Here is a 101,139-nt window from a genome sequence, read left to right on the forward strand (position 1 = left end):
CTAACATAAGCAGCTTCATGAAATAAATTATTGTTTTCATCTCAAAACCTCAAGCACGAGGAAATATTCAACACAACAACTTAGTGTAAAGATGGAGATGATGAGGTTTCATGAAGCTTCATGAAACAGTGTCAGTGTCATATTTTTGAAGGTCAGTAGGTGGCGCTCTCTCTTTGATAATGATGAGGCAGGCATCAAAAGTGTGTTTAATGGATTATAGAGCAGAGAGTAAGTAAGTAAGTAAGTCATTTTTATTTATATAGCGCTTTTCCAGACCAGGGTCACAAACCCCTTAAACAATCAAAACAATACTCAATAAAATATATGAACTCATATATATCTCATATAAAACTGAGAACACAACAGGAGTTCCAGAAAATCAAGGAAAAGCCTGAACATATAGAAACATCTTAAGATGTTTCTTAAAGGAGTCAGTAGATCCATCAAGCGCAAAGAGAGAGGAAGATCGTTCCAAAGCTTAGGAGCAACAGCCTGGAAGGATTTCTCTCCTCTGGTCCTGAACCATGTGCGTGGAACCATCAGTAGATTCTGATCTACAGGAAATCTCTGAATGATTTTACTGAGGGGAATCAAGTACAGCAAAAACAATAAAGGACCCAGAACAGAACCTTGAGGGACTCCACACAACAGATCTGCCGATTCAGACCTCATTTGATTGGCAGATACACTAAAACTGCGCCCAGAAAGGTAAGATGAGAACCATTCTAACACAGACCCAGACAGTCCCACTTCATCCCTCAGTCTTCTCAGCAGGATCTGGTGATCAACTGTGTTAAAGGCTGAGGACAGATCCAAGAGAACCAGAACAGTGAATTTACCCGAGTCAGCCGACATCATGATGTCACTGGACACCTTCAGTAAAGCTGTCTCCGTAGAGTGATGTTTACGGAAGCCAGACTGAAACTTCTCATGGATGTCGCTCTGATCCAGGAACAAAGACAGCTGCTCAGACACCACCTTCTCCAAGATCTTGGACAAGAAAGGGAGCTTAGAAATAGGCCTGAAATTACTGAGGTCATTCAGGTCTAAGCCTGGCTTTTTGAGCAGAGGCTCTACTATGGTTTAAATGAATTGGGAAAAACCCCTGTGGAAAGGGAGAGGTTCACCAGATTGGTAACCCAGGGGCCAATTACATCAAATACTTAATAAAAAGCCTACAAGGAAGGATGTCATCTGAGCAAGAGGAGGGTTTCATCTTGTTCACTGGTGACGAAATATCACCCAAAGATACAGCAGTGAAGGAAGACCAAGAGGAGGAGAGGGGCTCAGAGACAGTAGGGATTCCAAACAAAGGGACATCTAGTCGACTCTGAAAAACAGTGTTTCACGAAGCTTAATCGACAAATCACTAATATAACTTTGAATTACTTTTTATTTCTACTTTTTTTTAACAAAAAGCGAGCTCTCAGCAGGAAAGTATAAACAAGAAAAAGAACCTTATTATTCAAGACTTACCTTTCGACTGCGTAACAAAGTCTAAATTTACATTTGTTTTTAATCCTCAGGACTTCCAGGACCAAGAGTTGATCCTAAAAACCCAATCGCTCGCAGGCCTTGTGGCGTAAACACGACCCAGAAACAAGGATGGACTCGTATTTTTTAATGAATTCTCCTACAGTATACAAATATTCACACACAAAGTTTGTCCAAAAAAAAAAAAACAACTTCCAAAATGACTGGTAAACATTCATTTTCTCTTCATCGTTGCACTTCTTTCTCCTCGAGTGCGACTCGGTCCACCACCTTTTTGCACAGATACTCAGTGAAGTCACCCACACACACCTTGAACACGTCAAGCTCACACAACCATCCTTGACATCACAGTGAGAAGCTCTTGACATCAGTGCGCTCGGAGCGGCCCGGGAGTGAGGAGTGAGGAGGAGGGAGGTATTGCAGGGTCCGCTCTGCGCCTAAAGTGTGTGTGTGTGTGCGTGTGTGTATATGTTTGCGTGTGTGTATGTGTGTGTGCATGTGTGTGTGTGTGTATGTGTTTGCGTGTGTGTGTATGTGTGTGAGCACGTGTGTGTGGCAGGAACCGTCTCTCACCCGTCGTGCTGCCTTCAAGTGCGACGGATCGGGTCAGGAACGTCTCTACGGCACTTAAATGTGGCGATAGCGTCACAAGGCGACGCTCCTGCGGACGATGGCGGACTTAAGACATCGAATGGAAATGGTTCGGCTACAGGACGCAGGTCATCAAGTAGTGCCAGACAAACAACAAAACAAAAATCATGGGATTAAATCTGCATATTCAGCTCAAGAGAACCCCGACCCATATATGAATATATGACCAACATCTAGAAGAGCTTAACATCGATAAATACCTTCTCTAAAAACCTCTTTCCCGAAAGACCAGGAAGCAGTAGTGCAACAAACTCGGAGCAGGATTCTCGACTCCTTCCTACAGTTCTCTGAAGGCTGACCGTGGGGTTTTTTTTTTTTCCCACAATGCAGCTTGCCGAGGGAGAAGTTGGTCGACTTCAGACGAGAATCTTAAAAATATATCTATGTATTGACCTATAAAGAGCAGCAGTTGCGTTCACGTCGTCAGGCTTCACAAGTTTTATTCTGATGAGCTCCATCTAGTGGTGATCTGGTGTCGGCGCTCAGGTTATTAATGGCAACCTTTTGTTAATCTTTGTTCCAGATAAACCATAAGAACGAGCCTAAAAAAACTGTTTTATATTATTTACCTTTCGGATTCATTTGTCCAATCATTGACTGTCAGATACTACTCCTAGCAAGACAGGGTAACACGTGCCTTTAACAGGCATTGGGAAGTCATTTCTAAAAAGGGGGAGAAAACTGTTAAAGGCATCTCTCACATGATTTTTTTTCATGGTTGTGAAATGGATGAAAAGATGGTCTCGAACGATCATGACTGAACGCATTGATAAAGTGCTTGTGCACAGATTTATACTGTGTTGCTCTCATGACTGGTGTGTGGAGAACGAACGTTGGGTAAGGTAAGGTAAGGCAGAGTAGGGTAAGGTAGGATAGGGTAAGGTAGGGCGGTGCACTGCAGGGTAAGGTAATGTAGAGTAAGGTAAGGTATGACAGGGTAGGGTAGGGTAGGGTAGTGTAGGGTAAGGTAGGGTAAGGTAAGGCAGGGTAAGATAGGAAAGGGCAGGATAGGGTAAGGCACGGTAAGGTAAGGTAGGGTAGGGCAGTGCAGGGCAGGGCAGGGCAGGGCAGGGCAGGGCAGGGCAGGGCAAGGCAGGGCAGGGCAGGGCAGGGCAGGGCACGGCAAGGCAAGGCAAGGCAAAGCAAGGCAGGGTAAGATAGGAAAGGGCAGGGTAGGGTAAGGCACAGTAAGGTAGGGTAGGTAAGGTTAGGGTAGGACAGGGCAAGGGCAGGGCAGGGCAGGGTTAGATAAGAAAGGGCAGGGTAGGGTAGGGTAAGGCAAGGCAAGGCAGGGTAGGGTGAGATAAGAAAGGTAGGGTGAGATAAGAAAGGGCAGGGTAGGGTAGGGTAGGGTAAAGCAAGGCAAGGCAAGGCAGGGTAGGGTAGTGTAGGGTAAGTCAAGGTAGTGTAGGCTAGTGTAGGGTAAGTCAAGGTAGTGTAGGGTAGTGTAGGGTAAGTCAAGGTAGTGTAGGGTAAGTCAAGGTAGTGTAGGGTAAGTCAAGGTAGTGTAGGCTAGTGTAGGGTAAGTCAAGGTAGTGTAGGGTAGTGTAGGGTAAGTCAAGGTAGTGTAGGGTAAGTCAAGGTAGTGTAGGGTAAGTCAAGGTAGTGTAGGGTAGTGTAGGGTAAGTCAAGGTAGTTTGGGTAGTGTAGGGTAAGTCAAGGTAGTGTAGGGTAGTGTAGGGTAAGTCAAGGTAGTGTAGGGTAAGTCAAGGTAGTGTAGGGTAACTCAAGGTAGTGTAGGGTAACTCAAGGTAGTGTAGGGTACTGTAAGGATTGACACTTGAACCAACACAAGTGAAGCCTGACGTGTGAACGCAGCCGTCATCATGTGCCACTTTCACCACCGACTCAAGCTCTTCCAGTGTTTCCTGACACATGACAAATGTTCACATCTACGTGTGCTTACAGAAAGTGATCGCCCAACACATCCCCACACCTTTTTTTGGTTCAGATCCAAAGTGACGCAAAATCAAATGACTCGATGAAAAGGCATATTTTGATAAGGCGATGAGTTACCCACGAGTGAGCTCAAGAAATATTTTAGCTCGCCCTTTTTTTTTAAACCTAAAACAAGTGACTATTCTATAGAAAAGTTCTATTTCTTCTTCTTAAATAAGCTTTTAATTTTGGAGGAGGAGCGTCTGCTTCTCTCTCCGTTGTCGCTAGAGTCCTGGGAGGAGGCGCTCTGGAGCTTGTACACGCTCCGGCCCTCAGAGTCCAGGGAGTTGAGGGACGGATACCGGCCCACGTGGGGCAGCATGCTGGCGGGGAGCTGGCCGAAGCTGTAGGACTTCTCCAGGATGCCGTTGTAGATGCCTTTGCCCTTCTGGGCACTGATGCTCCCCTGTGGGAAGGGGGCACTCTTGGACTCCGGGAGGATGCGGGTGAGGTCGGGGGAGCCTCTGTGTGCAAAAGGGTGATGCTCCAGCGCCGGGGAGGGGGAGGTGGAGGGCGGCCCTGAGGGCGAGGAGGCCGGGGTGGGCCGCAGGGGAGGCGGGGTGGAGTCCCTGAGGCTGCCGCTGCTGCTGCTGCTGCTGTGGGGGGATGGGGAGGAGGCCGCCGCCGAGGATGCTGGGAGCTCCGGGATCTGGCTGAACAGTCTCAGCTCTTCCCGGCTGATCTTACGACTGGGCGGCTCTGAGCTCGGCAGGTTGTGAAGCTGCTTCCGACTGATGGAGCCGAGAGAGTCTGTGTCGGAGCAGCAGTCCTGCGCCGAGGGGTCCCTGTGGGGGGAGAGCAGGAGTCAGACACAAGTCATCAACACTAGCAACAGATGACGGTCGATTCAACTTTCTTATAATCAAACTGTTTTGTACGGAGAGTTTTAAACCTTTCATCACGTTTTTCTACTCACTTTTTTAATCCACTCTTTTTGTAAGGAAACCTTTTTCTACTCACACTGGTTGTTTGTGTTCTGACATTATTAATTTACAAAAAGAATCACTTAGAATTCTAATATATGTCTATATATATATATATATATATATATATATATATATATATATATATATATATAATGCTCATATAATCTGTTTTATTTCATTTAAAAATGTTATTACATTTTTGTTTCACTTTGATGTTGTTTTTTTGTTGTTTTTTTTCATTTTCCAATCACAATATTATTATTATTTTTAAAAGAAACATCTATTTACTTTGTTTTACCCAAACCAACATTATTACTTATTTATTTTTAATAGTTTTTCTCCCATTATTAAAAAAAATATATATTCTTACTTCCTTCTCCTCGCTTTATTGATTATTTTTGAATTATTTTTAAAATGTTTCTATCTTCTTTTTTTTCTTGCTCTGTTTTTAAACTCACTTTTTTTTTTATTAAGAAATAAATGTTTAAAAAGTAGTATATATATATATATATATATATATATATATATAAATAATCTCACTCGATTCATTCCACTCTTTCACCACACGGGGTCAGTGTTTGACCACATTAGAGCAAGTGTGTTGAGCGAGAGAATAAGAATCGATGTCAACATGTAGTCAAAGATAAACACACGTATGTTGTTCAAGGCAGTATTTTCTACTCCATGTATTGAACACGGAATGTTCCGTGGTGTCGTGCGCGCCTCCACCAGCAGGGGTCACCCATGCATCCTCCACCAGTCGTGCCCATTATCCATTATTAGAATGTGGATCAAACACCTGTGAGTCCAAAGTGTCAAATCATTCCTGGGCGCTCCGGCCACCACTACATACCCCCTCCTATCTGAGCTGAACAGCACGTGATCGTCGTCGGCGTCGCTGCGATAGGAGAGGGACGAGCTGGCCATGGACAGCAGGTCGGGGTCCGGGGACATCAGCGACGACTGCGGCGACAGTAGGCTGCGACGCGAGCGACACATGCTGCTGTTGCGCGTCAGCGGCGGCCGGACGAAGGTTGCGGCTGCGAACACAAACGAACGACGGTCAACGTGTGGCGACGATTTGAGGATTCAAACAGGTGACGTTTGTTATGTTTATAGTAGTGATGAGTTGATGAGGCTTCATGAAGCAGCTGATGATGATACACTGTCTTTGCTCTGAACAATCACTAGATGTCACTGTTTGAAAATCAGCTCACGTTCTACTGAAACCTCACATGATTGTTAGACACCTTAGACTTCTTACAATATCAATTTTATTACGTGTTTTATCATCGTTTAAGGGTTTATTTAATCATTTCAACATTTCATTTAGATCATTTAAAATTGAATAATATTAATATTGATAATATTATTAATTTTAAAAACATTTTTGCATTTTTTTTCTATATACAATATCAATTTTATCATTTTTTTTATTTATTTACCCATTGATTATATTTATTTATTTCTTATCTTTCACATTTATTTACATTTCCCATCGATTTAAAAACTATACAGTTAAATGTTGTTTTTTTATTTAATATATTTTTTTGTTTTCTACTCACATTATTGACTCCATTTTTTCTACTTGCCTTCAATGATTACTTTAATATTATATTCATTTCTATTATTAAAAACATTTTTCCTCCACATTAAATTTCTCTACTCGCTTTATTATTTTTAAAGGGTATTTATCTACTCACGTTATTATTATTATTATTATTATTATATTACACGTATTTTATTCTACTCACTTTTTTTTTTCTTTTTTCTTTAATTAAAAATGTTATTTGATTAGATTTGTTTTTTTCTTTCCACTCACATTTCATTACATGTTTAATGAAGTGTTTATTTAATTATTTAAATATTGATTCCATTTGAATAATAAAAACTGCTCTCACTATATTTTTGTTATTTAAATTTTGATTATTTTTTCTTCTAACATTATTAAATTTTTTACTTCTTGCTTTTAATGATTTCATTTAATTTTCTATTAATTTTTATTATTAAAATCATTTTCCTCAATATTCATTTTCTCTACACTAGCTAATATTTTTAAATTTTTTGTTATGTTATTTATCTACTCACAAGTTATTTTATTGTATTTCCTACTTCTACTTCATACAATATCAATTTTATTCTATATTTGTAAAATCTCTTTAGTGTTTATTTACTCAGACTATAGATTATTTTATTTTATTTATTTCATCACATTTATTAAAATTTTCAAATGACAATGATTGATAAAAAAAACTTTATCAAACTCATGAACAACACGCACCTGTGAACTGGGGGAGGATGGGGGGCGTGTCCTCGTCCAGGTCGTCCACTCCCCCGGCGATGGGGTACGGGGGCACGGAGACCCTTGGCATCACCACCCAGCTGTGGTCCGAGTACAGACTGGCCGTCAGGCTGGGGAGCCCCGAGTTGTTGACGACGGGGAAGCCACAGAGTTTCTCGATCTGCTGCCAGCGATGGAGTCGCTCCCGCAGACACGCCGTCACCTCCGACAGCGCCTTCCTGTCAATCAAACACATGTTTCAATGTCAACGACACGTCAAGAGTTCGGAGGTCAACGTGTGATCACGGGATCGACTCCTCATCTCAACACTTCCTGCTTCATCCACAAGAGAAACCATGATGTCAGATACTGTCACTCGGAGACCATGGTTCTCAACGTGGAGGGAGTTCAGTGGAGATGTGTTGATGAGTGTCATGTTGTTCAGAGGTCAGTAGGTGGCGCCATCACTTCAAAAATTATGTTTCATTAGAAACAGTTCAAAACAAAGGAAAATAGTGCAGAGACGCCATCTAGTGGACTCTGAAGATAATGACACTGTTTCATGACTAGAGTTCAGGTGTTGACACAAAGAGAGACGCACACTGACACACAACAACAGGCATAAATGAAAACACAAATGAAGACACACATAAAGACACACACACTTACAAACACACATAAAAAGCTTGTAATCCATGCGTTTGTGTCTCGTCTGGACTATTGTAACAGTTTGTTTTCATGTCTTAACAAGAAGGATCTCGCATGCAGTTGATTCAGAACTCTGCAGCAAGAATTATGACCCGCTCTAGTAGAAGAACTCACATTTCTCCTTCAAACTCTTCACTGGATGCCAGTTTCTTTCAGGATCAACTTTAAAATTCTGGTTCTTACTTTCAGATCTATTCATGGTCAGACCTTCCATCAGTGATCTGATCCAGACTTACACCCCAGCTCGGGCTCTGAGGTCTGTGGATCAGAATCTACTGATGGTTCCTGAACTTCAGGACCAGAGGAGAGAAATCCTTCCAGACTGTTGCTCCTAAGCTTTGGAACCATCTCTGTGTTTGATGATCTACTGACTCCTTCAAGAAACATCTGTGTTTGATGATCTACTGACTCCTTCAAGAAACATCTGTGTTTGATGATCTACTGACTCCTTCAAGAAACATCTGTGTTTGATGATCTACTGACTCCTTCAACAAACATCTGTGTTTGATGATCTACTGACTCCTTCAAGAAACATCTGTGTTTGATGATCTACTGACTCCTTCAAGAAACATCTGTGTTTGATGATCTACTGACTCCTTCAAGAAACATCTGTGTTTGATGATCTACTGACTCCTTCAAGAAACATCTGTGTTTGATGATCTACTGACTCCTTCAAGAAACATCTGTGTTTGATGATCTACTGACTCCTTCAAGAAACATCTGTGTTTGATGATCTACTGACTCCTTCAAGAAACATCTGTGTTTGATGATCTACTGACTCCTTCAAGAAACATCTGTGTTTGATGATCTACTGACTCCTTCAAGAAACATCTGAAGACATTTTTATTTGTTCTTTTCCTTGATTTTCTGGAACTCCTGTTTTGTTCTCAGTATTATCTTGATCTCTAAAGTATATACTTTATTGAATATTGTTTTGATTGTTTAAGCGCTTTGTGACCCTGGTCTGGAAAAGCTCTATATAAATACAAATTACTTACTTACTTACTTACATATAAAGACACACAAACACACACATAAGGAAACACTGGACGTGAGTTTAAAAAACCTCCAGTCGATGATAATGAAACTGAAGCCATCTTGTGTGCTTGTGTGCATGTGTACTTTTCGCTTGTGTGTGGTGCTTGTGTGTTTGTGTGTTTGTGTGCTTGTGTGTGGTGATTGTGTGTTTGTGTGCTTGTGTGTGGTGATTGTGTGCTTGTGTGATTGTGTGCTTGTGTGATTAAGTGCTTGTGTGTTTATGTGTGTGTGTGCTCGTGTCCAAACTGCTTTGAAAGCTGCTGGAGCCACTGTATCCTCTCGTCCTCAGTCACTTACTTGGCCTCCAGGATCTTGTGGTCGACCTCGTCCAGCGACGAACTGTGGGCGACATGAAGAGTTCCGAAGACTGAACTTCTCTTCTTCTTTATTTTCTCAGCCTGGAAGTCAAACCAACAATTACCTTCATTAGACTTTCATTAAGACTTGTCACTGCCTCACAAATATTGACCCATGAGCAACGCTCTGAAGGTGATTCTCATCAGGAGTTTCTGCTGACACATTATGGGAGGAGGTGTTTCACTTCAGGAAGTTGATCTCCTTGAACAAATACCCTCGAGCAAGCCTCGCTAATGCCTTGTTTAAAGCCTCAGAGCAAGAAGGTTGTTGGTTCCAATCTGGCTAGAGGCGGCTTGTCTTGCTAAGCTGGGTTTCCTCCGGGCACTCCGGTCTCCTCCCTCCGCGCTCAAACATACAAGCGGGTTAAATATTTGGATCTCCATCATTCACCTGGATAACCTGGGATCCCGGCTAGCTGGGACATCGCATCAACCGAAGATAATCTTTTTGAAAGCATTTAAAAAAATAATACTTTTTTGTACAAGTATCCATTAAACATTCAAGTTAATTATACTTAGTGTATTTCTTTTTTCAATGTTATATCGTCCCATTAGTTTCACTATATTTTATACAATGAGTCAAAATATATTTTTCAACTATAATAAAACTTTTTTTTTTTTTTTTTTTATTATTCTCATGCTAACAATGTTATTTATTGCTTGTCATCATTTCTGTGATTTTTCAGGAGATCATTTAAAGGTATAATGTGTTTTTCTGTCATTGAACCAACCTTCCTCTACAACTATTTTATTTCCAGTACATGTCATGTGTGTCACATGATTATTATGTATGTGAATCTTAATGTATTTCATGTTATCAATATTGGTGTCATGTGAACATGTGTATCATGTGATCATTTAAAGGTATAATGTGTTTTTTTGTCATTGAACCAACCTTTTTCTACAACTACTTTATTTCCAGTACATGTCATGTGTATCACATGATCATTATGTATGTGAATCGTAATGTATTTTATGTGATCATTTATGGCTGTCATGTGATCATTTAAAGGTATAATGTGTTTTTCTGTCATTGAACCAACCTTCCTCTACAACTATTTTATTTCCAGTACATGTCATGTGTGTCACATGATTATTATGTATGTGAATCTTAATGTATTTCATGTTATCAATATTGGTGTCATGTGAACATGTGTATCATGTGATCATTTAAAGGTATAATGTGTTTTTTTGTCATTGAACCAACCTTTTTCTACAACTACTTTATTTCCAGTACATGTCATGTGTATCACATGATCATTATGTATGTGAATCGTAATGTATTTTATGTGATCATTTATGGCTGTCATGTGATCATTTAAAGGTATAATGTGTTTTTCTGTCATTGAACCAACCTTTCTCTACAACTAATATATTCCCAGTACATGCCATGTGTATCACATGATCATTATGTATGTGAATCTCAATGTATTTCATGTTATCAATATTAGTGTCATGTGAACATTTATTGCTGTCATGTGATCATTTAAAGGTATAATGTGTTTTTCTGTCATTGAACCAACCTTTCTCTACAACTAATATATTCCCAGTACATGTCATGTGTATCACATGATCATTATGTATGTGAATCTCAATGTATTTCATGTTATCAATATTAGTGTCATGTGAACATTTATTGCTGTCATGTGATCATTTAAAGGTATAATGTGTTTTTCTGTCATTGAACCAACCTTTCTCTACAACTAATATATTCCCAGTACATGTCATGTGTATCACATGATCATTATGTATGTGAATCTCAATGTATTTCATGTTATCAATATTAGTGTCATGTGAACATTTATTGCTGTCATGTGATCATTTAAAGGTATAATGTGTTTTTCTGTCATTGAACCAACCTTTCTCTACAACTAATATATTCCCAGTACATGTTATGTGTGTCACGTGATCATTATGTATGTGAATCTCAATGTATTTCATGTTATCAATATTGGTGTCATGTGAACATGTGTATCATGTGATCATTTAAAGGTATAATGTGTTTTTCTGTCATTGAACCAACCTTTCTCTACAACTAATATATTCCCAGTACATGTTATGTGTGTCACGTGATCATTATGTATGTGAATCTCAATGTATTTCATGTTATCAATATTGGTGTCATGTGAACATTTATTGCTGTCATGTGATCATTTAAAGGTATAATGTGTTTTTCTGTCATTGAACCAACCTTTCTCTACAACTAATATATTCCCAGTACATGTTATGAGTGTTCGTGATCATTATGTATGTGAATCTCAATGTATTTCATGTTATCAATATTGGTGTCATGTGAACATGTGTATCATGTGATCATTTATGGCTGTCATGTGATCATTTAAAGGTATAATGTGTGTTTCTGTCATTGAATCAACCCTTGGTTGGTACAACCAATACATTTCCAGTACGTGTCATGAGAACATATTGTCTTCAGAGAACATTTCAAAGTCTCTCCAGAACTTCACCTCTTCTTTGGCGACGCAGAGCTGCAGCTCGGCGCTCTGCTTCTTGATGTTGTAGTACTGAACCTCCACCTCGTGCGTCAGCTGCAGCCACTTCTGAAGAGCTTCGGGCACCGAGCGCTCCGACTGCATCTCCTTCTCCGCTCGCTTCAGAGCCTTCCGGACCTGCGAGTGAGGATCAGGGTCAGCGGTTCGATTCCTCGGAGCAGGTGGTTGTGCGTTCACACCTGGACCAGCTCTTCCTCGGCGTACTTGAGTCGACTCAGCTCACACTCGGCTCCTTGCCGAAGCTCTCGGAGTCTGTGAGCCTCTTTCTTCGCTCCCGTGATCTCGTCCCTCATTTTCTCCTCCAGGTTCTGCTTCTCCACGGCCACGGTCCGGTTCTCCTCCTGAGCCTTCTCCAGCCTGCAGACGCTCTGGTCGTAAGCTTCCACACATTCATTCTCCTCGGCCTCCGTCACTCACCGGCTCTGCATGTCCAGCAGACTCTGCTCCGCCTTCTGTAAACTCTCCAGATCCTTCATCATCTGAGAAATGTGGACTTTGCTGGACTTGTTCTGGACGTATGCGAACCAGCAGCCGCCGACGCCGATCACGATAGAAATCATCAGGACAAAGTCTTTCATCCAGTTGTGCTGCGGCCCTGCATAGAAAAACTCATCAGTAACTGCAAATATATGACATGATAAGAACATTATGTCTGTCATGTGATCATTCATTTATGTCATATTATTTTTTATTTATATCATATGATCATTTATGTCATATTATTTTTTATTTATATCATATGATCATTTATGTCATTTTATTTTTTATTTATATCATATGATCATTTATGTCATATTATTTTTTATTTATATCATATGATCATTTATGTCATTTTATTTTTTATTTATATCATATGATCATTTATGTCATTTTATTTTTTATTTATATCATATGATCATTTATGTCATTTTATTTTTTATTTATATCATATGATCATTCATTTATGTCATTTTATTTTTTATTTATATCATATGATCATTCATTTATTTCGTTTTATTTTTTTATTTATGTCATATGATCATTCATTTATGTCATTTTATTTTTTTTATTTATATCATATGATCATTCATTTATGTCATTTTATTTTTTTATTTATATCATATAATCATTCATTTATGTCATATTATTTTTTATTTATATCATATGATCATTCATTTATGTCGTTTTATTTTTTTATTTATATCATATGATCATTCATTTATGTCATTTTATTTTTTTATTTATATCATATGATCATTCATTTATGTCATTTTATTTTTTATTTATATCATATAATCATTCATTTATGTCATATTATTTTTTATTTATATCCTATGATCATTCATTTATGTCATATAATTTTTTATTTATATCATATGATCATTCATTTATGTCGTTTTATTTTTTTATTTATATCATATGATCATTCATTTATGTCATTTTATTTTTTATTTATATCATATAATCATTCATTTATGTCATATTATTTTTTATTTATATCATATGATCATTCATTTATGTCATTTTATTTTTTTATTTATATCATATGATCATTCATTTATGTCATTTTATTTTTTATTTATATCATATAATCATTCATTTATGTAATATTATTTTTTATTTATATCCTATGATCATTCATTTATTTCAAATTTATTCATGTCATATGAGCAGTATGTGTGTTATTTATTTATGTTATGTGAATATTATGTGTGGTATTTGATCAATTATTCACGTTATGTGCACATTACAAGTGTCATGTGATCATTTGTAGGTGTCATGTGATCATTTATTTATTTCATGTGATCATTTATGTATGTCATGTTCACATTATAAGTGCCATTTGATCATTTATGGGAGACATGTGATCAATTAGTTTCAGTTTATTATGGGTGTCATGTGATCATTCATTGTGTCATGTGCACATTATAAGTGTCATGTGATCATTTAATAGTCATGTGATCAATGATGGGTGTCATGTGATCAAATACTTATATCAGGTTCACATTACAAGTGTCATGTGTATAGTTATGAGAGTCATGTGACCATTTATGTATGTCATATGAACATTTATTTATGTCATGTGATCATTCATGGATGTCATGTGATCATGTACAGTATGCATGTCATAAGGCCACTTATTTATGTTACGAGAACATTACGCGTGTCATGTGATCATTTCCAACTGAACTTCAGCAGCATCACTTACGCAGAGGAGGACCGAAGAGCACGGCGTCCAACGCCTTCAGGTTGAGCTTCTGCTTGTGTCTCTGGTCTAAGATCTTCAGCTGCATCGACATGAACGACGGTTCGTTTGCTGCTATTCTGGAGTCGGAGAGAGAAGTGAAGACGTGAGTCGACGTCTGATCGTTTGTCTCACGACGTTACTGTCAATGTTAGCAACATTATTGACATTTTATAACTTTAACAATCAACATTTAACGTTTGTCCATTTTTGTGTTGCAATTAAACCTCCGGCCTTTAGACGTCAGCAGTCATTATGTCCTCGGCAGCTAAAGGAATGATGACTGAGGACGAGAGGATGCAGTGAGTCCAGCAGCTTTTAAAGCTGATGTTTTGACATATTTTGGTTTGAAAACAAATCAAAGCAACACCAAAGTCAAGTACTGGACAATACTACACATATATACTTGTTACTACAGTATCACAACACCAGAGTCAAGTACTGAACAATACTACACATATATCCTTGTTACTACACTATCACAACACGACAATACTACACATATATCCTTGTTACTACAGTATCACAACACCAGAGTCAAGTACTCGACAATACTACACATATATCCTTGTTACTACAGTATCACAACACCAGAGTCAAGTACTAGACAATACTACACATATATCCTTGTTACTACACTATCACAACACCAGAGTCAAGTACTCGACAATACTACACATATATACTTGTTACTACACTATCACAACACCGGAGTCAAGTACTCGACAATACTACACATATATACTTGTTACTACACTATCACAACACCAGAGTCAAGTACTCGACAATACTACACATATATACTTGTTACTACACTATCACAACACCAGAGTCAAGTACTAGACAATACTACACATATAAACTTGTTACTACACTATCACAACACCAGAGTCAAGTACTCGACAATACTACACATATATACTTGTTACTACACTATCACAACACCGGAGTCAAGTACTCGACAATACTACACATATATACTTGTTACTACACTATCACAACACCAGAGTCAAGTACTCGACAATACTACACATATATCCTTGTTACTACAGTATCACAACACCAGAGTCAAGTACTGGACAATACTACACATATAAACTTGTTACTACACTATCACAACACCAGAGTCAAGTACTAGATAATACTACACATATATCCTTGATACTACAGTATCATGAACCTACAACCTTCTGAAAAACAACACAGTGTATTGCTCAAGAGTCATGTAACCTGACTGAGACAGTTTTGAAACATGTGTGTGGTTGTGTGTCACACATCAAGGTGTCCAGTAAGTGTGGTTGTGTGTCACACATCAAGGTGTCCAGTAAGTGTGGTTGTGTGTCACATCAAGGTGTCCAGTAAGTGTGGTTGTGTGTCACACATCAAGGTGTCCAGTAAGTGTGGTTGTGTGTCGCACACCATGGTGTCCAGTAAGTGTGGTTGTGTGTCGCATCAAGGTGTCCAGTAAGTCCGGCAGGTGACACCAGACTCCAGAGTGTGTCGTCTATGTGTGTGTGAGTCTTCCCACGCCACCATCTTACGCTCGCCAGACAACATGGCAGCCAGCAGAAACCGTAACCCGTCGCCGTGACGTCACTTCATGAGTCAGCGACCCTTCAGCTGGGAGGTGTAACACAACCCCCCGCCGACACACACACACACACACACACACACACACACACACACCCTCGCCTTACACCGGCCCCTCTGTCCACTCATGTGTCAGACATTCAGAACACAAAAATATTTGCTCACGATTCATTCAAAAAATGTTTAAGTCGAGGTTGAGAAACTTTTTACACAAAGATAAAAATACTTTTTCAATTTAAAAAAATGTAGTTTGAATTTCGCGTGTAATGCTCTTATCGACCAGCAGTGGGCAGTATTTAACGAAGAGATTCAAAAGTGTTCTTGCACTATTTTGTGTCGTTTTTGTTGTTAATTCGATTTTTAATTCTGATTAAATCTCATTATTTATGTTTTTCATAGTTATTTCCTTAAGACACTATGAAGCGAAGAATATTTTTTGACATATATCTGGAGAATAAAGAAGTTTCCGGTCCGGACAGAACGTGTCGATCGTACCGAGGTAGAGTGTTTCCCGTGACCCGGAAGCTCCGGAAGTTTCTTTCGTACTGAGGAAGCTCCACGGATTCCCTCAGCCAGTGTACAGTGTCGTCGACGGTCCAGTTGTGAACTGAGAAGACAAACAACAGGTGGTTTAAAAAAAAATCAAGAAAATACGATCAAATGCAACGTCAGTGAGGTCAGAGGTCACTTCATCTTTATTGCTTTACAAATGTGATGCAACAGAATCTCTCGGGGACTTGTTCTCAATCCTAATATTGATAATATTATAATACATATAATATTGATCTGCTTGTAAAATACATACAACTAATCATTTAATCATTTACTCACGGTGATTAAATTCACTAGAGCCTTTCATTTGTTGACGCTTGTTTGATCAATTTTATTAAAAAAAAGAGAGATTTATTAAAACTGAGCCTGTTGGATTTTTGCAGTTTCATCATTTGACAGTTAAAGTCAAAATATTATTTTTTTTTAGTTAACTTACATTTTTTCAATGTGATGAATAACTTTGAAGTTTAACTGACAAATTAAATGAAAAGAAAAACAAAATAAAAAAAAGACACAGATGTTGAAAGAAATAAAGAAAAACAAATGAAGAAAAATGACTTTCTGTAAATAAGATAGAAATATTACTAAAACACAATATTACTGTTAAAAGCAAATAAACTTGAAGCACTGACTGAACTTTTAACCAAATAAATGAGGAACATTTGAATATATATAATTAAAAATCAAGTCAGGATATAAAATAACTTCTTTTTTCTTTTTTCCTATTCAGAAAATGTTGATTTATTTGGTTAAAGGTTCAGGCTGTGCTTCAAGTTTCTTTTCTTTTAATGGTAATATTTTGTTATAGTAATAATTATTTTTTATTTACAGGAATTAAATTGTTTTATTTTGAAAATAGGACTAAAAATAGACGCAGCAAAATAATCTAAAACAAAAGAATAAGAAACAAATTAATAAAAACTTATTTTCTTGAATGTTTTTTTTATTCTTCCCACAGTGTTAATAACAATATAGTAAATAATTAATAATAAAATAATAATAAATATCATTAATATTTGAAAAATGACAGTAAAAGGAAATAATAAATATAAAACAAATACTTTAGAATCGTCAACAGAAAATAAAACAAACCCAAAAGGATCAAATCAGTTTTTTTGATTCTAATTCTTCAAATGAATCAAACTATTTGCATCTTCAGTGAACTCTGGGCTGGGAGTGACTCAGATGTGACTCACACTCATTAGCCAGAGTCAATAGATCCAGAACACAATGCACACATGTAACTAAGCAAATTCATTTAAACGTCTATTATATTCAAACATGAGTCAAACTTTGTTCACTTGTTCTCCGCAGGCTCAACTTTTTTCGCTCGACTTTTTTATCAGAATGTTTAGGTTTCGTTAAAGCGCCGGTCGCTCGGCAACCGCAGGCAAAACACGGGACGGATCGCGTTGATCCGCGGAACGTGGAGCAAGAAGGTGTAGCGGCTGGATTAGCGTGAATGTTGCCAAACTGTCTCGTGTCCGAACACGTCAACACTTTCAAGGCAGACTTTAAATGTCACAACTAAGCCTCCTTTTTTCTTCCACATATTACTGAGAAGAAAACAATTAAATAAGTTAAATAAGTGATGAGTCAGCGGCTTAAGTACACACGTGTACCTGCAGGAGTCGACAAGGACACACACCTGTGTGACAGCAGCTACACAACATCTTCAACAATAAAGACTTGAATGATGACATATTATATCATTCATACACAAACATTAATATAACAAGTTATATAATGAGTTATTTAAAGTCATTGAGGTTTTAGTGTCTGTTGTGTAGTGATGTGTTGACGAAGCTTCACGAAACAGTGTCTACTTTACTCTTTTCATTAAGTTACATTTTTGTGAACACTTAATTGTGTTGATCTTTTTGTGCTTGAGTTTTCGGTGAGAAAACAATAAGTGACTTTTTGAAGACACTTATCTATAGTGATGTGTTGATGAAGCTTCATGAAACAGTTTCATTAATTTACTCGTTTCATTTGTAAGTTTAGTTTTCGTGAAACCTAAATTGTGTTGGTCTCCTTGTGCTTGGGTTGTCGGGTTAAAACAATAAGTGACTTTATGAAGACACGTATTTGTAGGTATGTGTTGATGAAGCTTCATGAAACAGTTTCATTAATTTACTCGTTTCATTTGTAAATTTAGTTTTTGTGAAACCTAAATTGTGTTGGTCTCCTTGTGCTTGGGTTGTCGGGTTAAAACAATAAGTGACTTTATGAAGACACGTATTTGTAGGTATGTGTTGATGAAGCTTCATGAAACAGTGTCATTACTTTACTCATTTAGTTTTTGTGAAAACTTGAGTTGTTGGGTGAAAACAATAAGTGACTTTATGAAAACACGTATTTATAGGTATGTGTTGATGAAGCTTCATGAAACAGTGTCATTACTTTACTCTTTTGGTTTGTATGTTTTCTTGTTGTAAAAACTTAATTGTGTTGGTCTTTTTGTGCTTGAGTTGTTTATTGAAAAAATACACCATTTTAAAAAGCCACTTATTTGTAGCCACGTGTTGATGAAGCTTCATGAAACAGTGTCATTAATTAATTATTTTCATCTGTAAGTTTTCTTGTTGTAAAAGCTTAATTGTGTTGGTCTTTTTGTACTTGAGTTGTCGGGTAAAAAAAACACACATTTTTAAAAAGCCACTTATTTGTAGGTATGCGTTGCTGAAGCTTCGTGAAACAGTGTCGAGGTGAAGCAGGTGTTTACCCTCCGAGGTCTTCCAGCACCTCCACAGCTCCTCCACGGTGATGTGCTGGTCTTCACGGTGGAGGTTGCTGTGTTTGTTGGTCTGCTGCTGCTTCATGTCTTCTATGATGAACTGCCGACACAAGAAGAACAAGAATGTGAGCTTTAGATAAAAACGCTACTTTTTTGCCCGACGCACCCGCAGAAGCTGGTCGGGGAGAGAGCAGTGCATGCTGGGAGTGTGAAGTCAAACATTTTCTCTCTTTCTTCTCCTTTTAGGGACTTTGTGAAAGAGAGGCTGACTCGGAGCACAGGGTGTACCTGTGTGTGCGTGTGTGTGTGTGCATGTGTGTGCAAGTGTGTGTGCAAGTGTATGTGTGTGTGTGCATGTGTGTGCAAGTGTATGTGTGTGTGTGCATGTGTGTGCAAGTGTGTGTGTGTGTGTGTGCATGTGTGTGCATGTGTGTGCAAGTGTATGTGTGTGTGTGCATGTGTGTGCAAGTGTATGTGTGTGTGTGCATGTGTGTGCAAGTGTGAGTGTGTGTGCATGTGTGTGCAAGTGTATGTGTGTGTGTGCATGTGTGTGCAAGTGTGTGTGTGTGTGCATGTGTGTGCAAGTGTATGTGTGTGTGTGCATGTGTGTGCAAGTGTGTGTGTGTGTGTGTGCATGTGTGTGCATGTGTGTGCAAGTGTATGTGTGTGTGTGCATGTGTGTGCAAGTGTATGTGTGTGTGTGCATGTGTGTGCAAGTGTGAGTGTGTGTGCATGTGTGTGCAAGTGTATGTGTGTGTGTGCATGTGTGTGCAAGTGTGTGTGTGTGTGTGTGCATGTGTGTGCATGTGTGTGCAAGTGTGTGTGTGTGTGCATGTGTGTGCAAGTGTGTGTGTGTGTGTGCATGTGTGTGCAAGTGTATGTGTGTGTGTGAGTGTGTGCATGTGTGCATGTGTGTGTGTGCATGTGTGTGCAAGTGTATGTGTGTGTGTGTGTGTGTGTGTGTGTGTGGGGGGGGGTGTGGGTGTGTGTGTGTGTGTGTGTGTGTGTGTGTGTGTGTGTGTGTGTGTGTGTGTGTGTGTGTGTGTGTGTGTGTGTGTGTGTGTGTGTGTGCATGTGTGTGCAAGTGTGTGTGTGTGTGTGTGTGTGTGTGTGTGTGCATGTGTGTGCAAGTGTGTGTGTGCATGTGTGTGCAAGTGTGTGTTTGTGTGTGTGTGTGTGTGTGTGCATGTGTGTGCAAGTGTGTGTGTGCATGTGTGTGCAAGTGTGTGTGTGTATGTGTGTGCAAGTGTATGTGTGTGTGTGTGTGTGTGTGTGTGTGTGGGCGTTTTTGCCATATTTGTAAGTCTAATGAATCTGGTGCTTTATTAAAACAAGACTAATGTTTCTGTATCTAGTTTTTATTCACCTACAACATTAAAAACAGGGTTTTTTAGTTTCTATGGATTCAACATCAACTTCATTTATATCAACGCACACAATCCATTGAAACTCACCTGAGGAAACACAAACACATTTAGATAAAGATCTACACAAACTGAATCAGTTTATCAAACTAATGGTATAAGAAGCAACATTAACAGCATTTTACATGTTTGTGTTTCAAATATATATATTTATTAATTTGAAACACTCGTCTTGATGCAAGTACATCATCGTGATGTGTTGACGAAGCTTCATGAAACAGCTGATGATGTATCATGATACACTGTCTTTACTGTGAGAGACCACTTGATGGCGCTCAAGTTTGGAAATGATTCCAGGTAGCGTTGAATTAGTAGATCAGAGACAAGGATAATGTAAAATAAAGACACAGTATCATGATACTTCATCAGCTGTTTCATGAAGCCTCATCGACACCAGTGAATAGAAAAAGGAAATAATTCCCCTTTTTTTCCCCTGAAAAATGAGTAAATATAAGTAAAAATATAATGATGACGTGACAAATTCAAACATAAGATTTGAACATATAGAGTATATTTAAAATAGAAGCTGTCAAATGTATATTTTTTAAATTCTGAAAATGTATTTTGAGAGAAACATTTCAAATTAGAAATGATTGAATTGAATTCATCGAAAAAGAACAATTTAAACCTTAAATTTCATTGGATAATAAATATGCCGTCACATGACTGAAGGTCAACTCAAGGTCACCTGTAGAGGTCGACAGGAAGTGATTTGTGTTGCAGGAGCTTCAGCTCTGGCTACACATGTTCATGTCTGTGCGTTGAGATCCAAAGATCTCATCGAACCCCGTTCTATCCTTCCAGCCGTGAAAGTGAAGGATGGACTTCTGGCAGAACCAGGACTTCCACGGACGTTCTCGCTTCCCATGCAGGCCACACACATGCAAACGACTTCCTCTCGGCAGGAAGTGTCGGACGCCCTCGTGTGCAGGAGCGTCTGGAGCTCACTTACGTAACCAGGAACCACCTGATGCCAACAAGTCCAGACGCAGCAGCCAGAGCTTGAGAGTCCACTCACGGTGTGTTTGTGTTGTTGCAAATGTTGTGCGACTCAATATTGTCTCGGCAAACACAAGGTTTTGCATAATCTGAGGGTCAGCGAAGCTGCAGCTTAAACCTTCTCCCTCGGAGCCCCGGAGTCGTACTCGCAACCCTCACCTGCACGACTTAACACGTCCACCTCTGGACACGTCAACACAACCTGAAGATGCAGCGACTCACACGTGGACTCACACCAGAAGAAGTTTAGAGACTCACTTCATCAGTTCACTCTTGATTCTTGTCCAGTATAAAAGTTTAATTGTGTTAATAAAAAGTACATTTACAACTTTATTGACTACACACTCACAGACAACCATGTTTGTGAAGGTCCAGCTTGTTGAAGCAGTTAGTACTGACTCTTGTACAGTAATACTACAGAGCCTTGCAGAGTAATACTCTCAGATCTTTGTGGAGTAATACTACAGAGCCATGGGGAGTAATACTATAGAGCCTTGGGGAGTAATACTACAGAGCCATGGGGAGTAATACTACAGAGCCTTTGAGAGTAATACTACAGAGCCCTTGGGAGTAATACTACAGAGCCTTTGGGAGTAATACTACAGAGCCTTTGGGAGTAATACTACAGAGCCTCGAGGAGTGATACTACAGAGCCTTGTGGAGTGATACTACAGAGCCTCCCAGAGTAATACTACAGACCCTCGCGGAGTGATACTACAGAGCCTTGCGGAGTGATACTACAGAGCCTTGCGGAGTAATACTACAGAACCTCGTGGAGTAATACTACAGAGCCTCGCGGAGTAATAATAAAGACCCTTGCGAAGTAATACTACAGAAGCACGCAGACCGATACTACAGGGCCTCGTGGAGTAGTACTACAGAGTCACGCAGAGTAATACTACAGATCCTTGTGGAGTAATACTACAGAGCCTCGCGGACTAATACTAAAGACCCTTGCGGAGTAATACTACAGATCCTTGTGGATTAATACTACAGAGCCTTGCGGAGTAATACTAAAGACCCTTGCGGAGTAATACTACAGATCCTTGTGGAGTAATACTACAGAGCCTCGCGGACTAATACTAAAGACCCTTGCGGAGTAATACTACAGATCCTTGTGGATTAATACTACAGAGCCTCGCGGAGTAATACTAAAGACCCTTGCGGAGTAATACTACAGATCCTTGTGGATTAATACTACAGAGCCTCGCAGAGTAATACTAAAGACCCTTGCGGAGTAATAATACAGATCCTTGTGGATTAATACTACAGGGCCTCGCGGAGTAATACTACAGATCCTTGTGGATTAATACTACAGAGCCTCGCAGAGTACTACTACAATATTATTTTACAATTTCAATTCTCTCCAATATTGACTAAGGAAACAGTATCGATGCAGAGATGTCGGGTCGATGGAAGTGTGTAAACATGGAGACACTCGAAGACATGATCTGACGCGTGATGTGAACAACACAATCACACAATCACACAATCACACAATCACGCAATCACAGTGGAGGACGCACATGGTGGGACACACACAGCTCTGGACAAAGACACGTTTGTTCCAGTCAGATTCCAGACGGAGGCCGAGGAAAGGTTTATTCAGGTCGAGCAGAATCTGACGGAGAATTTAGTTTGTGGAGGCGAGTGTGTGTGTGTGTGTGTGTGTGTGTGTGTGTGTGTGTGTGTGTGTGTGTGTGTGTGTGTGTGTGTGTGTGTGTGTGTGTGTGTGTGTGTGTGTGTGTGTGTGTGTGTGTGTAGACGACAACAAGACGACAACAGTTTGAACTTCATAATAGTATTGTATTACATTTACTTTGATAATAACTTCTTAACTTACATCATTGTTTCTAGTGTTTATTAATATTTACTTTGATAATAACTTCTTAACTTACATCATTGTTTCTAGTGTTTATTAATATTTACTTTGATAATAACTTCTTAACTTACATCATTGTTTCTAGTGTTTATTAATATTTACTTTGATAATAACTTCTTAACTTACATCATTGTTTCTAGTGTTTATTTATATTTACTTTGATTATAACTTCTTAACTTACATCATTGTTTCTAGTGTCTTATTATATTTACTTTGATTATAACTTCTTAACTTACATCATTGTTTCTAGTGTTTATTTATATTTACTTTGATTATAACTTCTTAACTTCCATCATTGTTTCTAGTGTTTATTAATATTTACTTTGATAATAACTTCTTAACTTACATCATTGTTTCTAGTGTTTATTAATATTTACTTTGATAATAACTTCTTAACTTACATCATTGTTTCTAGTGTTTATTAATATTTACTTTGATTATAACTTCTTAACTTACATCATTGTTTCTAGTGTTTATTAATATTTACTTTGATTATAACTTCTTAACTTACATCATTGTTTCTAGTGTTTATTTATATTTACTTTGATTATAACTTCTTAACTTACATCATTGTTTCTAGTGTTTATTAATATTTACTTTGATTATAACTTCTTAACTTACATCATTGTTTCTAGTGTTTATTTATATTTACTTTGATTATAACTTCTTAACTTACATCATTGTTTCTAGTGTTTATTTATATTTACTTTGATTATAACTTCTTAACTTACATCATTGTTTCTAGTGTTTATTAATATTTACTTTGATTATAACTTCTTAACTTACATCATTGTTTCTAGTGTTTATTAATATTTACTTTGATTATAACTTCTTAACTTACATCATTGTTTCTAGTGTTTATTAATATTTACTTTGATTATAACTTCTTAACTTACATCATTGTTTCTAGTGTTTATTTATATTTACTTTGATTATAACTTCTTAACTTCCATCATTGTTTCTAGTGTTTATTAATATTTACTTTGATAATAACTTCTTAACTTACATCATTGTTTCTAGTGTTTATTTATATTTACTTTGATTATAACTTCTTAACTTACATCATTGTTTCTAGTGTTTATTAATATTTACTTTGATTATAACTTCTTAACTTACATCATTGTTTCTAGTGTTTATTAATATTTACTTTGATTATAACTTCTTAACTTACATCATTGTTTCTAGTGTTTATTAATATTTACTTTGATTATAACTTCTTAACTTCCATCATTGTTTCTAGTGTTTATTAATATTTACTTTGATTATAACTTCTTAACTTACATCATTGTTTCTAGTGTTTATTAATATTTACTTTGATTATAACTTCTTAACTTACATCATTGTTTCTAGTGTTTATTTATATTTACTTTGATTATAACTTCTTAACTTACATTATTGTTTCTAGTGTCTTATTATATTTACTTTGATTATAACTTCTTAACTTACATCATTGTTTCTAGTGTTTATTAATATTTACTTTGATTATAACTTCTTAACTTACATCATTGTTTCTAGTGTTTATTAATATTTACTTTGATTATAACTTCTTAACTTACATCATTGTTTCTAGTGTTTATTAATATTTACTTTGATTATAACTTCTTAACTTACATCATTGTTTCTAGTGTTTATTTATATTTACTTTGATTATAACTTCTTAACTTACATTTCAATTGTTTTCCCATCATGCTCAGCGTGTCAGTGACATCATCATGTTTCAATAAAACAATTACATATTGACTTTTCAAAATTATATTAAAAAATATTCATTTTAAAAGATTCCGTAACAAATGTAGATGTTTTTTTTTTTAAGAATTACATTATTTGAAACTTGAATTTAAGGTTAACTTTTTTTATATTTAATCGAATATTTTCTACATGAAGAATAATGGAACACAGTAATGTTTATATTTAAATGTGTTTGTTTGTTATGAATTATTTGATAATAAAAATAGAATATTTTCTAAATTTTCTGTTAAAAAAAAAAAAGAATTATAAATAAGTAAACAAATTTGTAGTCTTTTAAATGAAATAGAAAAATGTTATTGATAGGTTTAATAATGTATAATTACAAACACTCCATCCTATAGTTTTCAGTTGATAATAAATGTATTTGTCTCTGGACTAGTTAGTGACTAGTTAGTGACTAGTTAGTGACTAGTTAGTGACGAAGGCTCGTTCTGCTCGTGAGAAACACAAACTTAAACTGAGGTTGATTTATTGTGACATCAACAGGTTAAAGTCGTCCAGAAGCTAAAACAAACGTCCAGACCTGCGATGATGCAACTGTTGTGTTTATTCTTCACTTTAAAACCTTTGTTAAGCTCTTGGTTCGACACAACAGCCTGTGTACACACATGTAAACACAAGTAAACACATGTAAACACACGTGTAAACACACGACGTTTGAGCCGTGACTTTTCAAAAACTCTTTCATTAACGTGTGCCTCGATCTCGTCGCCATGACGACACAAACGCGCAATAAAACGAGACAATCTAACACAGCTTCCTTTTCTGATGCAAGTATGTAAATATTTAAACTGGACTTCCTCTGGGATCATCGCTCCTCCACTCTCTTCTTTTTCTGCCTCCCTTTCTCGTGAAAGAGTGAATCGAGGAGTTTTTTTTTCTTCTGCAGGTTAACAGGTCGAGTGGAGAGAAGATCAGGAAGTTGAAATTAAACTAAAACTACATTTTTATTCATTGAAAAACAACCAAAACTTAGATTTTTGTTTTGTTTAAACACAACTGAAGAAAAAGATTTGATTTTTTTTTTTTATTCATTTAAAAATCATTTAAACACATGAAACACAAACAGTATATATTTTTTTTAATTCAAATTAATTCTTTGATTTTAATTATTATTTTAAAACAATTTAGACAAATTATTGAATTTATTAATAAAACAACTGAAACTAAAACCACGATTTTAACTTTATTTAAAAAGTGTTAAAACAAAATCTTTGATCTTGATATTTATAATAAAACCATTATTTCTTGTTTCAAAAATATTGAAACACACTTTTGGAATGTTTTATATATAAATATTATTATTTTATTAATATTACTATTACAGTTTAAAAAAACATTTTACTTTTTTAACTGTTTAAAAGCTTAAATTCAATAGAAAACATTATAAAAAAGGATTTTGTTTTTTCATTTAAAAACAATTGAAACAAGTCTGTATTTTTGTAAGTATTTATTTTATAACAAAATCTTTGATTTGATTTTATGTTTTTTCTGTTTACTTTTTTTTTTTTTACAATTTTGTTTCAAAAACAATTGAAACAAAATATTTGATTATTATTTTTAAATGTATATAATTGACTATTGAAGCGATGGTTTCGTTTATTTTTTCATTGGAATCTAAGAACATTTACATCATAAAATGTAAACAATTGAAACAATACCTTAGATTTTAATTTGTTATTATTAAATGAATTAAAAGCAATTATTTGATTATTGTCTTTGGAAGAAGTACATAGAAGTATATAGCAGTATATAGAAGTATATAGAAGTACATAGAAGTACATAAAAGTACATAAAAGTATATAGAAGTACATAGAAGTATATATAAGTACATAGAAGTACATAGAAGTACAAAGAAGTATATAGAAGTACATAGAAGTACATTCATATAAAATTATTTTTCTCAGTTAGAACTCAATGATATTTTGTTATATTCGAAGATAAATAAAAATAAACTTGAGTTTTAAGAATTCATCTCCAGGTCAATGATCTTGTCATCAACAAAAGAAACGACATGACTTTGATCAAATACTTCATGGTGTCGGTGAGAGTTGCCTCTAAACACATCATTCATTTATGATTTTCAAATGATGCAACACGAGACAGGTCTCCATGACAACAACAAACACATCAGGAAACACCTGCCGACCCCAGAGACCCTCACGGATCCACACGTGATGTTTTTTTATGATAAATACACATTTATAAACATGTTTATTATTAGTTAACATATAGTTTATCATGAATAAACATGTTTATAGTATTATATATATTATGAACATGTTTATTCCTGATAAACTACACGTTTATAAAAATGTTTATTCATGATAAACTACATGTTTATAATATTATATATATATATATATATATATATATATATATATAATATTATAAACACGTTTGTTTAATATAATATTATAAACATGTTAATATTATGATATTATATATATACATTTTTTATAACAACATATACTTTATCATAAATAAACATGTAGTTAATCGTGAATAAACATGTTTATAAACGTGTAGTTAATCATGAATAAACATGTTTATAAACGTGTAGTTAATCATGAATAAACATGTTTATAAACGTGTAGTTAATCATGAGTAAACATGTTTATAAACGTGTAGTTAATCATGAATAAACATGTTTATAAACGTGTAGTTAATCATGAATAAACACGTTTATAAATGTGTAGTTAATCATGAATAAACATGTTTATAAACGTGTAGTTAATAATGAATAAACACGTTTATAAACGTGTAGTTAATCATGAGTAAACATGTTTATAAACGTGTAGTTAATCATGAGTAAACATGTTTATAAACGTGTAGTTAATCATGAATAAACATGTTTATAAACGTGTAGTTAATCATGAATAAACATGTTTATAATCATGTAGTTAATCATGAATAAACTTGTTTATAAACGTGTAGTTAATCATGAATAAACATGTTTATAAACATGTAGTTTATCATGAATAAACATGTTTATAAACGTGTAGTTTATCATGAATAAACATGTTTATAAACGTGTAGTTAATCATGAATAAACATGTTTAAAACGTGTAGTTAATCATGAATAAACATGTCTATAAACGTGTAGTTAATCATGAATAAACATGTTTATAAACGTGTAGTTAATCATGAGTAAACATGTTTATAAACGTGTAGTTAATCATGAATAAACATGTTTATAAACGTGTAGTTAATCATGAATAAACATGTTTATAAACGTGTAGTTAATCATGAATAAACATGTTTATAAACGTGTAGTTAATCATGAATAAACATGTTTATAAACGTGTAGTTAATCATGAATAAACATGTTTATAAACGTGTAGTTAATCATGAATAAACATGTTTATAAACGTGTAGTTAATCATGAATAAACATGTTTATAAACGTGTAGTTAATCATGAATAAACATGTTTATAAACGTGTAGTTAATCATGAATAAACATGTTTATAAACGTGTAGTTAATCATGAATAAACATGTTTATAAACGTGTAGTTAATCGTGAATAAACATGTTTATAAACGTGTAGTTAATCATGAGTAAACATGTTTATAAACGTGTAGTTAATCATGAATAAACATGTTTATAAACGTGTAGTTAATCATGAATAAACATGTTTATAAACGTGTAGTTAATCATGAATAAACATGTTTATAAACGTGTAGTTAATCATGAATAAACATGTTTATAAACGTGTAGTTAATCATGAATAAATATGTTTATAAACATGTAGTTTATCATGAATAAACATGTTTATAAACGTGTAGTTAATCATGAATAAACATGTTTATAAACGTGTAGTTAATCATGAATAAACATGTTTATAAACGTGTAGTTAATCATGAATAAACATGTTTATAAACGTGTAGTTAATCAGGAATAAACATGTTTATAAACGTGTAGTTAATCATGAGTAAACATGTTTATAAAAGTGTAGTTAATCATGAGTAAACATGTTTATAAACGTGAAGTTAATCATGAATAAACATGTTTATAAACGTGTAGTTAATCATGAGTAAACATGTTTATAAACGTGTAGTTAATCATGAGTAAACATGTTTATAAACGTGTAGTTAATCATGAATAAACATGTTTATAAACGTGTAGTTAATCATGAATAAACATGTTTATAAACGTGTAGTTAATCATGAATAAACATGTTTATAAACGTGTAGTTAATCATGAGTAAACATGTTTATAAACGTGTAGTTAATCATGAATAAACATGTTTATAAACGTGTAGTTAATCATGAATAAACATTTTTATAAACGTGTAGTTAATCATGAATAAACATGTTTATAAACGTGTAGTTAATCATGAATAAACATGTTTATAAACGTGTAGTTTATCATGAATAAACATGTCAAGACTCATCAGAAGTTTAAAGAATCTTTAAACACATTAGTGTCGACTCCATGTCACTTTGCAGCGAGCGGTCGTGACGAGACATTGTTTCCAGAGTTGAAAGCGAAGCCTCACCTCCACGCTCTCGTTGACCTCGATGCCTCCGTCGTTGTCGTCGTCCAGCTGCTTGTGAATGTGACGAAGAGCCTCCAGACTGAAGCGGTCGGCGTCGCTCATGCAGGGAGGCATGACCAGCAGACACGGGTCTGTGGAGGAGGATCACGCGTGTTAGACTTAAACACGTTAAAGGAGAAAGATATTGTTAGTTCTTATTATTATTATTATTAATATTGTTATTTTTTAAACATTTTAATCTTTTTTTATGATTTAATTCAATAATCTGAAGAATAAAATGTTTAATTTCTTCTTTTGAATCATTGAAATAAATTCAAATTAATAACTAATTTTCTTATTGTAATTCCAATTATCTATGTTTGATAAAAAAAATCCTATCGCCACTAATACATCAAACTTTTTTTACTCCATAAGTTGCTCAAAATAGACAAATATTGGAAAGAGAAAATCAAAAATCTAATATTTTCTTTAAAAATTCAACCTCTCAGAGTAAAAATGACTGAATGGTTGGATTAACATTTCAAATGTTGAAAATTTAAATTTTTCTATTGGAATGTTTGGGGGTTTTTAACCATTAAATCATTTTTACAATAATTGAATTTAATAAATTCTTTATTGAATTAAAAAAAAGTATATTTGTACACGTAGAGCCTAGTATTCTTATTCCAATAATCAAAGAATAATATTTCTGAATTCAATATTGTTTCATTGATAACCTTGTAAATTCAAAATGTCAGTAGAAAAGTGTCTCCAGACAATATTTGAATCTGAATTGAAATGATTCGTATTGAAAAATATTTATTTTTCAAACTCTATTTGAGAAAACAATTCTTAATTTAATTAAATCATAAAAAGTTTACCTTTCAATAGAAAAAAATGATTGAATTCAATTAATTAAAAAAAAAAAAAAAACTCTCTAGAAAAATCTATAAACATAGGAAAATAGTGACACTACACACTTATTTTTAACAAGAAGGATCTTCTCGCCTGCAGTTCATACAAAACTCTGCAGCCAGAATTCTGAGCCGCTCTAGTAGAAGAACTCACATTTCTCCTTCAAACTCTTCACTGGCTGCCAGTTTCTTTCAGGATCAACTTTAAAATTCTGGTTCTTACTTTCAGATCTATTCATGGTCAGACCTTCCATCAGTGATCTGATCCAGACTTACACCCCAGCTCGGGCTCTGAGGTCTGTGGATCAGAATCTACTGATGGTTCCTGAACTTCAGGACCAGAGGAGAGAAATCCTTCCAGACTGTTGCTCCTAAGCTTTGGAACGATCTACTGTTTGATGATCTACTGACTCCTTCAAGTAACATCTGTGTTTGATGATCTACTGACTCCTTCAATAAACATCTGTATTTGATGATCTACTGACTCCTTCAAGAAACATCTGTGTTTGATGATCTACTGACTCCTTCAAGAAACATCTGTGTTTGATGATCTACTGACTCCTTCAAGAAACATCTGTGTTTGATGATCTACTGACTCCTTCAAGAAACATCTGTGTTTGATGATCTACTGACTCCTTCAAGAAACATCTGTGTTTGATGATCTACTGACTCCTTCAAGAAACATCTGTGTTTGATGATCTACTGACTCCTTCAAGAAACATCTCAAGACATTTTTATTTGAGCTTTTCCCTGATTTTCTGAGACTCCTGTGTTTGTCTTATGATTCTTGATCTTTTAAAGTATATATTTTAACTGTGTATTGTTGGAGTGATTGTTTAAGTTCTTTGTGACTCTGGTCTAGAAAGATCTTTACAAATAAACTTTACTAACTTACTTACTTACTATTTACAGCTTAAAAAACAAAACAAAACTTCAATAGAATCAAAGTTTCAACATTTAAATTCAATAATTCTGATTCATGACCAGTTTAATGTGAGGCAACATTTCCACAGACCAGCCTTTGACGCTCACTCTGAACATTTCAACATCAACATCTTCTCAGACGCGTCTCACGCTCACGTTAAGATCAGACTTTTGACAGACGTTCATTATAAACAGATATTATCGAGTGTTTTCTCTTCTCTAAACAACTCCTGGGACGAGTTCACCGGTGAGTCGGAGGCTCCGATGGTTTGAGTTCATTGAAGAAACAATGAACAAACATTCATTTACATGAACAAACTTGTTCAATGTTAATCTCCAGCATCTACGGTCGTCCCTCAGAAAAGACTCTTTCGACACATGTCGGTACATTTGCATCGAACGAACCCTCAGGAGTATTTGCTGTGGATCATCGTGGCCTCGGGTCAGAGTTTCATTATTGTTTCAACTCGTCACGGCGACTTCAAATACAATGAAACATGCAAATGTATCAGAGAGACAGCAGCTGATGCCACACATGGAGCGAACACACACGTGTGGAGACGCATCACACAAGTCTGTGAACACACACGTCCATGAACCCACACATCCATGAACACACGTGTGTGTAGATGCATCACACACATCCATGAACCCACACATCCATGAACACACGCGTGTGGAGACACATCACACACATCCATGAACCCACACATCCATGAACACACGCGTGTGGAGACACATCACACACAAGTCCGTGAACACACACGTCCATGAACACACACGTGTGGAGACACATCACACACAAGTCCGTGAACCCACACATCCATGAACACACGCATGTGGAGACACATCACACACAAGTCCGTGAACACACACGTCCATGAACACACACGTGTGGAGACACATCACACACAAGTCCGTGAACACACACGTCCATGGACACACACGTGTGGAGACACATCACACACAAGTCCGTGAACACACACGTCCATGAACCCACACATCCATGAACACACACGTGTGGAGACACATCACACACAAGTCCATGAACACACACATCCATGAACACACGTGTGTGTAGATGCATCACACACATCCATGAACACACGTGTGTGTAGATGCATCACACACATCCATGAACACACACATTCCTTGAACACACGCGTGTGTAGACGCATCACACACGTCTGTGAACACACACATCCACGAACACACACGTCCGTGAACACACACGTCCGTGAACACACACGTCCGTGAACACACACGTCCATGAACACACACACGTCCATGAACACACACGTCCATGATCACACACGTCCATGATCACACACATCCATGAACACACACATCCGTGAACACACACATCCGTGAACACACACGTCCGTGAACACACAAATCCGTGAACACACACATCCGTGAACACACACATCCGTGAACACACACATCCGTGAACACACACATCCGTGAACACACACGTCCATGAACACACATGTCCAGTAACACACGTCCATGAACACACACGTCCATGATCACACACATCCATGAACACGTGTGTGTAGATGCATCACACACATCCATGAACACACACGTCCGTGAATAATATTTCTTTCATACCAGCAAGCGATTAGCACAACTGTGTACTACTTACGGTTACCTTTTAAATATTACTTCCGGTTGTCAAAATAAAAAACATTTCAAAAAGTATTTTGAATACATAACATTTAACTTTAAACATGACTATTACAAAATAAATCTCAAATATATTCTCTTTTACTTCAGACTTTTCACTCTTAGATATTAAAGTATTATGTTGTGCTTCTTCTTAACTCTATGATCACAATATCATCAGCAAACATCACGAGACTCAACCATAAGTATAAAGTATACGGTGTTTTTGTTTGAAGTGCATGATGTCGGCAACATTAAAGTATGTTTTTGTTCTATATTTATCCTCGTTTTATTGTCTCTGATCATTAAAGAGCCAAACTTCACGCAAGATTAAACACAATAAAGAAACTTTCAACTTTTTATCGTCACAGCTTTCTCCAAATGACTCTTGAGGTGAGACGAGTCGTTAAAACGATCACTTAAAGAGTCCTTTGATGGCGACTCACAGGAAGGAAAGACAGGAGTTGCTGGAAAGCAATCTATTATGGTCTTTGGAGAAAACCAACAATAGATGGAAGAACTTGTTAATACGGAAACTAGAATGAACGTCGCAAAAACATTTTTAATATCATTGGTGCACAAAATGTTTTTTTTCTTCTACATCGATGTTGAAAACTGCGTCAGAAACCGACGCAGACAAAGATGTTTTGAATTTGTATTTGTTCTCTTAATGTGTTTGCAGTGACGGTAAAATATATAAACAACCTTCAGAAGCAAATCATAGCAAATCAACTGCACGTGTTTCTGGATTTTATTAACCTTTAATAAAGTCTTCGTGTTGAATTCACTTCCTTAACCTCAAGAAAACATGTCTGTTGTACTGGTTTGCTAGTTAGCTAGCTAGCTCGCTAGTCTAGGGCTGTGTCACACGCTTCTGCACTTACACTTTGAGTGCACAAGTGCGTCCCAATTAGCAGTGTGCGAAAATGTAGTGCGCAATGAGCACTCAAACGACCAGAAAATTAAGTGTGGATCGATGGACACTTTCCACCTTTTACCGCCTCCATCTTAGCGACGTAGATGAAGCTAAACTGAAGCTACGAAAAAAACCTAACGAAAATTTTCGCACTGACCAAGTACGTGCACTTTCTCAATGTGTGCTATAAACCAGTGCACTCGGAGAAGGGCGCGATTTGGGACAAAGCCTACGTCAAAAATGTGATTAATGATGAACATATCTCAGTATTATCTTGATCTTTAAAGTATGTACTTTTTTGAGTATTGTTTTGATTGTTTAAGCGCTTTGTGACCCTGGTCTCGAAAAGCGCTATATAAATAAATATTACTTACTTACTTACTTACATAGAGAATCTAGAAAAAGATACGTCAGCGTAGGATTTTCCAAACAACTCTTCATTCTCTGCAACTTGTTTTCTGTAATAAAACACATTAAACACGTTTCTAGGTTCTATGTCATACATGCTCTGCCCTTAAGCAGACTTCGCGATTGGTTTAGCCACACAGAGGCTCCGCCTGTTATCAAGTGTTAGTGACGTTACGTCTATTTTTTAGTCTGTGTCGAGGAGAGTTTAAATTTGGAAATAGACCAGATGCTTTACTTTTATAATTTGTTTCTTCCTGAACTATCTCGACAAAAGCGTTGACGCAGGATGACATGAAGAAAATAGGATCCAATTCTATTCTTGCAATACACGGACAATTGCTCGCTCGCTCTGTTTAATTCATCTGGAAAAAGTTCGCTTTTTTTCCCCAGACAGAGAGAAATAACACTGCACCTTGTTTCGTGTGATCCCGCTGTATTCACAGAACAGCAGTTATTGTAGTAACTTTAATTTTTTTTCTTGCGGTAAATCGGACGCAACGGGGTCAGTAGAGAAAATGTCCAACTCAAACTGACACAGTGAGGTGACAAGAGCAGAAACGCAACAACACAGTGAAAAAAGACAAACTGGCTTCAGTGTCTCCACCTGTTGGCAGGACACGGTAGCAGCACCGAGCAACAGCTCCAACGTCTTAATTTACAATATCATTTCCACTGTAAACTGTTGGCTGGACCCGAGGACCATGAATTAAGATCTCCGGGGTCCTGTCTGTACCGGCTATAAAACCTGTCCACCCGTGAAAGACGATAGACAATATGTGCCCTCGTAACCTTTGACCTTCAGCGTGACTCAAAATAGACTACACAACCCTAGAGACGTTCAGTTGAATTATTTTAAAACCCCAATATCTGAATCTTGATGCCAAATGGTAATGGCTTACTGAAGAATGTTCGACAGCGTCCATCAAGGAAGGCACGGATACCTGAGAACAAGTTACATAATGTATTTGCTTAGCTTCCCAGAGTGTTTACATAGAAGGCTGTTTGCATAGGAGCCATAACTCTTGTGATCAGAACTGCCAATAGTGTCGAACAATTGTTTGTACCTGCAGGAGAGACATCGCTGAAGAGTTTACTTCTTTGTTTTTACGAGCCATGTCGCTGCTGGTTTCAAACACTTTTTTAAAATTCAAGTGGCCTTATTCTGCTCGGTTGAAATCCCAGTGAACCGACTTCAGAAGGCAAAGAACAATAATCAAAAATGACAATTTAAACAAAGAGAAAACGAGCCGTCACTCATTGTGTCAGTGTTAACGAAGGTGCGACTTGCTGCGAGAGTCTCGAGCGTGACAGGTTCTCCTTCCCGAGTGGGCTCCTTTTGAGTATATTTAGGTGTATTTTTATCCGAGACTACTACAATGAATGACTCTGTATGACAGGAAATGGCCGCCGATGACCCCGAGCATTCCGAGGGGGGCCACGCAGAATCAAAACAGACGGAAGATGCTGTCCCAGAAGAAGTCAAATTTGGAAAGCACTGGGTTATTTTTAACTCATCAGAGTTGTCAGGATGTAAGAGCGCAACAATGGCAGAGGTCGTCACACACACACACACAAGCACACACACACAGACACACACAGACACATACACACACACGCAGGCACAAAAGCAGCTGAACGGTAATTCACTGTAACTAACAAAAGCAAGTTGTCACGGAGGGCAGACAGTTCGGTTCAAAAGAATTTGATAACAAAAGAGATTAGCTGTCAAGACGAGCCTTTAAAGAGCAAGTTTTACCAAAATAAATCTCATTCCGAAGTCTTTCCTTTCACGCATTTGACAAGAGACGTGGATAAAAGAGATCTTTTCAAGTGACTTTTTCGGGGACTTCCGTTAATCTGCACCCTGGAGACCAAACGCTCGACTAAAACTCAGTGACGGACACATACGTCCCTTTACATCCCGGCGCAGGTGAAATTTCGTCTACTGTCAGTTTTTTCGTCGTGGACGTCTGTTCCGACTTTCCAACGGGGTTTTGATGTGTTAATGTGACAGAAGTGGAGACAATGGCGGTTAAAAATAGTTTCCAGGAACGTTAAGTTTCTCCGAAACTCACCTCAGATCAGTCGTCTGACAGCACGGCTATATTTAAACGTCGAAAAAACCCTCAAAGAAGCACATCCCTGCCAAAAGTATGCTTTAGTAACCTGGCGCCGATACAGGCCGGTGTTTGTCGTCTCTTCAAATTTTAGGGTTGACCGTCTTTCACCCATCTTGGCAGCGGCGGGATCTAATAATCGATCTTGAGATTACAGGACAGCTGGTCCTGAGATTCATAGGTATTGAAGGTCTTAGAAAACCTCTTGCCAGATCCTGTCGGTTTTCACAATATAAATGTAAATACTGGGTCACTACTGGGGATCTATTGAACATTTTCCGGTACTGATACCTTCACTTCGATACCAGTTCCTAAACAATACTTTGTTGATATCAATTCTATTAGATCAATTACTTTTTTTTTAAAAGGACATTACACATACTACAAGTTCTTTTTTTCTGCTTGGGTAAATGTGCAAAAAACAACTTGCTAATTGCTAAGTGTGTGTTCACTGCTTTTAAAACACTTTTAACACACTTTCCTTTGAAATAACGTAAAGTCACTTTGTTTAGTTTATTTTATTTTATTTATATTTTTATTTTGTTTATACTGTCGTTATATTCAGTTACTGTTTTGTTATTTAATGATATCGTCCTCTTCTGTGTGCTTTTTGGTTTTTCTCTATTCCTTCTGTGCTACTGGAAAACAGAAATTTCCCTGAGAGTGTCATCTCAAAGGGATCAATAAAGTGCAGTCTAAGTCTAAGTCTAAGTCTTTGGTTTGAATGATCATGTTTTGATCACGAGTTGATACCGAAACTTGGCACCAAAAGATGAAGCATGTTTCAAAGCACGGTGCCATAAAACGAATTGAAGTTATATACTCAGCCCTGGTTATTTTTCTTTGTTTCTGGAACTTTCTCCAAACAACGACTTCCTACATTCAGGTTGTGATCGATATAATCTCTTGTAAGGCTGCACGATATATCAGAAAGATATCGATATCGCGATATTGGCACGTTCGATATGCATCGACAACACTTATAATAATAATAATAATAATTGATCATTTTTTATTGTATAAATCAAGCATTTCTTAAATGCGCACTTCGATCAATCAGTGTCACGTTCTGTAAAGTTGTCAATTTGTACTTCTATGTCTCGTTGTCGTTTACGTCTCCGTCCGTCTGTGAACTGTGCGGCGCAGCTTGTTAGGCTCGGTTGCTATGACGACACGTCTTGCCGGCGCGCTTAGTAGCGACTTAGCTCAGTATATACACAGAAGTAAAACTAACTTATGATCTAGTCAAACACTAGTGATCCAGTCACTCGTCTCTTTCAACCTCCTTTGTTGAAGCAACATATTGTAAGAACTTTTCATCTCGATCAACCGATGCAAGTCCCGCGAGACTGAGTGTTGTAAATAATATTTATATTGCAAAAAAATATTGCATTAATATTGATGTTGCACTTTAATCCAATATGGGACATATTTCCAATATCGTGCAGCTCTAGTCTCTCGTTATCAACAGTCCGTCTGTATTTACTGCAATACCTACGATAATCAAGTGTGAGCACATCACACGTAGGGCTGGGTATCGGACTTCGGCTCTTGAAGAGAAAAAAATGTATTTTGTTAACAAATCTGCAACACAGAATTAAGCAAGAAATTAAAAAGACAACTTTAGCAACGACGCGAAAAGATAATTGTGTTTTCTCAACCGTGAAACATAAACATAATGACTATATTTGGCAAAATGGATCAGTTTCCAAATCCCAGCCCCGGACTCACAACAAATCTGGACACTACGGATCTTTTTTTTTTCATGCAGATAAAAGATAAGAACAAGTTGATCAGGACAACCTTCAGTGTCAATATGGAGCTGAGAAGATTGTTCCTGGACTGAAGACCATGATGTGCACTGATGTGACGTGAGGGTGAAAGTCTGTTCAGTTTGGAAGCAGCTGCACGGATGAGTTCGTGGATCAAAAGGAATGTTTTAAAGCAACACAAAAATACACAGAATGTCTTGTTTTTCTGGAGATTAAATCTTGTTAACCGTAACCCCACCCACTCTGCTGTGATTGGTCAAGCATGGAGGTTTGTCACAGCGCATCATCCATCCCAGAAGTCTCCACCTTCAAGGGACTCGTTGTATAAACAATGAGGGACATAATTTCAGCTGGCTGGAGGAGGAGTGAAGCCATTATTACGTCATAATGGACTCTCGTAACCTCTCGTTTGTCCAGATTTCAGAGCAACTTTATAAAGTAATCAGTTGAAAACATGGTCATGATGAGGAACTTACTGCGTCTTTGAGAAGATTCAACATTTACAACATGAGAGTCAGGAGAGTTGGGTTTTCACATCAGTTCAAAGTATGAACTGCTCCACAAGGGTCTCCAAAGTCCCTCAAGTGAGCAGGATATACATTTATACCCTTATGACCAAACCTTCCACCGTGAATTCAATCAGAGCTCAGAATATGTTCTGGTAGCTCCGACAACAGTAGTTGTAAACGGTGATTTATGGTGAAGACACGGGAGCAGAAGACGAGCGATATCCGCCTCTCTGCCCTCATTCGAGTTTAGGACAGATCCTGGACCAGCGGCCAAATCAAATGAAAGACTATCTCGGAGCAGGAGTGCGTTGGCAGGACCAGCGCCTGGAAGTGGAACAGCAGGTTATGATGTTTCTGACATGCGACTCCGGGGAGCTAAGGGGCGCTCTTCGCCGCTGGAGCAGCATTTCTCAGAGCGATTCCCTTTCCCCCCCCGAGACAAAGATGAGCAGCGTTTTTAAACGACCTCTCGGGTGTCACTCGGGTCAACAGGTGCCGCCAACGGGAAATAATTGAGGAAGCAGAAATGGACTCATGTGATCACCATAGTTTTAGGAGGTTTGTCCGGATTATGCAAACAGATAAGATGCAAACACTGAACTGACTGTTTGAACGAAGCTGATCAAAATGTAATCAAACCTTTGCTGTGAGGCAGAAGCTGCTGTTGACTTAAATTTACTCAAATAAACTCTTAAAGTGGGTTATGGTTGTTGTACAATTAACATGTCGACCAGTATTTCATCATTTTTAACCTACAATGTTTTCTGGTTCGTGTCTAACCACCAAAAAAAACCGTTGCGACACTAGGAAGTCAAAATCATAAGATATCATCATAACTAGTACATGATTATGAAGATTGGCTCTTGAACGTGACTCAACATCTGAAACCAAACAGGTCTGGTGAGTGTTTGGCATGCATTGAGATATTTCAAGTCTGACATACTGTACGCAGGATCTTGGTCAAGGGCCAAACTAGTTTGATCTGAATCAAACTGTCTTCAACACAGAGTTTAAAGTTCCCATCTAAGTATTTTACTTCAACCTTAGTTTTAATCACTTTATAGGCAAACATTCCGGAAGAAATAAAAAGCCAGAGCTAAAAGCAAATTCTGCCTCAATAGAACTTGTATTTACTTGGGAGACTTCATCAAACTAGTTATTGTTAATTGAAGATCAAATACTGGCATATTTGTACATCATATTTGGTTATTGAGGTCAAACAGGAAGTGGCGGCCAATAACGACATCGCGATATTGGCACGTGCGATATGCATATCGAAAACATGTGATCATTTATAATTCTTCATTGTATAAATCAAACATTTCTTAAATGCACACTTCGACCAATCAGTGTCACGTTCTGTAAAGTTGTCAATTTGTACTTCTATGTCTCGTTGTCGTTTACGTCTCCGTCCGTCTGTGAACTGTGCGGCACAGCTTGCTAGGCTCGGTTGCTATGGCGAAGCGTCTTGCTGGCGCGCTGACTTAGCTCAGTATATCCACGGAAGTAATACTAAGTTATGATCTAGTCAAACACTAGTGATCCAGTCACTCGTCTCTTACAATATGTTGCTTTAACAAAGGAGGTTGAAAGAACTTTTCATCTCGTCTCAGTTGTTTTCTTATAAGATCGTGAACTTCCAAACAAGTGTAAACCTGTCTGTCTTCGCCGTATGCTAACGGGCTAAGTTGTTAGCTTCAGGTCATTTGTAAAGTGTTATGTGTGCGTGTACAAGAAGGTGGATTTATTATTGATTTGGTGATATCACGACACGCCGGCGGCTCCTCTCTGATGTCGCTTAGTTTTGCGGGAAACAGATGCAAGTCCCACGAAACTGAGCGTTATAAGTGATATTTATCTACGATCATGTCGACACCGAAGCGCAAAAATAAACGAAAGGGAAATATCGCATCATTTTTCCTTCTCTAAACCCCCGGACCGCCACTACAGTATTGCACTTATTTCCAATATTGTGCAGCCCTAGTTATTATTATTTATTCTTTTTTAGTTTTAAAAAACAGTGATGATTTTGTGTGTTTCTAGAAGTCTTCAGACTGATGACCTACATTTGCGGTGATTCGCATTCTGATTATAATCTTGTTTTTTGTCGTCATTCCTCATGTTCATGTCACACTTTTCCTGGAACGTTGTTGCCGTGTGAAACCAAACAGCCAATCAGAATCAAGCTTCTCCAGTCACTGTGATTGAAAGTGTGCCCAAAGTGACATTTATTGAACGGAAAAGAGATTTTTGTTTGCTCAAACCCCTTATTTTTTGCTGGAGTAAAAATGACATGCAAACTTTCACTTAACTGCGCACAAAACATATTCTCAGGTGCTCAAAATTTCTAAATGCACGCTCAGTTCCTGCCCTCAACATTTCAATTTGACTTGAGTTTTTATTTTATTATTACAATTGTTTCTTTGCGGTGTATTTGTGATAATTTAGTAGAAAGTATCTTTATTGTTCTGGTGCACACGACAGGTTGTTAATAGTTTTTTAATAATGTAGTTTATTCTGTATGATGTATGTCAGATTATAATTAAAACACGTTTTCATTTGTATGCAAACAAGGATCATAATAAACGTTTATTATCATCATTATCTTAAAGTGATTCAAGTGATTTCTACATGTAATACATTGAATAGGCAGGACAATATTCTGGAAAAGAGCGCCACCTAGAATATTGTTCACCAGCCGCCACAGTCTGTACCACACACATCGAAATACTACATGGACTAAGACGACTTATATCTTGTATCAGCAAGTCTGAGTAGACAGAGATTGATTAAACTGAAACTTTACAAATAAAAACAATGGACAAAATTATGTAGAAAAATACATTTTACACGTGTTGAAATACGTCCAAAATTACTGTAATAAAACAATTTTCAACTGTAATCAAACAATTTTCAACTGTAATCAAACAATTTTCAACTGTAATCAAACATTTCTCAACTATAATCAAACAATTTTCGACTATAATCAAACAATTTTCAACTATAATCAAACAATTTTCAACTATAATCAAACAATTTTCAACTATAATCAAACAATTTTCGACTATAATCAAACTATTTTTAACTGTAATCAAACAATTCTCGACTATAATCAAACAATTTTCGACTATAATCAAACAATTTTCAACTGTAATCAAACAATTTTCAACTATAATCAAACATTTTTCAACTATAATCAAACAATTTTCAACTATAATCAAACAATTTTCAAATATAATCAAACAATTTTAAACTATAATCAAACAATTTTCAACTATAATCAAACATTTTTCAACTATAATCAAACAATTTTCAACTATAATCAAACAATTTTCAACTATAATCAAACATTTTTCAACTATAATCAAACAATTTTCAACTATAATCAAACATTTTTCAACTATAATCAAACAATTTTCAACTATAATCAAACAATTTTCAACTATAATCAAACATTTTTCAACTATAATCAAACAATTTTCAACTATAAATAAAGAAGCTTCTCTTGTCAAGATGGCCGACGCACATCTGAACCACCTGGAAACCAATTAACTACAGAATTATGTAGAAAAATACATTATACACGTGTTGAAATACGTCCAAAATGATCACAAAATGATCTACTTTGAAAGCCATGTAACGAGGACCTCACGCTGACAAAGCAGAAATCCATCTTGAACTAACACGGGTCAAAGTTCAGATGTGACGGTGAATTAAGAATTGTGCGTTAAATGATCGTATCAATGTAATTATCAAAGTAATCTTCACGCAACAAAAAACTGCTTCTTTTCCAAGAATGGTAAACGTGACCAATCACTGAGCGTGATTGAAACCTTTTGAACGGCGTCACATGAAGACGAGACAAAGGTAGTTAAGTCATTTATATTTATAGAGCGCTTTTCTAGACCAGGGTCACAAAGCGCTTAAACAGTCAAAACAATCAGTAGATGCTGATCCACAGACCTCAGAGCCCGAGCTGGGGTGTAAGTCTGGATCAGATCACTGATGGAAGGTCTGACCATGAATAGATCTGAAAGTAAGAACCAGAATTTTAAAGTTGATCCTGAAAGAAACTGGAAGCCAGTGAAGAGTTTTAAGGATCGGGGAAATGCGAGTTCTTCTACTAGAGCGGCTCAGAATTCCCGCTGCAGAGTTCTGAATCAACTGCAGGGAACGTGGAAAGGTGGAGGTTCAGCCGCGACGGAGCCAGAGTGTGAAGCGTCCACAGGTCCATATGGTCGGGTCGTAAGTCAAGCTGACGGGTCAGTACTAAAGGCGGGTAAATAAAGCTGGTCCAGAGTCTACCATTACAAGTCATCAGCAGCCGTTAATAAGACACAGATATCATTAGAAGGACGAGAAGCTAGTTCCCCGTTGAAAGTGAGTCAGTGACAGATCAATGCAATTATTCTTCATCACAGGCTGCTCGTGAGTTCCCAGCATGCTTTTCTTTCATACCCCTCTCTATACACGTCCATCTACCGCTGAGCTGTCAAGCGCTTCCGCACGGAGACCCCTCGGGGGGATTCATTATCCAGACACATTAATGTACGACGTCTGGACAAAGTTTTTGATTCAAGCTCGCAGACGAGAACCTGTCCAGGCTCGCCGTGACTCTTGTATCACCGTGATGTTCTGAGATCAAAGGAGATGAAGCGTCAGAAAATAACACTCAACTCCGGGTTAATAATACCTGTCGTCAGAATACTATTGACTTGATTTAACATTTTGTTTTTTTACAAGCATCATTTGTGTGAATCATTGCATTAAATCATTTCTACATTGAAACTTTGATTTTAAAAGTATTGAATATGTTGATTCAAGTATTTACTTATTGAATGGTTGAATTTGTTTTTTGTTTTTAATAATTTATGAAATGTTAATATTTGTCATTTATTTTTATTTTACGCATGAAGCTTGTTATTCTTACATTATTACACACATCAACACAAATAAAACAATTTTCTAATCTATAATCAACCAATTTTCAACTATTATAAAACAAAACAATTTGCAACTTTAATAAAACAATTTTCAACTTTAATCAAACAATTTTCAACTATAATCAAACAATTTTCAAATATATTCAAACAATTTTCAACTATAATCAAACAATTTTCAACTATAATCAAACAATTTTCAACTGGAATCAAACAATTTTCAACTATAATCAAACAATTTTCAACTATAATCAAACAATTTTCAACTATAATCAAACAATTTTCAACTATAATCAAACAATTTTCAACTATATTCAAACAAATTTCAACTATAATCAAACAATTTTCAACTGGAATCAAACAATTTTCAACAATATTCAAACAATTTTCAACTATAATCAAACAATTTTCAACTATATTCAAACAATTTTCAACTATAATCAAACAATTTAAACTATATTCAAACAATTTTCAACTATATTCAAACAATTTTCAACTATAATCAAACAATTTTCAACTGGAATCAAACAATTTTCAACTATATTCAAACAATTTTCAACTATAATCAAACAATTTTCAACTATAATCAAACAATTTTCAACTATATTCAAACAATTTTCAACTATAATCAAACAATTTTCAACTATAATCAAACAATTTTCAACTGGAATCAAACAATTGTCAACTATAATCAAACTATTTTCAACTGTAATCAAACAATTTTCAACTATAATCAAACAATTTTCAACTATAATCAAACTATTTTCAACTATAATCGAACAATTTTCAACTATAATCAAACAATTTTCAACTATAATCGAACAATTTTCAACTATAATCGAACAATTTTCAACTATATTCAAACAATTTTCAACTATAATCAAACAATTTTCAACTATAATCAAACAATTTTCAACTGGAATCAAACAATTTTCAACTGTAATCAAACAATTTTCAACTATAATCAAACAATTTTCAACTATAATCAAACAAATTTCAACTATAATCAAACAATTTTCAACTATAATCAAACAATTTTCAACTATAATCAAACAATTTTCAACTATAATCAAACAAATTTCAACTATAATCAAACAATTTTCAACTGGAATCAAACAATTTTCAACTGGAATCAAACAATTTTCAACTATAATCAAACAATTTTCAACTATAATCAAACAATTTTCAACTATAATCAAACAATTTTCAACTATAATCAAACAATTTTCAACTGGAATCAAACAATTTTCAACTATATTCAAACAATTTTCAACTATAATCAAACAATTTTCAACTATAATCAAACAATTTTCAACTATATTCAAACAATTTTCAACTATAATCAAACAATTTTCAACTATAATCAAACAATTTTCAACTATAATCAAACAATTTTCAACTATAATCAAAGTATTTTCTTCACTAACTCTCGGTACATTCATGTACGGTTTAATAGAACAAATGTAGTTTAATCGAAGAGCGTCTTTGATTAAACTACATTTCTTTTAAACTCCTCGTACAAAGAAAAGCAGTTTTGTCTCAATGTTCACTGAAGTGTTTTTTAAAGAAGCTTCTCTTGTCAAGATGGCCGACGCTCATCGTAACCACCTGGACACTAATCCTCTGCTCGCGTAACATCAAATAAAGGGCGACTAAAACCAGTGGAGCGTCACGAGTCGGAGAGAAAAACTTCCCGAAAAGGAGAGACTTCTTGGAAGGTTGCGTCCGTGGAATGTGTAATAAGTGTATCCAGAGCACACGCGTGTGATGAGCGCGGCGGGAACATGGCGAGCGAGAGGAAGGGAAATATAATCGTCAAACGTCTGGACCGATCGTGATCTTTTTCAAAGAACAGGACAGTCGAGCACGCAATCGTCATGTGCTGCCAGACAACACGCGTGTGCTTCTATGAAGACGAGCTTTTGCATGTTTGCATGTTCTCCACGTGCTTTCATGGGTTTACTCCGGGTACTCCGAGTGGTCGAGTGTCTCTGTGTGACACAGGCTGGAGAACTGTCCAGGGTGTCCCTTATTTAAGTACGTGAGAAAATTGGACGCTTTGAATTGAAACTCTAACATTGAAGATGATGTATTTTTATTGACGTTTAATCAAGCATTTAGTTCTTTTTTTAGTAAAATAATAATAAATACATTTAATAAATCGTATCGTTTCCCCGAGCTTTCAACTATAATCAAACAATTTTCAACTATAATCAAACAATTTTCAACTATAATCAAACAATTTTCAACTATAATCAAACTATTTTCAACTTTAATCAAACAATTTTCAACTATAATCAAACAATTTTCAACTATAATCAAACAATTTTCAACTTTAATCAAACAATTTTCAACTATAATCAAACAATTTTCAACTTTAATCAAACAATTTTCAACTATAATCAAACTATTTTCAACTTTAATCAAACAATTTTCAACTATAATCAAACAATTTTCAACTATAATCAAACTATTTTCAACTATAATCAAACAATTTTCAACTTTAATCAAACAATTTTCAACTATTATCAAACAATTTTCAACTATAATCAAACAATTTTTAACTTTAATCAAATTATTTTCAACTATAATCAAACAATTTTCAACTATAATCAAACAATTTTCAACTATTATCAAACAATTTTCAACTATATTCAAACAATTTTCAACTATAATCAAACAATTTTCAACTTTAATCAAACAATTTCCAACTATAATCAAACAATTTTCAACTATAATCAAACTATTTTCAACTTTAATCAAACAATTTCCAACTATAATCAAACAATTTTCAACAATTTTCAACTATTTTCAACTATAATCAAACAATTTTCAACTATAATCAAACAATTTTCAACTTTAATCAAACAATTTTCAACTATAATCAAACAATTTTCAACTTTAATCAAACTATTTTCAACTATAATCAAACTATTTTCAACTTTAATCAAACAATTTTCAACTATAATCAAACAATTTTCAACTATAATCAAACGATTTTCAACTATATTCAAACAATTTTCAACATTAATCAAACAATTTTCAACTATAATCAAACAATTTTCAATTATAATCAAACAATTTTCAACTATAATCAAACTATTTTCAACTTTAATCAAACTATTTTCAACTATAATCAAACAATATTCAACTATAATCAAACAATTTTCAACTATATTCAAACAATTTTCAACTTTAATCAAACTATTTTCAACTATAATCAAACTATTTTCAACTATAATCAAACAATTTTCAACTTTAATCAAACTATTTTCAACTATAATCAAACAATTTTCAACTATAATCAAACAATTTTCAATTATAATCAAACTATTTTCAACTATAATCAAACAATTTTCAACTATAATCAAACAATTTTCAATTATAATCAAACAATTTTCAACTATAATCAAACTATTTTCAACTTTAATCAAACTATTTTCAACTATAATCAAACAATTTTCAACTATAATCAAACAATTTTCAACTATAATCAAACAATTTTTAACTTTAATCAAACTATTTTCAACTATAATCAAACAATTTTCAACTATATTCAAACAATTTTCAACTATTATCAAACAATTTTCAACTATAATCAAACAATTTTCAACTATTATCAAACAATTTTCAACTATAATCAAACAATTTTTAACTATATTCAAACAATTTTCAACTATTATCAAACAATTTTCAACTATTATCAAACAATTTTCAACTATAATCAAACAATTTTTAACTTTAATCAAACTATTTTCAACTATAATCAAACAATTTTCAACTATAATCAAACAATTTTCAACTATATTCAAACAATTTTCAACTTTAATCAAACTATTTTCAACTATTATCAAACAATTTTCAACTATAATCAAACAATTTTCAACTATAATCAAACAATTTTCAACTATAATCCAACAATTTTCAACTTTAATCAAACGAGTTTCAACTGTTTGTTGTTAAAGATTGAAAAGGTTATTATTAGTTTTTATTCATGTGTTATTTTCTGACTTAACCTGCATCATGTGATCATTGATATTATTTCCATCACTAACATTATGCTGTGATGTCTCTTCATGAAGTGGTTCGTCCACATGTCTCCGTCGCTAAGACATGTGTAGACAAACATAGGTCGGTGGAGACGCACTCGAGCAGAGCCAACATGCCAAAGAAATCCACACCTCTGCCCGTCCCTGTTGCCCAGGTCACCACGTCACGTGACCTCAGCCACGGGAAAGTCCCTGAAATCAGAGGGGACTCGCACTCATGTCCATCAGAGGGGACTCGCACTCATGTCCATCAGAGGGGACTCGCACTCATGTCCATCAGAGGGGACTCGCACTCATGTCCATCAGAGGGGACTTGTACTCATGTCCATCAGAGGGGACTCGCACTCATGTCCATCAGAGGAGACTCGCACTCATGTCCATCAGAGGGGACTTGTACTCATGTCCATCAGAGGGGACTCGCACTCATGTCCATCAGAGGGGACTTGTACTCATGTCCATCAGAGGGGACTCGCACTCATGTCCATCAGAGGAGACTCGCACTCATGTCCATCAGAGGGGACTTGTACTCATGTCCATCAGAGGGGACTCGCACTCATGTCCATCAGAGGAGACTCGCACTCATGTCCATCAGAGGGGACTCGCACTCATGTCCATCAGAGGGGACTCGTACTCATGTCCATCAGAGGGGACTCGCACTCATGTCCATCAGAGGGGACTCGCACTCATGTCCATCAGAGGGGACTCGCACTCATGTCCATCAGAGGGGACTCGCACTCATGTCCATCAGAGGGGACTCGCACTCATGTCCATCAGAGGGGACTCGCACTCAGTCCATCAGAGGGGACTCGTACTCATGTCCATCAGAGGGGACTCGCACTCATGTCCATCAGAGGGGACTCGCACTCATGTCCATCAGAGGGGACTCGCACTCATGTCCATCAGAGGGGACTCGCACTCATGTCCATCAGAGGGGACTCGCACTCATGTCCATCAGAGGGGACTCGCACTCATGTCCATCAGAGGAGACTCGACTCATGTCCATCAGAGGGGACTCGACTCATGTCCATCAGAGGGGACTCGCACTCATGTCCATCAGAGGGGACTCACACTCATGTCCATCAGAGGGGACTCGCACTCATGTCCATCAGAGGAGACTCGCACTCATGTCCATCAGAGGGGACTCGCACTCATGTCCATCAGAGGGGACTCACACTCATGTCCATCAGAGGGGACTCGCACTCATGTCCATCAGAGGGGACTCGCACCCATGTCCATCAGAGGGGACTCGTACTCATGTCCATCAGAGGGGACTCGCACTCATGTCCATCAGAGGGGACTCGCACTCATGTCCATCAGAGGGGACTCGCACCCATGTCCATCAGATGGGACTCGCACTCATGTCCATCAGAGGGGACTCGCACTCATGTCCATCAGAGGGGACTCGCACTCATGTCCATCAGAGGGGACTCGCACTCATGTCCATCAGAGGGGACTCGTACTCATGTCCATCAGAGGGGACTCGCACTCATGTCCATCAGAGGGGACTCGCACTCATGTCCAGCAGAGGGGACTCGCACCCATGTCCATCAGAGGGGACTCGTACTCATGTCCATCAGAGGGGACTCGCACCCATGTCCATCAGAGGGGACTCGTACTCATGTCCATCAGAGGGGACTCGCACTCATGTCCATCAGAGGGGACTCGTACTCATGTCCATCAGAGGGGACTCGCACCCATGTCCATCAGAGGGGACTCGTACTCATGTCCATCAGAGGGGACTCGCACTCATGTCCATCAGAGGGGACTCGCACTCATGTCCATCAGAGGGGACTCGCACTCATGTCCATCAGAAGGGACTCGCACTCATGTCCATCAGAGGGGACTCGACTCATGTCTATCAGAGGGGACTCGCACTCATGTCCTCTGACCATTTTCATGACTACGCAAAAAAGAAAAAAGCTTTCCTGTGGAGACGGTAAGACTTCGGTCACATGACCTGAATGACACGTGTCAAAAAATACACGTGTGATGTCCAGTAGCAATGACTCGCTGACGACTTTGGTTCTTCCTGTGTTAAGTTGACGAGTCTTAGCGGGTTCAGATCCCTCAATATCAAGGTCGCGACTCTTTCAGTCTATTCAAGGCCTGACGACGACACCAATGTATGACCTTCATTATACTGACTTAAACAAATATTACTTTTATATGTTTAATGACATTTTTAAACATTTAATTTGACTTTTTGAAACATTTTCTATATTGAAAGATGGAATGTTTTTGTTTTAGTAATTCAATAAAAACATGTTTTTTTATTAAAATTAAAAAAAAACAATCTTATCTTTTTGAATAGTTTTTTTATAAAAAGAAATTACAAATAGTGTTTGATATCATAAATCTAATAATTACATAATTTAAAATATAATCAAACAATTTTCAACTATAATCAAACAATTTTCAACTATAATCAAACAATTTTCAACTATAATCAATCAATTTTCAACTATAATCAAAAAATGTTCAACTATAATCAATCAATTTTCAACTGTAATCAATCAATTTTCAACTATAATCAAACAATTTTCAACTATAATCAAACAATTTTCAACTTTAATCAAACAATTTTCGACTATAATGAAACAATTTTCAACTATAATGAAACAATTTTCAACTATACTGAAACAATTTTCAACTATAATCAAACATTTTAAACTATAATCAAAACCACATCTAAAAAAAAAAAGTACATTCCATACGTTTTAATTCTTAGTCTTTGAAAATTCAATATAAAAATGTTGGTATAAAAGTTTTACCAAACAATCCCAACCGAGTACAGAGCTATGGAACTTTCAGCCAATCACACGCCCCGCAGCAACATTACAGCAACATCTTTAGATTGAATGAAAAAGGCTATGAATTAAAAGTATTAATTAAGTATTAATAGAAATGTATTTGTTTAGCATTGTAAACACAATATGAAACTATGTTTAAAAAATCCACAAAAACATATTCAATAATTTCAAAATAAAAAAACAACCTTTTAATATATATATTTTATAAAAAGATGGAGTTAATTAATTACAAAAAGGTTAAATGAAAAGAAGATTTCAATGATATTTAAGATATTTCGTGTCACGCTGTCACACCTGAGATGTTTTTCGCACGCGCTGGTGTGTCTTGTTCTACCAGTTCTCACGGTATGAGCGGCTGGTTGTGTAGCTCACACCACAAACAATGGTGAGTGCGACGACAATCAGCAGCTACAGGAGCCGCCTCGTGGCCCGGAACAGCAGCTGAGTGACCCTGACCCTGATCCTGACCCTGACCCTGACCCTGACCCTGACCCCACCTCAGGACATGGATTTCTCACTTAATAAACACGACGTATGACTTCCTTGAAAGGGTTAAAAATATGGAGGAAATATTTCAATAGCATTGATCCTCATTGAAAGAAGAACTGGGACCAGAACAGATCCCTGAGGCACTAGTTACCGAGTCTCACCTAATTATGTCATTTCTTATTGTATAGAATGTTTGATTATAGTTGAAAAATGTTTGATCATAGTTGAAAAATGTTTGATTATAGTTGAAAAATGTTTGATTACAGTTGAAAATTGTTTGATTATAGTTGAAAAATGTTTGATTATAGTTGAAAATTGTTTGATTATAGTTGAAAATTGTTTCATTATAGTCGAAAATTGTTTGATTAAAGTTGAAAATTGTTTGATTATAGTTGAAAATTGTTTCATTATAGTTGAAAATTGTTTGATTATAGTTGAAAATTGTTTCATTATAGTCGAAAATTGTTTGATTAAAGTTGAAAATTGTTTGATTATAGTTGAAAATTGTTTGATTATAGTCGAATTTTCTTTTGATTATAGTTGAAAATTGTTTGATTATAGTTGAAAATTGTTTCATTATAGTCGAAAATTGTTTGATTAAAGTTGAAAATTGTTTGATTACAGTTGAAAATTGTTTGATTATAGTTGAAAATTGTTTGATTATAGTTGAAAATTGTTTCATTATAGTTGAAAATTGTTTGATTACAGTTGAAAATTGTTTGATTATAGTCGAAAATTGTTTGATTAAAGTTGAAAATTGTTTGATTACAGTTGAAAATTGTTTGATTATAGTTGAAAATTGTTTGATTATAGTTGAAAATTGTTTCATTATAGTTGAAAATTGTTTGATTACAGTTGAAAATTGTTTGATTATAGTTGAAAATTGTTTGATTATAGTTGAAAAATGTTTGATTATAGTTGAAAATTGTTTCATTATAGTCGAAAATTGTTTGATTATAGTTGAAAATTGTTTGATTATAGTTGAAAATTGTTTGATTATAGTTGAAAATTGTTTGATTATAGTCGATTTTTTTTTGATTATAGTTGAAAATTGTTTGATTGTAGTTGAAAATTGTTTGATTATAGTTGAAAATTGTTTGATTATAGTTGAAAACTGTTTGATTATAGTCGAAAATTGTTTGATTATAGTCGAAAATTGTTTGATTATAGTTGAAAATTGTTTGATTATAGTTGAAAATTGTTTGATTATAGTCTAATTTTTTTTGATTATAGTTGAAAATTGTTTGATTATAGTGGAAAATTGTTTGATGAAAGTTGAAAATTGTTTGATTATAGTTGAAAATTGTTTGATTAAAGTTGAAAATTGTTTGATTATAGTCGAAAATTGTTTGATTATAGTTGAATATTGTTTGATTATAGTTGAAAATTGTTTGATTATAGTTAAAAATTGTTTGATTATAGTTGAAAATTGTTTGATTATAGTTGAAAATTGTTTGATTATAGTTTAAAATTGTTTGATTATAGTTTAAAATTGTTTGATTATAGTTAAAAATTGTTTGATTATAGTTGAAAATTGTTTGATTATAGTTAAAAATTGTTTGATTATAGTCGAAAATTGTTTGATTATAGTTGAATATTGTTTGATTATAGTTGAAAATTGTTTGATTATAGTTAAAAATTGTTTGATTATAGTTGAAAATTGTTTGATTATAGTTGAAAATTGTTTGATTATAGTTTAAAATTGTTTGATTATAGTTAAAAATTGTTTGATTATAGTTGAAAATTGTTTGATTACAGTTCAAAATTGTTTGATTATAGTTAAAAATTGTTTGATTATAGTTAAAAATTGTTTGATTATAGTTAAAAATTGTTTGATTATAGTTTAAAATTGTTTGATTATAGTTGATAATTGTTTGATTATAGTTTTATAATTTTATCAACAGATCTTTGAATATATGCCAACAGGACTCAGTCGAACCCTGTATGTTTTTGTGGGAGGAAACCGCAGTAAGGACACGGGTTAGTTACGAGTGGTATTTTGGTTTCGTAAGCTATTTTTCAACAAGCTAACAAGTGTTTGTAACCACCAGCTACACTTAATATTTGGCTCCATAAATCAGAGGCAGCCACAGAAATGGGAGGAACCCATGAGCAAACAACAAACCATTACATCACCGTCGTATTACATATCAGAGATGAACCGGAATGTTGCTCTGAGGGTTCTTGTGTTCTGTGGTTCAACTGAAGCAGTTACTGAGGTGAAAACATACATCATAGTTGAAGAAATTGAAAATTGTTGGATGACAGTTGAAAATTGTTGTATTATAGTTTAAAATTGTTTGATTATAGTTGAAAATTGTTGGATTATAGTTGAAAATTGTTGTATTATAGTTTAAAATTGTTTGATTATAGTTGAAAATTGTTTGATTATAGTCGATTTTTTTTTGATTATAGTTGAAAATTGTTTGATTGTAGTTGAAAATTGTTTGATTATAGTTGAAAATTGTTTGATTATAGTTGAAAATTGTTTGATTATAGTCGAAAATTGTTTGATTATAGTCGAAAATTGTTTGATTATAGTTGAAAATTGTTTGATTATAGTTGAAAATTGTTTGATTATAGTCGAAAATTGTTTGATTATAGTCGAAAATTGTTTGATTATAGTTGAAAATTGTTTGATTATAGTCGAAAATTGTTTGATTATAGTTGAAAACTGTTTGATTATAGTCGAAAATTGTTTGATTATAGTCGAAAATTGTTTGATTATAGTTGAAAATTGTTTGATTATAGTTGAAAATTGTTTGATTATAGTCTAATTTTTTTTGATTATAGTTGAAAATTGTTTGATTATAGTGGAAAATTGTTTGATGAAAGTTGAAAATTGTTTGATTATAGTTGAAAATTGTTTGATTAAAGTTGAAAATTGTTTGATTATAGTCGAAAATTGTTTGATTATAGTTGAATATTGTTTGATTATAGTTGAAAATTGTTTGATTATAGTTAAAAATTGTTTGATTATAGTTGAAAATTGTTTGATTATAGTTGAAAATTGTTTGATTATAGTTTAAAATTGTTTGATTATAGTTAAAAATTGTTTGATTATAGTTTAAAATTGTTTGATTATAGTTAAAAATTGTTTGATTATAGTTGAAAATTGTTTGATTATAGTTAAAAATTGTTTGATTATAGTCGAAAATTGTTTGATTATAGTTGAATATTGTTTGATTATAGTTGAAAATTGTTTGATTATAGTTAAAAATTGTTTGATTATAGTTGAAAATTGTTTGATTATAGTTGAAAATTGTTTGATTATAGTTTAAAATTGTTTGATTATAGTTAAAAATTGTTTGATTATAGTTGAAAATTGTTTGATTATAGTTGAAAATTGTTTGATTATAGTTTAAAATTGTTTTATAATTTTATCAACAGATCTTTGAATATATGCCAACAGGACTCAGTCGAACCCTGTATGTTTTTGTGGGAGGAAACCGCAGTAAGGACACGGGTTAGTTACGAGTGGTATTTTGGTTTCGTAAGCTATTTTTCAACAAGCTAACAAGTGTTTGTAACCACCAGCTACACTTAATATTTGGCTCCATAAATCAGAGGCAGCCACAGAAATGGGAGGAACCCATGAGCAAACAACAAACCATTACATCACCGTCGTATTACATATCAGAGATGAACCGGAATGTTGCTCTGAGGATTCTTGTGTTCTGTGGTTCAACTGAAGCAGTTACTGAGGTGAAAACATACATCATAGTTGAAGAAATTGAAAATTGTTGGATGACAGTTGAATATTGTTGGATTATAGTTGAAAATTGTTTGATTATAATTGAAAATTGTTGGATTATAGTTGAAAATTGTTGGATTATAGTTGAAAATTGTTTGATTATAGTTTAAAATTGTTTGATTAAAGTTGAAAATTGTTTGATTATAGTTGAAAATTCTTTGATTATAGTTGAAAATTCTTTGATTGGAGTTGAAAATTCTTTGATAATAGTTGAAAATTCTGTGATTATAGATTTAATGTTGGGGTCACACTGAGGTTACGACGCGATGGAAAAGTTCATCAGTGGATTTATAAATAAAGCCTCTCTTGATAATAAGACTAAAGCTCCTGAACAGCTGTTTCTACAGAGGTCGACGTGGATCAACGTGGTCTTTGCTGTTCAAAGTCATCTCACCTGGATGTTTGTCATGCTTTTAAAAAATCAAAATAATATATGATTTTTACTGAAGAGGAATTGAACCAGCAACAATAAACCTGTACATAAAATATATCATCTCTATACATGGTTATATAAACTCAATAAGAAAGAAAAATGTGTAAAAATATTTTTTGTTACAACAAAAAAAGACAGATGATGATCTTCACTTTATAAGAAAAGAAAAAAGGACATTATCCAGTCTGAACACACGGGTCACAACGACCCATGATGCATGTTTGTATCCACATACATGTTTCTGTCAAGATACTCCAATGTTACACCTGATGCCAAAGATTTGTTACTAGATACATTTTTTTTTATATCAGCAAATAATAATAATAATAAATAAATAATATTTTTAAACAGAAAATAATTGGTTAATTTATTTATTTATTAACAAGAAATGTATTAACAAAAATAAAGTCCGATACACCATATCGATACTTTCATTAGTTCTGATACTAACAACTCTCATCCTTGTGTTGTCTCTGGGACACCATATGTATTTATGGAGGTCAGGGAGGTCGTTGACCTTGACCCAGAGACAACACAAGGGATACCTCAAACACATCTGTTTTTCATGCCTTCTGGTCTTCTTGACCTTGAGATAGCACAAGGGATACCTCAAACACATTTGTTTTTCAGGCCTTCAGGTTATCTTGACCTTGAAATAGCACAAGGGATACCACAAACATTTGTTTTTCGGGCCTTCGGTTAACCTTGACCCTGAGATAGCACAAGGGATACCACAAACATTTGTTTTTCGGGCCTCCGGTTAACCTTGACCATGAGTTATAGCACAAGGGATACCACAAACACATTGGTTTTTCAGGCCTTCGGGTCATCTTGACCCACAAGGTCAGTAAGGGAATCTCTCTTTTGCCTTTATTTTGAATTTGCATGGGTTCAAACTCAAGCACAAAAAGGGATCCAACTTTTTACACTAAAGACTCAAACTCAATTATATTTGTTTTTAAATACCAAACATTCCTTCAACATCAGTTTTACTCGTAGATGATTTATTCATATTGTTTTGGGATCATATCCTGAGAGATGATCTAATGAAGACGATCTACTCTAGAATATATACCACGATAAGATAAACTCTCTCTTCTCTCAGAGAGTTTGTTACTTTTCTACTGAAGGTCAACAAAGGCGAACAAACATGCGAGCGTGACCTAAAGTAAACCATGGATGAACTTGTTCAGTAGCAGGTCCTGCAACTTCATAGATCCAAAGAGAAAAGTATAAAATCAAGTGAAATATGCAAAAATATATACATTTTAAACTTTTTTTAAGTCTGACATAAAAGCACTTTTTTTCCAGAATAGTATTTATTCTATATTAACTCTTGTGTTGTCTCTGGGTCAAGGTGACATAAAGGCCCAAAAACAAATGTGTTTGTGGTATCCCTTGTGTTGTCCCTGGGTCATGGTGACCCTCCACCACTGCATATGTATTTCTGGAAGACAGAGAGGTCGTTATCTTCGATTTCGGGTCACCTTGACCCAGAGACAACCTAAGGGATACCACAAACAAATTTGTTTTGGGGCCTTCAGGTCACCCTGACCATGATACAACATAAGGGTTACAACAAATACATTTGTTTATCGGTCCTATGTGTCTCCCTGACCCAGAGATAGAACAAGGGATACCTCAAATACATTTTTTTTAATCGGGCCTATGTGTCTCCTTGACCCTGAGATAGATCAAGGGATACCTCAAATACATTTGTTTATCGGGCCTATGTGTCTCCTTGACCCTGAGATAGCACAAGGGATACCTCAAACACGTTTGTTTTCTGGGCTTCTGGGTCACCTTGACCCTAAGACAACACAAGGGACAACTTTAATTTGTTCAAGAGGTCATCAATTCTAACAAAAAGTTGATGATAATGAATGAGGTTATTAATAATTAAAGACAAAACAAAACTGTTAGTTTCTACTTGATCTTTTAGTTCACGAGGGCCGCTACACACAATAAAGAGAAAGGGCTGTATTTGGCACCCGGACCGGATCTAAGGAATGAATTTGACCAGCAGTTTCATCTTTTGATGTGAACTAAAGGATTCTTCACGTATCAGAGACACTAGAAGAACACGTCGTGCTCCTCAGTAACAAGAAGCAAATCAAACGACCGTCAAACTCCTGGAGATTTGAATCTGGCGCAGACACACAAAGTGCAGTCAAAGCGCTGGAGTGACGTGGACATATCTGTGGTGTAATCCAGCCATCAGCAGACTCTCTCTCTTATGTAATGCTAATGCTAAATTGAGGAGTCCATATCTGAGACACCATCTCCAACCAAGAGGAACATTTCCTCAAGTTCCCTTGAAGGAAGAGCTTTGTTTGCACAGCGAGACCAGTCAAGACCACGTCGCTCACACCTGAAAATGTAGATCCAGTGTGTTCAAGAATACACCATTATGTTTGTGTCCACACGAGACTGACAAGTCAAAGGAAGCTGGTCTTTCCACACTCCACGTTTACCAAGAGAAGATACAACATTAGACGGTAGATCACGGAGTGAAGCAAAGGGTTCTACATCATTTGGTGCCCATTCCTCCTTTTGCAACTCAGCGAGAAAGCTCCTGACAGAAGATTGGCAAGTGATCTGATGATCAGTAAAATCATTAACATTGAAGTAGATAAATGTGCATGCATGATGTGTGATGCCCCCCCTGGAGAGGGGGGACACAAATGCTCTCTGTTTTGTTTGTCTAGGCCCAAATCACACAACGGCAGAACGTGTGGCCTGCCGTTCCCTTTCCCGAGAACATTAAGAGCGTTCTTACTCTAGTTCAGCAGCTAGTGTACCTAGGTGGTACTGCTGAACACGGAGGAAGGATGCGCCTCCCGGTCGCGTGTATCAAGCCCATTCTTCGACTGACAACACAGTTGCTAGCTGAGAGCTCGACTGACGCCATGAACCCCAGGGGGGAGATAACAGCAGGCGTCATTATGTCCCTCCGGGGGCTCATGGCAGTGGCTCACTCGGTGGTGCTGCTTGGCTTGCTGCACATGAGGGAGCTCCAGAGATGGTCCGGTCGTCTCAAGCTAGAAACCAAGCGGGACCAAGGTCGGAAAGTGCACCTTCCCGAACTTCCTGGCCAACCTCAGGTGGAGAGTTCCACTAGGTTGCGTCCTACATCACACTAAGGTGTTGACGGACGCATCTCTGACAGGTTTGGGAGGGACCTCAGGTGAGACCAATGTCAGCGGGGTCTGGAACTGACCGGTGTACAAACACATCACCTGGCTAGAGTTGAAAGCAATTCACAGCGTCCTGCTTCACCTCTCCCCCCAACTGTCACAGTCCAAGGTCCTAGTACTGTCAGACAGCTCCACCGCGGTGGCGTACGTCAACCGCCAGGGTCGAGTCAAATCCCCAGGCCTTCTGAGTGAGGCTAAGAGAAAGAGTGGGCAGATCGTCATCTGCTCTCGCTCAGAGCTCAGCATGTGCCGGGCGAGCTGAATTTAGTTGCAGACAGACTGTGGAGGGGGGCTATCCAGGACTAATGGGGTCTGTCCGAGTCAGCGACGGCCAAGATTTGGTCTCGGTTCGGTCACCCCGTAGCGGACCTCTTCGCGGCCTCTAGCTGGGGGTACATTGATCCCGTCTGGCTTCGCCTTGGTATAAACCAGTAGCGAAGCAGTTAGAGGGCGGGGCACCAAATGACGTAGAACCCCCGAGTTATTGGTTTCATAACTTCAGGTTCTACGAATTGGTAAGAAGCCTCCAACCAGCTGCCGCATTTTCTCAGCTGAGTTTTCAGTAGGAGGTAGTGAGGCGGGGATTCCCCACCAATTCCTAGAACCTGAAGTTATGAAACCAATAACTCAGGGGTTGAAAATTAGATTTTATGTTTTAAAGGGTTGTGTAAGTATTGTTTCAATATTGTGTTCCCTTGCAACCACTCACTTTATATTTCTATGGGGGAAAAATGCACTTTTAAAACATAAAAATCAAAGGCCTACTCTCTTAATTTAAAAAATGAGAGTTTACTCTAAACCAAACTTTTTTTTTTTAATAAAGTTGTTGCGATGATGAAATAGAAAACCAAAAAAATTATAAATAATAACTTTGTTTAGATTCACATTAGAGTAAAAACAGAAACTCAAGCACAAACATTTGATCAATTTAATGTCATAAATATTGAATTTAATTCACCTTTAAATCCAAAACGGGTTCCCTCAGTAATTATACTGCGAGTAAAACTACCATCGTCGCTCAAATAATACTTGCTAATGCTACAAAGAGCCGTATAAAATTCAGACTAATGACATAAAAGTCACTTTTTTGATCCGCCCCTGATCAAAGAGCAGGCTGACCTATGAAACCTCACCCCCTGAGCTCCGTCAGGGTAAATGGCAGCTTTGAACCGACAACCCTCGGGTCTACCTCCTGTGACTCTACTTATAAACAAAGTTAATTCAGCTGATTACACAGTAAAGACAATACAATATTGATCAAGTTTGTTTTACCAACAGTTTTTTAATCAAGTTATAAAGCGGGCGAGTAACTAGTTTGTTTGTATAAAATATCAACACAGTAATAGATCAGATATTTTCTTCACAACACTGTATCGATTTAAAAGAAAAATACTTTCAATCACATTTTATTGTTTTACCATAGTTTTCTATGGTTCACAGTTCAATAAAGTGTGTTTAAAAATATATTTATTTATTTATTTACAATTAACATGCAAATAGACCTGCATTTGTTTATTTTTGTGTTGCAATTAAACTTCTGGCCACTAGTTGACAGCAGTAATTACATCCTGCCCAGCTTAAGGAAGAATGTCGATGACTGGGGACGAGAGGATACAGAGACTCAAGCAGCTTATAAAGCAGACGTTTGGACATATTCAAATCATTTTGTATTTCACAGTTTTTTTGTTCATTTTTGTGTTAAAGTTAAACATCTGGCCGCTAGATGGCAGTCATAGTGCCTGAAAGTTCCTAGCGATGACTGAGGACAAGAGGATACAGCGACTCCAGCAGCTTTTAAAGCTGATGTTTAGACATATTTAGGTTTGAAAACAAATGAAAGCCGTTCCGACTTCGTCAAGAGTCATGTGGTCTGTAAATACTGCGACACCAGAGTCAAGTACTCGACAATACTGCACATTTTTATCCTTGTTACTACACTATCACAATGTATAGTATCCTCTGTAGTTGCCTCTGTATCGTGATAGGTATCGTATTGAAAGATTCTTGACCAAACACACACAGGGAGGAAACACTGGTGCAAACCAAGGAAAAGGAAAAGAGTCACAGATTCCTTGCGGGAGCAGCAGCAGAGAATAACCAGCAGGTTAAAATCAACTCTCAAGTTTAAATGACGGTCAACAAGTGGTTAAACTAACACGGCGGTCAGTGACGGACTTCAAGATCAACTTGTCCCGCCGTTCATCAAATTCCTTTCCATCCGAACGAGTGATCCGGAGACATTCCCCTGCCGGAGTGACGTTTAAAATGTCATTAACTGAACATCCTGGTCCACCATCAGCTGGATTAGCAAGTAAACAACAGGATTCTAATGCAATTTCAAAGCAGAGTTGAACCCACATGAAGATGGTCTTGTGCGGGTGTCGTCTCGGACAGGAAGAGGTGGATGAACGTGAGGAAGGAAAGACACGGTGTTTGTATCTTCCTCTGCAAATGTTGGCTGTACAACATGGACCTTGTTTAGTGCAAATGTCCTGAAGGGACGTGTGTCAGAAAAAGGCAAACGAGACAAATGACACTTTTAAGTACTTTCTCCTACATTGGTACATGACTCATCTTTTCATGGCGATGATTGTTTTTTGTTACAAACTAATACAACACGATGGTGTGTGTGTGTGTGTGTGTTTGTGTGTGTGTGTGTGTGTGAGCATCAGCGACGTCTTGTTGTTGCAGCCGAGGAAAAGTATTTTTTATTTTTGGTTCCCGTTCAACGGTCGACTGCAGGAGCGACAAAGGTTTGCTGATTACAAGCCCTGAACACGATCGCACCGGCAGCACCAACCAGCCCAGGATCCGACGCAAACCAAACCAGTTGAAAGAAGAAAAAAAAACCTCAACTTGGAAATAAAAACAATGGAGTCAGACGGAACATTCACGTCACGTATGAAGAATCCAGTCGAAGGAACGGTCGAGCGTCAAGATCAGAGCGAGAAGTTGGTGAAGTATTGACTATTTAGCAGTTAAATCCACTGAAAACAATAAAAAACTTCTATTTGAGATTTCCAAATACACTCCCATCTTAACGTGTAGTATCAACTCATGTTTCTAGAACATACCACACCAGCAAGAACACGACACAATAACCTGTGTGTACCACGACGACACGGTCACGCAGAGCAACAATGAACTGTGAAGCAGACAGTTAGAAAAAATAAAGCAGTTAAAGAAATTTAAATAAAGCTTTAAGAAGTACTAAGAACACAGTCAACCATATGTAGCTTTTACCCGGACCGGTCAAATTTAGAAAATACTTTTGGTCGAAGATAAATACTTGTAAATAAAGGAATATATCGTTTATGAAAACGACTGTTTTGGACTCATTTTCAGCCTCTCTGTGAATCTGATTGAACATCTTCATTCAAATGATACGTTTGAATGAGTTGAAAGTTATAATATTGTCATCGAACTAATAATAAACTGAAGATTGATGGGTTAGTTAGTCAGTGATCGTCGTTAACCTGGTCACCCGTCCATCGACGGCAAGATATTGAATCTTTCACTGCGATCGTAGTTAGAAATCAGTTGAAAATAATGAGTTAAAACAAAAAAATAAAAGGTTTATTTTAAACACTACGGTTTTAATAATAAAACATTTTGTTATTATTTTAACTTATTGAAAAGAAAAAGTGTCAAAACTGAATCAATGTTTAACACAAAATGACTTCTTTTTTTACCAAAAGTTCATCCATTTCTTCGTTAGAAATATGGCATAAAATAAATTCTGTTACAAATGCAAAAAAACAAACAAATCAATTTTCCTTTCTTTCTTTACCCTTTCTTTATACAGCAGACTGTGTAGTATTGTGGAGTACTTGACTCTGGTGCTGTTATAGTGTAGTAACAAGTATATATGTGTAGTATTGTCCAGTACTTGACTCTGGTGTTGTTATAGTGTAGTAACAAGTATATATGTGTAGTATTGTCCAGTACTTAACTCTGGTGTTGTGATAGTGTAGTAACAAGTATATATGTGTAGTATTGTCGAGTACTTGACTCTGGTGTTGTGATAGTGTAGTAACAAGTATATATGTGTAGTATTGTCCAGTACTTGACTCTGGTGTTGTGATAGTGTAGTAACAAGGATATATGAGTAGTATTTTCCAGTACTTGACTCTGGTGTTGTGATAGTGTAGTAACAATAATATATGTGTAGTATTGTCCAGTACTTGACTCTGGTGTTGTGATACTGTAGTAACAAGTATATATGTGTAGTATTGTCGAGTACTTGACTCTGATGTTGTGATAGTGTAGTAACAATAATATATGTGTAGTATTTTCCAGTACTTGACTCTGGTGTTGTAGTATTTACAGACCACATGACTCTTGACGAAGTCGTAACTGCTTTACATTTGTTTTCAAACCAAAATATGTCCAAACATCAGCTTTAACAGCTTTCTTTACCTCGCACGGAATACAGCGGACGACTCAAACCTACGGAGGAGCCGAGGTCTCGAGCAGGATCACGAACGATCACGCATCACAAACGATTTACCGACAATTATTGACAAACTAATATGAGAATAAACCTCTAATTTAAATGCGTTTTTTTTCTCTAATGTAATGTTTTTTTTCCTCCTGCATAATAACAACAAAGATGTCTTTGAACGCATCTCTCATCACATCTACAGTGACTGACATGAAGGTTGGATTCTCAATGTCAAGCAGTTCTTCTACAGAAGCAGAAGAACAACATCATTCCTGCCATGTCACACATTTCTCTGGAGAGAGAGAGAGAAAGAGAGGGAGAAAAAGAGAGAGAGAAAAGGAACAAAAACACTCTGTTGAACGGGGATATTCCTCGGCTTTCCCAGAGGGAACCACGGGAAACGAAGGGGGTTTGAGGAGGAGGAGGAGGAGGGAGCCGTGCGGGGCTCTTACCTGTGGGGGCCCCGGCGTCAGACGAGGGTCCTGGCAGCGCGTCGGAGGAAGAATCCAGGACCAGTACCGCATAGATGACGAGTCCACGAAGCAACACATTCACTGCCCTGTGGAGGCAACTCATGGTGGAAGAGGAAGAGGAACAGTATCCTTCAGACGAGCCACCAGAAACTGTCACCGTGTCCAGAGCGTCACACCTGTGTGTGTGTGTGTGCGTGTGTTGTGTGTGTGTGTGTGTGTCTGTGTGTGTGTGTGTGTGTGTCTGTGTGTGTGTAGAAAAACAGCTGTCATGTAAAAGAGAATCTCGCGGCTCCAGTGTAGTTCATGGTGACTTTAAAGCCCGGCGTCAATAAAAACAGCACATGTCTGAAGAGGTTCTGCTGGAGGAGGAGGTTCCGCGGGAAACACCGAAGGAAGAAGAGAGGAAGGGAAGAGAGGAAAAAAAAAAAAAAAAGCCCGTCACGTAGAAAGAAACCAGAGTCTGTCCTTCCAAGTACAGTGAACAAACATATTCAAGTGTGTCTCCGCCTCCTCATGCGAAAGTCGCAGATCCACAAGAAAACCCTTCCTCTAGTCCTCAGTCCGCCTCCGTGGACCTGATCCCCGGGGCTCTGCTGCTGTCATGGGATCCGCCGGCGGAAGTCTCTGTGTGCGGGGACCGAGGAGGGAGACACGCGCCCACCGACCGCGACACACGATACTCGCCGGTACAGAGGAGGGGGGGGGTGTATGTCGCGACACACACACACACACACACACTGTCGCTTTAACTGTTGCTGGAATCCTGCTGTTGTTTCCTCGTGTGACGCACGAGATGATGATGATGATATTGTTCACACGCACACGCACACGCACGCACTATTCCCCGCGTCGGCAACATATCTAAGGTGTCCGCGCGCGCCCATTCGTCCGCGGGTCCCAACATGGCAGCCCCTGATTGGCTGCTGCAGCTGTCAGTCTGTGGTTTCGAAGCCGCTCAGCGCGGGAAATGAGGAGCATCAACACGTCACGCTCAGATCTACTGTGGGGTAAGAATGAGTTAAAAAAATTAAAAAAAAACACGATAAATATGTCAAGTTCCGAGCGAGGCCACGACTCTGATCGCTAAAAATCCTTCTTATTTTAATTATTCATTTCAAAATATAAAACAAAAAATGTCTGTATCATATTCAACAACTAAATACAAAATAAAATTGTAGTATATTTAGCTTCATTATGGAAGATTATAACTTCTTTTTTTTGTTCCTTATTTTTACTGGCTTAACGGCCCTTACAACAGTCGCAGTATAATGTGGCCCTTGAGGACATTTCATTAAGCTCGTATTACACAACTGTAGGGGTGTGTATTGGCAAGAATCAGGTTACAGTATCTGATACAGAGGCAACGATAAAATATATAGTGATACTGTAGTAACAAGAATATGTGTGTAGTATTGTGGAGTACTTGACTCTGGTGTTGTGATAGTGTAGTAACAAGTATAAATGTTTAGTATTGTCCAGTACTTGACTCTGGTGTTGTGATAGTGTAGTAACAAGTATATATGTGTAGTATTGTCCAGTACTTGACTCTGGTGTTGTGATAGTGTAGTAACAAGTATATATGTGTAGTATTGTCCAGTACTTGACTCTGGTGTTGTGATAGTGTAGTAGCAAGGATATATGTGTAGTATTGTCCAGTACTTGACTCTGGTGTTGTGATAGTGTAGTAGCAAGGATATATGTGTAGTATTGTCCAGTACTTGACTCTGGTGTTGTGATAGTGTAGTAGCAAGGATATATGTGTAGTATTGTCCAGTACTTGACTCTGGTGTTGTGATAGTGTAGTAACAAGAATATGTGTGTATTATTGTCGAGTACTTGACTCTGGTGTTGTGATACTGTAGTAACAAGTATATATGTGTAGTATTGTCGAGTACTTGACTCTGGTGTTGTGATAGTGTAGTAACAAGTATATATGTGTAGTATTGTCCAGTACTTGACTCTGGTGTTGTGATAGTGTAGTAACAAGTATTTATGTGTAGTATTGTCCAGTACTTGACTCTGGTGTTGTGATAGTGTAGTAACAAGGATATATGTGTAGTATTGTCCAGTACTTGACTCTGGTGTTGTGATAGTGTAGTAACAAGTATTTATGTGTAGTATTGTCCAGTACTTGACTCTGGTGTTGAGAGAGTGTAGTAACAATAATATATGTGTAGTATTGTCGAGTACTCAACTCAGGTGTTGTGATAGTTTAGTAACAAGAATATGTGTGTAGTATTGTCCAGTATTTAACTCTGGTGTTGTGATAGTGTAGTAACAAGTATATATGTGTAGTATTGTCAAGTACTTGACTCTGGTGTTGTGAGAGTGTAGTAACAATAATATATGTGTAGTATTGTCGAGTACTTGACTCAGGTGTTGTGATAGTGTAGTAACAAGAATATGTGTGTAGTATTGTCCAGTATTTGACTCTGGTGTTGTGATAGTGTAGTAACAAGTATATATGTGTAGTATTGTCAAGTACTTGACTCTGGTGTTGTGATAGTGTAGTAACAAGTATATATGTGTAGTATTGTCGAGTACTTGACTCTGGTGTTGTGATAGTGTAGTAACAAGTATATATGTGTAGTATTGTGAAGTACTTGACTCTGGTGTTGTAGTATTTACAGACCACATGACTCTTGACAAAGTCGTAACTACTTTCATTTGTTTTCAAACCAAAATATGTCCAAACATCAGCTTTAACAGCTGCTGGAGTCACTGTATCCTCTCGTCCTCAGTCACCTGGATTTCAACAGATTTCGACGTTAGTTTAGCCGCAAAGGACATAGTAAGTGCTGCCAACTAGCGGCTGGAACAGAAAAATGAACAAGTCGTAGAAAACACTTTACACTAATAAAAATGTTTTATTTTACACACACTTTATTTAACTATAAACTATAAACCTAAACAATAAAAGACTATGATTTACCAAGACAAAAATGTTAATAAAAATGTATATTATTTATTATTATTTTGCCACACAGCTGTGGAATATAGATACAGTAAATATATTGGTAAATAATATTCGGAGATATCGCCAAATTTATATTTTTCAACACCTCTAAATGTACTAATAATAATAACAATCTTTATTTCTTCAACTAGTATATCTAGTATGAAAAACAAGACAGAATACGTGATGTATTGAACTAGAAAAGTATAGTAAAATGATAAGTAAAATTAAATTACAAAACTAGTATCTATTGTGAGTCAGATGTAGCAAAATGTGTCTGCATTCAACGGCATCAAAACATAATCAATATTCAATTCAATATAATATATCAATAAATATATAATGTTTTTTTTGCTCTAACTTTAAAGTTAAATTAACATTTACTAGCAATCGATGATTTGTGTTATTCAAATTTTATACTTGTAAGCTTATCTATGCTCAGATAGTTACATCACATACAGAAGCTCACCCAAACCCATGGGGGAGCCAAGGTCTTAAACAATTCATAATTAGTCCATGTTGTATTATGTTTGATTGTTGTTCTATTGCTGTCATTAAATGGCTTCACTAACTAATTTCGCTCCATTTCTAGTGAATTGAAACAATAAAATCATCAAAATGAACTTGTTTTTTTAAAGTGAAGATAATTCTGAACCACTTGATCCACTTGAACTCTGCTTTACATTTCAGCTTCTTGATCATAGGTTTGTACGTTTTAAAATGATTCAAATATTTTTCTAACTTTAACATAAAGTGAGGGACATTTTAAACCAAATTCTTGCTAAATTTTCAAGTTGAAAAAAGTTTCAACTACATTCAATATGGGATCAAGTGCATTAAAGTCACAGGTTGAAAAAAAAATACAATAAAATGAAAGAATAAATAAATAAAACCTGTATCACCACACAAGTTTGGTGTGAATCTATGTTCAAGCGCAGCCAAATGGGGAATTGAACCACGGTACTACAAATCTGGACTTTGCCACGATTAAATAAAATACAAATATTTTATTATACAAATTAAAAGTTTTGGCTCCGATAACAACCACTATTAAACGCATCAACTGTTTCAATTTTAAATCCAAATACGCATAAAATCACTTTCAAAATTGAAATGTTTTTTCACCAACTTTAAATAAAAGTGAAGGACATTTTGAACCAAACCTACGATTACTACTCAATATAGTCGGACACTTCTTAAGAGTATCTCATGTAAATTACAGTTAAACAAATAAATAAATTTTAAATAAAATCCTTGACACGTACAAAAGAGTAAATTGATCAAAAACATATTTTTACTTTGTTTAAAAAAATAATCTTCAAGATTGGTTAATGTAAGTTTGAGAGATGCCTTAATTGGGAATTGAACCAATGACTTACTGGCCTTCACATAATTAAAAACAAAAACAAAGCATAAAACTCAAAACCTTTGGCTTTTATAACGAGCAGTTTTAGGAGAGTCAACATGGGATTTGTAGTTCAAACGGTGGCTTTAAACATCCAAGATAGAATAAGATCAATTATAAAAGTAGGTTTCAACTGACCTTGGACTGTATTATTGACCTTCAACAACCCTTTTCAAGGTCACGCTGTTAGCGATGATCATAAAAAAGGGGCACAAGCATAAAAAAGGTATTTTCATGTTATGCAAGTAGAAATTAAAGTCATCAAATGTATTGAAGATTTCAGGAGGTTCATTTATCAACGACTCACGAATACAGTTTTTATTGCATTTGTGCCAAGAGCAGGAGCTCCTGGGGCCTAGAAGGAGGCGCAGGAGCTCCTGGGGCCTAGAAGGAGGCGCAGGAGTGATAAAAGAGTCAGTCGTGGGAGTGCAAGCAAACAGGTGGCAGATGTAGCAGCGAGCGAGAGAGAGAGAGAAAGAGAGAGAGGGAGGCGAAAGAGAAGAGCAGCATAATTCGATACCGGCCCTCATTGGGGGCAGCAGGGAGGAGCTCGGCCAATGGCGAGCCAGGAGGACCGAGGAGACATGTGAGAGAAGAACTATGTCAAGAGTCTTCAGGACGGCTCCCCCGTCACTCACCCTAGCTGGCCTTAGAAGTGCTCCGCGGAACCGTCTTCCCTGTCCAAACATTTACCCTGTTAGAAGAGCAGAGGACACATGTTCAAGTCGGGAACAAAACACTCGCGCCGGACAAACAAACAACCAGGAGAAAATCCTTCGGGAATATTTTTATTTTCAACCAAACATTGACTGAGACACAAAGATCAAAGCGCCGGCGAGACACGCGTGTAAAGAAAGTGCTTCATGTGTTCATACATTCAGGAACAAAAATAAAATAAATATCCTTTAAATATGACAATCAATGACATTGATTTGTGTTCAATATATGTTTGGATTAATGGTGTAAAAACAAACACTGTTAACAACATAAACATCCTCTTATGTTTCATAATATATTTCCTCATGATTCAAAAGTGTGGATTCATTTGGAAAATATTAAGTTAGAGGTGGGTCAATGAGGCCTCGTGAAACAGTTTCATAGTGAAGTCACTGTGTCAGGAAACAGTTTCATAGTGAAGCCACTGTGTCATGAAACAGTTTCATAGTGAAGCCACTGTGTCATGAAACAGTTTCATAGTGAAGCCACTGTGTCATGAAACAGTTTCATAGTGAAGCCGATGTGTCATGAAACAGTTTCATAGTGAAGCCACTGTGTCATGAAACAGTTTCATAGTGAAGCCACTGTGTCATGAAACAGTTTCATAGTGAAGCCACTGTGTCATGAAACAGTTTCATAGTGAAGCCACTGTGTCATGAAACAGTTTCATAGTGAAGCCACTGTGTCATGAAACAGTTTCATAGTGAAGCCACTGTGTCATGAAACAGTTTCATAGTGAAGCCACTGTGTCATGAAACAGTTTCATAGTGAAGCCGATGTGTCATGAAACAGTTTCATAGTGAAGCCACTGTGTCATGAAACAGTTTCATAGTGAAGCCACTGTGTCGTGAAACAGTTCCATAGTGAAGCCACTGTGTCATGAAACACTTCCATAGTGAAGCCACTGTGTCGTGAAACAGTTTCATAGTGAAGCCACTGTGTCGTGAAACAGTTTCATAGTGAAGCCACTGTGTCGTGAAACAGTTCCATAGTGAAGCCACTGTGTCGTGAAACAGTTTCATAGTGAAGCCACTGTGTCGTGAAACAGTTTCATAGTGAAGCCACTGTGTCGTGAAACAGTTTCATAGTGAAGCCACTGTGTCGTGAAACAGTTTCATAGTGAAGCCACTGTGTCGTGAAACAGTTTCATAGTGAAGCCACTGTGTCGTGAAACAGTTTCATAGTGAAGCCACTGTGTCGTGAAACAGTTCCATAGTGAAGCCACTGTGTCGTGAAACAGTTCCATAGTGAAGCCACTGTGTCATGAAACACTTCCATAGTGAAGCCACTGTGTCGTGAAACAGTTTCATAGTGAAGCCACTGTGTCGTGAAACAGTTTCATAGTGAAGCCACTGTGTCGTGAAACAGTTCCATAGTGAAGCCACTGTGTCGTGAAACAGTTTCATAGTGAAGCCACTGTGTCGTGAAACAGTTTCATAGTGAAGCCACTGTGTCGTGAAACAGTTTCATAGTGAAGCCACTGTGTCGTGAAACAGTTCCATAGTGAAGCCACTATGTCATGAAACAGTTTCATAGTGAAGCCACTGTGTCGTGAAACAGTTCCATAGTGAAGCCACTATGTCATGAAACAGTTCCATAGTGAAGCCACTGTGTCGTGAAACAGTTTCATAGTGAAGCCACTGTGTCGTGAAACAGTTTCATAGTGAAGCCACTGTGTCGTGAAACAGTTCCATAGTGAAGCCACTGTGTCGTGAAACAGTTTCATAGTGAAGCCACTGTGTCGTGAAACAGTTTCATAGTGAAGCCACTGTGTCGTGAAACAGTTCCATAGTGAAGCCACTGTGTCAGGAAAGAGTTTCATAGTGAAGCCACTGTGTCCTGAAACACTTCCATAGTGAAGCCACTGTGTCCTGAAACACTTCCATAGTGAAGCCACTGTGTCGTGAAACAGTTTCATAGTGAAGTCACTGTGTCGTGAAACAGTTTCATAGTGAAGCCACTGTGTCGTGAAACAGTTCCATAGTGAAGCCACTGTGTCGTGAAACAGTTTCATAGTGAAGCCACTGTGTCGTGAAACAGTTCCATAGTGAAGCCACTGTGTCGTGAAACAGTTCCATAGTGAAGCCACTATGTCATGAAACAGTTTCATAGTAAAGTTACTGTGTCATGAAACAGTTTATCGGAGAAAAAAAAACAATGAATAATCCAAGATTAATACAATTATATTACCATTAATGAACTTGTATTAAAAGCAGAAATCTGAAGGCATTTTGAAATAGAGACGATACTTCCCGAAGTTTCCTTTGCATTCCATTCGCTAATCAATACATTTTAAATTCAATAAAACAGTTTTTGACTTCAATCTGAATGAATGGAGTTAAAGGAAGAAACAGATCAGTGAAAAAGAAGATGTTAAACCCTCGAGTCACATATATTTAATGAGTCGTGACTGAAACACGACTAATGTGAAACAATTGCTATTATTTATGCTCCGCTCGGTCAGTCACTACCTGCACATGTGATCACTTCTTCATGCTCCGAAGATTCTCCACGTCCATCAGACTCAAGCGTGAAGTCATCTTTCCTGGAAGAACAAACGGCTTCGAACATAATGGTTTCTTTCAACACGATTCTCCGATGATCGGGAACTCTTTCCTCGTCGTTGATCCGTGCTGTCACTGATGGTTACGTACCACGGTCAGACGGAGGTGGCGAACAGAAAGATCTGGATCAGCGGCATCACCTTCAGCGTGGAAAGATCAGCGAGGACCGCCTGCAGAGGAATAAACAATTACTGAAGTTCTTTATACATTCTCAGCAATTAATAAAGACGGTTCATGTTGATATCGAGGCGTTGATGGACTTTATAGATTATAATCCAGGGATCAGAGTTATGTCAAAATAAAATAGAGGAATGGTAACTGATATCTTTATAAATGGTATTGTTTCAAATCTTAAACCTGCCATTTTGTTTTTTGGGTTAAAATGTATTTTAATCGACCAATACATATGGCAACTGATAAAATAAATAATCATAACAGATATATTTAAAACGTGAATTTTAAAGTTAACATTGTTAGCATTGTGAAGGATCACAAGAACCTTGCGCTGCTGCCATGCTCTTATTTTGAAATCCGGAAGTTTATTCCTCCTTCTGAACGGGAAAAATGAGTCAAAAATCAGTATTGTACCGTCTTAGTTGACTGTATATGGGAGGAAAAAAAACAATGAATAATCTAAGATTAATACAATTATATTACCATTAATAAACTTGTATTAAAAGCAGAAATCTGAAGGCATCTTGAAATAGAGACGATATTTCCCGAAGTTTCCTTTGCACGTCACCACCGACAATTCCATTCGCTAATCAATACATTTTAAATTCCATAAAACAGTTTTTGACTTCAATCTAAATGAATGGAGTTAAAGGAAGAAACAAATCAGTGAAAAATCAGTCATATATATTTAATCCTTCGTGACTGAAACATGACTAATGTGAAACAATTGCTATTATTTATGCTCGGTCAGTCACTACCTGCCTTTAAGAAATTCACCGTAAAGTTAAGCGATTACTTTTCCTAGTGCGGCTCGTGACTGGAGAAGCAAGTGATAGATTGACATCAGTTTGATGTCGTTGTAAAGTTACGATGACAAATATTCTTTTCTGATGTCATAAATGACTGAATGTCTCATTATTTCTTTTCTACTTCAATCATCAAGATTGTCACACTTTTTCCACACAAGGGGCCAACATATTTAAATAGTGGAGGTCGTTTCTTTACCCAGAAGTCCAATTAAGATTATGATATTTCACCTTTCGATCCATGTCTTCTATCTCTGCTTTTGTTAAATCTTGTAATCTTTCTCAGACAACGAGGGTTTACTGGGAAGTCGGTTCTTTTCTTTGATACATTTTACATTTTTGTTTGATTTTTGTGTTGTTTTACTGTTGATGTTAATCTCTTTATTTAATAACTAATTCAACTAACTTAACTTTATAACCAAAACTGAACGAATGATCAAATGTGATGATCTTTATTTCTTAACCGTCCCTTGCTTTGCAAAACTTACAATAAATGGAGAAGATAGATACAGAATGCTAAGAAAAACTACAACTTTATGTTAAAATGATAGTTCACCCAAAATTAACCTATTTTCTACTCGACCTCACGTCGACTAATCCGTGTCTGTTTGAAGCAATGGACAGAAAAGTATGTTCGTATCGTGGTCGCCCACTTTTCTTCGTCCGAAAAGACACTCAAAAAAACATCCAAACACCTCCAATAATGCTTGTGTGTAACATCCCTCTTGGATTGAATCCTTGACCAGAGAAGAGTTGTTGAGAAAAGAACGTTGAAAAGTCTATATTTCAGTTTGTAGCAGAAGCTAGTTGCTAACATGCTACACAGACAGGAAACATTTTTGTCTATAAGTCTAAAAAGAAGCGATTACTGTGGAAATAATCCCAAGATTAGTTCGACGTGAGGCGACAAAGACTGAGATTCGGATGAACCATGACTTTAAATAAAGGGCAGTAAGATTTCAAGTTAAAAAGCTGTAAAAGACGCATTAGACACGATGATGGTAGTAACAATCCACGGCAGGAAGATGCCAGCGACACCAGCGACACCAGCGACACCAGCGACACCAGCGACACCAGCGACACCAGCGACACCATCGACACCACCGACACCACCTAAACCATCGACACCACCGACACCACCTAAACCATCGACACCACCGACACCAGCGACACCAGCGACACCACCGACACCAGCGACACCACCGACACCAGCGACACCAGCGACACCACCTAAACCAGCGACACCAGCGACACCAGCGACACCAGCGACACTACCTAAACCAGCGACACCAGCGACACCACCGACACCAGCGACACCAGCGACACCAGCGACACCAGCGACACCACCGACACCAGCGACACCAGCGACACCAGCGACACCAGCGACACCACCGACACCACCGACACCACCGACACCACAAACACCACAAACACCACAAACACCAGCGACACCACAAACACCAGCGACACCACCGACACCACCGACACCACCGACACCAGCGACACCAGCGACACCAGCGACACCACCGACACCAGCGACACCACCGACACCAGCGACACCAGCGACACCACAAACACAACAAACACCACAAACACCAGCGACACCACAGACACCAGCGACACCACCGACACCAGCGACACCACCGACACCAGCGACACCACCGACACCAGCGACACCACAAACACCACAAACACCACAGACACCACAGACACCACCGACACCACCGACACCAGCGACACCACCGACACCAGCGACACCACCGACACCACCGACACCACCGACACCACCGACACCAGCGACACCACCGACACCAGCGACACCACAAACACCACAAACACAACAAACACCACAAACACCAGCGACACCACAGACACCAGCGACACCAACGACACCAGCGACACCAGCGACACCAGCGACACCACAAACACCACAAACACCACAAACACCACAAACACCAGCGACACCAGCGACACCAGCGACACCAGCGACACCACCGACACCACCGACACCACAAACACCACAAACACCACAAACACCACAAACACCAGCGACACCACCGACACCACAAACACCACAAACACCACAAACACCACAAACACCACAAACACCAGCGACACCACAAACACCACCGACACCACCGACACCACCGACACCACCTAAACCAGCGACACCAGCGACACCAGCGACACCAGCGACACCAGCGACACCAGCGACACCAGCGACACCACCGACACCAGCGACACCAGCGACACCACCGACACCACCGACACCACCGACACCACCTAAACCAGCGACACCACCGACACCACCGACACCACCTAAACCAGCGACACCAGCGACACCAGCGACACCAGCGACACCAGCGACACCAGCGACACCAGCGACACCACCTAAACCAGCGACACCAGCGACACCAGCGACACCAGCGACACCAGCGACACCAGCGACACCACCTAAACCAGCGACACCACCGACACCACCGACACCACCTAAACCAGCGACACCAGCGACACCAGCGACACCAGCGACACCACCGACACCACAAACACCACAAACACCACAAACACCAGCGACACCACAAACACCACCGACACCACCGACACCACCGACACCACCGAAACCACCACCTGGTCCAGGGACTGTCGGAGGCTTAAATTAAGGTCCTATCATGTTAAGAGAGCCGGTCTAATGTTTCAACGCCGGCCCGAGGGTCTAAATATAAGATAAGAAGCAGTATGTTATGATATTTTCTCTCTCTCTCCTGGGGCGGACGGCGGCAGATCAGCCTGACATGCGTCACGTTAGAGTTTAACCCCTTCACCTTTGAGGGGGCGGGGGGTCAGTTCATGTTTTACACTGAGCTCCTGTCATACGATAGTGGAGGTGTAGAGTGGGGGGGGGGCAGCATACAGTAAAGGCCTGAGAACGACACGACGGGTTGTTGCACTAAATCAACTTGAGTGGCAGGAATGTGAGGATTGAACAATAATCCGCCTGCAGTTGCTTCACACGCCGAGTCGTTTCTGCCAATTTAACCCGTTAATCAAACGTCCCGTCGGGCTCAAGGAGCTTCGGCCATCCCAAGTATCCCGGCAGCCATCTTTGTTTAACGCGTGCCATCAATAGACCGGGGGTCACCGGATCCTGGCGGCTCATCAACGGAGCTATTTGCGGCCCTCCACCGGCGCGCCGGGGCGACAGCGAGCGTACCTCGGCCGACGGCAGCGACGTCACTTCCATCAGGTTCTCGGCGCGGAAGGCGAACACGGCGGCGGCCAGGACTGGAAAGGGCGGGAGGAGGACGAGTTAAATAAAGAGAGGATTTTTTAAAGGTTGATCAGCTTCTGTTCACCTGCGACGATCTCTAGAGAGTCGTAGCCCAGGATCCTGTCCCACAGCAGGAGCAGCTGGTCGGTGGAAAGATACCCCGAGAATCCTCGGACCATCCACTTGAAGGCTATTCTCAACCTGAGAAAAAAAAAATGATGTATTAAATATCTCATCATGATCCACATCATCTCTTATTATCCCTTTAATGCTCATTAAATGTCAATTCATTCATTTAGTTAAATGCAAATATTGTCAGAGTAACTCAATATCATTTTACAATCTCATTGAAAATACACTTTCACTCTTCAATAATTTGTTGTTATTAAAAGTATTAACCCAATTACTTGTTGTTGCCATTAAAAGTATTGCTTCATTATATATTATTAATAAAAGTAATAGTCAGTAAGTAAGTAATATTTATTTATATAGCGCTTTTCGAGACCAGGGTCACAAAGCGCTTAGACAATCAAAACAATACTCAAAAGATAGTCCATAACGTGTTGTTAAAAATATTACTTCATTGTTCGTTATCAATAAAAGTTATTATTAAAAGTATTAACCCAATTATTTGTTGTTATTATTGAAAGTATAAACCGTATTATATATTATTAATAAAAGTAATAGTCCATTAAGCCTTGTTATTGAAAGTATTACTTCATTGTTTGTTATTAATAAAAGTAATATTCCATTATCCGTTATTGTTAAAAGTATTAACCCAATTATTTGTTGTTATTATTGAAAGTAAAACACTATTATATATTATAAATAAAAGTAATATGTCCAATTATTGGTTCATATTACACTAATACTCCATTCGTTTTTTTGTCTGTAAATACTCAAGAGCCTTATTTTCTTGATGTAAACTAAGAGTCTGTCAGGAGACATAATAGATGATCATCATCGTAATAGATTCGTGTTATTTCTCTTTTTTATTTTTAAACCTTCATCTGCTTCCTGTAAAGATGGGATCGGCGTGTGTGTGAACCTGAACTCGCCACCAGATGGCAGCACTTGACCAGACGTTTTGAGCATCAGGTCATAATGATTGACAAGTGAGTAATCTATGGGTCAACATGACTAACTAACCCGACTAATCCTGTTGACTGACAGAAGAAAACATGTTGTTGAAAGAAACTGTCACTACATGGATCGGGAGTAGAACATGTTGAACATGTTGTTGCCAGTAATGTGGTTTTACACAAATACAATCTAAAGTACAATTTCATTAAAAACAATGGAAAGTAGCTTTTAAACTAAGGTGAGCTACAGTGAAAATATGTTCATTTAACAATATTTTTAAAATAAACATGAATGGAATACAATAAAATGAAATTAAAAAAAATACAAATAAGTTGAAAAGTTAAGTTATATGTAACTATTTCGTTCATTAAATGTAATGGGGTTTTTTTTTTCATTAATTATATGTCATTATATGTAGCAGCACAAACACAAATAACTGTGTAGTATTTAGTTCCTGATGTTTGCTTTAAACACGACATAAACAAATGAACGAGCTGTAATAAAGCTGTAGGAACGAGAGGTTCTGACGCTTCTTCATGTTCACTCACGTCTTTAAACAATGTTTTTAAAGAGTTCTTTCCTCACATGTACTTGTACTTGTACTGTGTTCGTTTGAATAACCATTTCAACAATTGAAGTACTAGTAGTTTTTGTCTGGTTATAAATGTTGATGATAGATTTAAAATGATTTACAATAATTATCATTGTTACATTATCATTTTTGTTTTGTGTATCGTTTTATTTTTTTATTGACCTTATTAACTAATGTGTTTATGGTTTTTAACATGTCCATCCTCATCTTCATCATCATCATCCTCATCCTCATCTTTATCATCATCATCATTACCATCCTCATCTTCATCATCTTCATCATCCTCATCATCACCATCACCACCACATCCTCATCTTCATCATCTTCATCTTCATCTTCATCATCATCCTCATCATCACCATCACCACCACATCCTCATCTTCATCATCTTCATCTTCATCTTCATCATCATCCTCATCATCACCATCACCACCACCATCCTCATCTTCATCATCATCATGCTCATCTTCATCCTCATCATCATCATCATCATCATAACCATCCTCATCATCATCATCATCTTCATCCTCATCCTCATCCTCATCCTCATCACCACCATCATCTTCATCATCATCACCACCATCATCTTCATCACCACCATACATCCTCAACTTCATATTCATCTTCATCTTCATCATCATCCTCATCACCATCACCACCATCATCACCATCATCTTCATCCTCATCATCCTCATCATCATCATCATTACCATCTTCATCATCATCTTCATCATCATCCTCCTCATGCTCATCATCCTCTTCATCTTCATCCTCATCATCCTCATCATCATCATCACCATCATCACCATCATCTTCATCCTCATCGTCCTCATCATCCTCATCATCCTCATCATCATCACCATCTTCATCATCATCATCTTCATCCTCTTCATCCTCTTCATCCTCCTCATCCTCATCTTCATCCTCATCATTCTCATCACCACCATTATCTTCATCCTCATCACCACCATACATCCTCATCACCACCATACATCTTCATCTTCATCCGCTTCATCCTCCTCATCCTCATCTTCATCATCATCATCTTCATCATCATCATCTTCATCATCATACATCCTCATCTTCATCTTCATAATCTTCATCTTCATCTTCATCTTCATAATCATACTTACGGTTGAGCACCAATTTGTCTGAGGTGGTAGAAAAGCTGAGGCATGTGGGCCTGAAGCAGTCGCTCAAACTGGAGGCACAAGGACACGATTCCCTGCAGGCGATAAAAACACCAGGTTGACCATCTTCAGTCGTCTTAACAACAAAATGTATTTTCACCCTGAAGTTTGATTAAAATATTTTTTACTCTTTTTTCCCTCACATCCTTCATCAAACACTCAAATCTGTTTTATAAGAAGTTTCTGATATTTTATTATTATTATTACACATTAGTTGGTCGATTGTATAAGTGAACGGTTTAATCAAGTCGAACATACAAGTGAGTTCAGAACCACAGATCACAGTCATGTGACGAAGACTTGGAGCGAGAAGAGCGAACTCAAGGCAGCCTGGCACGATCTGGTTTATCTTGGACCAACATACTTTCAAACTAATCCTGCTGGGCTGTGATGGAGATTAACCCGACGACGAACGAGAGGAGCCTCCATCAAGTTCAGCTCATCTACTCCATCAAGTTCAGCTCATCTACAGCCCGGGGTCTAATGAGTTTGTAATAATGGAATATGGAGATAATTGACCTTCTGTGAGATTCAAGAGATTCAAACTTTCTGTCGAGTCGCACTCGTTCCATTCAACCCACGACCTTGACTGTAAACGCTCCTCACCGACGGCGCCGAGGAGATGGAGTGCAGTCTGAAGAAGTAGCGAATGTACATTTCCCTGAACACGGCGTAGAGTTTGGACGGCTCGTTGTACAGGAAGCAGAGCGGCGCCACTGTCGGGACGAGCACAGCGGCCTCAGACACGAGGAGGACGAGCGAGTCCTACAAACACACTCACCGTACATGGAGAATCCATGGAACGGGATCACACCTGCGGAACACATCACGGTCACGTCACAGTGTGTTTCTTGTCGTCAGTAAACAAAGCAGGTGGACGTTACCATTGGGAGGATAAACAACGGAACATTCTTCTTCTCCTTCTTTCCCTGTGAGGAAAACAAACAGTGTCATGTCCTGCAAGAATATCATGTTTACCCTGCAGTAGGACAGCACGATATAATGATTTAAAAAAAACATATCGCGATATTGGCACATGTGATATGCATATCGAAAACATGTTCAATAATTTAGAAATCTTTATTTTATAAATAAAGCATTTCTTAAATCCACACTTCGACCAATCAGTGTCACGTTCTGTAAAGTTGTCAATTTGTACTTCTATGTCTCGTTGTTGTTTACGTCTCCGTCCGTCTGTCAACTGTGCGGCGCAGCTTGCTAGATTCGGTAGCTATGGCGACGCATCTTGCTGGCGCGCTGACTTAGCTCAATATATCCACGGAAGTAATACTTACTAATGAGCTGCTGATATGCGAGTGATCCAGTCACTCGTCTCTTTCAACCTCCTTTGTTAAAGCAACATATTGTAAGAACTTCTCATCTCGTCTCAGTTGTTTTCTTATAAGATCGTGAACTTACAAACAAACCTGTCCGTCTTCACCGTATGCTAACGAGCTAAGTTGTTAGCGTCAGGTCATTTGAAAACTGTTATGTGTGCGTGTACAAGAAGGTGGATTTATTATTAATTTGGGGATATCACGACACGCTGGCAGCTCCTCTCTGATGTCGCTCTTGGGAAACCTATGCAAGTCACAGGAAACTGAGTGTTATAAGTGATATTTTTCTACAATCATGTCGGCACCAAAGCACGGGAATAAACGAAAGGGAAATATTGCATGGTTTTCCTTCTCTAATCCTATAGTATTTGCGGCTGCGCGTGCACAGAGCTACATTTTAAGGTGAAAGAAACAAATATTGCATTAATATTGATATCGCAATTCAAGACACCAATATGGAATATCGCACTTATTTCCAATATCGTGCAGCCTTACCCTGCAGTTAACATGTTTTCTTGCATTATTAGTCATTCAAATACTGTTCTGCAAAATCATTCACAAATCTTTATTGGGTTTTTTATATTTTTAAGTCAATAAATGAGCAGCACTACGTAATATTAGTGTTAGTATTTCATCGTTTCTGTAGATATTGTCCAGGTCGCCGTTACTGAGGGGGTTGTTGAATGGGATGAAATAAACTTTAAAAAGTCTCTCTAAGTAAAAACTATGACTTCGTAACGAGAGCTTTGTTAAATATGGCAAATAATTCAACCAACCATTACAGAAAAAACAGGGGAAAATCCTTAAAATGTTTCTTATTGTTGCTATAAGAACCAACAAAAGTATCACATTTGGTTTGACGTCATTTCAAAGGGAAAACAAAAGGAAATCATGGAAATCTTACCTTGAAGATAAGACCTCGGGGGAGTGGCGCTGTTTTTTTTAAAATGCTCCAACACAGCGGTGTCTCGGGAGAAGCAGAGCAGCACCTGGAACACAAAATCCATCGGATTAGATCACGACTGGAAGCCGGAGACTAATCCATGTTCCGTTCTGTTGCTCCAAATAACACCGAGGCTTTGGTGGACCGAATGTACAACACGCCACTCCATCCTCAGAAGATACTTGCAGGCATAATTAACTTCAGTTACTTTGGATTAGAGGTTGTATTAAAAGCTGTCCACCTGGAGCGGATCAAGACCTTCTGAGACGGACTCAGACAAAGATCCACTTAAAAGGATATGATCATCGAGCCAAACCTCAAGTCACAGTTCTAGTGCGTCGTCTCTTCAGGAGACTATACAAGCTGAACAGAGTTTGCTGCTCACCTCTCGGACCCTGCTCACCTCTCGGACCCTGCGCACCTCTCGGACCCCGTTCACCCTTCGGACCCTGTGCACCTCTCGGACCCTGTGCACCTCTAGGACCCAGTTCATCCTTCGGACCCTGTGCACCTCTCGGACCCTGTGCACCTCTAGGACCCAGTTCATCCTTCGGACCCTGTGCACCTCTCGGACCCTGTGCACCTCTAGGACCCAGTTCATCCTTCGGACCCTGTGCACCTCTCGGACCCTGTGCACCTCTAGGACCCAGTTCATCCTTCGGACCCTGTGCACCTCTCGGACCCTGTGCACCTCTCGGACCCCGTTCACCCTTCGGACCCTGTGCACCTCTCGGACCCTGTGCACCTCTAGGACCCAGTTCATCCTTCAGACCCTGTGCACCTCTAGGACCCAGTTCATCCTTCGGACCCTGTGCACCTCTCGGACCCTGTGCACCTCTAGGACCCAGTTCATCCTTCAGACCCTGTGCACCTCTAGGACCCTGTGCACCTCTAGGACCCAGTTCATCCTTCGGACCCTGTGCACCTCTAGGACCCTGTGCACCTCTAGGACCCAGTTCATCCTTCGGACCCTGTGCACCTCTAGGACCCAGTCCATCCTTCAGACCCTGTGCACCTCTAGGACCCTGTGCACCTCTAGGACCCAGTTCATCCTTCGGACCCTGTGCACCTCTAGGACCCTGTGCACCTCTTGGTCTAGTATAGAGCCTTAGGAGTCCATATCATTTCTTCATAAGATTCTAGTTTTGACTCTTTATTTTCAGATTTCATCACTTTATATTTGTTAGTTTTCATCCTGATTCATGAATAATTATTTCCTAAAATAAAGATTTTTCTGTTCCTTGAGCAGAAACACTGGACCCTGAGAGGGTGGACCACAGCAGGAGGAGAGGGTATCAAGACCTGGAGGTGAAGAGGACGAAGGACCTTTTGTAAAGTTGAGTCTCATGGTTGTCACTGGGATCAAACATTATAACAACCTCCTGAAATGAGTCGTTCAGAGCTCGTCAGCGTAGATCGCTTGTGTTTGAGAAGATTATATAGTGAACAGTGTGTGAGTGTGTGTGTGCGTTTGTGCATGTGTGTGCTCTTGAGTGTGTATGCGGCTCTGCATGTGTGTGTGTGTGTGTGTGTGTGTGTGTCTCTATGTATATCCATTTGTCTTCAAGATTGTGTGCGTCTGTGTGTGTTATTTGTGTGTTTCTCTGTGTGGTGTGTGTGTCAGTGTCTCTCTTACTCCATGTGGTGTGTGTGTGTGTATTTGTGTATATATCCGAATGTCTGTCCCAGTGTGGCGTGTGCGAGTGTCTCTGTGTAGTGTGTGTGTCTCTGAGTGGTGTGTTTGTCCGTGTCTGTGTGTCGCCGTTTGGTGTTTGTGTCTCTCCATGTGTATACAGGTGTTTGTGTCTCTGTGTGGTGTGTGTGTCTCTGTGTAGTGTGTGTGTCTCTGCATGGTGCGTTTGTCTCTGCGTGGTGTGTTTGTCTGTGTGTTGTGTGTTTTCTCTTGTGTGTGTCTCTCCGCGTGTAAATGAGTGCGTGTGTCTCTGCGTGGTGCGTTTGTCTGTGTGTGTGTTTTTGTGCTGTACGGGTTTGTGTCTCTTTGTGGTGTGTGTGTTTTTGTTTCTCTCCGTGTGCTGTGAATGTGTCATTGTGGTGTGTACCTGTGTGTGTCTCTCTGCATGTGTGTGTCTGCATAGGTGTATGTTTCTCTATGTGTGTGTTTGTGGCCCTGCCTGTGTGTCAGAGTCAGAGTGTTGGTGTGTGTCGATGTGTGTGTGTGTGTGTGTGTGTAACATCAAGACACCTAAAACAAACATTCGACGGAGTCGAGACACACTCATATAAACAAGAGTTCGTATCAAAATGGAGATAAAGTGGAATGTTAACAACAAGTCAAACTATTTACAGGAGACGACTTCATCGTCAAGTTTAATCTGGTCTGGCTGTAAAAAGAAAGGTCGAGCTACAATAATTCATCCGTCTTTGAATGTGTCTGGAGAGCGTTTGTATGTGGACACGGACACACACCTGGTAGAGGAAGTCTTCGAACACGAAGTAGTAGTCGTCATTACTGGCGGTGAGCTTCACGTCCTGCACAAACATTGAATCCACTTTATCCAGAGACAACCAACGTCTGCAGAGGTGTTGGACTCGTACCTTGTAGAAGAGATTGTCCACCAGCAGGCTGTGTTGAATCACTCCGGCCTTCAACTGTTCATAGTGCATCAGATCCTGGAAACGGTTGTTAATACCATTAAAATAATTCAATCACACAGACCCACGTGAACCGTGGTCATAATGTAATGACTCGGAAAAGTACATACAGGAGTGTGTATTTCACTTTCTTTTAATGTATTTTTAGGTTTGTAAAAGTTTGACTGAGTAATGAAAGAGAAGTCTATCGGGAGCTTGATTTTAAACAGTTTCCCAACAAACTCCTTTAAATAACCTTCTAAATCAGTTTAATGAAGCTCATAAACGTTGACGGCAGCAGGATTAGACCAGAAAGCAGAGGTCGAAGTGCTTCCTGCACCTTTTCCAACGAGTCTCCGGTCTGAGACAGCTTGTTATGAACGAGTGGAAAAGGAGACATGATCTAATAAAGACGTCCTCAGCGACAGCGGTGACAATGATCAGTGCTGCGGAAGCAGAGAAGGAGAGCAGACGAAGGATGTTAACAAGTGACCACCTCTGGAGGAAGTAGCTGCTCAGATGACACGTCACAATGTTACGTCTAAAAGGTTACGTCTCATTGTTTTCCTCCCTTTCTAATACTTTCATTTGAATCCAACACATGTTATTAAGCTCTTTTGAAATTCCATAAATCTCAATTCATCAGATTTCAGATGTCAACATATTCTATAGTAGCACAACAACAACTTGTTTTGAATTGAACTAAGAAAATGAGAGAATCTGGTATAATTTAAATTGTAATTCAAATTATAGAAAAGTCTCATAAATGCATTATAATGTCTTATAAAAGACAATTTCAACTGGGAAAAAATCTCCGGATCTTATAATCCATGTGTTTGTCTCGTTTAGACTATTTTAACAGTTCATAGAAACTCTGTAGCCAGAATTCTGACCCGCTCTAGTAGAAGAACTCACATTTCTCCGATCCGTAAAACTCTTCACTGGCTGCCAGTTTCTTTCAGGATCATTTTAAAATCCTGGTTCTTACTTTCAGATCTATTCATGGTCAGACTTTCCATCAGTGATCTGATCCAAACTTACACCCCAGCTCGGGCTCTGAGGTCTGTGGATCAGAATCTACTGATGGTTCCTGAACACGGTTCTGGGCCAGAGGAGAGAAATCCTTCCAGACTGTTGCTCCTAAGCTTTGGAACCATCTCTGTGTTTGATGATCTACTGACTCCTTCAAGAAACATCTGTGTTTGATGATCTACTGACTCCTTCAAGAAACATCTGTGTTTGATGATCTACTGACTCCTTCAAGAAACATCTGTGTTTGATGATCTACTGACTCCTTCAAGAAACATCTCAAGACATTTTTATTTGTGCTTTTCCTTGATTTTCTCAAATACAGACTCCTGTGTTTGTCTTATGTTGATCTTTTAAAGTGTATATTTTAACTGTTTTGTGTTTGATTGTTAAAGTTCAATTTTATTTTTACAATTATATTTTTGCATATGTATAAATGTATGTTTTGTTGCTATTTATGCCTATATTTTATATGCATATCTGTGTAGAAATATTTGGAAATTTGCAAAACAAACTGAAGAGTAGTTACAAACGTGAAGGAAATTTAACATATATATATATATTTGGCCTACTTTTTTGAAGCCTACTTTTTCAAGTACAAATAAGTACATATTTAATATATTTTTCTGAATAAATCTATTCAGTCATTTACATAAACACTATGAGTTAAATGTTGCTTTGATGCAGATTTGTTTAAATATAAATAAAATTTATCTGCGATGGATTATTGCCGTCTTTTATTCTTCAAATCAACATTAGTCTGTGACAGGTCGAGACTCTCTTTTGCAAGTTTACTCATAAATAAATGTGATTTTTATCACTGTGTTTATTAAACCAGTCCACCGTGCAAACAGGTATCATGATGTATCTGACGTGGGTTTTTACTGGTTTTACTAGTTGACAGACAAGAGTGTGAGCCGCAGTGTGAGGTTATTTCCATCCATTCCTGAGTGTTGCTGAGCATCTGAGAGTTTGTTTGACAGCTAAACGAGCACTAAAGTCAACTTGTTTCTTGGAACAGGATCTTCCGTTATCAGAAGAATGTACTTAAAAAGACTGGTTGTGTAGCTCAATAAATGAAGAAACCTCTAGTGCGGTCTTCTTTCAATCCTCCAGTAAAATCAATCTTCTCGTGCGCAGGATTGTTTCTCAAGCACGAGTTTGTGGACTAAATCAACACTGTACGACCCTCGGTGTGTAGTCCAACGCTCACCCACGTTTAGTTTATCTTCACATCGATAGGTAATGCTAATAAACAAGGCAATAAAAAAGGCAATAAATGCTGAGCAAAATGTGGATGGTTTCACATCGATAACTGTGATGTAGAGACAGTATTAGTGACCGTCACTGTGAAACGCTACCTGTGATTGGTTGATGGAGTTGAGGATGAGGGCCCAGAGGTCAGCCCGGAGGCCTGTGGGGCAGCCTCGTCTGATGTACTGCTGAGCTGCTGCACTGTCCTGCTCCGCAACAACTACAGAACAAGATCATTTTTATTATCATTCAAGGATTTCTTGATTCTTGACATGTGCATGCTGAGGACCACCCCCACATTAGGGGTGTGTACGCCAACAATCTGTTGATGCATATCAAGATACAGGGTCAACGATACGATTTATAGTGATACTGTATGTCAAGAGTACTTGACTCTGGTGTTGTGATAGTGTAGTAACAACTATATATGTTTAGTGTTGTCGAGTACCTGACTCTGGTGTTGTGATAGTGTAGTAACAAGTATATATGTGTAGTATTGTCCAGTACTTGACTCTGGTGTTGTGATAGTGTAGTAACAAGTATATATGTGTAGTATTGTCCAGTACTTGACTCTGGTGTTGTGATAGTGTAGTAACAAGTATATATGTGTAATATTGTCCAGTACTTGACTCTGGTGTTGTGATAGTGTAGTAACAAGGATATATTTTTAGTATTATCGAGTACTTGACTCTGGTGTTGTGATAGTGTAGTAACAAGTATATATGTGTAGTATTGTCCAGTACTTGACTCTGGTGTTGTGATAGTGTAGTAACAAGTATATATGTGTAGTATTGTCCAGTACTTGACTCTGGTGTTGTGATAGTGTAGTAACAAGGATATATTTTTAGTATTGTCGAGTACTTGACTCTGGTGTTGTGATAGTGTAGTAACAAGTATATATGTGTAGTATTGTCGAGTACTTGACTCTGGTGTTGTGATAGTGTAGTAACAAGTATATATGTGTAGTATTGTCCAGTACTTGACTCTGGTGTTGTGATAGTGTAGTAACAAGGATATATTTTTAGTATTGTCGAGTACTTGACTCTGGTGTTGTGATAGTGTAGTAACAAGTATATATGTGTAGTATTGTCCAGTACTTGACTCTGGTGTTGTGATAGTGTAGTAACAAGTATATATGTGTAGTATTGTCCAGTACTTGACTCTGGTGTTGTGATAGTGTAGTAACAAGGATATATTTTTAGTATTGTCGAGTACTTGACTCTGGTGTTGTGATAGTGTAGTAACAAGTATATATGTGTAGTATTGTCCAGTACTTGACTCTGGTGTTGTGATAGTGTAGTAACAAGTATATATGTGTAGTATTGTCCAGTACTTGACTCTGGTGTTGTGATAGTGTAGTAACAAGTATACATGTGTAGTATTGTCCAGTACTTGGCTCTGGTGTGTCAGAAATTACAGACCACATGACTCTTGACAAAGTCGTAACTGCTTTCATTTGTTTTCAAACCAAAATAAGTCCAAACATCAGCTTTAAAAGCTGTTGGAGTCACTGTATCCTCTCGTCCTCAGTCTTCGCCAGGATCGGCATGTTGAACTCTATCGTATCATCAGTGTGTGTTTCAAAAGTGGCTGGGCGGCAAAGCATGATGGGAGTAGTTAAATACATTTTGGTCAATTAAGTGAAAATGAAGATTTTGTTGCGGGTGCGTTTCAGAACCTAACCCTGCAATAAACAACCTCGGGGTCGAAGGTCCAAAGCCTGGCATCGCCAGTGGGAAAATCAACACCTGGATTTTATAAATGGTTGTGTGTAGTCTTGGTGTGTGTGTGTGTGTTTGTTTAACAATGACATCATGTCCTCTTCACTTTAAAAGGCAATAATTAACTACAAGAAAACATCACGAGAGATTTTTCCTCAAAGTGCTGCTCAACTTATTCACACAGAAAACGCTTCCCATGTTTGACCAACATGGTCCAACACGTCGGTCAACAAGGAGAACTTCCTCCATCTAGTCCGGTGTTGATGTTTGAAAAGTTGTTCCGTGCATACACAACACACAATATCAAATCAGGACCAGTAAACACGCCGCACTTTCTTACCTTTCTTTCCCACTTGAACAAAGTCACTTTCAAACAAATCTGCAGAGACATGAAAACACCTTTATCTTGACAATGAAAACCATGATAAAAAGGACAAACTAATATTACAAATGGATGAAGGATGGAGAAGGTTGAGTCCTGCACAGTTATGGAGTATGAGACAGATGTTTATAATGTCCCGCACTCTTATAAATAAGACCCACACTGTTTATGTTTGTTCGCCAAAGAGAATTGAGGTCGAAGCTATTTAAGGTAAATGCTTGAATGCATTTCGGACTCTGGCTTGTATTTTGAACGGCTGTGCAGCAACAAATATGACAGTGAGGAGACGACTCAGAAGGTTCGACCGCCAGAGCAGGAGCATCTCCTTTGATTTGAACTAAAGTTGGAATGTTCCTCCTCAGATAGAACTCTGAGTTTGGGGGCAGGAGCAGAGTGAAGGGATGATGTTGTTCCATGTTAATCCTTGAATCCTTTTCTTTGTGTTATTTCCTTTGATAATTGTTGTTTATATTTGCACTTTGTCATTCATTGCACTTTGCTCTTTTCTTTTGAGCTTTGTTCTTGTTCTTGCTTTTTTGAAACTTCTGTACTTTCTATTGTATGCTGTGAACTGGAAACCCCAACTTCCCGAAGCAGATCTCCAGATTAATGATCTTGTAATCCATGCGTTTGTTTCTTCTCGTCTGGACTATTGTAACAGTTTGTTTTCATGTCTTAACAAGAAGGATCGTCTCGCCTGCAGTTGATTCAGAACTCTGCAGCGAGAATTCTGACCCGCTCTAGTAGAAGAACTCACATTTCTCCGATCCTTATAACTCTTCACTGGCTTCCAGTTTCTTTCAGGATCAACTTTAAAATTCTGGTTCTTACTTTCAGATCTATTCATGGTCAGGCTCCTCCTTGCATCTCTGATCTGATCCAGCCTTACACCCCAGCTCGGGCTCTGAGGTCTGTGGATCAGAATCTACTTATGGTTCCTCGTACACGACTCAGGACCAGAGGAGAGAAATCTTTTCAGGCTGTTGCTCCTAAGCTTTGGAACGATCTTCCTCTCTCTTTGCGCTTGATGGATCTACTGACTCCTTTAAGAAACATCTTAAGACGTTTCTATTTGTTCAGGCTTTTCCTTGATTTTCTGGAACTCCTGTTGTGTTATCAGTTTTATCTTGACCTTTAAAGTATATACTTTATTGAATATTGTTTTGATTGTTTAAGCGCTTTGTGACCCTGGTCTGGAAAAGCGCTATATAAATAAAAATTACTTACTTACTTACTTACTTACATCTACCAATTCAGATGTTAAAAGATAAAAGCTTAAATAAGTAAGTAAGTAATATCGTAGATTCAACACAAAACAGGAAGAAGTTTGCTCATTACCTGGATGGATTTGTGCGTTGTCATCAATCCCAACTTGCCCGACGGAGAGACTTAATTCGGAGTAGACTGCTCTCTGTTTCGGAAACATGAACAGTTACGTGTTAGTAACGTGTTAGTAACGTGTTGACAGCGTGACACCACCATACTGCCATAAATCACTTCACACATCCAATCGACAGCCTCTTATCGGCAACACCTGAACTCTCACCAGCTGAGGGAGGTCTCCGACACTGAGGGGAACCTGGATCAGACCCCAATGGCTTCTAGCGCTGATGTCTTCCTTGCTGTCGTGGTTGGGGTTTCGCAAAGTGACCAAGACCTACAAAAAAAGACAACAAAATTCGTTCCATATATCTTGAGCCAATAAATGAAGATTTCAAGCATGTTGTGAATCAATTTCAGGCCAAAATAAATTGGAAATTTGAAATTTGAACAGAAAGATTAAACTGAAACATTATTGTGTCTTTGAACTGCACTTGTAAAACATTTAATTTCGTTTTTTGTGTATCCGTGGAAGATTAAATCATGACTTCACGTTGTAATAGTTACTCCGTTTTTTCAAAGTTGAAAATTATTTGATTAAGTTGAACATTTTAGGTATATTGTTGAAAATTGTTTGATTATAGTTGAAAATTGTTTGATTATAGTTGAAAATTGTTGTATTGTAGTTGAAAATTGTTTTATTATAGTTGAAAATTGTTTGATTATAGTTGAAAATTGTTTGATTATAGTTGAAAATTGTTGTATTGTAGTTGAAAATTGTTGTATTATAGTTGAAAATTGTTTGATTATAGTTGAAAATTGTTGTATTGTAGTTGAAAATTGTTGTATTATAGTTGAAAATTGTTTGATTATAGCTGAAAATTGTTTGATTATAGTTGAAAATTGTTTGATTATAGTTGAAAATTGTTGTATTGTAGTTGAAAATTGTTGTATTATAGTTGAAAATTGTTTGATTATAGTTGAAAATTGTTTGATTATAGTTGAAAATTGTTGTATTGTAGTTGAAAATTGTTGTATTATAGTTGAAAATTGTTTGATTATAGTTGAAAATTGTTGTATTGTAGTTGAAAATTGTTGTATTATAGTTGAAAATTGTTTGATTATAGTTGAAAATTGTTTGATTATAGTTGAAAATTGTTTGATTATAGCTGAAAATTGTTTGATTATAGTTGAAAATTGTTTGATTATAGTTGAAAATGGTTTGATTATAGTTGAAAATGGTTTGATTATAGCTGAAAATTGTTTGATTATAGTTGAAAATTGTTTGATTATAGTTGAAAATTGTTTGATTATAGTTGAAAATTGTTTGATTATAGTTGAAAATTGTTGTATTATAGTTGAAAATTGTTTGATTATAGTTGAAAATTGTTTGATTATAGTTGAAAATTGTTTGATTATAGTTGAAAATTGTTGTATTATAGTTGAAAATTGTTTGATTATAGCTGAAAATTGTTGTATTGTAGTTGAAAATTGTTGTATTATAGTTGAAAATTGTTTGATTATAGTTGAAAATTGTTGTATTATAGTTGAAAATTGTTTGATTATAGTTGAAAATTGTTTGATTACAGTTGAAAATTGTTGTATTATAGTTGAAAACTGTTGGATTAAGGTTATAAAATGCTAAATTGTCGTTGGAAATCCTAAATACTGTGAGTACATTGAAAAACCTAGAAATGTACTGAAACTGAAGGACAAGATGAGATTGAAAGCGAGGAAAACTTCAACAAACACTTAATCCAACCAGAACTCACACACACCTCCAGGAAGTCTTTCGGAGCATAAACCGGCCTGAAAAGACTCAAATCTGCAGGTAGAAAAGTCATAATCGCGTTAGGATTATAAAACGCTTTAAACAAACAGATTAATTTAGTCAGAAATGTAAATCAAGTATTTAGAAAGAGAGAAGAAGACGCTTCTACATAACAGCAGTGAATTCCGCTGCAGCACGAACACATTCCAGTTTTGGACGGAAGAAGAAGGACGAGTCTCTGCAGCGCAGCTGCTTCCAAGGATCTGGACAATCTCTACTTTCACGATCTACAGTGTTTGTAGCTTGAACATGTCACGGACCTCGATTGTGTGATTTGTCATTTGTTTAAGTTACAACTGAAGAGACTAGAGTGCGATTCTTTTTACTGTCAAAAATAAGCCGGTAAACTAGTGAACACGAGTCAAACCAGCCCAGGAGCTCCTGCTGATCCAGCCAAATGCTGAGATGTATTTTTCAAGAGCAAAAATCATTTTCAGTCTTTTGATCTGAAGGTCGTTTGGGTGGATACAACGCCAACATTGAACCAGTCGACGGTGCAAAAGAAGGTTTGGGATCGAGCGTATTGACACTAACTTTCCCTGAACAAACAGAAAAAGTCAACATTAATTAGCGAGTGAGGTTCACAGACGTCGACACGTAACGGATCTTTATCGCTCTTGAAAGGTCATCAGGTCGAATCCTCAGCTACGAACCTGGTTCATCTGTGCCCAACTCGTTCCACTTGTTGCTGAGCTCCGTCTGCTGCTCCTCTGACCTCTGTGGGGTCAAGAGAGACACAAGGAGAGTCGAGTCACAGCTTTGTAACGACACCGTGTTACATGGTCGAGAAATGTTCAGGTAACGAACAACAAACCACATCAATCTCATCAATAAACTGTAGTTTAACCTTTTCACAGCAACTAGTTCCATTGTTGGAATCCACTTGAAATTAAACTTGATTCCAAGAGAGAAAAGCAGGAAAATAATTGATACGAAGATATATCTCAAGATCTCATTTTCACAATATTGTATCGATACTACTTTTTTCTAAATGTTTTTTTAATTGAATCACAATTGATTTATATCATACTTCTTTTGAGGTTTACAGTTGAATAAAGTGTGTTTAAAATTAAATATATATATTTTCTAATTTTATATACAATAACATTTAAATATTCACGCAGCACTCATTACATCCTCAACAGTTAAAGGAACAATGAAACCCTGTGATGACTGAGGACGAGAGGATACAGTGAGTCCAGCAGCTTTTAAAGCTGATGTTTGGACATATTTTGGTTTGAAACAAATAGAAGCCGTTAAGACTTCGTCAAGAGTCATGTGGTCTGTAAATACTACAACACCAGAGTCAAGTACTGGACAATACTACACATATATTCTTGTTACTACACTATCACAACACCAGAGTCAAGTAGTCAACAATACTACAAATATATACTTACTACACTATCACCATATATCATGTCATTGAAACTGTATCGTGATACTCATCCATCGCTAGATTATCAACCTAGGATTCAACAGAACTGGAATTTTTCCTTAGACCAAAGTGCAGATCGGGGGCCAAACGCAGCCCTTAAAGTTTTTGTTTTCTATATCAATCCATAAACTTCATCTTAAACTCTTAATTGGAGAAAATGGAATCAGGTAAAATACCAAGGTCACCTGGTAGAGGGACAGGGGGGCGCATTGGGGGGCAGAAGACACCCTTGAAAATTAAAACATGTCCAATTTTATTCAAATTAAAACCATCAACTTCCCATGATTTAGGCTGAAGGAGCCTTTGGTTCTCAGTTCAGGGAGAATTATTTTCAGAATTTAATGTTAATTATTTTTAGTTCAATTGTAAGAGGGTGCAATATTTTTGATGTTGATTTAATATAAACCATAAACCATATATGCCAGAATGTAAACTCGTTGTTAAATATCAAAATATTTCAGAATTTTTGGGTGATAGGGTTTTGTTCTTAAATACCAGAGCTTGTTATTCCAGTGGGTTTTAATTAAAAAAAAATAAAAACACTGTTTAAATGTTCATGATTTCATGGATCGCTTATGCTGTTTTGCCTGCTATATTTCAATGTTAATTTCAATGTTTTATTCAATAGTTCACCCTTTCTAGGAGTATTTGTGGTCCCTAAACTGCATTTTAAAAAGTATTTTTTTATTTTATTACGCCAAGAACATTTTTTATTTAACTCTTTGAAATTGAAAAAGGAACTATAAAATGGTGTCTGTGTAACAAATATAGCCGACTCCAAGTCAAGGCTCTGCTTCCATCTGTCTTTTTGCTTGAGAAACCTTCACGTCAGCCTCAGTCCATGATGTGGATCGTGAGGATCTATTGTCCATCTGTGCTCCACATGTCACAAGTCACTGCCGTCTTGATACGGAAGTATATGAGAATATTAGCAGATTTCAAACGGTGAAAGCAAGTCATTATTTAAATTGTTTCTAAATTGAGAGGTTTATGTATTATTAAATTTTTATAATGAATTTAAAAGACTACGGATCCAAGTATATTGAATTTAGAACCTTTATTTTTGAACTATTGGAATGGAATTATAAAAAATTCTATAATTTAGAAAATATTCAATTTTTTTAAATCAATTTTCTTTAAAGAATTCAACATTTCAATACAGTTATCGTGGAATTTCTGTATTATATTATATTTTAAAGATAAAATTGAACATTCTGATGCCACTGATTTACTTCCATAATGTTCCCTCAGTGGTTTAACAGTTTCACGTCCAGATCTGAGTGGATCAGCAGCTTCTCCGGCTCTAGCCTCTCGTTCAAAGATGACATTTGAATGAACATAGTTACCATGCGAGCCAGCGGGACCTGCAGCTCTGTGCTCATGCTGTTCAAGCTCTTGAACACTCGCCTCTCCCAGCTCCACTGCCGGAGAGAGAGAGCAGACATGTTATGAGACGACCCAAGTACCTGGAGTGAGGAGGTCATGGTGGCCACAATAGAAGACCAGGACGTGATGGAGACCAGAGGAGACGGACTGACCTGTGCCTTCCTCATGTAGGCCAAAGGCTCCTTGAGATGCTCTGGAGGAGCCTGAGGGCGACTCGGGGGGAGATGGCTGCACAGACACCGAGTGTAATGTAGAAGATACAAGGAAACATCTCAAACAGTTTGTGAATCCACCATGTTGAAGGCATGTCGAGTGACAGCGCTCTGAACATCGGCTCACGTGAACAGAAGAGTGAGTCAAAGAAGAGCATGAGTCAGCGTTTTATATGTCATCTTTACAAACCACAGCAGTAACAACAGCGACTCTGAGATTTGAAGGAGAAGATTCTGCTCCACACGAAACATTCTGATTCATTTGTCATTTTAAATGAATGGAAGTAACAATTTAATGGTGTTTTATGATTGACTATTAATTTAATACCACATTTTCTAATATCCAAGTTTAATGTTCTATCAATTTGATTGAAAAATATTCTTACATTTCAGTATAATTTACTATCAATTTAATTAAAAAACTGTTTTAAATTATTTATTAAGGCCATCTCAAGTACATAATGTTGTTCTTTATTGAGTATATATTACGTTTATAAAGTTGTTCTTTATTGAGTATATATTAAGTATATCATTCTGTTATTTATTGATCAATATTAAGTATATACTTTTGTTATTTATTGAGTATATATTAAGTATATCATTCTGTTATTTATTGATCAATATTATGTATATACTTTTGTTATTTCTTGAGTTTATATTAAGTATATCATTCTGTTATTTATTGATCAATATTAAGTATATACTTATGTTATTTATTGAGTATATATTAAGTATATCATTCTGTTATTTATTAAGTTTGCATTAAGTATATAAATCTGATATTTATTGAGTATATATTAAGTATATAAATCTGTTATTTAATGAGTATATATTAAGAATATAATTATGTTATTTATTGAGTATATATTAAGTACAGAATTCTGTTATTTTTTGAGCATATATTAAGTATATCATTCTATTTTTTATTGAGTATATATTAAGTACAGAATTCTGTTATTTATTGAGCATATATTAAGTATATCATTCTTTTATTTATTGATTATGTATTAAGTATATAATTATGTTATTTATTGAGCATATATTAAGTATATAATTATGTTCTTTATTAAGTATATATTAAGTTTATAATTCTGTTATTTATTAAGTATATATTAAGTATATAATTATGTTATTTACTGAGTATATATTAAGTATATAATTCTGTTATTTATTGAGTATATATTAAGTGTATACATTTTTTTTTTTTTTTTAAATGATGGTAAAAATGTCCCTATGAGTCGTCACATGCTTCATACTTTGAAGTCACTATTATGATAAATGTGCATTAATTTACATCTGGGTCTGCAGCCAAAGTTGATGCAATGAAATATATTGACTTAATAAAAAACGAGTTATCCTAGTTCAAACTTTAACATATGAGATTTAAATGTGAGGATTGACTGTTAAATTCTAAACGTATTCCAGCCTCATATTGTTCTTAAATGTCAGTTGCTCTCACAAATAGCTTCAACAAAGCTGAGAAAGTGCGAGTGTTTGTCCAGATGAAGCACATCCTGCCGAGCAGCCGCATCAACACACCCAGCTGATGACAGAAGAGCTAATGTTTGACACAAGGATGTGGAGGCTGGTAGAGAATCTCATCAACAGTTCCTTCTAAAGATATGATTTCAATAGATCTTTTATAATGTTGGTCGTCAAGTTATTTTCCGCTTGTTTCACAAATACATCTCAAAATGAAGAATAAATATAAACAGCTATACATTCAACAGTAATACATTTATTATTTATCAGTATCATTTGGGTTTTTTGTGGCTTTTAAATCATTTTTTACCATCGTTTTTAAAATTAAATAATTTGATTATTTTATTTACAGTGTTTGTTCATTTTTGTGTTGCAATCAAATTTATTAATGGTGTTTTATAATTGACTATTCATTTAATACCAGAATTTCTAATATCCAAGTATAATTTACTACCAATTTAATTCAAAATATTCTTATATTTGAGTATAGTTTACTCTTTAATTAATTCAAAAATGTTTTTAAGTCTTTATTAAGTATATATTAATTATATAATGCTGTTATTTATTGAGTATATATAAAGTATATAATGATGTTCTTTATTGAGTATATATTAAGAACATAAAGTTGTCCTTGATTGAGTATATAATTACAAATATAATGCTGTTCTTTATTAAGTATATATTAAGTATATAATGCTGTTATTTATTAAAAAGAAAAAAAAAAGAACTACTGTGAGATCCTGATGATGACTGAGGACGAGAGGATACAGTGAGTCCAGCAACTTTTAAAGCTGATGTTTGGACATATTTTGGTTTGAAATCAAATGAAAGCAGTTACAACTTGTCAAGAGTCATGTGGTCTGTAAATTCTACAACACCAGAGTCAAGTACTGGACAATACTACACATATATACTTGTTACAACAGTATCACAACATATTGTATCGTTAACCCTGTATCATGATACGCATCAAATCGGCAAATTCTTGACAAATTCTGCTGGGTAGTTGTTGTTTATTAACATAGTTTCATGTAATTTTGTAAATACTTTTTAGACCTTATGCAATAAATCCAATATCATACCAAGTGACAGACCTTCATTTATTTTTAATTTAAATAATAGTTTTGTCATGTTACCACTAAGTTTAATTGCATATATATTAGGCGTCTCCGCTGGCAACGGCTTCAGGACAACAAGGAATTAAGAAACGACAGCTGATGAGCTGTAACTGTAGCTGTAACTTTGTGTTAGCGTTTACATGCATAAAAGAACATCTGGAAGTATATCAGCGTCATCGGAATATTGAATGGTTTAATTTGACATTTCAAATGTTGAAATTTTCGGTTTATTTTATTGAATAATTGTTGTTTTCTTGACGCATTGAATCTCCCATGATGCAACACTAATAGACTCAGGGACTCATTCGTTCCTCGTGGAACAGGAGTGAAAAGATGATTGTATTCCATGTTAATGTTTGTATCCTTTGTTATTTTTCTGTTCTTTATCTTTATCTTGTTTTTATGAATTTCCCAAGAAGACCTCCAGAGATCCATTAAGTGTATCTAATCAATAAAGTTTTACCTTACCTTACCTTAATCTACTCTTTATCGAAAGGTTGAAGTTTATTGGTTTTATTTTTTTAATCAAAAACAATAGCAAAAGAATGCAGAGATACTTGAACTTTCAGCCAATCATTCGACGCGCAGACGATCACGTGATGACGTAGAAACACTGAACCATCGATTTATTGTGGCAGATTCTAAAGCAGCCGTAATGTCTGGTGTCAGTATTAGACCAACATTTTAATAAATTGAACTTAAAATACTATAAGAAAAATAAATGTTGAATTCAGTAAATGTATTTATGAATAATTGGAATAAGAATATCAAACTCTATGTGTAATTGTGTTTAATTAAATATTTTTATTATATCATTCCAAAAAAATAAATTCCAGCTTTCAATATAGAAATTATTTAATTTAATTGTTTGTTTTTATTATTATTTTAATGCTTGAAAATCCAACAACAGAATTTCCTCCCTTTTTTTTAAATGTCAACATTTTAACACTAAATTTAACCGTTCATTATTCCAAAGACACTGATTTATTGAACATTATAAAGAAACTTACACGTGTAATTCTCTGTAAACTGCATTCTGGAGTTTTCTTTCCCAGCCTGAGACATGTTTAAAATAAACAAGTTAGTTCAAAGAAGCAAAGAATAAAACTCTTGACTGTTTACCAGATGTTTTCAAGAAGCTGCGAACATCTTCCTTCAGAGACGGAAGTCTTATCTCTGGCAGGTGTAAACATTCCTGTGGATGGAAGCAAGAGAGGACAGACATTACTTTTGTGTGCGCTGTTTAGAAGCTTAAATAAATAGGTTACATCAAATAAAATATATTTATCATGTTATTTTCGAACCTGAACCTGCTCAGCATCTTTAGCCACATGCTAACACATGCTAACTCATGCTAACACTCACTTTGGCTTGTCTCTCTATCTGAGAGTGTAAATGACTTCCTTTGAGTCGCTGGACGATCTGAGCGATGGTTAGAGATAACTCCTCACTGTCCTCCATCCTTCCCGGGTTTGTTCACAAGTATATCCTCTTCTTTTTCTTTTTTTTTAAAGGCCTATTTATCGATGGACAGTCGTAGCATCCGGGGCGCAGCAGACGTTACTTAGCAACAGTCAGTGACGGACAGTAGAAACAAATCCCCTCTCTTTGGTTCCGGGGTTCTGCAGGAAAATTCTTCCTGATTGATTACTTATAAGTGATTAAGTATCGAACGAAAAATGGACAACATTCACGATGAAGTTCGCCATTTGTTGCTCAATGACGACTGCAAAAACCGTACTCTTGACTGTGATAATCCTAAGAACAGAAGGAGGATAATAAGGAGAGCAGCAAAGAAATACACCATCAAAGGTAAGCATTATATGTATCTTAAAGATTAGATTTTAAGTGATCTGCATTGTTTTTTCTTCTAATAAATAAATGCAAATGTAGTGAACATCTTAGTTAACCACCCTTGAAATGTTTATCTGATTGCTTTTTGATTGTATATGAATGAAAAAATGATTTTAATATATGTTTAATTTTTGTTTTCTAATAAAGGAATATAAATGTAATGAACATCTTTTTTAATTCACACAAAAAGTTTTATCTCATTGCTTTTTTATTGCATATGAATGAGAAAATGATTTGAATATATGTTTAATTTTTGTTTTCTAATAAACGAATATAAATGTAATGAACATCTTTCTAATTCACACAAAAAGTTGTATTTGATTGCTTTTTTTATTGTATATGAATGAGAAAACTCATTAACTCATTAATTCATTTACTATCTATTTTTTTCTAAGAGATGGCCACTTGTTACTGCTTCAATGATGTTCTACGCCTGGTATTGTTCACACGGGACCAGGTGTGTGAAGTCTTGAAGATGTGCCATCACAACCTTGGTGTCTCACCCAGGTAAATGTTTTGTTCTAGTGTCTTTGCATGTCAAATATTCTTTAACCTTATTGTGCTTCTTACTCCACTCCTTGCGTTTTTCTCTTCCTCCAACATGCCTGACTGTCATACCAATGACACACCCAACCATCTGATCACGCAGGTAAACGCCAAACTTATGAAAAGGTCTCGGCATCAAACCACTGGACTAATCTTTCAACAAGATGTGGACAAATGGATGAGATTTTTTGAGAATTGGTGACAATTTACTCAACATAAAATAGATCTGTAAAATATTTTTCCAAAGAACATCATGAGATTTTGAAGACTGTTGCTCCAGTACTTCATCCCATTGAAGTAAAGGAGGCGTGGACTGTTCTTAGAATAGACTTGATTGGTCGCCTCCCAACCACCGCAAAGGGAAAACGGTAACCGATACTTACAAATAAGAGTAATTGCCATACGACCTTCAGCATTGCTGTGTCTCAAATCGCATACTTCTCTTAGTATACTAGAAGTTAGTATGCATCAGGATAGTGTACATACTAACTAGTAACTAATTCTCCACAGATAGTATGTCTCAAATCGCATACTTCTCTTAGTATACTAGAAGTTAGTATGCATCAGGATAGTGTACATACTAACTAGTAACTAATTCTCCACAGATAGTATGTCTCAAATCGCATACTTCTCTTAGTATACTAGAAGTTAGTATGCATCAGGATAGTGTACATACTAACTAGTAACTAATTCTCCACAGATAGTATGTCTCAAATCGCATACTTCTCTTAGTATACTAGAAGTTAGTATGCATCAGGATAGTGTTCATACTAACTAGTAACTAATTCTCCACAGATAGTATGTCTCAAATCGCATACTTCTCTTAGTATACTAGAAGTTAGTATGCATCAGGATAGTGTACATACTAACTAGTAACTAATTCTCCACAGATAGTATGTCTCAAATCGCATACTTCTCTTAGTATACTAGAAGTTAGTATGCATCAGGATAGTGTACATACTAACTAGTAACTAATTCTCCACAGATAGTATGTCTCAAATCGCATACTTCTCTTAGTATACTAGAAGTTAGTATGCATCAGGATAGTGTACATACTAACTAGTAACTAATTCTCCACAGATAGTATGTCTCAAATCGCATACTTCTCTTAGTATACTAGAAGTTAGTATGCATCAGGATAGTGTTCATACTAACTAGTAACTAATTCTCCACAGATAGTATGTCTCAAATCGCATACTTCTCTTAGTATACTAGAAGTTAGTATGCATCAGGATAGTGTACATACTAACTAGTAACTAATTCTCCACAGATAGTATGTCTCAAATCGCATACTTCTCTTAGTATACTAGAAGTTAGTATGCATCAGGATAGTGTACATACTAACTAGTAACTAATTCTCCACAGATAGTATGTCTCAAATCGCATACTTCTCTTAGTATACTAGAAGTTAGTATGCATCAGGATAGTGTACATACTAACTAGTAACTAATTCTCCACAGATAGTATGTCTCAAATCGCATACTTCTCTTAGTATACTAGAAGTTAGTATGCATCAGGATAGTGTTCATACTAACTAGTAACTAATTCTCCACAGATAGTATGTCTCAAATCGCATACTTCTCTTAGTATACTAGAAGTTAGTATGCATCAGGATAGTGTACATACTAACTAGTAACTAATTCTCCACAGATAGTATGTCTCAAATCGCATACTTCTCTTAGTATACTAGAAGTTAGTATGCATCAGGATAGTGTACATACTAACTAGTAACTAATTCTCCACAGATAGTATGTCTCAAATCGCATACTTCTCTTAGTATACTAGAAGTTAGTATGCATCAGGATAGTGTACATACTAACTAGTAACTAATTCTCCACAGATAGTATGTCTCAAATCGCATACTTCTCTTAGTATACTAGAAGTTAGTATGCATCAGGATAGTGTACGTACTAACTATTAACTAATTCTCCACAGATAGTATGTCTCAAATCAAGCTCTGCTGCTACGCACTAACAGGAAATGACGCGATAGCTTCTTCTTCTACTACTATTTAACGATGGTTTCCACAAGGCGTTTGAATGCTAGCGACACCTGCTGGCAGCACGTTTTGCAAGTTTGGAAAAAGAAATACAGAAAAAATATGAGAAACGAAATATTCACGAGATATTTAAGCTGGTATCAGCACCGAAGACGTGTCATCCTCCTACTGCTGCTGAAAATGCACCTGTAAGTATATGAATATATATGCGTATATATATGACGTAACTTCTGTTTAATACGTCACTAAGATGGAGCCGTTTAGTGTAGAAAGTGTCCATCGAACCATACTCAGTTTTGTGGGCGTTTTAGTGACAATTTAGTGTGCATGGATCACTAAATTTCGCATACTAAGAATTGAGACGCACTTACGCACTAAAAATAATAACTTTGAGTACGCAAGTACGCGATTTGAGACACGGCACAAGTCTTACTAAATTTTTTTGATTTATCTTGTAGGTTCATATTGACGGCCACAGATTTATTCACCAGGTGGGTGGTGGCTAAAAGACTTTATACTAAAAGTGCCTAAGAAGTGTCCAAGAAGATTGTGAACATTCTTATGGAATTTTGTCTTGTGGAAAAAA

At 36.9% G+C, this 101,139-nt stretch overlaps 2 protein-coding genes across 5 annotated transcripts; both read right to left on the bottom strand.

Moving 5' to 3' along the window:
• Window positions 1-3,516: 3,516 nt before the first annotated feature.
• stim2b (stromal interaction molecule 2b) lies at window positions 3,517-63,982 on the bottom strand. 2 transcript variants are annotated; one of them, XM_087788572.1, is made up of 12 exons: window positions 63,334-63,982; window positions 29,559-29,689; window positions 18,994-19,105; window positions 16,212-16,323; window positions 14,091-14,206; window positions 12,320-12,497; window positions 12,082-12,259; window positions 11,858-12,019; window positions 9,334-9,434; window positions 7,291-7,529; window positions 5,863-6,049; window positions 3,517-4,868 (listed from the first exon to the last, which is right to left on the bottom strand). In XM_087788572.1, the coding sequence occupies exons 1-12, from the start codon at window positions 63,455-63,457 to the stop codon at window positions 4,241-4,243; spliced, it is 2,268 nt and encodes a 755-aa protein (XP_087644698.1). In that variant the 5' UTR covers window positions 63,458-63,982; the 3' UTR covers window positions 3,517-4,240. The 2 variants fall into 2 exon arrangements, with proteins under 2 accessions (XP_087644698.1, XP_087644697.1); XM_087788571.1 differs by having other exon boundaries at window positions 5,809-6,049; window positions 63,334-63,981.
• Window positions 63,983-68,095: 4,113 nt separating this feature from the next.
• tbc1d19 (TBC1 domain family, member 19) lies at window positions 68,096-97,726 on the bottom strand. Of its 3 annotated transcripts, none has more exons than XR_015710876.1 (22): window positions 97,520-97,726; window positions 97,277-97,349; window positions 97,165-97,210; window positions 93,495-93,570; window positions 93,303-93,377; window positions 91,172-91,235; window positions 90,466-90,512; window positions 88,914-89,024; window positions 88,706-88,778; window positions 87,326-87,364; window positions 85,372-85,484; window positions 82,946-83,020; window positions 82,817-82,879; window positions 80,351-80,435; window positions 78,994-79,038; window positions 78,891-78,923; window positions 78,716-78,825; window positions 78,053-78,144; window positions 75,330-75,445; window positions 75,188-75,258; window positions 70,904-71,166; window positions 68,096-68,409 (listed from the first exon to the last, which is right to left on the bottom strand). XR_015710876.1 is itself a non-coding variant. In XM_087788574.1 (22 exons), the coding sequence occupies exons 1-21, from the start codon at window positions 97,613-97,615 to the stop codon at window positions 71,092-71,094; spliced, it is 1,578 nt and encodes a 525-aa protein (XP_087644700.1). In that variant the 5' UTR covers window positions 97,616-97,726; the 3' UTR covers window positions 70,503-70,977; window positions 71,087-71,091. The 3 variants fall into 3 exon arrangements, 2 of the variants coding, with proteins under 2 accessions (XP_087644700.1, XP_087644699.1); XM_087788574.1 differs by lacking the exon at window positions 68,096-68,409 and having other exon boundaries at window positions 70,503-70,977; window positions 71,087-71,166; XM_087788573.1 differs by lacking the exon at window positions 68,096-68,409 and having other exon boundaries at window positions 70,503-71,166.
• Between the last annotated feature and the right edge of the window lie 3,413 nt (window positions 97,727-101,139).

The sequence above is a fragment of the Callionymus lyra genome, chromosome 4 (genome assembly GCF_982586985.1).
Source record: "Callionymus lyra chromosome 4, fCalLyr1.hap1.1, whole genome shotgun sequence".
NCBI classification, from domain to species: Eukaryota; Metazoa; Chordata; class Actinopteri; order Syngnathiformes; family Callionymidae; genus Callionymus; species Callionymus lyra.

Bases quoted from the DNA above. Each gene is read 5' to 3' on its own strand.
- stim2b (XM_087788571.1), bottom strand. From the start codon at position 63,457: ATGAGTTGCCTCCACAGGGCAGTGAATGTGTTGCTTCGTGGACTCGTC. The intron at 29,690-63,333 runs GTAAGAGCCCCG...CCTCCTCCACAG, and splicing joins TGACGCCGGGGCCCCCACAG to ACCCGTGTCTGCTGGTCATG. The intron at 6,050-7,290 runs GTGCGTGTTGTT...TTGTGTTCGCAG, and splicing joins CATCCTCCCCCAGTTCACAG to CCGCAACCTTCGTCCGGCCG.
- tbc1d19 (XM_087788574.1), bottom strand. From the start codon at position 97,615: ATGGAGGACAGTGAGGAGTTATCTCTAACCATCGCTCAGATCGTCCAG. The intron at 91,236-93,302 runs GTAACTATGTTC...TTGACCCCACAG, and splicing joins AGGTCCCGCTGGCTCGCATG to AGGTCAGAGGAGCAGCAGAC. The intron at 75,446-78,052 runs GTAAGTATGATT...TTTTTTTCTCAG, and splicing joins AGACAAATTGGTGCTCAACC to GTTGAGAATAGCCTTCAAGT.